General features: G+C 35.1%; 12 protein-coding genes across 13 annotated transcripts; 3 read left to right on the top strand and 9 right to left on the bottom strand.

Moving 5' to 3' along the window:
• Window positions 1-36,210: 36,210 nt before the first annotated feature.
• LOC104895557 (la-related protein 1C) lies at window positions 36,211-45,246 on the bottom strand. The gene is made up of 6 exons (XM_057395385.1): window positions 44,317-45,246; window positions 43,174-43,768; window positions 42,953-43,085; window positions 42,777-42,867; window positions 37,504-37,575; window positions 36,211-37,361 (listed from the first exon to the last, which is right to left on the bottom strand). The coding sequence occupies exons 1-6, from the start codon at window positions 44,746-44,748 to the stop codon at window positions 37,080-37,082; spliced, it is 1,605 nt and encodes a 534-aa protein (XP_057251368.1). The 5' UTR covers window positions 44,749-45,246; the 3' UTR covers window positions 36,211-37,079.
• A 14,336-nt stretch (window positions 45,247-59,582) lies between these two features.
• LOC104895556 (hypothetical protein) lies at window positions 59,583-68,713 on the bottom strand. 2 transcript variants are annotated; one of them, XM_010682102.4, is made up of 5 exons: window positions 68,430-68,711; window positions 61,594-61,712; window positions 60,855-60,912; window positions 60,490-60,567; window positions 59,583-59,972 (listed from the first exon to the last, which is right to left on the bottom strand). In XM_010682102.4, the coding sequence occupies exons 1-5, from the start codon at window positions 68,614-68,616 to the stop codon at window positions 59,779-59,781; spliced, it is 636 nt and encodes a 211-aa protein (XP_010680404.2). In that variant the 5' UTR covers window positions 68,617-68,711; the 3' UTR covers window positions 59,583-59,778. The 2 variants fall into 2 exon arrangements, with proteins under 2 accessions (XP_010680404.2, XP_048501932.1); XM_048645975.2 differs by lacking the exon at window positions 60,490-60,567 and having other exon boundaries at window positions 68,430-68,713.
• Window positions 68,714-68,951: 238 nt separating this feature from the next.
• Window positions 68,952-70,004, bottom strand: LOC125498893 (uncharacterized). The gene has a single exon (XM_048647208.1). It carries the CDS (start codon window positions 70,002-70,004, stop codon window positions 68,952-68,954), a length of 1,053 nt encoding a protein of 350 aa, XP_048503165.1.
• A 3,601-nt stretch (window positions 70,005-73,605) lies between these two features.
• On the bottom strand, window positions 73,606-74,436 carry LOC125498894 (uncharacterized). The gene has a single exon (XM_048647209.1). It carries the CDS (start codon window positions 74,434-74,436, stop codon window positions 73,606-73,608), a length of 831 nt encoding a protein of 276 aa, XP_048503166.1.
• Window positions 74,437-78,073: 3,637 nt separating this feature from the next.
• Window positions 78,074-87,013, bottom strand: LOC104895555 (uncharacterized). The gene is made up of 9 exons (XM_010682101.4): window positions 86,735-87,013; window positions 86,500-86,604; window positions 84,069-84,155; window positions 83,876-83,926; window positions 83,375-83,468; window positions 83,210-83,294; window positions 82,975-83,123; window positions 82,693-82,894; window positions 78,074-80,887 (listed from the first exon to the last, which is right to left on the bottom strand). Exons 1-8 carry the CDS (start codon window positions 86,927-86,929, stop codon window positions 82,869-82,871), a joined length of 792 nt encoding a protein of 263 aa, XP_010680403.2. The 5' UTR covers window positions 86,930-87,013; the 3' UTR covers window positions 78,074-80,887; window positions 82,693-82,868.
• Window positions 80,421-82,273, top strand: LOC104895554 (peroxidase 64). Its single transcript, XM_010682099.3, has 4 exons — window positions 80,421-80,621; window positions 80,722-80,910; window positions 81,280-81,442; window positions 81,513-82,273. Exons 1-4 carry the CDS (start codon window positions 80,421-80,423, stop codon window positions 81,905-81,907), a joined length of 948 nt encoding a protein of 315 aa, XP_010680401.1. The 3' UTR covers window positions 81,908-82,273.
• A 7,433-nt stretch (window positions 87,014-94,446) lies between the features above and the next one.
• Window positions 94,447-100,514, top strand: LOC104895553 (pre-rRNA-processing protein esf1). Its single transcript, XM_010682096.4, has 8 exons — window positions 94,447-94,667; window positions 95,908-96,608; window positions 96,700-96,774; window positions 97,092-97,372; window positions 97,880-98,042; window positions 98,283-98,411; window positions 99,143-99,879; window positions 99,997-100,514. The coding sequence occupies exons 2-8, from the start codon at window positions 96,093-96,095 to the stop codon at window positions 100,304-100,306; spliced, it is 2,211 nt and encodes a 736-aa protein (XP_010680398.2). The 5' UTR covers window positions 94,447-94,667; window positions 95,908-96,092; the 3' UTR covers window positions 100,307-100,514.
• Window positions 100,515-100,697: 183 nt separating this feature from the next.
• LOC104895552 (aspartyl protease family protein 1) lies at window positions 100,698-104,863 on the bottom strand. Its single transcript, XM_048645976.2, has 10 exons — window positions 104,313-104,863; window positions 103,982-104,120; window positions 103,350-103,582; window positions 102,638-102,862; window positions 102,297-102,429; window positions 102,129-102,208; window positions 101,794-101,893; window positions 101,630-101,702; window positions 101,461-101,532; window positions 100,698-101,262 (listed from the first exon to the last, which is right to left on the bottom strand). The coding sequence occupies exons 1-10, from the start codon at window positions 104,621-104,623 to the stop codon at window positions 101,108-101,110; spliced, it is 1,521 nt and encodes a 506-aa protein (XP_048501933.1). The 5' UTR covers window positions 104,624-104,863; the 3' UTR covers window positions 100,698-101,107.
• Window positions 104,864-106,903: 2,040 nt separating this feature from the next.
• LOC104895549 (aspartyl protease family protein 1) lies at window positions 106,904-112,691 on the bottom strand. Its single transcript, XM_010682093.4, has 10 exons — window positions 112,143-112,691; window positions 110,949-111,084; window positions 109,439-109,671; window positions 108,715-108,939; window positions 108,471-108,609; window positions 108,314-108,387; window positions 108,122-108,221; window positions 107,991-108,048; window positions 107,722-107,793; window positions 106,904-107,387 (listed from the first exon to the last, which is right to left on the bottom strand). The coding sequence occupies exons 1-10, from the start codon at window positions 112,472-112,474 to the stop codon at window positions 107,173-107,175; spliced, it is 1,584 nt and encodes a 527-aa protein (XP_010680395.2). The 5' UTR covers window positions 112,475-112,691; the 3' UTR covers window positions 106,904-107,172.
• A 1,812-nt stretch (window positions 112,692-114,503) lies between these two features.
• LOC104895548 (aspartyl protease family protein 1) lies at window positions 114,504-119,529 on the bottom strand. The gene is made up of 10 exons (XM_010682092.4): window positions 119,044-119,529; window positions 118,313-118,454; window positions 117,139-117,374; window positions 116,425-116,649; window positions 116,157-116,292; window positions 115,986-116,059; window positions 115,798-115,897; window positions 115,644-115,701; window positions 115,088-115,159; window positions 114,504-115,008 (listed from the first exon to the last, which is right to left on the bottom strand). The coding sequence occupies exons 1-10, from the start codon at window positions 119,352-119,354 to the stop codon at window positions 114,800-114,802; spliced, it is 1,563 nt and encodes a 520-aa protein (XP_010680394.3). The 5' UTR covers window positions 119,355-119,529; the 3' UTR covers window positions 114,504-114,799.
• Window positions 119,530-124,941: 5,412 nt separating this feature from the next.
• Window positions 124,942-128,492, top strand: LOC130591987 (protein FAR1-RELATED SEQUENCE 5-like). Its single transcript, XM_057396012.1, has 3 exons — window positions 124,942-126,129; window positions 126,858-127,659; window positions 128,024-128,492. The coding sequence occupies exons 1-3, from the start codon at window positions 125,605-125,607 to the stop codon at window positions 128,386-128,388; spliced, it is 1,692 nt and encodes a 563-aa protein (XP_057251995.1). The 5' UTR covers window positions 124,942-125,604; the 3' UTR covers window positions 128,389-128,492.
• Window positions 128,493-129,229: 737 nt separating this feature from the next.
• LOC125499119 (uncharacterized) lies at window positions 129,230-136,511 on the bottom strand. Its single transcript, XM_057395662.1, has 11 exons — window positions 136,484-136,511; window positions 136,034-136,398; window positions 134,692-135,019; window positions 134,117-134,428; window positions 133,827-133,967; window positions 132,612-133,006; window positions 131,558-132,256; window positions 130,681-130,929; window positions 130,324-130,470; window positions 130,028-130,228; window positions 129,230-129,618 (listed from the first exon to the last, which is right to left on the bottom strand). Exons 1-11 carry the CDS (start codon window positions 136,509-136,511, stop codon window positions 129,295-129,297), a joined length of 3,189 nt encoding a protein of 1,062 aa, XP_057251645.1. The 3' UTR covers window positions 129,230-129,294.
• Window positions 136,512-144,179: the final 7,668 nt, after the last annotated feature.

Here is a 144,179-nt window from a genome sequence, read left to right as displayed (position 1 = left end):
ATCATCAATGAAGTTGTGCTACTGCACTACTATCTATTGAGGGTAATAAACTAATGATTAGGGTTGAGCACAAGTGAGTTCTCGGTCAAATGCCGATAATTGGACCCGAATTTAGTCGGAATCGGTTCCTAAAATTTGAAATCGAAATTGGAATTAGTTGAACCAAATTTTCATTTTCTGGAACTAGTCATGGAACCCGTTGAGACTAGTTCCAACTGCGGGTACCCGTTTCTATGAAAGTATGATGTAATTTCGATTTTGACTGGAGGTGACTTTCTATAATTGGTCTTGGAATCGGTAGGAAACGATTTTAGTATTGAGTATCCAGTACCCAATGGCATTCAATAGCTACAGGCTCGTTCGTGATCTCTTTTTTTTCAGTTTTTAGTTTTTTTTGAAAACCAAAAACCATATATAATAAGAAAATCAGAAAAAGTAGTTTCCAGTTTTTAGTTATCAGTTTTCAAAATTGGCATGATTACTATCATTATGACCAAGTTTAAGGGTCTGTTCTACCCAACTTATTTTCAGTTCAATTCAGCTCCAATCAGTTCAGTTTGGTTCAGCTCAGCTCCATTCTTTTATAACCATTTTGTTAAATATTATTATTATTATGTTCGTATAATTTATTTTACTAATTACTCTTATTATTATTTTTATTATCATTTATTTTTATATCATTACTATTAATTATTACTCATTATTATAATTATTATTATTGTTGTTGTTGTTGTTGTTGTTGTTGTTGTTGTTGTTTCTATAAATTATTTTGTTTATTATAGCTTTACTCATTATTATTAATATTATTATTAGGAGGAACATGGTTTAGGTCAAAGCACAAATAAACCCACGTGTTTTAGCCCATAAACCAATCAAATCGCTTCAAAATGGTGTATGATGTAATTTTCGCGGTCCGACCCAATCATTATTTTTATTACTAAATATTATTATATTATTAAACCTAATTATTAAAATAGTAATATTAATTTACTTCTTAGATATTATTGTTATTATATATCATCATCAAGTATTAATATATTAATACAAATAATATAAAATAATAATTATTAATTATCATTATTATCATTAATTATTATTATTATTGTTATTAATTTATGATTATTAATATTATTTATTTATAACTATCATTTAAAAATATCCAAAATACTATTATTATTATTATTCATTGTTATTACTTATCATTATAATTATTATTTAATATTCATATTATTATTGTTTAAATACTATTTATATATTTATTACATTCAATTTAATTTAATTTAATTTAATTCAATTCAATTCAGTTCAGTTCAGTTCAACTCCAATCAGTTCAGTTCAGTTCAACTCCAATCAGTTCAGTTCAGTTCAGCTGTTTTATGCCGAAGACAACAAGCCCTAAGTTCATAATACTACTTACTATCATATGATTCTAAAATCATAAAAACTGGAAACTGACAGTGTTTTAATATTAAGCTTAATAAAGACTAAATTAAGAATACCAAGTGTTACTTTACACTTGTACTATTCAAATTTTTTGTATCATTAGTTGTCTAACATAGAATACCTCAAAAGGGAAAGAATCTTTATTTTTAGTTAATTTAAGGATCACACTATATGCAGTCTTAAGGGTTGTATATAAGACATAAATATACTACCTTTAAATGGAAATAAGTTGTGAATTTATGAAAAAAAAATTATGCATCAACCAATGTACAAATGATCATTAATACATTTTTTTTTTCATTTTTAGCTTCTTATATGCAACCCTTTATGAATGCATATAACTTTTCTCTTAATTTAATTTTATTTAAAATAGTAAAATTTTGCCTATTTTTTGAGTTGCATTGGTTTATTTCCCGATTCCAAATAGAAACAACAAAAGAAAACGAATGGAGTATTATTTAATAATTATTATTATTATCAAAATTATTATTTATGATCATTTTTTAATTTCTAATATTATTGTTATTATTATTATTATTTATTATTATTATTATTATTATTATTATTATTATTATTATTATTATTATTATTATTATTATTATTATTATTATCTCAGTTCAGTTCGGTTCAGTTTCTCTCATTCCAAAAGAACGGGTCTCATTCTAGACTAATCAAACACTATTTTAAGTAAATTGGTCAAAGATTGACTTATTCTTAACAATTTTTTATTGTAGTTTTGAACACTTTTGCACATGTAAAAATACAAATCTAACATTAATGTTGAAAACTTGAAATATGTGGAGGAATTTTTTTGTAAAAAAGTTATAAGTGGTTGTAACTTGCCTTTATAGTTGCTCTAACTAGAGTTGTCAATTCAGTTACTCGAGTCGGGTTCAGGTTGGGTCATCTCAGGTTTCAGGTCATGTTCAGTCAGGTCGTGTCAGATCATTAAATCAAACAGGTTGGATGCAGGTCGGGAACGGTCATAATTCGGTCAGGTTTGTCTCGGTTCATTTCTTCTTTCAGGTTCGGTCGGGTTCTGCGCGGTCAATTTCGAGACAGGTCATCTTTCGTGAACATATGGTGTCGGGTCGGGTTTATTGCTGGTTTGTAGCGGGTGCTTTCTGGTTCAGGTCATGCGTGGGTCGGGTACTTATCAGGTAAGGACAATAACATTTGGGTCAGTTTCGAGTCGGGTTAGATTGTAGTTATCGGGTTGTACCATACTTATTTCAGGTCACTTTCGGGTCGCTTCGAGAACGGAACATGTCATGAATTTTGTGTGGGTTGCTTCAAATTTGTATCATTATTTAAGATTTCATTGAAAACAATGCTTGAATAGTTCATCTAGTTATATACCTTTTTAAGTAGTGTTATATGATTTATGTTATTATGTGCTGAAATAATTGACAAGTCGAGTTATCAACAATCAACAAGTCGGGTAAAGTCGGGTAACATGTAGCAACAAGTCAGGTAAAATAATGTACCAGGTCACAACAGGTTTAGTAAAACCAGGTAACGGGTCGCAACAGGTCGGGTTGATGACAAGTTACGTCGAGTTATAATCAGTTTCAGGTCCTAATCAGGTCAGGTGTCGAATCGGGTTCAGATCGTTGTCAGGTCAGATCATTTCAGTTATCGGTCTTTTTTGGACGGGTATCGGTTCAGGTCATAGAGTATCGGGTCAAGAGCAGGTATCAGTTGTTATCAGGTTGGGTACATGTCAGGTTACAAGTGACCTGTTTTGCCAAAATTTCAGGTATATGTCAGTTACAGGTCGTTACAGGTTCAAGTCGGGTTATCAGATCAGGTCATTTTTTGACAGCTCTAGCTCTAACCATCTTTTATGTAGTCTCCTTGTAACTTCCTTAGACAGTGCACATTTCTATTTGTAGCATGCGAAAGAAAATTGGATTATTGTTGACAATTTTTTCAAATAGATTAGATACATAGCTGTATTTATTTTCCAAGTACCTCATACAGTCATATGTTAACAAAATTAGTAGTCCCGACCCCACAAAAAGTAGACCGAACAAGCGAGGGAAGTTGAATGGTGGTGCTGCAGTGCTGCTACTCGTCCTTTTGTAAACCAGGGAAGAAAACAGAAAACACAGATAAAAGAGGGGAGATAGAGAGTGAGTAAGCGTTTATGAATTGACTGATATGTTGATGAGGGTGAAGAAGAAGAATAATGATTTTACAGGTGTTGGGAAATGGAGAAAATTTATCTTTTCAGTACAACATTTATTAGACTATTAGAAAATTACCAAATTGTTAATAAAAAAATAAAAGGTAATTGTTGATGAATTAGATTTCATATATCTATACCTCGAGTAGTGATTGAATGATCTTAGATTTTAATGGTTGTCAATTCTTTTATTATTGGATTTTTTTAGGTTAGGAATACATTATTTTTATGTCACTTCTCCTCAATTTATTACATATATATTAATATTTTATTCTAATATATCTAAGAGGATTGACAACCTTGAGGATGACTCAAACTATTTCCCTATACTTTTATCTTTATTATAGCCAAAGAGAGTTATGGAGTCCCATATAAAAAGACTGATACCTTAATCTCACAAAAATTAATAAAAAAAAGATTTTCTTAGTTCTTTACTCAATTACAAATATAAGTAATAAGAAAAGTTCCATTGTACCAAAAAGAAATACTCCATTCATCTCATAATATAGTTATACGGGATCATATAATCCCTTGACGGACGACCAACATATACATGTTGGTCAAATACACATGCCATCGATCGTTCATCCAGACCTATGATACCCACGCAGTCATAACATTAGGGACCGACAACTTCATACTTGTCGGCCCGACAACATGCCCTAAAAGGAATTGTCGTTGTCTTATGAGGCATCACCAGAATAACATTGCTCGTGTACATAACACTTGCGTGTATGGATAGAGATTAAAACGTGTGTACACACAATATCCCATATAAGGAAACATACCTACTGTTCATTTACTATAAATAGTCCACCCGCACTGTTTCCAAGGTACATTAATTTCCGACCCTGCCTACCTTATATGCACATTACCTTGTCGAACCTTGTCTTACTTAGCCACCAAAGTGTGTTTCCTCGACGACCCTCGAGGTCAATTGTCCTTGTTCATTGTGTATGTACACCGACAAATTTACACTAATATACTCGACGTCGCCAAACCTTGTCATTCCTTTGACAGTTGTAAACACTTGACGTCCACTGTTTCACGCCCGATATAATAGTGTTTTTTTTTCTATTTTTACTCAGTCTCCAAGATAAACATTTGACCTTATATAACTTCAATTTCTTCTTATAAAAAATATAAAAGTTGATATTATTAAACTATACATGGAGTTAAATCTAACAAGATCCCACATTAGTAAATTTTTTTTATATATAAAAATGAGAATATTTGGGTAAAAATTTTAAAGTTTGACCTCAAGAGATAGAAACAAGTAGGGGTGTAAATTGGTTGGACTGGATTGGATTTTGTCAAATTCAAATCCAGTCCAAAATTTTCTGGACTCGAGAAATTGAGTCCAAGTCCGATCCAAATATTTTTTTAATCCAGTCCCATAATTTTTTCTTGAGTCTGAATCCAGTTCGGTCCGATTATTATATTTTTTTTCCCCGATTTAGATTCAATGATTCACAACATTTTCTCATAATTGAATTTGAATAATTAAGCTCATTATATACATTCTATAAAATAAGTCACATACATCTTTTATATTATAATATATATATATATTATATATATTATATAATATAATAATATATATATATATATATATATATATATATATACATACATACATTATATATATATAAATATGTATTATATATAAAGATATTTTGGACTGGACTAGATTTATTGGACTCCAAAGAGATGAGTCCAATAAATCCAGTCCAAAATATTTGGACTCGAAAATTTGAGTCCGAGTCCAGTCTAAAAAAATTTGAGTTTTACCATTACATACGTCAGTTAGGGCCTTAGGCGCATGTGTCTGTGTTTCTGCTCTACTACCCCTGCTACAATACTATTACTCCAGTGCTCAATAGATTCTTCCTTTGTTCTTTTACATCACTACCTTAGTACCTTGTCTACCTCTACCAATTGAGCCGAGGGGTGAATTTCAGGTTTAGTGTTCCGCCTATTCGCATCAATTTTCTGTTGAACGAGGTCCAGTTAAGGTGTATCGTGTATGTGTACCCTCAAACTCTCTTCTATTTAGAGACTATGTCATACCAAATTTTCACTAACTTTTTATTATTAAGGCTTCTACAATCTACCAGACTTTACTTCCAGTTTTGCATTTTATCATTCAGACACATGAAAAGAAATCTTGGGCCCCATTAGTGGTGATGCATTTGGCGTACTTTAATTGGATAAAAAAATAATTATTGGATGTTACAATATAAACCATGTAAAGCATAGGCCATAGAGTCTTGAAGATAGTCTTAATTTTCAAGACTTTTTTCAAGTTTTAAGTAAAGTCTTGACACATTATTACATAAGACTCTCAAAATCAAGGCAAAATCTCTAGCTAAGATTCTCTACCAAGACTCCTATCGAGTGAAGCTTAAGACCATGATATAATGACATTTTAATTGGATTTAGGTGAACTTCAAGTTTTTTATTTAGATTGGGTTTGACAAATAACTGTCGATCGGATTCTTTATTTACCTCAATATGGGTAATTAATAATTTATAATTTATTCTACTCATGAAATCTTGTTTATATATGTAACTCACTAGGATGTTTTGCACGCGATGCGTGCTAGAAATGTTTTCGAAACAGAAATGTGTTTTTCGAGAAAAGGTCCCATCCTTCAATATCATGATTGGGTTAACCAGGCCAGATCATGAGTCAAATATAATGATTGGGTCGACCCTCGATTTTCTTCGGCATAAGAGTCAAAATTTGAACATTAGACATATGAAATATAATTGTTTTTAGTTGCAAAATTTGATTGGTATAGTTTATGTCACTTAAGTCTCTCACCATTCTTTTTGTCTTTTTTTTTTTTTTTTTTACTTTTCAAAGTTAAATTTTATGAACTAAATAGAAATTTATTGAATTTATTTATGATTTTAATAATTAATTTTTAGTTGATTTTTGAATTAAGTACATACTTTCATAAATTGTAAAAGAAAGTGGACACTTTGATTTCAAGTCAATTTTTTCATAGTTGTATTTGTAAGTGAATTTTTAAGTTTTTGTAAAGTTTCTCATTTAGTATTTCGCATAACGTAAATTATGAATTTTATTGATTTTAGTTGACTATGTGTGAGTGATTGTTATAATTTATATTTGCTATTTTATTTGAAGCCCCCTTTATTTGTAAGTAATTTGTAATTTATATAGAAAGGAGGGTAACATAGTCTCTTCATTAGGGACACCATACTCCCCCCTTCCCTTATATAATAGAGATATGTTGTACTTTAATTCTTGAATGATATTTTACATAACCTTTTTTACCTTGATAATTATCGCTATTATATAATAGAAAAAGATAGGTCCAAATATATGTAAAAGTTTCATTATATATAGGAAACACTATAAAAAATAAAGTAAATAATTTTTTTTCTTGTCTAACTTCTAAATTCTAATTTCACTACAAATACACCTCTATTTTTTATCATGACCCACCATAACTGTGAATGGTTCTTGAGAATAGTGATTTGTAAGTAAATTTTTGAAATTTTGGTATGTATTGACGTTCTAGGTTATTAGTTTTGGTTTGTATGTTAATTTTAAGTTTTAATAAAGTTTCCTGATTATTTGAGCGATTTGCGTAATTTTCTCAATTATATGAGTGATTTGTAAATTTTCTTCATTTAAGTTGATTTGATGTGAGTGTTGTAAATTAAATTTTCGATAGTTTTTTGAGTGTCGAGTATTTTGATTTGACATTCCTTTTGTAATTTAGAAAGGCAAGGAGGGCAAAATAGGCATTTCAAAAGAGGACACCATTGCTCCTCCCTTCCCTTATGTAATAGAGATTTAATGCACCACCCTTAATTTCATTTATTTTAGTATAATGGGAATCTTTTCTTAATCCAGTGTTAGAAATTAAATAATTTTCCAGTTTCGTGCTTCCTCAAAACTTATTCCATAATCTAGTGTCCATGTAAGCTTGAAATTACAAAGCTAATATTTTTTAGTTTATCAACACTCCAACCCTCCCCACCATATTATGAATTAAAGAAATTAAAAAATGATTTCCTTCCTCCCTTCATCTCACAACAGCAGCATCATGCGTACTCCTTTTCTTTTTAGAATCGCAACGTTCCCAAGTAGTTGATAGGAAACTTCATAAGCAAATTCATCGCAAAGCTTTGACTTCAAGCAAATACCAATCAGTAGTAGGCACACGGGAAGAAGCCAAAACTATTTAAATACCTCTTATCATAGGTTTCTTTGAACAATCGACATGTTATGACGAACACAATTAATCAACAATGAATTAAACAATAATTGACACAAAAATTAATGTGGTTCACCAACAATGTATTAAAATCTTTTAGAGAGCGACTACAAATTATAGAATATGGACGCAGAATTTAAGAAGACCCCCATACTTGTTCGTTGGAAACCTTCCAAGAGGCTCTGACATGACTTATAACGTATCCCAGGTGTTTGTCACCCTCCGTATCGCTAGGGGTGTTCAATGTCGGATATCGGATCGGATCCGAAAATTTCGGATCGGAGGAATTGTGATCCGAATCCGATCCGAAATTTTCGGATCGGATCACCAGGTTTTCGGATTTTCGGATCGGGTTCGTTGATATTTTTGAAAAATCCCGATCCGTATCCGATCCGAAAACCCAAAATTTTTTTCCGGATACCCGATCCGAATTATCAGAAATCTTAAAATCGGATCGGATATCCGAAATTTCGGATCGGATCGGCGGATTTTCGGATCGAATATTTCGGATTGGATATTTTTGCACACCCCTACGTATCGCCCCATAATGCTTTCATATAACCCAATTATGATATTCTAGTGATATACCGAAATATCCCGAATGGTCGTAAAAGTCCTCGTATGTCCGTTCTAAGATTTGGGAGTCCTTATATATATACCCTCCCACGTCCTCAGGAGGCATCCCACGGTCTTCAGTTTCCGGATACCGACAATTTCCAAAAGTGTGACTTATAGCTTTCGATTTTCGCCGTTCTCGGACTTCTTCGGGCCCGAAAATATTTTCCCCCACAAACTTTAATAAGGGCTCCAGAACGACTTACAACGCATCCTAGGCGCTTGGCACCATATGCATCGCCTCAGAATGCCTTCAAATAACGCATTTATGCTTCCCCAGTGTACCCCAAAATGACCCTAATATGGTCGTAAAAGGCGTCCTAGGTTCATTCTAAACTGTGGGAGTCCTTATTTATACCCTTCCATGTCCCCATGAGGCATCCCACGACCTCGGGTGCGCAGGCTCCTGAGGCGTCCGAAAGTGTGACTTATAGGCTTTTAATTTTAGTTGTTTTGGGCCGTTTTTGAACTACCCAAAGCCTGGACATATTTTTCGTGGGAAACCTCTCTAGGAGCTACGGAACCACTTATAATGTATCTCGGGTTCTTGACACCCTTTGTAATGCCCCATAATGTATGCCTTCAAATACCCCAATTATCATAATCTAGTGCTTACCCAAACTGTACTCAAAATGGTCGTAAAAGTCGTCATATGTCCCTTCTAAGGAGTGGGAGTGTTTATATATACCCTCCCACATACTCAGAAGGTATCCCATAGTCTTCAGTTCTCGGGCACCGTAAACTTCCAAAAGCGCGACTTATAACCTTTGATTTTCGCCGTTTTCGGACTTTTTCAGGCCAGATTTTTTGTTCAATAGAAACTTTCGTAAGGGTTCCGACATAAATTATAACGCATCCTAGGTGGTTGGCACCCTGTGCATCGCTCCAAAATGCCTTCAATAGCGCATTTATGTTTCTCCGACCTAGAATAGTCCTAGAATGGTCTTAAAACGAGTCCTAGGTCCGTTCTAAGACGTGGGAGTCCATATATATACCCTCCCATGTCCCCATGATACATCCCACGGGATTCGTTTCCTGGGCCTCGAAGACGTTTAAAATCGTGACTTATAGTCTTCAATTTTCGTTGTTTTTTGGCCGCTTTTGGACTACCAAGAGCATGCACATATTTTTTTATTGAAAACCTTCCTAAGGAATGAGGTACGACTTATAATGTATCTGGGTGTTTGACACCTTTTGCATCACCCCAAGATGCCTTGAAATACCCCAATTATGACTTTAAAGTGTAAAGCCATAATGTGGCCGAAATGATCGTAAAAGTCGTCGTTTGTCCGTTTTAAGCAGTGGGCACTAGTGGAAAAATGAAGAAGGGTTGCGCTGAAAAATGCATGTAGGGTTGCGCTTTTTGACAGCAGCCCTTTCAGTAGCAACCCTTCACTTTTTAAGTAGGGCTCAGCTAGAAGGGCTGCGCTTTTACCTAAAAAGCGCAACCCTTCCTACCAAAAAAAAAATAAAAAAAAAAATTTTCGACATTTTTTTACTCATAATCTCACATTTTCTGAAAACAGAAGAAAAGAAAAACGAAACGAAAATGAAAATACTAAACCCAAAACAAAATAAAGAACGAAACGAAAATGAAAAAAAGGAACAAAAACTAATATACTAAAGAGAAGAAATTATAGATCTGAAAATACAAGAACATTAATAAAAACAAAGATGAAAATAGAAGAACATTAATCAAAACAAAGAGAAGTATACAAGAACATTAATCAAAACAAAGAGAAGTATACAAGAACATTAATCAAAACCAAGAGAAGTATACAAGAACATTTAATCAAAACAAAGAGAAGTATACAAGAACATTATAGATCTGAAAATACAAGAACTACCTCCAAACAATAACCTAGTAATGTTTAAATACATAAAACAAACCCTAATACATAATTAAGGAAAAAAAAAATTCGGAAAAACTTAAAATGGATATTTGGAGGCTTAAACGAACTCGGATGGCTTAAAAAGCCTAAACGTCACGGCATAGCGGTGAGTTTGACTCGTTGGCCCGTTCCGCTTCCAAAAAGGTATCACAATAGGCAATCGGACTCCGTCGGCATGATTAGTGCAAATCATTTCAGCGTTTTTGTCGCAACGTTTCTGGGAGTTTTGAGAGAGAAGAGAGGATGAGAGAGAAGGAGGAGGGACGTGAGAGAAGGAGGAAAAGGAATAATGAGGGACGTGAGAGAGGAGAGAGAAGAATGAGGGATATATTTGACGAATCCCGCTTAATATTTGAATCCCGCGAACTTTTTATTTCAAATTTTTTTAGGAAGGGCTGCGCTTTTTTAAAAAGCGCAGCCCTTCTACTATGTAGGGCTGCGCTTTAAAAGCGCAGCCTTTTTTGTTTTTTCCCCTAGTGGGGAATCCTTATATATACCCTCCAGCATCATCATAAGGTATCCCATTGCCTTTAGTTTCTGGGCACCGAAAACGTCCAAAAGCGTGACTTATAGCCTTCGATTTTTGCTGTTTTCGGACTTCTTCGGGCCCATAAATATTTTTTGTCAGGAACCTTCATAGGGGCTCCGGCATGACTTATAGCACATCCTGGGTTCTTGGCACCTGTGCATCTCCCCATAATGCCTTCACATATCACATTTATGCTTCTCATATGTAGCACGTGAATTGCCCGAGAATGGTCATAAAAAGCGTTCTGTGTTTGTCTAAAGAGGTGGAAGTCCTTATATATATTGTTCCATGAACCCCATGAGGCATCCTACGGCCTCTGGAGCCCGATCCTCGGAGACGTCCAAAAGCGTGCCTTACAACCTTAAATTTTGGCTGTTTTGGGCGACCTGAGCCTGGACATATTTTTGATTACAAACCTTTGTAAGGAATCTGGCAAGACTTATACAGTATCCCAAGTTCTTGGCACCCTTTACACGCCTCAAAATGCTTTCAAATACCGCATTTATACTTATCTGGTGTAGGCGTGGAATGGCCCTCGAATGGTCGTAGAAGGTTTCCTAGGTCCGTTCTAAGAGGTAGGAGTCCTTATTTATAGTCTCCCATGTTTCCATGAGGCATCCCGCAATTTCTGGTTCCGACCCAGAGACGTCCAAAAGCATGACTTATAAGCTTCAATTTTGGCTCTTTAGAGTCGCATTTGGACTACTGAGAGCCTGTACGTATCTCAAGTGCTTGACACCGTCTGTATCACCCATAACGACTTCTAGTGCTGAACCGGAATGTCCTCGGAATGGTCTTGAAGATGTTGTATGTCTGTTCAAAGTAGTGAGAGTTCTTATATATACCCTCTCACGTCTTTAGGAGGTATCCCATGGTCTTCATTTCTCGGGCAACGGGAACGTACAAAAGAGTGACTTATAGCCTTCAATTTTTACCGTTTTCGAACTTTTTCAAGCCCAGACATTTTGTTCGCCAGAAACTTTCCTAGGGGCTCCGACACAACTTATAACGCATCCTAGGTGTGTGGCACCCTGTGCATCTCCCCAAAATGCCTTCAATAGGTCATTTATGTTTCTCTCCGGTTTATCCCCGAAATGGTCATAAAAGGTGTCCTTAGTCCATTCTACGACGTGGGAGTCCATATATATACCCTCCCACGACCTTCAATTTTTGCTGTTTTTTCGTCGTTATTTGACTACCAAGAGCGTGGACATATTTTTTGATGGAAACCTTCCTAAGGGATCCGACACAATTTATAACGTATCCCAGGTGCTTGACACCCTTGTGTCGTCCCAAGATGACTTCAAATACCCCAATTATGATTTTTTTAGTGTAGAGTCGGAATGTTCCTGAAATTGTCCTAAAAGTCGCCGTTTGTCCGTTCTAAGCAGTAGGAGTTCTTATACATACCCTTCCATGTCCTTAGAAGGTATCCCACGACCTTCAGTTCCCGGGCACCGAGTACGTCCAAAAGCATAACTTATAGCCTTCGATTTTCGCTGTTTTCAGACTTCTTCGGGCCCATAAATATTTTTTATCATAATTCTTCATAGGAGGCTCCAACACGACTTATAACACATCCTAGGTGCTAGGCACTCGTGCATCGCCCCATAATGCCTTAAAATGCCGCATTTATTCTTCTCATATGTGGCCCGAGAATTTCCTTGGAATGGTCATAAAAAGCATTCTACGTCCGTTCTAAGAGGTGGGAGTCCTTATATATACCCTCCCCCCGACACGATTTACAACATATCCCAGATGCTTCTCACCCTTTGCATCTCCCCCGAATGCATTCAAATACCTCAATTGTGATTTTCTAGTGTACAACCAGAACATCCCGGTAATAGTCGTAAAAGTCGATGTTCTTCCGTTCTAAGCAATGGGAGTCCATATATAGACCTTCCCACGCCCTCAGGAGGTATCCCCGACCTTCAGCTTTCGGGCACCTAGAACGTCCAAAAGCTTGAATTATAACCTTTGCTTTTGGCCGTTTTTGAACTTTTTCGGGCCATGACATATTTTTCGCCATAAACCTACATAGGGTCTCTGGCACGACTTATTACGTATCTTGGGTGCTTGGCATCCTATGCGTCTCTCTAGAATGCCTTCAAATATCGCATTTACGCTATCCGGTGTAGCCATGGAATGACCCTCGAATGTTCGTAAAAGGCGTCATAGGTCCGTTCTATGAGGTGGGAGTCCTTATCTATACTCTCCCATGTCCGCATGAGGCATCCCATGACCTCTGGTGTCGGGACGCCGGAGACGTCCAAAAGCGTGACTTATATTATTATATAGCCTTCAATTTTGGTTGTTTTGTGGCCGTTTTTCGTTGGGAACCTTCTTAGGGGCTCCAGCACGACTTATATGTATCGTGGGTGCTTGGCATCCTTTGTATTGCCCTAGAATGCCTTCAAATACCCCAATTACGATTTTCTAGTGAAAAGCCAGAATTTCCCTTAGTGGTTGTAAAAGTCGCTGTTGTCTGTTCAAAGCAGTGGGATCCTTATAGATAATGTGCCTAGGCCCTGGAAACGTCCAAAAGCGCATATAGCCTTCAATTTTGGTTGTTCTAGAGCCGTTTTTGGACTATCCTGAGCTTAGACATATTTTTCATTGGGAACTTTCCTAAGGTATCATACACGACTTATTATGTATCCCGGGTGCATCACTCCAGAATGGCTTCAAATATCCAAATTATGATTTTCTAGTGAAGAGTCGGAATGTCCATGAAATGGTCGTAAAAGTCATCGTTTGTCCGTTCTTAACAATAGGAGTCCTTACATATATATCGTCCCACATCCTTAGGAGGTATCCCACGACCTTCAATTCCCGAGCACCGAACATATTGTTCACCGGAAACATATATAGGGTCTCCATCACGGCTTCACTAGAAGAAATAACATGAACTGACACAATAAAGCTGATCCGCCTTAGGAGGAACCGGGCCAGTTAAAGCCAACTGATCTGGTTGCTTTGCTTAACTGAATTTGTAACTTTGGGCTGGGGTGGGCTGTTATAAGCCTCTCACGCATCCCCTCTCTCCATTTCACGGGCTAGGGTAACAGCTCCCCCTCTCCTCTCTTCTTCGCTTCTCAAACAAATGCCACCATCGCTCCTCTCTTCCCTCACCGCACTCCTTTTCGAACACCCATGAAAAGCTTCCCCAAATTCCTCTAATTTCCTCAGAAATTCTTTATCTAATGATGTCCTTGAATTCCAATCTCGACTCCTAGTTATTCGAAAAACCCTAAATTCGCCAAGAACCACCGGTCTTCGCTCGTCACTAAACTTAGGGTTTCCAAAAAACCCTTAAAAACACTACCCTAAATTCCTTTCCTTTTAAACTCGTTGCAATCTAGGGTAGTGTTCGTCTCTGGCCTCGAAAACGAGTTTGAGGTTTTTAGTTTTCTATTACTGATTTTTTAAGTTTACAATTACTGCTTTCAATTATTGATTATCACCCTCTGTCGCCTTGTCGACGCTCATCTAGAATGATAGAAAATCAGTTTATATTCTCTCTCCATCGTAACTTGCTCAATCTTCGAAGAATACAAACTATTTTCCCGAAACCCTAAGTTTCCTTTCTCAATTTCAGTGAAATTCGATAAAATTTTCAACTTCACTGCGCATTGAAAAATGCGGAAGTTGAAGAAGAACGCCATTGATGGCGGGGAAGCATAAGCATAAACAGGAGATAAAGAAAGAGGAGGAGAGGAGGAAGAAGAAGTGGGCCCAACTCTACCTCCTCAACGTCCTTTCAGTTCGACCAAGCTTACCTCGACTCTATTTCTTTCCCCAAAATGTAAGTTTCTCTCTCTTTCCTTTTAAGGGTTTAGGGTTTTTGTTCTTGGATTTTTATTTTATTCTAGGTTATGAAGTAATAAATGTAATAATTGCTGCGGAGAAAAAATGCACATTTGATTTTTTGAATACTGGTGTATTCTCAATTTCTAAGTGTTTTTTATGTAATTTGACGTGCTGAATATGTTAAACTTTTGATCTTTTTTCAGTGAATATTTAGTTGAATTTGAACTGGTTAGTTGTTTGATGAGTTTATCATTAAATTTCAAAGTGAGTATATATTTGAATTGGTTACTTTAGTTGCATTCGATGTTGTTTATGTTATGTTTTTGGCTCTAATTCGTTCATGATTTTGATTCATGATCATTATGTTCATGATCTTTGATGTATTTGGGAAGGGGGGTCATGTGCACAGGGGGATGTGCAATGCAGGACGAGATGCATGTGGAGGTGTGTGAAGGGTGGGTGTGCAGGACTGCAGGGTGTGTGTGTGTGCAGGTGGGTGGGTGTATATTGCAACCTCGTAAGAGGAAGGGAGTATATGGGGATATATATAGGGGATGGTGGACTGCTGGGTGTGAGATTATAGGGGTAATGAGATACCTCGAGGTATTAGGTTTCATACCTATAAAAGTTATCTCGAGATTCTCGTTCTCGACCAACCAACTTTTACATCATTTTATTGCATCCATTCCATTCCAGTCCATTCCAAAACCTTCGGCCAAACACCATAAGAGTGTGTTTCAAAGAAGATTTTGTATTGGAATTAGGGCCGGTTTGATTATTTTGGGAATATAAAGGTACCGGTTACACAACTGGTATGGGTGTTAAGGTAAATGAGATAAAATAAAAAAAAACAAGCTAATGTTTTTTTTCCTTTAATAATACTTTGAATTTCAAGTGTCATTAAAAATTACTTTAATTTTAAGTATAAATAAAATAAATATGTGATAATAGCATCCCCAAAACAAATTTTTGCTATATGTGAGATGTTGTGGAATGTTTTAAATACTTCTACTCTCAATTACCAAGACTTTTCAATGATTTGTAAGTTTATCTAGTAGTCAAGCACAAATAAGTTTGTTGTGCTGTCGTACTCACTCCAAAGCTGATGTTATCATTCTCTGAATATTTTTTCATACATTGCCTGAGCACTACCTTCATTCTTGTTGATAAATGAAGGTCAGGAATTTAATGGACTACTTGGATGTAATTATTAAGATATTGAATAGCTTCTTAGTTAACTACATATAAATGTTTGTTGTTTGTCATTGAATATTCATTTTCTTTATAAAGAAATCGAGTCAAATCCAAACTGTTCAATTCAGTTTGGTCCCACATAATTACACCTCTGTATGGTATATTGTGATAAAAAGATAATTAGAATAAACTAATTAGGGTGTTATACATTTCTTATAGATGGAAGCATGAATGGATAGAGTTTAGACATGAGACAATGATTTGCCAGTAAAAGTTCCATAGAGAAACTTTTATTTCTCCTTCGTTTTAAAAACCATCTTAGGATTTGGGAATGTTTAATTTGATCGTGTGCTTTATCTTATGTGCTCATATTATTGACTATGTTTTATTCTGCCTGTTTCATGTGCAAAATTTATCAGCAAATGGAAGAGCAATTCAAGATATTGATTTTTCTCTGTCCCTATTTGGAGATATACTACATGCATTTACTTTGAAACATGGTAGAAATTGAGGATGAGTTATTACTTTAGAGGGTGTTGAATAGAGGAAAATGGAGGCAACCCATTTAAGGGATGAGTTATTACTTGAGAGGTTGCAAAGATTGCTTCAGGGGGTTCTTTGTATTCGTTCGAGGTGCGTTAACAAGCGCCAAAAGATTGTGATTCTTCCTTTTACACGTGGTTGTGGAGAGTTTTGATCTCTACTGTGATATATGTGAGGGATTGTCTTTCTTGTCGGATCGATTTTGGGGGATGGAGTATGTTAATTCTATTAAGACCTATGGGACTTATGCTACTGTTGCCAAGCAGTTTGATGATCTTGCTAAGTTCTATGTTTGGTGTAAGGGTGTTGAGCCCATAGTCTTGAGGATTATCCCAAGGTTGAGAATATTAGTGATGATCTTCTAAGATCAATGAAAAAGTTTGTGAAGAAGAAGGCGAATGAATTGAAGAGCTCTACAAACAGTAAGCTTAACAATTGGCCAGTGACAACTAAGAATTTAGAAAGAAATGGAAATGGTGTGGAGTTACATGCCCAAGATCCAAATGCCATATTATCATCAGCTAATTAAGTGAAAAGGTGAAATTTTGGCTTTGGCTTTGTATCATGAGGATCAGACCTTCATTGATAATACTGCATGGGAAGATTTTTCAGATAATGTTGATCAATCACAGATCACTTCAGCTTGGGAAACTCTAGCTAGTGCCGAACTCAGCAATGTTAAATGGGAGTTGGACCTTGGTGGCATCATGTACTAGTAATCTGACCTTGAAGGATGAGTTATTACTTTGAAACATGCATTAACTTTGAAACGTTGGAACATGGTAGAAATTAGATTTATGTTAATTTTAAAGTAGAATTTACTGTTTTTTAATGTATTTTAATCAAAGTTGATGTGTAATGATGGTGATAAAGTATTTGTTACATGTGTTGTACATGTGCAAACTCAAAGAATACATCTGCTAGTTTGAAGGGTTTGACAGCAAATATTTTTTTATTTCCAATTATTACTAACCGATCCGGTTTTACTGGAAACAGATCAGTTAGTTTACCCTGAGCTTTATTTTTGTGTTAAACTAGCACCTAACGGATCCGGGTATAGCTGAAAACCGGATTAGTTAGATACTCTCGCAGTTAGGCCCTAATTGATCGGGTCAGTTGACATTTTTTCCACTAATGCTTATAACACGTCGTGGGTGATTGGCCCCCTTTACATCACCCTAAAATGTCTTCAAATACTGCATTTATGCTTCTTTGGCGTAGCCTTGGAATGGCTCATGAATCATCTTTAAAGGCGTCCTAGGTCCGTTCTAAGAGGTGAGGGTCCTGATAAATACACTCCCATGTTCCCATAAGGACTCACATGGCATCCTGTGCCCGATCCCCTAAAACGTCCAAAAGCGTCACTTGTAGCCTTTAATTTTGGTTCTTCTAAAGCCGTTTTTTGGACTACCTGAGTTTGGACCTACTTTTTGTTGGAAACCTTCTTAGGAGCTTTGGTACGACTTATGACGTATCCAGGTACTTGGCACTCTCTGCATCGTCCCAAAATGCATTGAAATACCTCAAGTATGATTATTCCAGTGCAGAGCTGGAATGTCCACAGAATGATGGTGAAAGTCGTCGTCCGTTCTAAGCAATAGGTGTCCTTATATATACCCTCCGACGTCCTCAGGCGGTATCCCACAACCTTCAGTTCCTCGACCACCTGAAACGTCCAAAAGTGTGACTTAACCTTCGATTTTGGACATTTTTGGACTTCTCCAGGCCCGGATAAATTTTTCGCCAGAAACCAATATATGGATTCCGCCACGAGATATAACGCATCCTGGGTCCTTGGCACCCTTTACATCGGCCCAAAATAACCTTGTAATGGCAGTAAAATGATTGTAAAAGGCGTCCTATGTCTGTTGTAAGATGGAGGAGTCCTTGTATATACCCTCCCATTTCACATGAGGCATCCCACGACCTCCGCAGCCAGGTCTCTGCAAACGTCCAAAAGCGTGAATAACCTTCAATTTTGGTTGTTCTAAAGCCGTTTTTGGACTACCCAGAGCCTAGATTTATTTTTCGATGGGAACCTTCCTAGGGGTTCAGCAAGAATTATAACATATCTCGAGTGCTTGCCACCCTCATTATCACCCCATAATGCTTTCAAAACCCCCAATTATGATTTTCTTCTGCTCACTCGGAATGTTCTTATATATACCCTCCCATGCCCTCAGGAGGTATCTCATGATATTCAGTTCCCGGACACCGAGAACGTCCAAAAGCGTGCCTTATAGCCTTCGATTTTTGCCGTTTTCGGACTTTTATGGGACTGACATATTTTTCGCTGGAAACCTATATTGAGGCTCCAGTACGACATATAACGCATCCTGGGTGCTTGGATGTTGGAACCATCTGAATCACCGTAGGATGCCTTTGAATAATGAATTTATGCCTCTCTGGTGTAGCCGTGAAATGACCCTGGAATGGTCGTAAAACGCGTCCTAGGTCCTTTTTAAGAGGTGAAAGTCCTTAGGTATAGTCTCCCATTTCCCCATGAGGCATCGCACGACCTCCGGGGTCCGGTCCACAGAAACATCCAAAAACATGACTTATAGCCTTCAATTTTTGTTGATTTGGAAACGGTCAAAATTGAAGGCTATAAGTCACGCTTTTAGACGTCCCTGAGACACGTGCACCGAGTGTCGTGGGATGTCTCGAGGGGACATTGGATGGTATATTAAGGACTTCCATGACATTGAACGGGCATAAGAACACATTTTTTACGACCGTTTCAGGATCATTACGAGGATGTACGACAAAATAATGAATGGGTCGTTTGGTTGTATTGTGCGGCAATTCAGATGATGCGATGCACCCAGAATGTATTATAAGTCGTATCGCACCCCATAGGAATGTTTTCGGCGAAAAATATGACCGGGGCCGGAGGAGCCCTAAGACGGTCAAAATTGAAAGCTCTAGGACCCGTGCACCGAGTATCGTGGGATGCCTAACATGGGATGGTATATTAAGGACTCCTACGGCTTTGAACGAAAATAAGAATAGCTTTTATGACCATTTCGGGGTCATTCCGTAGCTGTACGAGAAAATAATAAATGGGTCGTTTGGTGGCATTTTGGGTCAATTCAGATGGTGCGAAACACCTGGGATGCATTATAAGTCGTGCCGCAACCCATAGAAAGGTTTTGGAGGAAAAAATATGACCGGGCCTGGAGGAGCCCTAACACGGTAAATATTGAATGCTATAAGTCACGCTTTTAGTCGTCCTCGGGACCCGTGCACTTAATGTCGTGGGATGCATCGAGGGGACATTGGATGGTATATTGAGGACTTCCATTACTTTGAACGGGTATAAGAACAACTTTTAAGACTGTTTCAGGGCCATTTCGTGGTTGCACCACAAACTCACAAATGGGTCGTTTGGTGGCATTCTGGCGATATTCAGATGTTGCGAAGCAGCTGGGATGCATTATAAGTCGTACCGCACCCCATAGGAAGGTTTTCGGTAAAAAAATATTACCGGGCCCGTAGGTTCCCAAAAACGGTCAAAATTGAAGGCTATAAGTCACACTTTTAGACGTCCACGTGACCCGTGCACCGAATATCGTGGGATGACTTGAGGGGACATGGGATGGTATAATAAGGATCCAACGGCTTTGAACAGGCATAAGAACAGCTTTTACGACCGTTTTGAGGTCATTCCGTGGCTGCACGACAAAATAATAAATGGGTTGTTTGGTGGCATTCTGGGGCAATTCAGATGGTGCGAAGCACCCAGGATGTATTAAAAGTCGTGTCGCACCACATGGAAGGTTTTCGTCGAAAAATATGACCTAGTCCGGAGGAGCCCTAAAACGGTCAAAATTGAAGGCTATAAGTCATGCTTTTAGACGTCCACGTGACCCGTGCACCGAATATCGTGGGATGCCTTGAAGGGACATGGGATCGTATATTAAGAACTCCCACGACTTTGAACGACCATAAGAATAGTTTTAACGATCGTTTCGTGGTCATTCCGTGGTTGCACGACAAAATCATAAACGAGTCGTTTGGTGGAATTTTGGGGCTATTTATATGGTGCAAATAACTCGGGATGCATTGTAAGTCGTGTCGCACCCCGTAAAAGGTTTTCGGCGACCGGGCCCAGAAGAGCCCTAAAACGGTCAAAATTTAAGGCTATAAGTCATGCTTTTAGACGTGAACGGGACTCGTGCACCGAATGTCGTGGGATGGCTCGAGGGGACATGGGATGGTATATAAATAACTCGAGCGGCTTTGAACGACCATAAGAACAACCTTTTAAGACTGTTTCAGACCCATTCCTTGGTCGCACCACATAATCATAAATAGGTCATTTGGTGGGATTCTAGGGTAATACATTATAAGTCGTTCCACATCCAATAGGAATGTTTTCGACGAAAAATATGACTGGGCCCGGGGGAACCATAAAACGGTCAAAATAGAAGGCTATAAGCCACGCTTTTAGACGTCCACGGGACACGTGCACCGAATGTCGTGGGATGGCACGAAGCGACATGGGATGGTATATCAATAACTCCAACGGCTTTGAACAACCATAACAAGAACTTGTAACACTGTTTCGGGCGCATTCCGTGGCTACACCGAAAAATCATAAATGGGTAATTTGGTGGTCTTTTGGGGCAATTTATATGGTGCGAAAAACCCGGTATACATTATAAGTCGTGCCGCACGCCATATGAAGGTTTTCGGCGAAAAATAACATCGGGTCCGGAGGAGCCCTAAAACGGTCAAAATTGAAGCCTAAGTCACACTTTTAGATGTCCACTGAACTCGTGCACAGAATGTCGTGGGATGGCTCGAGGGGGCATGGAATGGTATATTAAAAACTCCCACGGCTTTGAACGACCGTAAGAACAACTTTTACGAGCGTTTCGGGCCCATTCCGAGGCTGCACCACAAAATTATAAATTAGTCGTTTGGTGGCATTCTAGGGTACTCCATAAGGTGCGAAGCACCCGCGATGCATTAAAAGTCGTGCCGCATCCAATAGGAAGGTTTTCGGCGAAAAATATGACCGGGCACGACAGAGTCGTAAAACGGTCAAAATTAAAGGCTATAACTCACGCTTTTAGACGTCTACGGGACCGTGCATCAAATGTCGTGGGATGGCTCGAGAGGATATGGGATGGTATATTAAGAACTCCCACGACTTTGCACGACCATAAGAATAAGTTTTAATCTCGTTTCGAGGCCATTTTCTGTGGCTGCATTACAAAATCGTAAATGGGTCGTATGGTGGCATTCTGGGTTAATTCATAAGTTGCGAATCACTCGGGATGCATTGTAAGTCATGTTACACCCGATAAAAGGTTTTAAGCAAAAATATGATCGGGCACGGCGGAGCCATAAAACGGTGAAATTGAAGATTATATAAATTACGCTTTTAGACGTCCACGGGACCCACGCACCGAATGTCGTGGGATGGCTCGAGGGGACATGGGATGGTATATTAAGAACTCTCACGGCTTTGAAGGATCATAAGGATATTTTTTACGATCTTTTCGTAATCATTCCGTGGTTGCACGAAAAAATCATAAACGAGTCATTTGGTGGAATTTCGGGGGTATTTATATGGTGCGAATCACTCGAGATGCATTGTAAGTTGTGTCGCACCCCGTAAAAGGTTTTCGGCGAAAAATATGACCGAGCCCAGAGGAGCGCTAAAACGGTCAAAATGTAAGGCTATAAGTCATGCTTTTAGACATCCACGGGACCCTACTCCGAATGTCGTGGGATGGCTCGAGGAGACATGGGATAGTATATAAATAAATCGAACGATTTTGAACGACCATAAGAACAACTTTTTAAGAATGTTTCAGGCCATTCCTTGGTCGCACCACTTAATCATAAATGGGTCATTTGGTGGCATTCTGGAGCAATTCATATGGTGTAAAGTACCCGGGATACATTATAAGTCGTTCCGCATCCAATAGAAATGTTTTCGGCGAAAAATATGGCTGGGCCCGGAGGAGCCCTAAGACGATCAAAATTGAAGGCTAAATCATGCTTTTAGACGTCCACGGTCCCGTTCACCGAATGTCGTGAGATGGGTCGAGGGGACATGGGATGGTATATTAAGAACTCCCACGGCTTTGAATGATCATATAATAGTTTTTACGATCGTTTCGTGGTCATTCCGTGGTTGCACGACAAAATCATAAACGAGTCGTTTGGTGGAATTTTAGGGCTATTGATAAGGTGCGAATCACTGGGGATGCATTGTAAGTCGTGTCGCACCCCATAAAAGGTTTTCGGTGAAAAATATGACCGATCGTAGAGGAGCCCTAAAATGATCAAAATTTAAGTCTATAAGTCATGCTTTTAGACGTCCACGGGACCAGTGCGTCGAATGTCGTGGGATGGCTCGAGGGGACATGGGATGGTATATAAATAACTCGAACGACTTTGAACAACCATAAGAACAATTTGTTAAGACTGTTTCAGGCCCATTCTTTGGTCGCACCACATAATCATAAATCGGTCATTTGGTGGCACTCCGCAATTCATATGGTGCGAAAACCCGATATACACTATAAGTCGTGCCAGACCAAATAGGAATGTTTTTGGCAAAAAATAAGACTGGGCCCGGAGAAGCCCTAAATCGGTAAAAATTTAAGGCTATAAGTAACGATTTTAATCTTTAAATGCCACGGTATCTGTTCCCCGAATGTCGTGGGATGGCTCAAAGGGGCATGGGATTGTATATTAAGAACTCCCACGACTTTGAATGACCATAAAAACAACTTTTAATACCGTTTCAAAGACATTTTGTGGCTGCACCAAAAAATCATAAACGGGACGTTTGGTGGCATTCGGGGGCAATTCATAAGGTCCGAAGCATCCGTGATAAATTATAAGTTGTGTCGCAACCCATAGGAAGGTTTTCGGTGAAAAATAAGACCGGGCTTGAAGGAGCCCTAAAACGGTCAAAATTGACGGCTATAAATCACGCTTTTAGACGTCCACGGGAGTCGTGCACAGAATGTCGTGACATGGCTATATGAGAAATGGGATGGTATATTAAGAACTCCAACGGCTTTGAACGGTCATTACGTTGCTCTACCACAAAATCATATACGGGTCGTTTGGTGGAATTTTGGGGCAATTCATATGGTCTGAATCCCTCGAGATGCATTATAAGTCATGCCGCACCCCATAGGAAGGTTTTCGGTGAAATATATGACTCGGCATGGCGGAGCCCTAAAATGGTAAAAAATGAAGGCTATAAGTCACGCTTTTAGACGTCCACAGGACCCGTGCACCGAATGTCGTGGAATGGCTCGAGTGAACATGGGTTTGTATATTAAGAACTCCCACGGCTTTGAACGATCATAAGAACAAGTTTTACGATCGTTTCAGGGTAATTCCGTTGCCGCACCACAAAATCACAAATGGGTCGTTTGGTGCCATTCTGGGGGAAATTTATATGTTGCGAAGCACCCGAGATACATTATAAGTCGTGCCGGACCCCCATAGGATAGTTTTCGGCCAAAAATAAGACCAGATCCTGAGTAGCCCTAAATCGGTAAATATTTAAGGCAATAAGTCACGATTTTAGACGTCACGGGATCCGTTCCCCGAATGTCGTGGGATGGATCAAGGGGACATGGGATGGTAAATTAAGAACTTCCACGACTTTTAATGACCACAAAAATACATTTTAATACCGTTTCAAATACATTCTATGGCTGCACCACAAAATCATAAATGGGTCGTTTGGTGGCATTCTGGGGAAAATTCATATGGTCCAAAGCACTCATGATGTATTATAAGTTGTGTCGCAACCCGTAGGAAGATTTTCGGCGAAAAATATGACCGGACCTAAAGGAGCCCTAAAACGGTTAAAATTGACGGCTATAAATCACGCTTTTAGACGTCCATGATACCCGTGCACAGAATGTCGTGATATGGCTACATGAGAAATGGGATTGTATATTAAGAACTCCCAAGGCTTTGAACGACCATAAGAACAACTTTTAAGACCGTTTCGGGGCCATTACGTTGTTGTACCACAAAATCATATGTTGGTCGTTTGGTGGCATTCTGGGGAAATTCATATGGTACGAAGCACCCGAGATACATTAAAAGTCGTGCCGGACCTTAAAACGGTAAAAATTGAAGGCTAAGTCACGCATTTAGACGTCCACGAACCCTGCACCGAATGTCGTGGGATGGCTCGAGTGGACATGGGATTGTATATTAAGAACTCTCACGACTTTGAATGACCATAAAAACAACTTTTAATATCGTTTCAAAGACATTCCGTGGCTGCACCACAAAATCATAAACAGGTTGTTTGGTGGTATTCTAGGGCAATTCATATGGTTCGAAGCGCCCGTGATGTATTATATGTTGTGTCGTAACCCATACGAAGGTTTTTGGCAAAATAAGACCGGGCATAAAGGAGCCCTAAAACGGTAAAATTGACGGCTATAAATCAGGCTTTTTGACGTCCACGATAGCCGTGCACAGAATGTCGTGACATGCTATATGGGATGGTATATTAAGAACTTCCACAGCTTTGAACGACCATAAGAAAAACTCTTACGACCGTTTCGTGGCCATTACGTTTATGTACCACAAAATCATATACGGATCGTTTGGTGGAATTTTGGGGAAATTCATATGGTGCGAATCACTCGGGATGCATTATAAGTCATGTCGCATCCCATAGGAAGGTTTTTGGCGAAAAATATGACCTGCCACGGCGGAACCTTAAAACGGTCAAAATTGAAGCCTATAAGTCACGCTTTTAGACGTCCATGGGACCCGTGCATCGAATGTCGTGGGATGGGTCGAAAGGACAAGGGATTGTATATTAAGAACTCTCACGGCTTTGAACGACCATAAGAATAACTTTTATGACTGTTTCGGGGACATTTCATTGCCGCACCACAAAATCATAAATGGGTCGTTTGGGTGGCATTCTGGGGAAATTCATATGGTACGAAGCACCCGAGATACATTATAAGTCATGTCGGACCCCATAGGAATGTTTTCGGCGAAAAATAAGGTCAAGTCCGAAGCAGCCCTAAATCGATAAAAATTTAAGCCAATGAGTCACGATTTTAGATGTCCACGTGATCCACGCCCCGAATGTCGTGAGATGGCTCAAGGGGACATGGGATGGTATATTATGAACTCCCACGACTTTGAATGACCATAAAAACAACTTTTAATACCGTTTCAAAGACATTCCGTGGTTGCACCTTAAAAACATAAATTGGTGGTTTGGTGGCATTCTAGGGCAATACATATGGTGAGAAGTACCGGGAATGCATTATATGCGTGCCGCACCCCATGAGATAGTGTTGGGAAAAAAAATAAAACCGAGCCTGGCGGATCCCTAAAATGATCAAAATTTAAGGTTATAACTCAAGATTTTAGACGTCCACGGGACCCGTGCACATAATGTCGTGGGATGGCTCGAGGGATATGGAATGGTTTTTTATGAACTCCCAAGGCTTTGAACGACCATAAAAACTACTTTAACAACTGTTTTGGGGAATTCCGTTGCTGCACTACAAAATCATAAATGGGTCGTTTTGTGGCATTCTAGGGCAATTCATAAGGTGTGAAACACCAGATATGCATTATAAGTCGTGTCGCACCCAAAAGGAAGATTTTCGGCGAAAAATATGACCGGGCACGGAGAAGTTTAAGACGGTCAAAATTGAAGGCTAAGTCACGCTTTAAGACGTCCACGGGACCCGTGCATCGAATGTCGAGGGATGGGTCGAGGGGACATAGGATGGTCTTGGTATATTAAAAACTCCCATGGCTTTGGACTACCATAAGAACAACTTTTACGAAAGTTTCGGGGCCATTCTGTGGATGCAACACAAAATCATAAATGGGTCGTTTGGTGGCATTCTAAAGCAATTCATATGGTGCAAAGCACCCGGGATGCAATATAAGTCGTGCCGCACCCCAAAGGAAGGTTTTCGGCGAAAAATATGATCGGGTTCAGAGGAGCCCTAAAACGGTCAAAATCGAAGGCATTAGACGCCTACGGGAACCGTTTACCAAATGTCATGGGATGGCTCAAGGGGACAGGGGATGGTATACTAATAACTCCCACGGCTTTGAACGACCATAAGAACAACTTTTAAGACCGTTTCGGAGCCATTCCGTTGCCGCACCACAAAATCATAAATGGGTCGTTTGGTGGCATTCTATGGGTAATTCAAATGGCGCGAAGACTCTGAGATGCATTATAAGTCGTGCCGGACTCGATAGGAGGGTTTTCGACGAAAAATATGTTCGGGCCCGGAGGAGCCCTAAAACGGTCAAAATTGAAGGTAATAATAAGTCACGCTTCTAGACGTCCAAGGGACCCGTGCACCGAATGTCGTGAGACGGTTATACTAGTAGAATAATTGCTTATTGCAGTGGTAATATTGCTGCGGTTTTACCCATACGCAGCAATATATCACGTAAAAAGAAAAGAAAAATATAAAATAGCCATATTGCTGCAATTTCGACCAAAAACCGTAGCAATATAGTTTCGCGGATAACTTTTGAAAAAGTTTGTATATTTGACCAAGACATATTGCTGCGGTTTCTGACAAAAACCGCAGCAATATATTAAAATAATATAAAAAAATATAGTATTCTCCTTAGTATATATTTGAAATCACTAGGGTTAGGTTGAGCGCGGTTTCATTCTCTTCTCACGCCTCTTAATTCTCTCATCCTCACTCACCTCTCTCATCCTCCCAAACTCATTCTCGCTCACCTTCTCACTTCACTCACCTTCTCACCTTCTCCTTCGCACCTCACAGTTCGCCTGCTCGTCGTTCGCCTGCTCGACGTTTGCCTGCGGTTTCACGGTCTTCACGTTGTCGCTCGCCGGCGTCTTCAAAAAGTCGGCGCTCGTTCATCTTCTCGCCGACGTTGACTCGTCTTCTCGCAAATCGTCGTCGCAAGCAGACCTCATCAGTCGCCGTCCCTCACAGTCCGAAACCTCGCCGTCGACCTTGTAGTCGCTCACAGTTCAAGACCTCGTCGCTTGCTTTGTTTAGATCTGATATTTTTTCCTTTTTTTCCTTTTTATTTAGGTTAGATGTTTAAATCTTGTGCTTTTTTCGTTTTTTTTAATAAATTATGTTAAGATCAATGTTCATATTTTAGTTTCATATTGGTTTTTGATGCTGTTTCATTTTTTTTTATCTAGTTTGGTTATTTATGCCGATTCATTTTTTAGATCTGGTTTGGTTATAGTTTCTTTTGCTTATGAAGCTTCATTTTTTTATGTTGGTTTCGTCTGAAATATTTACAGTTTTCTTTTCTTGTTTTTTTATTTTTTTTATTTTTTAAGATTTTTTTTAATGTCAAGTGCCTATTGCTGCGGTTATTAGGACAAACCGCAGCAATATACTTAATTTTTAATTATAAAACATAGTATATTGTTGCGGTTTGTCGTAAAAATCGCAACAATATATTGATTTTTTTAAATATTAAATAAATATATTGCTGCGTGTTTCGCTAGAAACCGCAGCAACATAATTATTACCTATTGCTGCCCCCTTAATTGTTGCGCGCCCAAAATCGCAGCAACAGGCCAATTTTTTACCGCAGCAATAAGCATTTATTCTACAGTGTTCGACGGGACATGGGGGATTTTATATTAAGAACTCCCACGATTTTGAACGACCATAAGAACAACTTTTATGACCGTTGTGGGGCCATTCCTGGATGCACCACAAAATCATAAATGGGTCGTTTGGTGACATTTTGGGGCAATTCATATGGTGCAAATTACTCGGGATGCATTATAAGTCGTGTCGCACCCTATATAAAGGTTTTCAACGAAAAATATGACCGGACACAAAGGAGCCTTAAAACTGTCAAAATTGAAGGCTATAGGTCACGCTTTAAGACGTCCACGACACCCGTGCATCGAATGTCGTGGGATGGCTCGAGGGGACAAATGGGATGGTTTTTTAAGAACTCCCACGACTTTGAAAGACCATAAGAACAACTTTTACGAGTGTTTCAGGGCCATTCCGAGGCTGCACCACAAAATTATAAATTAGTCTTTTGGTGGCATTCTAGGACAATTCATATGGTGCGAAACACCCGGCATGCATTATAAATCGTGCCGCACCCCATAGGAAGGTTTTCGGCGAAAAATATGACCGGGTACGCCAGAGCTCTTAAACGGTCAAAATTGACGCTTTTAAACGTCCACAGACCACAGGACCTGTGCACCGAATCTTGTGGAATGGCTCGAGGGTATATGAGATGGTTTATTAAGCACGCCCATGGCTTTGAACGACCATATGAACAACTTTTACGACCGTTTAGGGGTCATTCTGTTGTCGCACCACAAAAGCGTAAATACGTTGTTTGGTGGCATTCTTGGGCAATTCAAATGGTGCGAAGCACTTGAGATGCATTATAAGTCATGTTGGACCCCATAGGAAAGTTTTCGGTGAAAAATAAGACTCGGCCTGGAAGAGCCCTAAAATGGTAAAAACTGAAGGCAATAAGTCACGCTTTTAGACGTCCACGGGACCCGTGCCCAGAATGTCGTGGGATGGCTCAAGGGGACATGGGATGGTATATTAAGAACTCTCAGGGATTTGAACGACCATAAGAACAACTTTTACGGCCGTTCCGGACCATTCCTTGGCCGCACCACAAAATAATAAATGGGTCATTTGGTGGCATTCTGAGCGAATTCATATGGTGCGAAGCACCCGGGACGCATTATAAGTAGTGCTGGACTAGATAGGAAGGTTTTCGACGAAAAATATGTTCAGGCCAATAACGGTCAAAATTGAAGGATATAAGTCACGCTTTTAGACGTCCACATGACCTGTACACCGAATGTCGTTGGATGCCTCGAGGGGACATGGGATGGTATATTAAGAACTCCCACGTCTTTGAACGACCATTAGAATAAAGTTTTAAACCAGTTCAAGGCCATTTCGTAGCCGCACCACAAAATCATATATGGGTGGCTTGGTGGCATTATGGGGCAATTCATATGGTACGAAAAACCCCGGATGCATTATAAGTGGTGCCGAACCCAATAGGAAGGTTTTCGGCGAAAAATAAGACCGAGCCTAGAGGAGCCCTAAAACGGTCAAAATTGAAGGCTATAAGTCACGATTTTACACGTCCAAGGGTCCCGTGCACCGAATGTCATGAGATGGATCGTTAGGACATGAGATGATATATTAAGAACTCCCACAGCTTTGAACGACCATAAGAAAATCTTTTACGACCGTTTCGGAGCCATTCCGTGGGAGAACCACAAAATCATAAATAGGTCGTTTGGTGGCTTTCTAGTGCAATTCATATGGTGCGAAGAGCCCATGATGCATTATAAATCGTGTCGCACCCAACATGAAGGTTTTCGGTTAAAAATATGATCGGGCACGGAGGAGCCTTGAAACGGTCAAAATTGAAGGCTATAAGTCACGCTTTTAGACGTCCACAGGACCCCTGCACCGAATGTCGTCGGATGGCTCGAGGGGACATGGGATGGTATATTAAGACCTCCCACAACTTTGAATGACCATAAGAACAACTTTTATGACCGTTTCGAGGCCATTTTGTGGCTGCACCAAAAAATCATAAACGGGTCGTTTGGTGGAATTTTGGGGTAATTCATATGGTGCGAATCACTTAGGATGCATTATAAGTCGTGTCGCATCCCATAGAAAGGTTTTCGGCGAAAAATATGCCCAGGGTGGAAGAGCCTAGAACTCCCACAGCTTTGAACGACCATAAGAACAACTTTTACGAAAGTTTCGGGGCCATTTCGTGGTTGCACCAGAAAATCATAAATTGGTCGTTTGGTGGCATTCTGGGGTAATTCATATGGTGCGAAGCACCCGTTATGTATTATAAGTCGTGTCGCACCCCATAGGAAGGTTTTCGGCTAACGTCCAAAAACGTTTCTTATATCCTTCGATTTTGGTCGTTTCGGATTTCTTCGGATCCGGGCTTATTTTTCGACATAAATCTACAGATGGGATCTGGCACGACTTATAACAGATGGGTGATTGGCACACTCAGCATCGTCCCAAAATGCCTTGAAATATCGCATTTATGCTTCTGTAGTGTAAGTCTGGAATGGGCCTAGAATGATCGTAAAACTCGTCTTAGGGTCGTTCTAAGAGGTGGAAGTCCTTATATACAGTCTCCCATATCCCCATGAGGCATTCCACTGCCTCCGATGCTTGGGCCCTAGAAACGTCCAAAAGTGTGACTGTTTTGTGGCCATTTTTGGATTACCCAGAGATTGGACACATTTTTCGTTGGAAACCTTAATTGGGGGTTCAGCACGACTCATAACGTATCCCAGGTTCTCGGCACTCTCTATTTTCCCATGAATGGCTTCTAGTACTCCAATTATAATTTCTAGTGTAGACTCTAAATGTCCCTGGAATGCTCGTAAAAGTTATCGTTTATTCGTATTTTTCACGGGAAACCTACATAGAGGCTCTAACATGACTTATAACGCGTCCTGGGTGCGTGGCACCCTCAAAATAACCCCATAATGCCTTAAAACAGCATTTACGCTTCTCGAGTGTAGGCTTGGAATGGCACTGGAATGGTCGTAAAAGGCGTTCTTGGTCTGTACTAAGACATGGGAGTCCTTATATATACCCTTGCGGACTAAAACTTCAGGCTAAAAGGTGGAGTAAAAGATTAGTAGTTGAAACAAAAATATATGTAATAGGAACCACCAATTATTTGAAATGGAGAGGAAAAACCAAGTTGATTGATAAAACAACAAAACATGTTTGTCAAGATTAAAACTAAAAAGTTTGGTGCCTTTGTTATTCGCCAAAAGCTTGGAGGATGGTGGTTTGGTGGGTATGGCACTGAAGAACAAGCAACTTACCTCAACATGGAAAAGGCATATCCCGGACCTTGAAACGTACACAAAATGTGAATTAAACACGTTACAACATGAGAAGCACGGGAGATTGGTAGGCCATGTCGTGGTTTCAAAATGAAAACGAAACACCAAATCCTCGTAGATGTTCTAGATGCAAGTCGTCCAGATCATTTCAATTGGCTAGCTAATTTACCTAGTAACTTGGCCACATCATATTTTCAAGCAACATTATACCAAGCTACAAGATGATCTGGTCGTTAGCTACGAGAAAGGCTAGAGATCTAACATTTAGATAAATCTAACAAAAATCTTGTACTATACGAAGATAATGTTATTGTACGTAGAAATAGTATGTTGCATTATCATGCAGTGTTTGTGACTATATAGTAGGAAAAAATGAAAACAAAAACAATACACATAACCATTATTATTTCTAATCTAAAAACACTATTGCATACGAAAAAGATCTTGCTGGATGCATTTAACTCTGAGATCCTTTTCATTTTTCGTTAGCTACCACCCCTTAATTGAGTCTACTAAAATCTACATGTCCCGTCACTAGACCTATAGAATATTATAATTTATTCTTTTTTTTCCAGTGAGCAAGACATCTACTAGTTTACAGAGACGTAGTGTAAGTCAAACAACAATCAAACTCGCATCAAATTAAAATTTGATAGTAAATTGACTTTTATTTTCTTACTTGATATCAAACTTAACTCTATTTTGATACCAACTTCACTTCATTTTATACCATTTAATCTCTATAGCTAGAAATTACCAAAAATTCCCCTATTGGAGTCTTTTCAAATATTCCAACATATTTTTACCAACCGTTTTTCCATGATCACTTACTACCTTGCAAATTTGTCGTATTTGCAAGCATGTCCTTAGACCTTGGAAGCAACAATCGCAGTAGATGATGATACATCATGAAAATATATTTCATTACATAATTTAAATATATTAATTAAAATAATTATATACCAAAAAATGACGACATATATAGAATCTGAGAAAATTGTGAAACTAGAGAATATCTAATTGACCATTAACTGTTCACCGAGCTGGAGAGCAATATAGCATTAGGACTTTAGGAGTTAAATTGTACTCCCTCCGTCCCATAATATAAGTCCCATTTCCTTTTAAAGTATCCCAAAATATAAGTATTGTTTCTATTTTCAATCAATAATTAACCCAAAATGCCCTCATAAAAATAATTTAACTTCCAAAAAGTCCTCATAATTTCACCTTCCAATGCACCATTATTAATGATAAAATAGAATCTCAAAACCCATTAAACTTCTCTACACATCAAACTATGCAACATTAATGTTAAGTTTTTATTTTTTGTTAAAAAGAAAAAAAACAATGTAAGTGTTTCCCAATGAAAATGAATCTTTTTATTTAAATAAAACAAGATTCTAATTTCCTTTAATTCCCGTGTAAAAACAGAATCAGGACTTATATTATGGGACGGAGGGAGTACTAAAAATTACTACTCGGAATCCAAACAAAAGGAAAAATGAAAGGACTTAGGTGTTCTTTAGGTGTTCGCCTGTTCCCAAAGTAGAAAGGACTTAGGAAAAACAAAGAAAAAAAAAGCCTTGTGATTTTTTTTTTGGAGTTATTTGTCAGATTTCTGATTCTTCTTCAAAATTCAAGCTGCACGCCTTTGAATTCACTGGACACCTATCTATAACCCATTGGTCGATACTCAAAGTTCGTAAGAGTAAGAAATTTGCCAACCAAAAACTTGTTAGTGTTTTATTTTAAATACCGCAAGTGTACGGTGTCGTAGCACATACAGGTCGAACTCAGGGAGGTGCAAGATTAACCACTACTTGATTTTAGATTACAAAATAGTTACACAATTCAAAAATGAGGAATAATCTATAAATTAAAGGCAAAACTAATGACAAAATAAAGTAAAGTATATGAATACGATAATTGAAGCACTAAGATTAAGCATCACCACTAATATGAATTGATCAAACTACAACTCACATCCCAATTATCCAATCATAGCTTAGGCGAATTGACATTCCCTTATGACTCAGTAATAAAGCACAACTGCGAACCGAAACTAAATACTCGGTCATTCATCAATACATAGAACTCACTTTCGTGATAGCAAAAGGCCTAACTAACATGCATGTCTCCTATTTTCATGGTTTACACACATAGTTAGAAGCATTAAGAACCAATGTCAAATAATTCCCAATTCTACGGCAAGCATATTCTGCTCAAATTTTTTGAAACAAAAACCCAAATCCTTAATAAGATACTAGATTAAAGCCCTTTTCTTTTGGATTTATTTTCAGTTCAGTTTAACTTAATTTTTCTCTGCAATTTAGTTTCTCTCAGTTCGTTCAGTACAAATTCTGTAAGTCCAAAAGAACGGAGCCTATTTTAATTGCCGGCTAATTTTTGCCCAATAACTCCAATGAAACTTTGATGAATTTTGAAAATTAAACTATCCAAAATTACTGAAATGAAGAAAATGTTAAATTCTTATGGTATTTTATTTCACCAATAGAATTAAATTTCAAGTTTCATCCCGTCAAAAAAAAATCCAAGTTTCATAGTTGAGAAAAGGAGAGAAATTTTTCGAAAGAAAAGGAAATGTTACCCTTAAAAAAAATAGAAATAGTATTATCTATGGTGAATTGGTGATTACATAATATGAATAGTACCTATTGTTGTATCGTTCCCAAAGATGGACATACAAAATGGTACGGTCGCCTTCAGTCGTAAAATCACATATAAATCAGGTTGTAAAAAAGGCCCATAAATCAAACAGTAATGAGCACAAAAAGAAAATGACACTACATTCATGTTAAATATAGTATTTGGCTCTTTTGAGCTTTGTTATTGGGGAACAAGGCTAATTGGTTGTGCTTCGGTCAATAATTTCTAGTCACATGAGTTCCGTAATTGGTATAGGGTATTTCCCAAACTTATTGATGAGAGAATGAATTATCACGCATATCAATCTATTTTATTGAGTAGTTTATGAATAGTACTTGATCATGAAGAATGAAAATAAACTAGAGAACATGCCCCTCCTCCTCAGAGATTTGGAATATTCTTGATACTCCTGTAATTAGCCATCCTGAATTTCATTAGTGGTTCAAAAAGCCAATCTTTTGTCTCAGGATCAATTTAGGGCGTAGCATGGGGAGCTTTGTTCCCTTACGTGTGTCATGAAATTTGAAAGGGTCGAAATACTTGTATCTTTAATGGAAAATGTCCGTCAGATATTCGCCACATTCTAGGTGCAGTAAGTCATTGTTCGAGAACCGTTAGCGCTAGAACTCAAATTCTCTCCTCAACCCTTAATGTAGCTAATACTCAGTGGAACCCTCCTTTAGATAGACTCATAATCTACATTGATGCTTTTTTTATTGGTCCCTTAAACCCCATGGGGTTGGGAGGAGTTATTAGAAATGGCAAAAGGGAATGACATAGCGGATTCGAGGAGAAAATTTATGCTAGTGATCCCCTTGCGATTGAAATTTTAGTTATCCAGAAAGCGTTTTATCCTATCGAGGCTAACCAGCTCCAAAATGCTACTATATACTCGAATTGTAAAAATGCGATTGAGCTTATTCTAAAACAGGTGAACTCTAATAAGTATTTCGTCATGGTTGATCTATGCAGGTAGTGACATGAGCGATACCCGCAGGTACAAATCAAGTATTGCAGGCATTGGTATAATATAGTAGCAGATATTATTGCCACGGAGTGTAGGTCCATGCTTAAGGAATATTATGTAATTAGGGTTTTTCCTTCCCCCTAGTTATTGTATGAACCATCTTATTTCAGATTGTAACACTTTAAACATTGTTAATCAATCTATCATTCCTATTTTCACCAATAATAATAATAATAATAATAAAAAAAACTAGAGAACATGAACATCAAGTAGTGAAACTCAATTATAAGCTTCTCTCAAAAACTATCAATGTTGATTTATGATTCAAAGACACATTCGTTGTGACTAGAGGTGGTTATTGGACAGGGTAGTCCAATGGTTAAAGGGTTAGGGTCAATTTTACAGGGCTTTTATTGGACAGGGTTTTATTGGACAGGGTCATTATTGGATAGGGCCATTATAGGGTCAACAAAGAAACCCAATAATTTTAAAAAATAAAATAAGTTTTGTAAAAACAATTACATATTCGAATTCGCATTCATTTATACTTACTTTTGGCTCTTTTTGTTCCTTGTTTTTCTTGCTCGTTTACCGACCCGCCCATTATCGGCCCGCTATAAGCCCTCTACCCATTTGGCCCGACCCGCTACCGACCCTTTATGAGGCGACCCTCTTATGACCCGACCCGTCCAATAACCAAGTCTAGTTATGACAATAATCTCATTGTGAAAAAAAATATTTTACGAATAATAGTTCAGGGCATCCTAATTCATTATCTTGATATGCAACTACATATCAAAACAGCAACTTCTGCTTTTTCGGAAAAATTACAAGCACTAGAGAATTATGTGCTAGATAAGGGATGTCTTCGAAAGTTCACAGAGAAATTTACTCCCCAATTTTTTTTTAAAGTAAGTTGAAAATACCCAAAATATTATATGCATTAATAGCATATCATAATTATATATACGGAGTTTCACATAAAAGTTATAGTAGCTAATGCTACCCCAGATTCGTCAAACGTGTCCTATTATTAGGGATTATCAGTTTATATAAACCATAGAAAACAGTAGAGATTTAAATTTGAACATACAAATATATATATATAAGATCATCTTGAGCAACATAGGTCGCTAAGCACACATCTTGAGATCATATCTTCCTCCTGCAACTAAAATCAGATGCTGCTATCGAACCTTCAACCAGACAGTAAATATTCCACTAAATCTACTTATTAGTTAATAGATAAAACAATCAAGTCTGTACCAACATCCAAATTCATAAGTTTACTAACACCATCCATCTAGTTTCAATTATGAAGACAAAAATCCAAACGTTCCATAATCTAACCTAACAGCACTTTCTCTCACCACGAGAGTGCACAGCTTTTCAGTGTCAAACTGCACAGTATACAGCTAAATATGACACAGTATAGATAGGAGAGAAGGGACTTCCACAAAAACAACTAAAAACAAGAGTGGCCAGGAGTGATGCACGAGCAGCAGCTTCAGACAAACTCACCAGTCACCGCCTTTGTCATCCACGACGATTAATCGCACTCATCCATAGGGATGACATTTCGGCAGTTCACTTCTCATTTCTCAATAGCCCCAAAGATTATCTAAAAACAGACTGAGGGGCAGAACAGGGACATGAAGGCAAAATTCCCGAAATAAAATATTGAGCCACCAGAATAAACACAACAAGAAGGCAAGACTGATTCCATCATAATTAGCAGGACCCATAGATACCCCCAAAAAAAAAACAAAAAAAAAGAACGCAAAAAAAATCCAGAAACTCCTGCAAAAGATTTTTTTTGCAAAAAAAAAAAACAAAACTTTTTTTAGGATTCTCCTTCCGCAGTCTATCTTAAAGTTGTATCTCTTTTTTTTTTTCCTTTTCAAATTTTTTTTGGGTGTTTTATAATTTTATATATCTACTTTGTGAATGGTGCTTCATTCTGCGAGGCTCAGATTAAAAAAACTAAACTCACCAAGGTCGTTCCTTGTTCACATGTTCCCTTTCGGCACTTTCTGGATCTTATCAGCACGATCCTTGCATGAAATAGAGACTAGATCTAGGAGATCAATGAGAACTTGAACTTGCCCCATCCTTATCACTCTGCAATGGAACATTCATATCTCCAGAGGATGATCTTGATACAGTGACAGCATTAACATCTAATTGACCCTTTGGATGATCTTGATCAATAACCTTGTCGTCCAGTTTAACAGCTTGAATATGAGATGACAGTGCAGCAATAGTGGGAGACCTCGGAGATTGTGAGCCTGAAGCAGCAGTAGGAAACTGAACAGAAGCTGGCATTATCCATCTCATCCAATCATCACGTTTCCTGATTTTGTCACCCTGCAATAAGAGTATAATCGCAATCACTAACAGATTAACCACTCCAACAGTTTCAAAAATCTTGCTAGACTCTCAACACCGTCAGAATATAATCTCTGGCAGGCAATATGAGAGACGTAACATAAATTGGCAAGTGAATTACCTGTACTTCAACTTTAGTAGAAGACCTCACGGCATCTAATATTTGCTGAATGTTCTGTGTCAATTCCATAACCTGTAATCAAGTTCAGTTAATATTTTGATCAAGAACACTGTAATACGAATTTGAACCACAGCTTTGACTTGTTAATATTCATTAATATTCCACACTTCAACATGAAAAAAAGTGCAACCAGATATACATTCCATGAAATGAACCAGTCAAACTGTGGAAGATACGTTAAATTTTTTCACTAGTTCCATGTCTCACCAGACCGTAATACGAATTTGAACCACAGCTTTGACTTGTTAAAATTAATTAATATTCCACACTTCAACATGAAAAAAAGTGCAACCAGATATACATTCCATGAAATGAACCAGTCGAACTGTGGAAGATACGTTAAATTTTTTCACTAGTTCCATGTCTCACCAGCAACAGCTCATGAAACAAATAATTTGCAACCACAAGTACAACAGAAGACTTCATGAGACAAAATAAACCGTGTCTAAATGAAAGTTTTTAAGCTAATTATTGGAAAATATGTCTAAAACAATTAAACGGAGTCATTACAGGATTTATTCAAGGAAATAAAAATAAAAAGGTGGTTAAAAAGACATATCCAGAGAGTGTTGGGATTCGAGAGTATAAAGTGGTTGATGTGATAGTGAGAGAAAAAGTAACTCAAACTCAAGGATATAAGCACATTAATTTGGGGAATAACAAAATGACAAATCGAAAGATTATAATGTATATATATTATCTGTTTTCTTCAGCTTTCCCATTGACGTTCGGGGAGGTAATGCTGAAAATAGGCAATTGGAGTCACATGGGTAGATTTTGTGAGAGAAAAAGTAAAAAAGTGGGTAAAACAATAAAAACATGGGAAATTCCCAATAGTGACCTCGAACTTTTCAAGTTTCCCATTGGTGACCCTCGGTTTTTTTATTCCCATTGGTAACACTCAATCATTGTTCTAATTCCAAATGTGACCTTCTAAAGCGAAAAACCGTTAATTCCATTAACTCTCCGTTAAAACTAATGTTTGCCACACAAACCAAGATGCTTCTAGTCAATTTTGACGTCAAATTTGACCCTTAATGGCCAAAATGACACTCAATCCCTTAGCCGACCAATTTTTGGACATTGAAAACCAATTTAGACTTTATATTTGACCCTTAAAGGCTAAAATGAGTGCAAAAACTTCAACCGAGCAGTATTTGCAGCATGCAAACCTAGACAATTTTCAAGCACGCAAACCAACACATTTGTTCTAATGAAAAGTTAACAAAACTAACGATTTTTCACTCTATAAGGTCGCATTTGGTAAAAAAAACAATAATTGAGGGTTACTAGTGGGAATAAAAAAAAATGGGCCACCAATGGGAAACTCAAAAAGTTCGAGGTTACCATTGGGGATCTCCCTAAATACATCCAGAAAAGGAAAATTGAAAGAACATTAAAATGACTTCTAGTGTCATATAGAACACGCTACGTAGAGATTGATCAAATGTACTTGACGAGAGAGTAAGTGGTCGGACCATTTAGTAATAGGAGGGATGAGGCAATATTTTTGGGACAATTTTATAGGTAAATGGAACCATCTTTTACACAATCTTCCCTTCATAATATTAACCAGACTAAGGTCCTTTCTTTTTACTCTTCAAGAAAAAAGTAAAGTCAAACAACCTGTAATCCCAAGAGCTAAACAATAAGCACATACTCCAATATGAACCAGAACAACTTCCTTTCTTTCACTCTTCAGGAGAAAGTACACTACAACCACCCAAAATCACAAAACTAAGCAAAAATAACCTTATCCAAAGACTCTCATGCCTTTCTTGGCCAGATCGTCTAACAGGTAGGTGGAGTTGGTTAAGCGAGTGAATACCTTTTCCTGCAAGGCAAAGTTCATAAAAAAGCCGAGTCTTGATCACCGTGCATTAGCAACCCCCCCCCCAAAAAAAAAAAATAATAAATAAATAGATCTCTTACATGTCAATCTCAATATTATAAGCTTGTTGTCTCAAACTGTAAGTTATATGCATTGAATTCTGCATATTTCCAATAGTTTAAAAGAGTACAACTAAAAAGTATATCTATACATATCAAGAAATAAATGTTTTACCAGAGATTCCTAAAGATGCAAATAGAGTAGCGAAACAAGTATCTTGACCCTATAGTTGAACATGCTACCAAAATCTACATGAGATACAAGAAAGTTGCTTTTATGCAAAAGTAATGATCATATTGTATCATATCTTTTAATGATGATAAACCACAAGATCAATGACAAAACAGATGCAGAGAGCCTACAAGAGCTTGAAGACATGCAGAAAAATGTTACATGTTCCACCATCCTATGGCTCAAAAAACACAAGCTTAAGTCCTCAAATTACACCCTCCAACTTATTATGTAATATGAAAGATGTTAGTGTCTCCCCAAGTCTTCTCTACTGTACATTTAGACAACTCTACAAACTTTTCAGCAGCGTCATCCCCATCTTACAATACTACTCCTATCTCACCCTCAGTCCACCCGAAATCAGCTCCAGGTGCAACAGCCCCTCTAAACAGTCATCGTCTCCAGTCACAGAAAAAGATATGGGTAAGTAATTTCCATTTAGTGCAACACTACAATTGACAAAACCACAAAACAAGAAATTTCATACTTATAGGCTCATAGAAATCTAAAAGCAATTTCACAAGGCGACAAATTAAGGTTGTAAAATGGAGACATAACTAATAGCCGGAGATAAAGATTTCCCCATTCCCTTGCAGCTTCAATCCCAATTATTATGTACCCATACACTCCAATTTCACAAAAGGTAATAAAAAAACCAGTATATCTTGTAAACATAGTTCATCACTCTTCCAAAAACTTTTCTCCTATAAATAGAGAGGAGTTCACTACATGAAAAAAAAAAGAGTTGTTGTCTTATTTAACAATGCTCCCTCTGACCTTACAATTGCCTCCAAATTTATTTGCACATTTTCCTTTTATGTATTCTTGTTCCACCTCCACATTTTCCTTACTTTTTCCCTGTCCAACCCTGCATTATCCCTATCTATCAACACTGCTCAATGTCTAACCAAAAGCAAGCATGAGAGATATACAGAGGCAGCATGACTTTTAAGCCATGGGCCTTATCTGATACTGGGAAGGAGAAAACCAAACTACTACTGCTGCTTTTATTACTTATTAAAACAGTCTCATTAGGCTTATCCATACACTATAACCCTGAATGCGCAATGCTACAATAACTTCCAATTATAACCCCAATTGGCCAACTATACTCTTCTAGGTTAACATTACATGTCAAGCATCATATGGAAATGCAGCTATGTTGCTCGGACTATTCATTTCACCTCAAGTACCCGTGTCGGATCCTCGACACTCAGGACATGGGTGGGACTCTTGGACACTTTGTTTTGGGCTAAAAAATAGAAAAAATTCCAAAAAATAGCCGAGTCGGACACTTGGACACGTACCCGAGTCGGACATGGGTACCCGAGTCTGAGCAACATAGAAATGCAGCCAAGAAAGCTCCGATTCTATAGTGAGAATTTAGCACTTATTATTTTTTATGACTTGGAGGCTTTGGCATCTCGGGCCAAAATAAATCATCAATGAACAGGGGTAACCAGCAGAAAAGTACTATGATATGAGAAAAAGGAACTAGTGGTTAAGGGAGCAGCCTTGATAATTAGGATTTTAAAGAGCCTTCTAAGATGGCCCATCCCTCCATGGACACTTCGATCTCTTAGAGAGATATATCAGCATGAACTACAGCTGGAAAAGTGAAAAGGCTGAGGATATTGAGACAGGTGGTTTGGTGGGAAACACCAAAGAAAGTTATACTGTAGATATTTGAACTCAGATTAGGATATTTATTGAGATGTGAAAGCACGTGTTAGGATGTGTGAAATAGTAATGGAGGATTTCCTAACTACAATAATACTCTGCATTAAGTCCTTCACAAAAGTAATACATGATCTATCAAGCATGTGATATCTTGGTGCAAGTTGTTTGCAGATGATACTATAATTTTAGAGAGGGCTAGAGATGGGGTAACTGATAAATTAAAGCGAAGGAGGCTAAGTCGAATGACAAACTAAGTACATGGAGTTCAATTTTAGTATGAAATTAAATACTAAGGAGTTGTAAATAAGTGAATGCTTTAAGTTCATTTGGCCAATTTCATGAACGGAGAAAAAGATCAATACATGAGAGATGCAGTTAGGGTGGATATTGAGGTATTGTGCAACCATAATGTACCTCCAAGATTGAAATGAAAACCTATAGGACTTCTACTAGACTAGTATTAATATATGTATGCTCAAAGTGTTTGACATTTACAAGGATCATATTAAGTAATTGGGGGTGGTGTTGATTCGCATGTTTAATAAATGTGTAGGAAAGCCTTGAGACTTAAGGAGAGAGAGTTTGGAATGAAGATAATCAGAAGTGGTCCAAGTATGAGAAGTTATAAGATTGATTGCTTGGTTTAGGCAACAGTGTAGTTGAATGGCATGTTTTTGCAACAGAAGTAAAAACAGAAGTACCAGAACAGGGGGAAAAACAAACTGGACACTTGTCATCGGGTAAAGAGAATGCTATGAAGTTCATCTGAGTGTAACATCATATGCAAGCTGCAAGCTTCTATTTTTGACGAGTTCACAACTTGCAATCACTGTATAAATGCACTTTTTTTTAAACCAAACACACAGAGCTCTTGATAGCAATGTACTTAAAAAAAAAACAATACCCACATGACTTATATCCAGCAAATCGTAGAAATAATAAAATTTGGAATAATAAAGATTAATTGGAGTTAAATGGACCACATGACATCATTTGCAGCTAAAAGGTACGAGGGACCCACCAGACCATCAATTGGGTTGGTTAAGCACAATAACTCCTCCTTAAACCTCCGCCCTTTATTTGGAAACAAACCAAAGATGAAAGATGCTAAAATATTTGACTACTTACAAAAAATATGGAGTAACCAAAATTGATCATTGAAATTAGATAAGTTGAGACGGAGTATAAGAGGGAAGAACACCAAGACAAAACTTCTACAATGCATACCGTACCTGACCCATCCAATTTATTCTAGAAACTTTAGCACAATAATTTTCATACACCACAAGATGCTAAATTTACAATAAAAGTGTACAAACTGGGAACCAAAAATCGAACAAAGCAAACTCTAAACATAATACATTTCATGGCAAAAAAAAAAACCCAAATGAATCATACATCAGACTAATACCTTTTTGAAGTTTGCGACAAGTGTCATAGGAACCCAACCATGTCCATCCATATTCTGCCTCAGATACGTGTCTTTGATTAAATTTTCATTACTACCACAAAAAAGAAAATGTAAAAGTGATCAAATTAAAGATCACATTATTTCTACAAGGAAAACTAAACTTCCAGAATAAATACCTGAAGTAATATTCAATCTGAGTCATTATTCTCAAAGGATCTGGACCAGTGTGGAGAAACACGGGAGGTGGAACAGTTGGAACAATTGGAGCAGATGGAACAAAAGTCATGGAAGGCAAATAAAAATCTACCACTAAAAAAGGCATGAAAATTCAAATTAGTTACATGTCTACCACCAATATAAAAATCTTCTAAGTTAACTTTAAACTTATGCAACGTACATGGGTTTATAAAAGTCGGTCGCATAGGAGGAGCAGCAAAGGGAGCGGCAACACCAGCAGGTGGGGGTCTGACATAGGCCCGAGGAGAAACTCTTTGCGCATCTCTTCCATTGAAACTCCGCTGATGGTTCCAATCATGATTCCCACGATCTTGATCGCCTCGTCTCCCCCCATAATTTTGATGTGCCCCATCTCCACGTGAATGTGACCCACCACCTCCCCTCCTAAATGAGTTACGTGGTTGAGGATGATCACCACTCGCATTCCGTGACCCTGACTCCCTATTACCATGGTTTTGAATGGTTTCCCTACCAAAACTGTCAGAACCACCACCAAAATTGGGTTTAGGGGAACTATGATTATAATTATGTGAACCTTCCGAAGGCGATGAAGGCTGATGAGAAGTGCCACCATTAGTCTGTGGGTTGCCACCACCATCACGCTTCATTGACTTTTGTCGTGTTGGCCGTCCATGGTTTGGCATAGAATTATGGTTTAAATTACTACTTGTTGGCTTTGGAGAAGTTGAAGAAGATTGAGACTGTGACTGTACTGATGACGCTACTGACTGTGATGATGATTCGGTTCCAGTTACCTAGGACAATTTCCACCATCACAACCACATCATGAACAAATAAAACTACAAATTTACAAAAAAAAATAATAACCAGAACAACAAAAATAACCACAATAATATACAAGTAACACATATAACATCGCACAGTATCATCACAAACCAAAAATCAACAAAAATATGGAAAGTACCTTATAACATCAATAAGCCAAAAACTTTTGTTCTTCTGTACAAAAATCCATTAAACTCCACTAATATCACCATTAAAATAAAAATCGAAACTCGAGAAGAGAAAAGAATTACATAAAACCCCAAACGACGTCCTTCACAGTCAACAACATCAATAAATCAAGTTATCATTCTTTAAACCAAAAACATATGCAATCCAGATTATGTCACTCTATCATAACATAGCAACATCAAAACATCATGCTAAATTAAATTCTATCATATAAAATATAAACCCAATTATATGAATTTAAAAAAAAAACTTTCCCAGATCACATGATCTACGGATCACAAAACTGAGCCAATAAAATCAACAAGAGGAAAGAATCAAGATAACAAACCTGAGAAGAAGAAATAGATCCAGTATCAGCGAGAATTTTAGAGGAATCAGAAGAAGAAGGCTTAGGAGAAGCTTTGGTAGACTCAGAGAGAGCAGGCCAAGCTTCAGCAGGTCCCATAACAACTGGGCCAGGTCCACCATTATCGACCGCAACATTAGTGGGCTTCTTATTCCACGCGAGCTTTTTGGCACCCGCATTACCCCCGTTCTCGGAAGTTTCCGCCGGAATTTCTGCCACCATCGCCGGAAAACTGTTTCCTCCTCCTGAAGCCGACGGAGAAATCGGAGCTCCGATTGATTCGGATTCCGGCCCACGAACAATCTGGGCCCACGGCGGCGACCCGGTCCTACCCAAGGAGAGAGAACGTGGCGATAAAGTGGCGGCGGAAGAAGAGAGAGAAGATGAAGGATTGCTGTTAGCTGTCGCTGCCATCAAAAATTTGGAATTGATGAAGCTAAAAAAAATAAAAAGTTAGGGTTTGAGAATCAGATAAAACGAAAAATTAGGGTTCAAATTTATATAGTTTTGGAAATGATTTCGATGCAATTGGGGGAAAATAATCCGATAGAAGGTAGTAGAAGAAAAGAAAAGGCTTCTTTAATCTCTATTTTGCCTCTTCTTCTCTTCTCTTCTCTTCTTCTTCTCTCCTGAGTCCTGAAGAGTCCTGAGTGTGTCTCTCTTTTCCTTTTTCTTTTTTGTTGGTATGTTGTGCTCTGGTTTTTTTCTTTTTAATTGCTTGTGGCCGAAATTGCCCTTGTTGTTTCCTTGTAAAGGTGGGGAATATCAATGAGCTTTTTTTGTTTGGTGTTTTTTTTGGATACCTAATTGTAATTCAACTTTATTCTAAATAACAAACGACCAAGAAATAGGTCAAAGTAGTACTCCTTTGTTTTATTTATTTAACACAATATCATCACAATTTCTTTTTCCTCTCTTATTGCTACATCGTCAACATTATATCTTCACCTATATGTCAACATGATGTTAAAATCAATCATCAATCTATATATCTATATAAAGCTGGGTACATAAATCCTATGTGTCATCCTCACAATTAATTCGCCAAATGTCAAATTCTCATGCCTTCTCACAATCCATATGCCACGTGTAAATTGGAGGAAATCGATCTATTGCTTATGTGTCGTTTGCATATTACTTTAAGGCGTGTGCCATAATATTTAAAGCTAGGAAAGAATATTAAGTAAATCAATTACAATCCTCTTATTAGGAAAGAGTATTATAATCATCCTTAAATCAACCAAATAAACATATACAAGATTTATGTACAAGAATTAAGGAAATTTGGTTGGAAGATTTATTTGTTACCATCTTTAAATCATTTGCTCCATCAATACAAAAATCATAATACTACACGTGATGAGTTCATGTCCATCAGTCTCAAATGATCATAAAATATTATTATACCATTTAATTTGCTGAGTTCATTGCTCCATCAATACAAAAATCATAATACATTGATCCATTGCATCGATTAATATAACGTCACTTAAACAAAAGGGGGAAAATGGTACATTTTAAGTTATAAATGATTTATTATCTACAAAGTTATATAGTAGATGCAGGTAGAAAGACTTTAATTTTAAACAAAAAATAAGATTAACAACTTAGTTACATAAAATTAGGGTGTAATTTTTTGGACCATGTTTTTTAAAACATTTCATTAGGCAAATATATATAGAGAATTTGACCAATCCAAATTTGTATGATGACCAAGAATGAAATTATGATATCTACACTAAATTTAAGGAAAGTTTAGAAAAATATTTTCTCCAAGTATTGAAACAATAAATGAAGTGTCACTATTTCAAGCAAACATTTAAAAGTATGATTAATTTATTTTATCTAAAAGCAAAATTTATTTTAGCCACGTGAAGAGAATAGAGATTTTTTTTAAAAAATCAGTAACTTGAGCAATGAAAAATGAAACTATTTCCAAAATTAGGGCCTGTTCTCCCTAGCTTATTTTCAGTTCAGTTCAATTCAGTTCAGATCAGTTCAGTTCAGTTCAGCTCTTGAAATTACTTTTACTCTCACATATCACTATTCATTTCAGTTCAGTTCAATTCAATTCAGTTCACATCAGTTCAGTTCAGTTCAGATCAGTTCAGTTCAGTTCAGTTCAGATCAGTTCAGTTTAGTTCAATTCAGTTCAGTTCAGATCAGTTCAGTCCAGCTGTTTTATGCCGAAGAGAACAGGCCCTTATATTACATCTTTAATTATTAGTTATTACCATGATATTGTTGTACGATATAACAAGGATATAACACTATTATATTACCTTTGCGAGCACTAAAAAGTTTCCATATAACATTGTTAGTAAATGCTCCAGGATCGTTGACATTGTAAAATATAACATGGATATAACATGAATGTCATAAGTCATAGTTCAACACATGGGTTGCAAGCTAATTTTCGAGTATTCTAAATACAAGATCATAAAGTTTAAATCACTAGCTAATATTTTTATTTTTAGCTGTAATTTTTACAATTTTTGAAATTTGAAATTCAAAATTGAAATAAGACTTTGAATTTTTTTTCTTTTTTTGGAAATGATCTCAGTTATCTATCTATATTTTTCAGAAAATTGTTAAAAAGAAAATCATATGTCACCATTTATTTATTTTTCACGTTTTTTAATAAAACACTATTAAAAAACGCAATCAAATCACTACGATTTCTTGCTAAAAATTTATCAATTACATCATATTATGCATAAATCTTTTAATAACTAAAAATTATATTATATGTTTATATCGGAATAACTTGCAATACTAGATAGTATATTTATATAAGTTATGAAAATCGCGTAGTTAACATTCATTGTATAATATAATCCATACATCTTTAAACCATGACTGTATAATGTACTGGTCAAGAGGCAATTTTAATTATTCTCAATACAAGAATATTGATTGAACACAAGCTAAGTAATCATTACAACAACAAACACTTCTCCCTAAAATTGTAACTATTCAACGTACCAGGTTTTAATTATTCTTAACACAAGATTATAAAATTTAAATCACAAGTTATTAGTTTTACAATTTAGATAGAATTGTTCTAATGTAGTTCTCAAAGTCGAAAAGCACGGACAGTAGAGTCAATAAAATTGATGGAAATATGTAAAAAGTATTTTATATTGCCAGTTTAAAAGTATGAGCAAAATTTTCAGATATCAAGGCCATTTAAAAAAAATCATAACTATATAACATACGGATCATAGCCACATTTAATACTCTCGATACAAGATCATAAAATTTAAAACACATGTTATTGGTTTTAAATTTATATGGAATTATCTCATGAGTTCTTAAAGTCTAAAAGCATTGACTATAATCATTGAAATTGATAATAATATGTCAAAAGTATTTCATACCAATTCAAAAGTATTGAACAATTTTTTTTCTTTTATGTAAGTAAATAATCATGAATTCAACCATTGATTTTCTATAGCTGACCACTCATACTTTAGAAAACCTGTATATGAGAATAGCAAATTAAAATTTACTAATTTAAACTTATATGTATGTTTCATTTTTTATATTCTTAATTTTATATTATCATTTTTATAGATTAACGGATTAAATACTTCCACCATGATTTTAGGTGAGATAATATAAAATCTTAAATTTATTAAAACAAAAACTTCCCGTGCAAGTGGCACAAGTCTAAAACCGATTTTAAAATGTATTCTTAATACACGATATTATTATAAAAACTTTAAATCACGAGCTAATATTCAAACTATAATTTTACGAAACCATCCTAAAAATATTAAATTTATAAAACAAAAAACTTCATGTGCATGTTGATGTGTTTTTTGTTTCATAATGTATTTATCACAATTATAAGATTTTCAAACTTTAAAATGCTGTAACAAATATCGTGATATATAATTTTATATTTTATAATCTTTCAACTTTAAATACTTGGATTCTAATAATTATGAATTAGATAAATTGGAATAAAAACACTACTTAATAAACAAAATTCAACACATAGATTATGTACGGGAACAAATCATATCTATATAAAACCTCCCGTGCATTTTGCACGGGTTAAAAGCTAGTATATATATAAAGGAGGAACTTTTCGGGAGCATAGAGCGCGCCACCTAGGATTGTCACGTCATCTTATTAATTTACAAATAATAAAATATAGATAATAAAATATAGAGATAATATAGATAATAAAATTTAGAGATAATAAAAATTATTGCCACATCATCTTATTAATTTACAAATAATAAAATTTAGAGACGTCATCTTATTAATTTATAGATAATAAAATTTAGAGATAATGTAGATAATAAAATTTAGAGATAATAAAAATTTAGAGAGATAATAAAATTTAGAGATAATGATGTCATCTTATTAATTTATAGATAATAAAATTTAGAGTTTGAGAGATAATAAAATTTAGAGATAAGTTTGAGAGATAAGACTTTATCTATTTCAATATTTTTTATTTTTTTTATTAGAAATATAAAACATATTTTCATATTATTTCAATTATTTTTTTCTGTTTGCGTTGCAATTGCTAAGAAATATCTACTACAACAATATATTCAAATGATGAGAATCGAATTTGTTTCAATTGGAAAAAAAAAAATCAAAGGAAACCTCATCAAAAATATCTCATGGTCATATCCCAAATAAATTATCTAATTGCAACGTCATCTTATTAATTTAGAGATAATAAAATTTAGAGTTTGAGAGATCATAAAATTTAGAGTTTGAGAGATAAGAGTTTATCACTCTATGGCTATGATTCACTCTACTATAAATATGCATGTTTAGCTAACAATTGACCATTTCCATATACTTACAACACTACAACTTACAACAATGGCTCACCAATATTCTGATCCAAACTTATCACGAGAAGCAAGAAAAAGACGTCGAACGATAATTAACCCAGAATTTATTCAAGGTTATACTCTTTCATACCTATAATGGTATGAATTTTACTAGCTTTATGAATCAACTATGCAAATCAAATCTCTTATGCAATTTCATAGCAATAATCCATCTAACTATTAACATAAAGTAAAGGTAATATTGACAATTAAAGTTGTTGTTTTTTTTTACTAAAAGTTGGTTGGTCCAAATAGATAATTAAAACTGCCCAAAGTGGTGATTATTGCAGTGGAAAAGGAACAAATGAAGTATGTAAATCAAATCGTGTTGAAAAATCTCATTTTACAGTCACACAAAATCAATAATGTTAAGAAAAAATAACAAAAAAAAATATAAAAAACAACCCGTGCAACGCACGGGCTTCAAAACTAGTATATATATATATATATATATATAAAGGATCTTGTGAAATTTGAAAACCACAATTAATCTGAAAACATCTATGATACAATGTCTGATATCAACTAGGCAAAGCCCTAATTTTCCTCGATTACAACCTACAATTCTACATCTCTCTCTAAATCCATCCATTTTACTTCTCTTTGACAAATCACACCAAACAATTTCTAATCTCCAGCATCAAATTACTTCCATAGATTTTTATTGATAGTTAATTTGCTTTTTCTTTATCAAGCATTTGTTGTTGTGAAATTCGTTGAATGTTATTGCAAGTGTTGATAAATCGAGTTATTGTTGTTTTGATATTTTTTTTATACTTACCTTATAAGTGGAGGAAGTTACTCTTATAGACTATAGCATATAAAGTTACCCTAAAAGTGCTAAAAGTTACCCTTGAAATATATATAAAATTACACTAAAATTGCTAAAAGTTACCCTAAAAATGGTAAAAGTTACCCTAAAACTGGTAATAGTTACTCTTATAATAAATAAAGTTATCCTTGAAATATATAGAACTACCCTTAATATAATAAAGTTATCCCAAAACTGGCAAAAGTTACCCTAAAAGTGTTAAAAGTTACCCTTATTTTCAGTTTTCAGATTAAGAGCTATTTTCAGCGGATCTGTATATATATATATATATATATATATATATATATATATATATATATATTCAAATTGTTTCTAATGGAACATAAGTTTTGAAGTATATATAAGAGTCATAGTGGTTTTGCCTAATTCATTATCGCTATTTATTATTATAAATCCTACGCTATTATTATATTTTTCGAAAGTGGTGTTATTATGATATTAAACTCGTGCAATACACAAACTAAAAAAAATAGTTGTATAAACATGTTATTGTTATAACATTATACTCATATGTCTACTAAAATGTGTAATATATAGTTGCTATGATATTATAGTATTATTCTCATTATACCTTTATTATCTTTGTTTGCTTTTATAGTCTTATTCACATGTTTTTTTTTTTGCTCCAAATGAGGTACAAAGATACCAAGATAAAGAAAAGCTCACTAAATGAAAAAGAAACAACAAAAACAACAGAAACAAAACGAAATAAAAATAAGCCTACTGGTCAACTAGGGAGGCAGAAGACGAGGGATTGAAACCCCTTGGAGATCTTCCTGGAGGATGGGGCGAAGCCCCGATGGTGCCGACGAATGAAGGATGGTGGGGAGGAGCTGGGAAACTCCGAGGTTGGCCAGCCAATCAGCAGCCCTATTTCCCTCTCCATAGACATGGATAATCTTTACTTCCCATGATTCTTGATGAATCAAATAAAGGCATCTGTTTAGCAAGTGGGTACACTCATTGCGCCCAGCAGCCTTGTTTTGTATCATTTGCACGCAAGCCAGATTATCAAGTTGGATTATGAGCTTGCTTACTTTAAGTTCCTGAGCCAACTCCAATCCCTTTAAGAGAGCCATGACTTCCGCCTTAAAGGAGTTGCAGTGGCCAAAATTCAATGAAAGCGCTGAGATAAGACCTCCGCAGTGGTCACGAATGATGGCGCCACCCCCAGCAGGTCCGGGGGATCCTTTAGCTGCGCCGTCAGTATTGAGGACATACCAGTCCATAGGAGGATGTTTCCAAGCTACACCCATTTCTTCTTTACCGTTAGCAGACCTAGGCTTCCTGAACAAAGCTAGCTTTCTATCAATTGCTCGGCGTGCTTCATTATAACGTACATGGATGAAGCCTCCAATATCTTGAGGAACCTCTTGGCTACGCCCAAACACAATGGAATTCCTCCATTTCCAAATCCACCATAACGCTACACAAAATAAAGTCACCCAGATCATGTGGCCATCTTCCTCATTATGCTTAAGATTGGTAAGGAGCCATTGCTTTAATGGTTGTTCATAGAATGCCTTCGTATCTGCCGGACCCCCAAGTTTCGACCCCATCCGTGCAGTCGCACAATCACGTAGGATATGCAGACTGGACTCCTCCTCCGCTCCACATACAAAGCAGCTGGGGTCATCTGTAAGCTGCCGCTTAAAACGCATTGAATTACACATGATTTTATCATGCCCTACTGTCCATAAGAACGCGCGAACTCGCTGTTGAACTGGAGCAGACCATATCAGGTCCCAATAATCATCGTCAATAGAGTCACTTATGTTCTGCATAAGGCTCAGCGTGGACCGAATAGTGAATCTCCCTTGTTTACCTTTTCGCCAAAAAATTAAGTCACCATGATCTTCACTATCGCGAAGCTCGAAGGATTGAATTCTTTTAAGTACATCTAGGGGGAGGTAATCCACAAAGTGCTCCCATCTCCAACCGAGTACCGAGTCCCACATCTCAGCAACTGTTGCACCCAACAATGCTTCAGGGATAGGATGTGTAGCTAACGAAGATAGTCTTATTCACATGTTAAAGATGAAGAATAACACCATTGCTCCCCGCTTCCCTTATATAATAGAGATCTATTATGGCAATAGGAGTGGGACTTTTTTAAAAAAAAAACAATAAATGAAAAGATACTTTCTAAATGAAACACTTATTCTAAAAAGCTCTCACATGAAAAAGAGGAATATTTCACTTATTTAGAACGGAGTAAGAAAAAAAATACAACAAAAAGAAAAATGTGGAAATTTACAACACAATCAGTTACTTTCCTTTCATGTAAATTTTAGAAAAATCTAAAAGTCCCTAATTTAGTGGTATAAATTAATTAATAATTTAAAAATCTCAAATTTATTTGATGTGATTAGCCATTAATTTAATTTTTTACATGTTTTCGCCCGCATCGCGTACATATAAGACTAGTTTCAATTAATATAAGTGTAACACCCCCAAATTTCTCTCTTTTTGAATAATATATTTTAATATAAAACACTTGAGAAACTTGAGAGTATTACCGCCACGTGATAACGTTAAAGGCTTTAATACTAACTACTAACCGAACTTTAAACTAATGCAGCGGAATAACTGAACTAACTTCTCTTTATAAATATAATCTTTATTGTACAACTATATAACAATAGAAATAAAGAAAATAAAATAACAAGTCATTGACTAATTATGATTCCTCACTAGCTCCCCAATATGAAGTATGCATCAACCTGTAAATCTGCTCACCAAAAGGGTCATCACAGGGACAAAACCATAAAACAAAACAAAACAAAATGCGTGTCAGTAAAAATACCGAGTACATGTATATGCGGAAATTTAAATACTTTACTAAACATTCAAAATACTCATATAAACCTTCCTTGGATACTTGAAATAATTTGTATAAACTCCTTGGATACTTGTATAATATAAAGTATATAACCTTATAAAAATCCTTTTTCCTTGCCTAGGTACCTTGCCTAAAGTGTGCACACCCCCCAAGTTTAGTATTCCTTACTGAGTCTATTACGAGGGGAACTACCTTGTCCACATGACTTATACAAAAAGTACATGGGTAAATAAAATAATAGCTACCGTTCTTGCTAATAAAATAACAAGCCGTGGCCTCTTTATAATTGTGATCATAAAAGATCATATAACTAATAAAATCTTTCGGAAACAATCCTCCTTAAAAATAATAATAATTCTTGTATAAAACTTTAGCCATATAAAGGCATATAAAATAACGTCTTCATAAAATCATCTTAGAAATTTTCAATGATATATGAAATAATAAATTTATGACGATAGCAACGAGCATGACAAATAACCTGATTCTTTTTTTCTTTGCAGGGATACTAAGTTGACGAAAGTCATGGGATTGAAATTGTAATACTTACTACCTCCAGTTCAATACCGACGAACCAATTAACAAATAACTCATGAGATGAAACTTATAAGGAGTATAATGAAACTTATCTTATTCACACTAAAAAGCTATAATATTAATAGGCTTAACAGTACACTAAGAAAGCAAATTAACCAAACACTTACATATGGAGTATCCTGTAACTAACTTATACGTATATATAACAATCCAAAATAACAACCCAAAAACATAATACTATATGTGCATAACAATATTAAAAATCTACATATACACGCACCTTGAATAATAATAACTACTAAGGAGAAGAGAAAAGGTAGGCGAAGAGGGAGAGAGGGTTTAAACTTGAGAAAAGAGATTTATTTCTCAAATTTGGTGTGAAGAATATGATGGGTGGAGACCCCTATTTATACTAGTTGGGTAAATAGATAAGAATAGGAATAGGAACTAAAAGATAGATTTTTGAGAAAAGATAATTATTTTAGCTAGGATACATTATCTTTTTATGATAATATAGCTTGAATAGAGGAATATTCCATAAGATAAATAGTCTAGATCCTTAATTCACCAAAAGATAAAAAGAAACAAAGTTAATAAATCTTGAAACAAATTAAACTCACTGGCGTGAGTTCCTTCACGTAAAGATTTTTTTTTTTTTCTTCTAAAAATCTTTCCCTTTTTTTTGTAAATCTTTTCTTTTCTAAACCTTTTTAGATTTTTTTTAAAATATTTGTAATTTTATTTTGAACCAACTAGATGTAAAACTTAGGAAAGTTAGGTCCAAATTCATTTGGGCTAAAATTTGTTTTAAATACCCAAAACCTTTCTTATAAAAGCCTTTCTAATAAATAATAATCCTTTTTAGTAAATAAAACCTTTTTCAAAAACTAAAACTTTTATAAAAATATAAATAATAACTTACAATAAAATACGGAGTATTACAATAAGAGATCTAGATAATATTTTTTTTCTGCTCCCTCTAGTAAATCGTTTTGTATATTAATTAAATTTAGCCCCCATTTCTATAACTAGTTTATGATGATAGGTGGAGTATTGAAAGATAAAGAAGATAAAAATTAAGTCCTTGTTGTACATAGGATTTTTTTAGTGACTACAATAAAATTGTACCCACTACAATGATTTAATCTCAAACTAGTTATTAGGCTCGGGCTATGTCCCGGGTAAGAAAAAATTTCATTTATTAATATAATACTTTATGATAATAATAAACACAACTTAACCTAGTGGTTAAGACTTTAGTATATGTACTTGAGGTCTCGGGATCAAATCATATACTACACAAATTCTAAATTTTTTTTATTGTACATAGATTACATGAACTAAAACTCCCTAGGGGTAGTATTGTAGTGGTCAACACGGCTCTTCAAATGGTATCATGCATACATAATTAATTTTAATGAACATGCAAATTTATTTATTTTTAAGGATGCAAGGGATATGTTTAATAACATTAACTGTGGAAACATGGATCACTAAGAGAAGTTAGATGAGATGGTAATTCTTTGAAAACCCTTACATAAGGTCAGGGGTTCGAGCCCAAGCTTCAGCATATTTATTTTTAAAATAATGACCACTTGACTTTGTTGGTTAACAAACACGTGGCGAAATTCTGGTGGCAGGAGGAGGGTGCCACGTGGCGCATCGACGTTTTTACGCACGTCTTTTAATATATTAGTATAGATTATCAACCCTCAATTTTGAGCGACTCAGCTTGTTTATTGAATTTGTTGAACTTTGAAACGTTCAATAAATTGCCAAAAACTACGTGAACCCTAAGGGCTTGTTCTCCTCAACATAAAACAGCTGAATTGAACTGATTGGAGTTAAACTGAACTGAATTGAACTGATTGGAGTTAAACTAAACTGAATTGAATTAAATTGAATGTAATAAATATAATTGAATGTAATAAATATATAAATAATATTTAAACAATAATAATATGAATATCAAATAATATAATTATAATGATAAGTAATAATAACGAATAATAATAATAATAGTATTTTGGATATTTTTAAATGATAGTTATAAATAAATAATATTAATAATCATAAATTAATAATAATAATAATAATTAATGATAATAATGATAATTAATAATTATTATTTTATATTATTTGTATTAATATATTAATACTTGAATGATTATATAATAAAAATAATATCTAAGAAGTAAATTAATATTACTATTTTAATAATTAGATCTAATAACATAATAATATTTAGTAATAAAAATAATGATTGGATCGGACCGCGAAAATTGCATCTTAAACCGTTTTAACGCTATCTGATTGGTTTATGGGCTAAAAAATGTGGGTTTATTTGTGTTTTGACCTAAACCATGTTCCTCCTAATAATTATAATAATAATAATGAGTAAAGCTATAATAAACAAAATAATATATAGAAACAATAATAATAATACTTAATAGTAATGATATAAAAATAAATAATAATAATAATAATAATAATAATAAGAGTAATTAGTAAAATAAATTATACCAACATAATAATAATATTTAACAAAATGGTTATAAAAGAATGGAGTTGGGCTGAACTGAACTGAACTAAACTGAGCTGAACTGAACTGAAAATAAGGTGGGGATAACAATTGTAAATTTATTAATGTATAACTGTTAGTTTTAGTTCAATTATAAAAGTTAAGTTAACGAACGTAGATTTTAGATTAAATATGAATAGTGTAAATTATACAAGTTAAATATTATAATCATTGTAAAATTATCCGTCCCTGATTTAGGATTAAATGGTATTTTTACTATTTTTTATGACAACTTTGTAAAAATCTTTAAGGGACATTATATTTTGTCAAAAATAAGATTTTTAAACTTTTTTACCTCATATTTTTCATTTTGCCTACTAATAAAAGAAGAATCATACTGTTTTGTTGATCACATTTTGCGTACATATATATCTTCCACTTTCTATTGTGCCCTTAAATTCCCTTCCACTCAAGAAGAGATAAAATCAAGAAAGATTCTTCGTTTCTGTACTTGTACTCTGATTTTATACGTCTAGGAAGGATTCATTAAGCCTTTCTTGCCTCTTAAATGTGGATGCTTTACATGAAAAAGCCAATTGTTCTCTTCACCATGGAATATAAAAAGAGCTCTTCCCTTCACTTTTTATTTATTTTATTTATTCTTTTTTATTCTTTTTTTTTTATAGGAGAAGGGATTCAGAGTTGTGTGGTTCAGGGAAGGAACTAGTTTGAAGAAGGATAAAGGGTATCAAACTATAAGAAATAGACATTGTTGCATTTCTATACACCATTGTCCTTTTCTTTTTCCAAGTTCATATTTTATTTAGAAGGTAAAAAAAATGAATCAGAAAATATTGACAATCAACATTAATAGGTTTTAAGAGGATGAAGTACAAAATATATATTTTCACATTACTTTTACAATGTTCACATAGCCTCATGCTTTTTTTTTTTTTTGATAAGACATAGCCTCATGCTAACAACGATTTTGAAATAATATATAAAAAAGATAGTGATGTATGAAATGATATTAATTTTCAAAATGTCAACCATTTTTTTATATCTTTTTTAATAATAAAAATTACGCGTTAATAAATGTTAAAGTCAAAATCTCTATTATATCTCTATTATATAAGGCAACACATGGGGGACACCAAAAAATAGAAAAAGGAAAAAAGAAAAGAAAAGAAAGAGGATAACTAACTAAAAAAGGGAGAAAGTAGGACATTTAAACTCACCATCAGTTTTTTTAGAAAATAAAATGTAAAGATAGTTTTTCTATCCAATTAATTTTATTTTTTCTACTTTATTTGTTATCACGCGTTCGCACGCACTGCGTGCATGTAAGACTAGTATGCCATATGGCAACAATAGTAGGACACAAAAAAAGAAGATAAAATTCAGAATAAAAAGTGATAGTAACTAACTAATTAATAAAAAAATAATAAAAAGATATAAAAAAAAGGCACAATAAAAAGAAATCAGCTAAATATACAACACAGTTAGTTACTTCCTCTTAACTGAATTTTTGAAAAAAAACTAAAAATAATTAATTTAGTAGGATAAACAAAGTCCATGACTTATTAGATGTAGTAACTAGTTGTTGGCTCAGACGGTGTCCCTAATCATTTATCAATATGAATTTGAATTCTTAAATCAAACACTTGAGAAAAGTGGGAAAAAAGAGTTACATGCATTTATCAATACAACCTCGGTTTTAAGAGAGTTAATACAATCTTTTTTTTAACGTAGATTGATGTGTAAGAATATAACCGATGCAATGAAATGGTATAGTAGTGTTAGTTACAGAAGTTATAAAAATTTGAATAGCTTTTTTCTTATTATAAGATTACTGAAAGAGTAGTACATGTTATTATTAACATTTTTTTTTGAGGGAATTATTAACATTAACTTAATGAGTATACAAGTAATATCAGAAGAGAAATATGAACCTTAGACCTTGTTCCTCGGAAAACGCCCTTGATGCAGGAGAAGCAGCATAATTATTAGTTAATTATCGATGACAATGGTGCAAAAAATAAGATGCCCCCTTCTTCTTTCACGAGAAAGGCGTGTCACAATTAGCTGTTGTTGCAAGCCTGAAGAGTGAAGAGTGAAAACAACCAACCCATAATGTTTAATGTACCTAACTAATTAATTAACGTTAGAACAGATATTATGAAACATGAGCGTTAAGCAATAAGCACTACTTCAAAATGATTCAAACCAAGAAAAATTATGCCTTCAACAATATAGTGGCCCTGGGGCCATAATGTTGATCCTTAAAAAGAGGGACCAAATTCAGCACTCCCATCACATTCTCCTCCAACAATAACTCTTTTGTTTTCTTAGATATATAATTCGTCTTACCAAAGATCAATAGACAATAATGCAAACGAAAAATTATCTCTAATCTTACCTCCCACCAAACATAATTTTATCATCGGTATTTAATTGGTGTTGTATAATGAAGGTTAGCAGGGATCAGGTGCAGCAAGCGCATGATATAGCTACGAGATGTCGTAGAGATCGTGTTTGTTTTATTTAGTTTGTTTGTACGTTTCTTTGATGTCAAAAACAAACATAATTTTATCAATCAAACTTGTTTGGTATAATTAGTTAGGAATTTACCTTATATCCTTAAGATCACAATGTTAAATCTTTTCAACTACGATACCGAGTGTCTGGCTCATAGACCAACTCTTTAATGCCAATGTTGAACTCAATATATCATTTATACTTTTCTAGTATAAAAAAAAAAATTATTGTCTTTTATCACATACCAATAGTCCAAGCATAACTTATTTTTCAAAAACTTTTAGCCATACTAAGATGTTTGGTTGATCATAGGAAGTAGTATTTCCTAAAAAGAAGTTTCTTCTCATATAATGTTTGATTGAACATGAGAAATGTACTTCAATGAGAAGTTCCACATAGGAAAACCCAGATAAACGATTTCCTCTAGTTTGTGAAAAGTGAAACTTTCTAAAAAGTACGACTTCCCATATTTTTACGGGGTGTTTGTTTAGGGGGATTAGGGGGTGGGAATGGGATATTATATCCCTATGGGTAGATATCCCATGTTTGTTTGAGGGGATATCTAAATTCCCATGTGAAGGGGAATGGGATTAAAACCCCTCTTATCCCACCAAAATAAGACATGGGGAGGGGCAGGTATTAGGGAGGGGATTATTTTTGGTTATGTTAAGAGACAAATTTACCCTTCATTAAAATATAGTTCACTAATATTGCTTGCTCTTCTTTTGTTATCCTTCATTAAAATGAGTAGATTTGTAATTTAGCAATATATTCCCTACTTAATCCCACTAACATACCAAACAAGGGATTGGAATATATTTAATAAATTCCCACCTTCTAACTCTCATTCCCAATCCCATCCTCTAATCCCCAAACTCCCAATCCCTCATGCCAAACGCCCCGTTATACCACTATCTTCCACTTCTTACATACTTTCCGTGATTTTTTTTTTGTGTCAATCAAACAAAATACTAGAATTCAAACTAATTTAGAATAAAAGAACAAAACGAGTACACCTCAAACATGAACATAAATTTCCCGATTTGATCAGCAATGCAACTAATTATGGGCAGAACAAGTAATTATTTTAATTTTTTTCCTGGGATGTAACCCCTCTTTAGCACCAAAAATTAAGATCATTTATTTCCTTGATTTCATAGTCACTTACAAATACAAATACAATTACGAAGAGCCAGGTTTCTGTACAATAAACCTCAACTCAATATTCTGGTGTCACCATGATGCCACAAGAAATAAACAGTGATTAAACCAATAAGATCACCAGGGGGACTTCAAGCCAGATTCCTTCATCTTACAAGGGTAGAAGTAACACAGGACAGGGAATGAATTCGGCTAGGAGATTTGCATCGACGTGCTTGGAATGGATTGCTTCCATGCTTAAAACCACCAAATCTAAACTCAGGTCATCAGCAACCTCACCAATTATGGCTGTTGGTTTACTTCCTTCCCCCAGTTTCTCCAGGAGCCTAAATTCCTGAAACCCACCTGTCATTTTGTTCGAAAGTTCAGAAAAACAGGAAGCTATGACATCTTATAAAAAAGGATGTTACCAAAAAATAGTTTTTGGGTCAATTTTGCAAATTATTTAATACTGTCACGTAGCCATCACATGGGCTCAGAGTTAAGAAACAAAACAGCACATTTTGACTCTTCTTGTAAGTTTCACGTACTTTGGCCAAGAGTGACACAATTATATTATAAAAAGGAAGTGCTTCAAAATAGCAGGATCTGACCCTCAGATACCATTTTCCTTTCCAAGTGCAAATAACAGACAGATCGAGCATGCACAAAATACTTTGTTTCATCCTGAATTCAAGTTCAAGTAGAAGGTGTTTAAACCAGAAATCTTTATTAAAATATGATAGCTTTTGCAATCAATCAAATCGCTGCCAACAAAACCTTAAGTTCCGGAAGCTTGGTGAATAAGACAAAACATAATATTGGTTGGAATGGGGTACTTGGTGAAGGCTGAAGGAAGGGGAGGATCGAGATATTCACATACCTTCAGACAAATACCAACGAATGGTGGCCAGTTGTGTTTCATGCTCAGGGTGCGACTCTTGTGGCTTGTCATCAATAACTGCAAAAAGCATAAAGTTCTAGTAGCCTGAAATCTGGCACTGGAAACAGCCTTTAAAAAACAAACTTGTCTCTCTAAAGCTCAATTGTCTATTACAAAAGTGTTGTGTTTGCATACTAAACCACCATCCACAATACGCAAGTGAGTATCCAGCCACAATACGCAAGTGAGTATCCAGCCACAATCCGGGTTGATTTTGTGGAGTCATTACATGCAGCCTCACCAGAGTTTTAAAAAAGCAAGTGCCACATCTGATTGCATTGGTATAGAAAGGGTAGAATACATACCCACAACTGTGATGTCTGCTCCATACTTCTTCGCCAAAGCAGCAGTAGTTGCAGCAGCCTGCCAAAGAATTTAGTACAATAATAGACACATCAAGCCAAAGCTTGCTAACATATCAAGTCAATGACTGTTTAGTAATTGGTAATAAATGGTGGTACATATATGTCATTTTACTAAAAAAAGAAGTCTCATGCCAATACCCAAGGTAATGAAACTTCATTCTAGAACATTATATTTTCCATTTTTTTTCCCGTAAATTTCAAGTACCACATCTAAAAACGTAATTGATGGTAAGAGATGGCAAAGGAAATCTGAGAAGAACAAGCATTACCATGGACATTGAAATGAGATTTTCTTCAAACAAAAAAGTTACTTCTAATATCATTGCCAATTACCATCATTTTATCATTATGGCCTACCAAATGGGCTGTGAAGATAATTCATATTAAAAATCTAATGGCATAAACTAATACCATATGCCATATGGGTCTATCTCTTGCATCCATGCAATAAAGAACAATTTTTAAGTCAGCGCAATGGGTGGCAATGTGGCACCATCAAAAGGGTAAAAGAACTTAGAAGAAAGTGCTGCTCTCAATTACGAAATACGGAACATAGAACCACATCATGAAAACATTCAGCATGAACATTTACTCAATTATATTGCAGCAAAAGACAAGAATATGCTATAATAGACATAGTCACATGACCTAGATCTCTAGAGTTGACTAAATATGATACCTGTCTCGTTCCCTCAGAGAGATATGGGTTCCGATCAGTAATAGGCAGAAGCAGATGTTTGAATTGAGTAAAGGCATCTACGGCTACACTGGCTTCAGATTGTTGTGCTTTAATCTTAACTGGAAACATTCATAGCATAAGTAGTAAATCAAGATCCTGCACATTTGATAGTAGTAGTCTACAACTAAGAATCAAATGGACAATTACTGGTAAAGCTAGCAGCTATTTAAGGCACTAGCAGAAATGGATTCACATTCCCCATTAGATGATTCAACGTTCATTAGCCCAAACTCAGACAAGACTAGTTCATTAAATTATGCTCTTCCTCCAGAATCCAGATTACAGCACAATTCTAGAGATCAACAAGCTTAAATCTCACCAAAAACCAAATGCCTAACAAATTGAGGACTATATAGTGACACAAATATATCCTCCAGGCTCCAGCTACACACTTTATAAAAGCCCTGTGCCTGCATCTTATATAACAGACCTCTAAAAGAGTGCCCCAAGCACATGAAGTCACGTCATCTTCACATCAAACTAAAACCTCTCAACTAAAATATCAGTCAAAAATAATGCAAGTACACTATTTGGTATGCTAACTCACACACCATCTTCTTCCTTAAGATTACAGTTCGATCATTCTATCTGAAGAGCAAAACTTGGTAATGTTTTTACAGAAAAAAATAAGATCTAACTTGATACTCCTCTTAAAGTATAGACAAACAACAATGCCATCATAATTTATAAAGACAAACTCTGCAGACTTACTATTAACAATCAGGTTATCACAACACAAGATACACAGCTTCTGAAAGCTTGAGAAAACTATTGCCAGATCTATGCCGAGAAATAATTTTTCTAAAAGTATACATATAATTTATTTTTATTTTTAATTTTTTGGCGGAGAAGAAAAACTAAGCTAAATTAGATCCCTTTGTCCCTCTTCCTAGATTTGACAGCTAGTGAATGGGCTTTAGAAACCTCAATTCGTTTAACATAAGCACAACTTATATAATCCATCTCTGGAGCTAGAATATGAATGTGCTCTATGATTTGTTGAATCTCCTTGGCTGCTTTTGTGATGTCGCAAAGGGCACGGACAACTTCTCTGCAATCTGACTTAATAGCTAATATTTTGGTTTTCTCTCTCCAACTCCTCATACAATGATAGATTGCTAACTCTTCAATCTGCATCGCTGAGTGAGCAAAAACTCTCCAGGCTTCACCTTTATCTTGTTGGCCTTCTTCGCTCCAAGAGATAGCAGCTTCCCATTCGGCGGAGGTCTTATGTTTTCTCTTCCAAGATAGTATACACATAATTAATAGTATGCATCAAAGAAATTAACACTATAAAGTGTACTTGAGCTATGTTAGGGTATGAGTGTCGGGTACAAGTACGCATTCCAAGTGTCTGATGTACGGAACAAAATTTCAGACCAGAAGTACTGTCCTAAGACTAGACACAGCTGGGGGAAAACAGCATTCAAGCCAGGTGTGATTTCTATGTTATGTATGGCTGTGCCTAAGGACATATCGGTCAAAGGTAGGGCATTTCCCATTTCTATAGGAACTTCTGTACCGAAAACAATGCTATATCCAATTATAGCTCCTCTGGGATGTAAAATATATCTCTTCTCACCATTCCCATAGTGTATGAGACAAATATATGCATTTCGATTAGGGGAAATAGAGTTTGACCACCAAGTTCAGGATGGACTAGTGTGGTTTCTCTACGCCTAGGACACCAGAATATCGAACCACGAACTAAGAAAGGCATCTCCTAAATTTTTTGAGACTTTCGCCAGTGCATTTCATGTAACAACCATATACACACATTCTAAGTTTAGATTTCTGATAATACATCTGTAAGCATATACTACTGTATAGCTTTTTCTTTCTTTCTTTCAACATTTATTCTCTATATACATGTGGTTCAATATGTAGTTTTAAATTCAAGTGTAAAGATTTTATATCCTTGTCGTCGTGTTGAGTGTTCGACAAAGTATATGAGACAAAACGAAGAACCACAGTAACATAGTGACATAGTATATGATTACTATTCTCTTCCACCCAAACTCAAACTGTTTGTATTTGTTCTGCAGGTTGCTCTGGGGATATGTATTATACATGCACTGATGATATAATGTCATAGTGTATGGATAATATGCAATTAAATTACTTAGCTAGTTTCACTCCTATTTACACTTTCATTAAAAGTGTAACTCAAAATGGAACTGTCGCTACTATTTAGGATGGAGCTCCCAATTCGGATTTGAGAATGAAGATAACTGTCAATGCAATTGTTAATGTGATTATTCTAGTTATCTTTAGTATAATACATGAAACCATCGGTATAAGTATGGCCACTCTTAGATCTAGAGTTCACGAATTCGAAAAGGAACTTTGCAGTTCACTTAGAAAAGAATGATTGTTGTCAATCTCAAAAATTTGATTTTCAATATCAAAATATATGGAATAATGTTACTATTTATAAGTAAAAAAGTATCATCAGAGATGAAATTCCCAATGTCCATGACACGAAATAAATGATAAACATTCCTAGAACTAGAACTGTCATTCTTTCTCCAGCTATGAATGTTTTTTTTGGTCTCATTCAAATTCAGATCTTCCTTTCTCCACTATATATATTTTCAAGCAATAAAATAAGACTTAAATGGTAATATCATGTAATGTACTCATGTACACACCAAAAATGCATCAATATAATGGTTTATTTATATCAAATTAACAGCCGACATTAACTAGCAACTCTTCTACAGGTGAAGCTAGGGCATAATGCTTTCTCATTCCACTTCTACCATATTCTATCTTACGTCAAGTAATACACTCTAAGTGTGCCATCTCGACCAGTGGCGGAGCCACGTAGTAACAAGGGGTAGCATGTGCTACCCCTGTTTTTCTGAAAAAAATTTGATTTTTTTCTTTCCAAAAAGTGAAACTTAAACCTACCACGGCGGCTCTTCGGCGGTGCCGCTCTTCTTTCTTCTATCTCTCAGTCTCGTCTCTCTTCTTCCCCTTTCGCACTTCTTTTATGAGGTTAACAAGATTTTGCCCTGTGAAGTAGGCAAGGAATAAAATCCCCAAACGAATTTTTGTAACAGAATTTATCAAACTTTTCTCCAAATGGTAATATCAAACTTTTTTGCTGGTAAAACCCATTTGAAGAAGCACGAAGAAGAAAGAAAAGTAAGGTTCTATTTTCATTTTCTATAACTTTCTTTTTTATTTTCCTTTCACCTTAGTTTGTTGCACTTCTCGCTTTTTTTTTTCATTTTATTTTGTTCCTTTATTTTCTAAAATTACTCTTTATGTTCATTATCTTTTCAAATTGTGTAAGCTTTAAGTGGTTGGAATTTTACAATTCTCGAATTTAATCGCGTTTGGTTGTTGACTGTTGTTTTAGTCATTTAGCTAGAGTCAGCAAGAGTTATAGCTCTTCAAATAAGTATATGATACCATTAATGGATAATTTTTGTTTCAAATAAGTTTTTCCTGAATGTATTAATTAAATTGCGAGTTTAGTTACTGATTATATACTCCTCTGAAAAAAAAAAGAGTTACTAATGATATAATTAACGAGAAATAATGTTGATATATGAATAAATTAGAAGTTTATTAGTAGTAGCGTAATGCTGGAATTTGGATGGTTTTGTTTGGACTTTGGAGATTGAAATTAGAGTTTCGTTGCTGAAGGAACAATACTTGAATTCGGAGGCTTATAATGTTTTTGGTTTGTTTGTAGAAAAATAATGTGGGCTTGCAGGTGGATCATTTTTCTTAATCAGATATAAGTAGAGCCAATCATGTATTTTGTGATGTGCATGTGAAGAACTAAAATATAGTGAATGTTCTCTTTATTGTTGAGTGGAAGTTTATAATGCTTTGGGTAGCACAATGTAGTAGTTTATTTGTGTTGATAAATGGAGTATATTACTAGTTAATTTGCAATGATGAATTAATTGATGATTTTTTTATTCGATAGTATTGTAAAGTTACGCTACCCCTCCTTCGGAATCCTGGATCCGCCCCTGATCTCGACACGTAAGTTATTATGTGATATGGGAATTAAATGATAAGGCTCCCCTGCAATATGCTTCACTTATACTCCCTCCGTCCTCTATTAGTTTACCCGTATTCCTTTTAAGGGTGTCCCTTATTAGTTTACCCCTTTCTTTTTTTTGCTGTTTTTGGAATGGGACCACACACTTTTCATCACACATACATTCAATATAAAATAATAGTTTCTCTTTCTTTTTATGACCCACAACATTATTTCTCCTAAAACTCTGTGCAAAAGAAAGGGGGTAAACTAATAGAGGACGGAGGGAGTAAAACAGTTATATGCTCTTCCAATGAGATTCTTACTTTCCTACTCTCTTGCTACTCGAAAAATGTAATTGAGAATATGTTAAATATATGGAAAACCTATTGTACACATCCCTTGTACTTTCTCTTTGAGGACAACTTTTAAGAGCACCTCTCAGGTCCTTCAACAGAGCTTCCTCTGTGGCAGCGTGCTAAATGTCCAATAAAACTCACGTAAACAACTATGAAATGAAGGAATTAAGATGGTAAAAGCATAGTGATATGATAATATAATCTTGCAATTCAACATTTGCCCTTGTTACATTTCCTGTATATGTGCACAATAGGAGGTTTAGGCTGGTTTCTTGCGCAGTGAGTAAAAGACGATTAAAAAAATACAGAGTCTACACCTTTCAGTTTCGATGTCCAGTTACCACTGATTACTGAGTGACTTTTCACCACAAGCATAGTCTTTGTAGAACGGTATGTAAAAGTTAATATTACCCTCATAGCTATAGCTATATCAGTTCCGAAACTCATCAAATGGAGATTATGTTCCTCAATATGTCAAAATGTTCTAGTAAATAGTAATTTTGTGATAAAAAAAGGTCACTAGCACATTCAACACTAGCATTAGTGGAGTGTGAATCATACACCATCACTACTCCTTACATAATTCATTGAAGAATGCTTGGAGCATATCAACCAAGAATATCGAAGGAAATCACCAAGAAAACATAGCCACTGTTAATGTCAAGATTTGCAATTTTGCACTATGTATAGGGGGTAAAAATTCACAGGAGTTTTGAGAAGTCGAAGGAGATTAACAACTTGCAACCCACTATCTCCAATTGTCAAGGGGCTGTTAGAAATTTCCTCATAATCAAGGATGCTGATTCGCGGTACTCCAATTGCTTGCTGCATTGACTGACTCGGATAAGGTAGAAAACATATGGTCAAAAGGTGAAGAGAAGACTAAAAGAGAAGAGCAGGGTTACTTGACTGGATGGGATGGAGAGAACCAAGGGACTAGCTTATCATGTGCCACTCATAAAGATTCTCTAGCAGAGAGGAGCATTATATATGGGTTCAACCGTCATAAGAGGACTTCAACGCTCACTGACCTCTCCATGCTCTTTTTCCTGGTAAGAACCAACTTCATCGACCATTTATATGCACCATTGTCACAGCAGTTACCTTTTCTTTCTCAACACCACATTATCCATATTCTTATGTCTTATCCCTCATTAACAAAATGTACCTATTGCCATTTCCCAGCAAAGGCCAAAGACTCAACCTTTAGAATGGAAGTTACCACAAGTAACATTCTATAACTTTCCCATAAATTCCCCATGGCAACTCTCATCAAACCACAAGTACCTCCATGTAGATAACCAACCATCACGGCCCAAATAAACCTCTTTCTCACTTATTCAATCCATCTACTATTTATCTACTTCCCTCATGTCAACACTCGTCTCCCCCCGACCATACCTTCATACTCCCGAGTCCCAAACATACATTCATACTTGCAACAGTTTCAAAGACTTTGAGTATCCATTGCATATGTAATCAATATGGGTTTAACGCCAATGTTCCAACATTGTAGTAAATTAGCGGGCAATAGTTCCCCTATGTTTTTATCCCTCAAGCGTTTTCAATGTGCAAAATAACTTGTCTTCTTTTAACAATCTGTCATTCTTTATTCTTTCTTGCTTGTATTCACTTTTCCATGTTTATTGTTTACTACCTACCGTCATTGTCCCAACCAAATGTCGTCACCTAGGTGACATCTGTCATAAACAACTACCTGCAAAAATAACTTTGGGCATGCTCAACAAGAACATTTTAAGTAGCTTTTGGAGGTTTGACCAAGTCAGGCACCACCAACGGCGAAAAGTGATGTTCACATAAATGAAAGTTTATGATAGCTTTTAGGGGTTGAGATAGTGTTTTAGATATGATTCAAATATTTTCTTTAAGATTTTACCAATCCAAGTGCTAGTTTTATTGCCCACTAATTATTCATAAAGCTATTAACCTCTAAGAACTATCATCTTCAAGCTACTTGCTAGAAGAAAAGTAACAGCTATGGAACATATAACCGCTATCACAGCAACTACTTCTTATAAACTCGGCCTTCAACAAAGCTAAAATCCTTTTAAATCTCTTTTCAGATTATATACACAATACACACATAAAACATGAAATATAATCCAACTTGAGAATCAAATTCACTACTACAAATTAAATTGGCCGGGTATCATCATAACCTAATTGATAATTCCTATTTCCTAATTCCTACTATGCAATCGCTCACAGGCAGCAAAAACCTGGTCAGTTTGTGATATGAAGTATATCATTCGACTTTCGCATACAGTACCAATAGCATAACAATTAAATTAATTTTAATCAAATGACTTCTATAAACTTGGAGTAATAATGTAGTAAAACGCATAAAAATGGAAATATTGCGAAAATAAAGTTGAATTAAAGAAGAAGGTTACCGTTATGAGAGAATCTTGTTGAAGTGGAGAGACGAGAAAAAACGGGAGCATTGAATTTGAAGGACGAGAAGGTTGAAGATAACGAAGGAGAAGAAGCTTTAAATAGAGTTATGGGTGTAGTAGTAGTAATAGATGGCTCCACTGCACCTGCTAATTGTGCTAAAGCCAGGGACTGAACCGACGCCATAGAACTAAGCTTTCGGGGAAGAGGGGAAATTGCAGTTTAGTGGAAATGGAAGTCACTAGAAACTGAGCAAGAGTTCAATCTTTTCATTTCAATCTACACACTTACACTTTTTACGTTTTTTAAAGACATACTTCCTCCGTTTCTTAATAAGTGTGGGAGAATATCAAGGAATGTAGAGAGAGAAAGTTGGGACCACAATAAAGTAGAGTAATTCAGGTGATGAAATAAAAAAGTTGTGATCCCCTATTGCTTTTTGGCGGCATATTTATAATAATATTGAACTTATTTTGCCATTTTGAGCTTTTTTTTTTTTTAGGGGAAAAGCCAAACTTATATTAATTCAACACTAAATTGTCAACGAGTACATAAGGAGCCACCTCCACCGGATAATGGTTCTCCCAAACTTGTTCGACACCGAAAGGAATTAGTTTGGCTAAATGATGAGCTACGAAATTCTCATCTCTCTTTACATGAGACCAAGAGAGAGAGCTAAAGGAACTACATAAAGAAAAGATATCATGAAGAACAAGATCCAAATCAGAGAGAAAAAGAGCACTTTTTGAGAGTCGGTGGATAACAACTTGACAATCCGATTCCACTATAATCTCTTGGAGCCCATAGCGTTTACCCAACTTCAGACCCAAAGCTATTGCTTTGGCTTCCGCAACTTCAGGGGCCCAGAACGCTTTGATGCGTCTTGTGGCAGCAAACAATACCTGCCCGGTCGAATCGCGAGCCACCACACCTAAGCCAATCCATCCCTCGACAGAAAGGGAGGCATCAACATTAAGTTTAACTATACCATGAGGGGGAGGACACCACGTCTTTGACAGGGTTGTAACTGACCTGGAAGGCAGGGTGTGGTAAATACGCGACGCATATTTATCATGTTCTTCGGTCAATCTTTTAACTCGGTTTACTAACACTTGCAGTGGAGTAGTGTGATTATCAAACACCTTCTTATTTCTTTCGCCCCATATTACCCACGCAAGGAACATACCAATCCTCCTCACCTTTGGGTCAACTTGCTGCCACGACACCAATAAATCACACATGGGCACATCCATAGCATTAGTACACATAACTTCACAACCACATTCATCCCATAAATCCTTGACTCTTTGGCACCCAAAAATAGCATGAGCCATAGTCTCAGCTTCACCGCAGCCCCACGGGCAGTCAGCTTCTTCAATCAAATGTCGATATTTCAGAAGATCACGAACCGGGAGCGAGTTGGTGCATAATCGCCATAGGAAATGGCGCACTTTGGGCTGGTCTCCGAACCCCAAATATTCACCCAAGCTTGATGAAAATTGTCTAGATTTCCTCCCTTCCCGAGCATATACGCGGTCTTCACTGAATAGTCGCCATTTTTCGTGAGGGCCCATGTAAGTTCATCTTGGAGCACAGTAAAGCTTAGGGGGATAGCTAAAATGCCTCGCACATCATGATCGTTAAAAGAAGATTCTATTAACGGAACATTCCATTCCATCGTGTCAAAATCCACTAGGTCACTGACTTGGTGAAGCCCCGCTATGCGCTCACTAGTAATGAACCTGCCATTATCTCCCGCAATCCAAGGCGCCTTCCATATATCAATCAAAGAGCCACTGCCAACCCTCCATAAACACCCCTCTTTTATAAGAGCTTTAGAACTCCAAATGCTTTTCCAAGAGAAACTACATGAGTGACCTAAGGGAGCATCAAAAAAATCACAGTTGGGAAAATATTTAGCTTTCATGACACGCCCGAAAAGAGAGTTAGGGGGACGAGTTAAACGCCACGCTTGCCTCCCTAGAAGCGCATCATTAAAAACGTTTAGATCTTTAAATCCCATTCCACCAAAGCACTTTAGAGTGCACATTGTATCCCAATTTTTCCAATGAACCTTCCTGTGAGAAACGGAACTCCCCCACCAAAATCGCCCCATAGCTGAATGGATCTTCTGAATTATCGAAACTGGGATTTAATAAACCCCCATAAGATAAGTGGGAATCGCTTGAATAACCGACTTAAGAAGAACTTCTTTGCCGGCTCTCGATAAAAAAATTTCCTTCCATCCTTGGAGTTTCTTCCAAATTCTATCCAGGAGAGAATTGAAGATAACAGTCTTCGATCTTCCTACAATAGAGGGGATACCAAGATATTTCTCGTGCTTGTCCACCTGATGCATGTTCAAAATACCCATAAGAGCTGCTTTTTGATCAATACTAACACCCTTGCTGAAAGAGACTTCCGACTTTTCATAGTTAATTTTCTGTCCGGATGCTACTTCATATTTGTTGAGAATATCAACTATCACTTCGCATTCCTGTCGGGTGGCTCGAGTAAAGAGAAGGCTGTCATCAGCAAACAACAAATGAGATATCTCTGGACCACTACGGCTAGCCTTCACACCATGGATTAACTTCTCTTGCTTCTTACTCTGTATCATTTTAGAAAAAGCATCAGCAATCAAAATGAATAAATAAGGGGATAGAGGGTCCCCCTGGCGAAGGCCTCGATCTGGAATCAAGGATCCATAGACACCACCCTTGATGATGAAAGAATAGGAGACAGAAGAGACACAATCCATAACCAGATTAACCCAGCTCCCATCAAAACCCATAGTTAACAGAAGCTTCCTCAAAAAGCCCCATTCAACTCTATCATAAGCTTTGCTCATATCAAGCTTCATAGCAATAGTGCCTCTTTGGCTCTTGAGACGATGCTTCATAGAATGGAAAATTTCCATAGCTATTAGAGCATTGTCAGTAATCAAACGACCTGGGACAAAGGCGCTCTGATTTTCAGTAACAATATCAGGTAGGAAACCCTTCAACCTGAGTACAATAGCTTTAGATACAAGCTTATAGAGAACATTACAGAGAGCAATAGGGCGATATTCAGATGCTAAGGTAGGCTCTTTCACCTTAGGAATCAAGGCAATATTAGTGTTGTTAATACTAGCAGGAGAGGAATAGCCATGTAAAATGTTACTCACAAAACTAGTCACATCATCACCAACAATATGCCAAAACCTTTGATAAAAAATAGCATGCATACCATCTGGCCCAGGGGCTTTGCAAGGGTGCATTTGATTAAGAGCTGCAAAAATTTCATCCTTAGAGAAAGGACGAAGGAGTGACTGATTACAGACATCAGAAACAATAGGAGTAACATATTGCAGAACTTCTTGAATGCTTACATCAGAAGGGTGAGAAGAGGTGAAAATTTTACTGAAATAGTGGGCAAAAACATTCTCAATATCATCAATATTGTCACGCCAAACTCCCTGGTCATCACAAAGACCGTTAACATAATTTCGTTTCCTCCGTTGGGAAGCTTTGTGATGAAAATACACCGTATTTTTGTCACCATCACGAACTTCCGAAACTCTAGATCGTAAGTACCAGTAGGCCTCATATTTCTCATTCAGTTCATCCATCGTTTTTTCAAGCATAGTACAACGCGCACAAGTGTCATCAGTTATGGGACAATTTTGAGCCTTCTTCAGATCTTTCTCCACTGTTTTTATCTGATCCCCTAGCTTGTTGAAGGTCTGTGCACTCCACACTTTTAATTCCCCCGCTAGAGCTGCCAGCCGTGTGGCTAAGTTATCCCCCACAGAATTGGCCCAAGATGTACGGACAGTGGCTTCACAAGTATCATCTAACAACCAGCTTGTTTCGAAACGGAACCCCTTCTTTTTTCTCCCAACATTATCATACTTCTTAACCCGAGTCATGATGGCACAGTGATCAGATTTGTAGCGAAGAAGATGTTGAACATACATGTCGGGAAAAATAGAGAGCCATGAAGTGGAGCAAAGAAAGCGGTCAAGACGCTCTCTAATACGAGTTGAGGCAGTAAGTCCACGCTCCCATGTATACCATGAGCCCGAGTAACCGAGGTCACGAAGGGAGTAGTCATCAACAACACTACGAAACCCAGTTATTTCATGTCGAGTTCGATCCACACCACCCTCTTTTTCATCATAGCTAAGTATCTCATTAAAATCACCTCCAAAAATGATGGGGAGAGGTGATTCTTCACACAACTGGCGAATAAGAGTCCAAGTTTTATGCTTCTCCTCTTCCTTAGGCCAACCATACACACCTACAAATCTCCAAGACTTGTCACCATTTTCAATGTCCCCACTAATGTGGTTTCGGGAGTTAAGACGTCAAAGAAAATTTTAGATTCTCCTTCCAATACAAGCAGAGCCCCCCCCCCCCCCGAGTTTCCCCTACTTGCAACACCAAATGCATTCTCGAACCCCAAACGACTTTTAAGCTTCTCCACTTCACCTTTATTAATCATGGTTTCACATAAAAAGAATAAATCCGGACCATGGCTAGAGCTCCAACGTTGGAGTTGACGAACTAACCGAGGGTTAGCCATCCCTCGACAATTCCAGCACATAATACTCATAATGAGTGGCGGGGTTGGTCATCTCCAACCTCCGCCGAAAAAAGGGAACTACAATCTTGAGTTGAGCTCAGCTTTGTACGCTTCGTTGCACCCTCAGGTACTCCAGTTTCCACATTGTAAAATTCTTCTTGGGCAAGTTTGTGGGAGACATCACAGTGGTCCATATCCATAACTTGTGCTTGGCCTTTATCCTCCATACTCCCTCCAGCAAGCCTTTTCCAAGTACGAGATTTTTTATCAACCCTTAAATCTCCCTCCATTATTGATCCCAACCACATTATTAAATCTACCCCATTTACTGATGACATAAATGCCACCCAAACCCCAACTATAACTCCAACCCCAATTATCACACAAATAACCCACCTGCCACCCAAAATAATTTCCCCCCATGCATCCACGTTACTCTCTCCTACCATACTACCCCCACCTATTTCCAACCCAAACATTCCACAAATCATAAACACTCAACCCCCCATAATTACCCAGCCTGCACACCCATCCTCCCCTACCAAAATTTCTGACCCAACTATTACCCACCCTATAACCTATGACAGTACCTTTGTTTTTTCTAGCTCAAAGGAAACTGTGCACTGGTTTCAACACCTCAGTTTCACCAAACAAAATCTTCTTACTCCTCCTATATTTCTCTTCCTCCATGACTTCCTTCGAGCGCCCCTTCCTAGGAGTAGCTTTCAATGCAGTACTCCAACCAAGAGTTTCCTTTTTGTCTTCTTCAAGCACACCATGGCAATCTCGTTCCGAATGCCCCATAACACCACAAGCAAAGCAAAAGAAAGGTAATCTTTCATAAGCGAAATCAATCTGCAGTTCCCTCCCCTTCTTATCTTTAATTTTCCTAAAACGCCGGAGGGGTTTGGTAACATCTAGCATCACCCGGACTCGCCGGTATCTACCTATTCCCAATACATCCTCCTCAACTTCTAGGATTTCGCCCATGTTCCCCACCAAAGCCTTAACGATGTCATCTGATCTATAATTGAAAGGGAGGTTCTTTAAACGAACCCAAAAAGGGGAGTGAATGATAGATACCTGATCGGGTTGTTCTTCACCATCCGCCTCTTTCAACAGGACGAGCATATTGTCAAAGCACCATGGACGACCGTCCATTACCTTCATCAAATCTCTCCAATGAAAAAACTGGAATGCGTAAAGGTTAGGGCTCAAGACTCGGATTACCAAGCCATGTACAGGTGCCCAAACCATTGTGATTGTCCTCTTAAACGCATCGAGGTTATAATTTCGATCCGTTAACACTCGCCCTAATAAAAGCAGCGATAGTTTTGTTTGTTCGGGATTAGGGTTCAACGATTCTAAATCCAAAACAACGTCTTCCTCATCATCAATCCGGAGTCTAGAACAAATCTCACTAATCTCCTCAGCCATAGCTAAGGAGGGCGCCGCCCCGACGGAGCACAACCGATGATGCGGTAGGGAGATCTATCAAGGATAGAGAGAGGGCCTTTCTTTCGAGGGAGGTCAAGTATCCATTTGCCATTTTGAGCTTGGTTGCACTTATTGTGACTATTCCAAATAAGGGAAATATTGCACTTATTAAGAAACGGGGGTAGTATATCTTTAATTTTGTATTTGTAAAAATTACAAAAAAATACATATTATTAAAATAATGAATCTAACAAGATCCCACATGACTATGTTTTCATCCGCTTATAAATCACAAATGATGGTCAAAGTGAAATTTGTGAATAGTGTAAAATATCAAAGTGTAACAATTAAAATGAAACGGAAGGAATAACTGATACAATGAAATGATGTAATAGTGTTATGCTTTTACTAACATTAACTTAATAAGTATTAATATTTATATACATTTGTATTTAATTGTCTTAAAATAGAAAATACATTGTCTTTAAATATATATTTTTCTCATTAAGGCTAACATGAGATTGTAGAGTAGTTGGTTAGTGGACTTATATCTCAATGAGAGGTTATGGGTTCGAGATAATATATCATTTGATTGCGTGAAGGAGGGAGGAAAATGGACAATTTTACTGATTAAATTTTTTTTGTTTTGCCCATTGCATCACTTTGAGGATCAGATGAAATCACAATTACCACCTCTCTCTTGTTATCTTGCACCAACACTATATTGCCCTAGACCACCTCTCACCTGGATATTTATAAAAACTTTTCATCATGATTTTAGTCATCGTACATTATGTGATATTTCATTTTGTATTCATAATGTTCTCCAGTTATAGATTTAATTTGTTTTTTGTAAAATTGGCCACAACAACACCAACTATATGTCGAATGTAGAGAACAACATGAGTTTTATCAGGTGTGGAGGAGAACATCAACTATAACTTGAAGGTGCAAAATATATCATGAACTAAATTAGCCAGAAAATAGCATAAATGGCACGAAAATGCTTACACATTATCTAAGTTTCGACTCATTTATGCTATGATCTGCACCCCCAAGCAATAGTTGGTGTTGCCCTTTGCAATCACTTAAAAATTCATCGTATTTTTTACATTCAATCAATAGTTAATACAGTTACGGCCAAAGCTTCCTTTTTTTAAAACATGCTGCTTATTTCACATAACTTGATATTTTATGAAATATGTTTATGTTAATATTTAATATTGTCACTTTCCGTCAAAAAATAAATTGCCACTAAAAAAATTAATGAATATATTGAACATTATTTGTGGTCATAACATTTTATAATCGTTTAGGTTTTGCTCCGTAATGCACGGGAAGTTTTAATGTAGATTTGTTTTGATTTTTTATTTTCATCAAATCAAATAATACAAAATTTAAATTTTTTAACATGGTTGCTAAATGGAACCTTAATTTACTAAACACCACTCTAGAAAATATCTAAAATACCCCTTCTCCTCATAACCTATTTCTCTCTCTAACTACTCTTCTCTCTCTTCTCCCTCTTCATATGTCGTCCAGATTGAGACTGGTGTATATCAAATTTGCATAATTCTTCTTCTAATTCTCCATAATTCTCCTTTCTTCTCAAAGTCCAACTCCGCCAAGACTAGGAGAACTTGGGGGAAATTGCTTACAAACACTTCCTCTCGCCCATCAAAGGGAACTAATCTTGCACACAAATGTGCCACCGAGTTCCACATCCTTTTTACATGAGAAATCATAAAAAACTGAATTTTTTTCATAAAAACACAAACATCTTCAACTACTAGATCATGTGGAGATCTTCCAATGTTCTCCCTCTGGATAGCCTTCACTAAACCTCAATAGTAAAGCTAACTAAATTATGGGTAACCACATCATCCACTATTTTAGCACAGGAAAATGAGTAGTAGGGTTAGGGACAAGCTTCAAAATGATATAAATGCTGAACTGATAACTAATTCGTGTGATTAGAAATGCTAACATGTCGGATTTAAACCGGATTATATGATCCTATAAGAAATCGAATTTTAAATTAGACCTCGACTCCATCATTCTACTTCGACAATTCGATTCGACTTAAAATCTTAACATCCAATTCCAGCGCGATCCGACTATGAGTTTTTCCCACCCCATTTTTTATAGAAAAATATTATGTAATACAAATAATCTAATAATTACTATAATGTTGATATAGAATAAGACCAATTGCCTCAACATCAAACTCGCAGTATACATACATAATACATTAATATTTTACAAAAATAAGACTAATTGCCTCAAAATTAGATATAGATCCAGATGTCATGTCAGAATATGTCGGGAGCAGTTCAGTGGGTCGGATTTTTAAGGGAATCTAACTCCAACCCTTCGTCGAGTCGGAGTTGGACTTTCTAAATATAGTCGGATTCATATTATTTTGAGGAACTCTACTTGTGACTTTGTTAAGGTCACAAGTTTGAACCCTACTACCTACTTGTAATTAGGAGTAGGAATTTCCTTATATTCCTCCTACTTTACTAGCGTTAACCAGTGTAGTTGGACTAGCTGACTTGCGAGAGATGGTAGTCCAATAGGACCTCCTTCTTACCAAGGGGTTCACAAGTAGAGAGCCTAAAAAAATATTATAAGACAATATCATATGCTCCGAGGCACAGATAAATATGAAAAATAAATTTGATCATCTAAAATCTTACATTTTTTCAGGCTAGAAATTTGATCATTGTATACATGTTTAAAAATTTAGTAAGATAAATAACCTCTGCCCCCTCACACTTACCATTAGATCCAATGATCCTTGGTTAAGCAAATAGTAGTATTGTACACCTAAATTTACTATAAATATTAAATATTGTCATAGCAGTATGGTATGGATAATGTTTGCAACCGGAAACATTGAGGTGGGCCGGTGGGGTTGGGGATGCTGCTCTCAAAATCACCATATACATCAGAAATAGACGTGAGTTCTTTAGCATTTAGGAAGCCATCATTATCTTTGAGATGAAAACACTAATTATTATATTTTCGTATTATCTTAAATCTTTCTCCCCACCAATTACTACTCCAAGAACGTAGCTTCAAAATTTGAGTTCTTATACAGAAAACATCATTTGGGGATGGACTTTTATATGTTCCACAAAACTATCATTACATAAAATTAATCATCTAATAATACTTCATCTGCTTCAAAACAAAATGCAACACTTACATTTCTAGAATCAAATTTACAAATTTTGATCATGAATTTCGAGGATGCAACCACATATAAATAATAACATTTTTTTGAAAAACATATAAATAATAACATAGTCATGGAAGATCTTATCCAATTCACGTCAGTGTGTAGTTTCGAAATATATATTTTGATAAAAAAAATTATACGTAATTAAATAAATTTATAGTCAAAATAATGCATTAGAAACTGTAAAAACTTAAGTGTTGCATTCTTTATGGAGCAAATGAAGTATGAATTATGACTTATGCCAAATTAGACACTTTTGTGTAAGAACATTTCTATGTAAACAACCCTACCAATTACCATACTAAGAACATTTCTATCCCATCCTAATTTAATATTCTCTCCTTTTTATTGATCCTTCATAGTTCATACGCTAGAAAAGAGAAAGAGTAAATATATCATTGCAAATAATAGAAAACTCCTCAAAATAAAAAAATGTTACACAAGTATTAAAAAATAAAAAAATTATATTACAATTTCTAAGATAGAAATAGATTGCAAATGATATATTTTTTCTGTTTCGACAGAATTTTTCAAATGAATTTTCAGACTTACAAAAGAATGGGGGGCTGTGGCAATGGTGTAGAATATACATCCCCGCGATAATCTATACAAATATATTAAAAGGCGTGCATGACAATGTATACACGCCACGTGGCACCTTTGTTACTCCATTTAGAATTGCCCAATGTGTACATAAGTAATGTCAATTAACAAAAATAAAATTAGCTTGCAATAAGATTTGAACACATGACCTCTCGCTATTATACATGACATAATTACCATCTCAACAGACTTTAATCATGCTTTAAATGTCCACATTATTATATTTGTACCTTTTAAATGTTGAGTTTTCCTTAATATATTTGGGAATGGAAAAAATGCATATTAAGTTACTAAGCAAGAAACTACGCTACGTGGCGATATCCCTTAGAATGTTTATTTATGAAAACACACCTACAATAAAAAAAAATAAAAAAATAAAAAAAATAAATCTTATAAGATTTGATCACATGACCTCAAGCTTTACATCAAACAAGTAATATTTGGTGTCATATTTATAAAGTAAAATGTTAACAAATGAATATTTTAATTACCAGGGGCATAGCCCGGACCTAAAAACTAGTTAAGTACTAAATAGTGAGTAGATAAGATCTAAAAAAAGTAGTAAATAGATATAAAAGGAATTTTACTTCTACTTATAATTGATCACCACGTCAGAGTGCAAGGGACATACTTGACATATTAGCTATTGATTATAGATTACTGAATATTGTCTTTGTAAAGACTACAGACTAAAGACGCACTAATGCATGGCACCGACAAATATAAGAGCCAATCAGCTCAATATACAGTGATTCTTCTTTTTCTTTTTCATTTCTAGGGCAGCATACAATAATACATACAGTGGAACATACTACTTAAGATAAGTTCGGCAACGGGTTAAACTTGGAATCGAATTTTAGATTCAATTCTGACTCCTGCTACGATATTAAACTCCGAAAATTCGAATCTAATCCGAATTAGTATCCTTAAATCCGTCTTTAGTAGGATCGAACTTTTTTCCATTTCATTATTTATTCTGCCATTTTTTTCAATAAAAAGATATTATGTAATAATTTACGCAATGAAATGAATCTAACAAAGTCGACGTGATAATTTGGTCAGAATTAGTAAACTTCCAACATTGGAAAAAGCAAACGGGTAACAATACAGAATATATATACTTCTATAATCTAATGTGTCTTTCGTTATAGAATCTATTCTCCATTTGCCCATAACGATGATTATAACTTCAAAAGCAAGCATTACTGAAGAATCAAGTCAATAACGAACTTGATGGCTCAACTCTAACCAAGACTCTGCCTTCAATCCCGTCTTTGTCCTTCGGAATTAACACCTTTTTATATTTGTCTCAAACAGAAACTAAGAAATAATAGTCAGACAGCGAGTGAAAAGATAGACACTCATACAGTTGGGAATTGTTCAAAGAGGTCCGGAAGAAAGAAATTAGCACCTTGCGTTCTCTAAGTCTACATCTACCTTGCCAAGGCCATATCATGTGGGTTGTTTTCGATATCCATAATTGAATCTCATCTACATCATTCCCTTGGTAGGCTCAAATAAGTACGATAATGTAATAGTCCTTAGATGATACTTATACAAAAAAGATTGTCATACTTAACACGTCCTTGTCTAAAACGGATGATTAATTACTCCAGTATAATAAAATTAAGGCTTTGGCATTATTGTTGTTGTCCAAAATGGATGTTTAGACCATTCAATAGCCTCTTTAAAAACTAGAAATGAGATGTCTCAACCGATGCTCGGAAAATCATTGCTTTCTCATGAGAGGAGAAAGGAATAGGTCAACCTCAACCACTAAAAAATCACATGCAGAAGGTTGAAGGCAGAAGCAGAGCTACCAAGTGAACGTGAAAACTTTGGAAAAAAAGAAGCGAAGACATGACCAGTATTGTCTTCTACTAGTGACTGATGAAGATGCTTTAACAATACTCCATCCATTAGGCTGAACTAATGCACTGATAAACCAACACCCAGAAAAGGTCACACCAACTCTGTTATTCTGTCACTCTCTATGTCAGTGTCTCTCTATCTCTCTCTCTGCATCTATCTATATATCTACAATCTATCTATCAATGTCCTTATAAATACCCCTTCATATTATTTTCAAGTTCAATAACAAAAAAACCTAAGAGAAAGAGTTCAGAAAATATATACCATGGCAGTTGTTGCAATCTTCAGCTCCCTTCTCATCTGCTCAGTGATTGCCATTAGTGATGCTTTGAGCACAAATTACTACGATAAGACGTGTCCTTCGGTGGAGAGTATTGTCTCAAATACAGTCAAAGAAGCATTTCAGGCTGATAAAACCGTCCCTGCAGCTGTGCTTCGTATGCATTTCCATGATTGCTTTATAAGGGTATGAAACTGGCACTATCTATCAAACCGTAATTAACTTTATGCATAAGTTTCAGGTTTTGTGTATATTCAACTGACACACAAAATTCTTTCTTTTTCAGGGATGTGATGCTTCGGTGCTCCTAGATAAATTTGGGAACAGTAAAGTAGAGAAATCCGGTCCTCCAAACCTTTCATTGCATGCCTTTTTTGTCATTGATAGTGCAAAGACGGCAATAGAAAAAGCATGTCCTGGGGTTGTCTCTTGCGCTGACATATTGGCTTTAGCTGCAAGGGACGCGGTAGCCCTTGTAAGTGAACAGTACAGTCTTTTTAGCACATTTAATTGAGATTAAGCAAACAGAAAAACAAAAACCCAATGCTGCAATAATAACACAAAGACCACGAGTCGTCAGCAATGGCAGATGAGCCAACTACTAGCCAATTTAATTTGTCTTTCTTTTTATTTTCTTCTTACTCTTGGCTTGGTACGGTGACCGTGCTTGATTGCATACTATTAGTACTTCTACATTTTCTATTAATCTCGGGTGATACTCAAAAACATAAAAAAACTCCAAAAGTGATTCTCCAACACCTGGATATCTCTCAAATTTTAAATTATGACAATAAGTTTTCTGCCATTTTAGCTTTCATTCTCATATATATTCTCCTGTATAAAGGCTGGTGGACCCACTTGGGATGTGCCTAAAGGAAGGAAAGATGGGAGAACATCACTTGCCAGTGAAACAAGACAGCTTCCAGCACCCACATTCAACTTCTCTCAGCTCCAACAAAGCTTCGCTCAGAGAGGCCTAAACCTTGGTGATCTGGTGGCTCTTTCAGGTAAAAAAAAAAAAATGCTAGACAAACTTTAATATAAAAAAGGACTCGACTGAACTTTACCCTTCTTCAGGAGGACACAGTCTCGGGTTTTCCCACTGCTCATCGTTCCAGAACCGATTGCACAACTTCGATGCAACTCATGACATTGACCCCTCAATCAATCCTTCCTTTGCTGCCAGCTTAAAAAGAGTGTGTCCTGCACACAACCAAGTGACAAGTGCTGGTTCCAGTATGGATCCTTCACCAACAATGTTTGACAATACATATTACAAGCTAATTCTCCAAGGAAAAAGCCTGTTTTCTTCAGATCAGGCCTTGCTCACATCTCCAAGCACCAAAAATTTGGTTTCACAATTTGCTAGATCCAAGAAAGCTTTCTATGACGCATTTGCCAAGTCTATGATCAGGATGAGCAGCATCACAGGAGGACAGGAAGTACGAAAGAATTGTCGAATAGTCAATTGAGGTCTAAAGGCCTTCGAGATATATAAATTAAATGTAGCCATTAAAAGGTTTAGTCAAGGCAATCAATGCATTGCCTTTGCATGACGTGTGTAGTCTTTCATTTTCCCTTTCCTAAAGGGAGCTTCCACAGAAGGTTCACCTTCACACATCCTTGCTGATGTGGATTAGTAGTTGATGGATGATTGCCAAGATCCCTAGCAAAGGAAAAAAGGTCTTGGACTCTTGGTTGAGTCTAGCAGTGTGCTGTTTTAGGGTTTGCATTAAGTGTATCGTTCTCACTTCAGTTTTACGAGGCGGGTACCCGTAATCCAGTATTGTATTTTGTAATGAAATAGCAGCAAATAAACTAGCAATTTGTGATCTTAATGACCTTCACATCACAAGTCACTATTCAACATAAAACAATAGATAAGACTATCTATCTTTTGATCTTTACAAGAACAATCAATAGTTCAAATCTGCCTCGAGTGTTCTGGAATTTTTTTAAAAAAAACTGAACTTTCACCTAGCTGAACTATGCTCAGACTGTGTCACACATATGTCTGCGTATATCAGCACTAAAATGTTTTAGTCTCCCATCATAACAGGTATTGAATTCATGAAAGAATACAAAACATTGTATCTGGCTAACATAGGAAACAAATTTCTAAAATATTCACAGGAAACAAGTTCAGCATTAGACATACAACTGAAAAGGTGCTTTAGCAAAGAACAAAAGATATATAAGTGGTTAAACTGATAAACCAAAAGTGAGTTCATATATGCCATATGCAGAAGGAACTTACGCAATGATGCCATGTACTCCAGGAAAATACTTTTCTTATGTGGATACCAAGTAATTAGTTGATTTAGCTGCCAGCTTTTGCCCAAAATTGTTATCTCATATACTATGTACAGCAGCATTCAAACCAAGAAATTATGAAGACAACGAACGCATGGAGAAGACAGAAGTAAAAGGTAACTAGCTGTCACTGGAGCAAGATGTCCCTGTTACAAAGAGAACCAGCCAATGATTTTAGACATACATGGAAACATGAGATGTTATATCAGTCGAACAACAACTTTACCCTGTTGGTCAAGCAATACAATCTCCGCCAATTGAATATTGCTGCCATGTCCAAGAGCTTTGTCAGATGGCATAAATGAGAAGGCATCCAATAGTTTTAAGCATTTCAAACCCCACTTGACCATCAGAAATTCAATAAGATGATGACCACTGTATATATTCAAGGATAAGCAGAAGAGAATGAGAGTCTGATGGAATATTATTGATAAAATGCAGCAACATGAATAGATACAAACCTTCGATTATGATAAGTTGTTATAAAAACTGATCCTGGATTACTTTTAAGGAGAAATGCCACAGTACTAAAGAGATCATCGAAGGCTAGCATAGACAAAACAGGTATACAATGAGTTTTAGCATCTTCTGAGTATAAAAAGTTCAAAAAAACACATGAACCATACCACTCGTATCATACAATACATCGGCCCCAAGAAACATTTGGGGACGCGAATCGAAAATCTGTGCATCCCAGATTCCCCATGTGAGTCCCAAAACCTACATCGTTTAGCAGGTCAGCAGACAAATAAATTAAATTACCAATGAGTTAAAGAGAATGATGGGTATAAAGATTGAGAATGAGAGTCTGATGGAATATTATTGATAAAAGGGAACAGGAACAAATATCTTTTTGATAGTCTTTCCACTCTAAAAGTCCCTTTTCCTTCTCCAGTTATCATTCTCAAATTAACATTTCTTGCAAAATAATGCTTCCCTGGCCATACAAAAATCAAATAAACTAGAAGCGAGTTCACCCATTAAAGTTTTTACCTTTACTTTCTTTCCATCACACCTCAATTTCATAATCTCAATGCATCATGAACCAGGATGCAACTTCTTTCGTGTAACTTACCAAAATCTTTTAAATATCAAGCAGAATGAAACAAGGATCTAGGTACTTTTACCTTACAGCTCAACTTATTCAAGTCACAAACTCTCTTAATGTTTTCCAGCACCTGCATCACAATAGTCACCCCACAGTGTTGTGAAAAAGAAAGAAAGAGAATAAAGCATGAAAAAAATATCATGGACTAAAGAATCATACAACAATATGTGACAGCAAACAACTCTGTTTAGAGTGAAAGAGAATTCTCCAACCTCCACTCTTTTAGAATCATCCGTCAAAGTGACATCAGCTCCAACTTTTGCTGCGACCAATCCAGGCAAGCAGGTTCCCGCACCCAGCTTCAATCACATTGACACATTCTCAAATAAATCCAAATGAACACATAACTGACTCTCCCTAATCATGGAATAAAAGAAATAAACAGTGGCAATGTCCTCCATTCCTTATTACTTCTTCCGCTTATTACTTCCTCCGCTCCAAAATTAATGCAACACTTACCTTCTTTTAGTAGTGCTTTAATCAATGCAATACTTCTTTATATGAAAAAAAGATATACCTACACATAGGACCATTTACATTTTACACTAAACAACTTTTCTCTCTCCTTACTTTAACATAGATATTAACACACTACCCCACAACCAATTAGCTCCTAAATCTCTATGCCATATGCATGTATTGCATTTTTCGGGAACGGAGGTAGTATATGTCTACTTAACGAACTTTACTTGTCCACGTCACATTAGTGCTCCCTTCATCAAACATTACCTGATACCCTTATCAAGGCACGTAGTTTAAGATGATAAGTTGTTTAGTTATCATTGTTATTTATTTATTTTATTGAGAAGGTGGATGTGATAGGAGTTAGGCCCTGTTCTCTTACGCTAAACTGAAGTAAAATCGTGAGAGGAAAGTAGTTGAGTTGAATTGAAATTGTACCCAAAAGAGCACAGGCTTGGTAGGGTATCATCTTATTCGGAGAAGAGATATTGGTGGGCCATACTTGTAAAGTAGAAAAATTAAAATATTAGTAGGTCATGTCCTAAAATAAAAGTCTGAAGAGTGATGTAGAATAGATGAAAATGTAATGCGTAAAGAGTAATGTGGGACACAGGGAGTAATATATAAGGAAAGGCATTGTCAAGTGGAATTTCATTATATTCATTACAACGTACACTTTCATAACTAACATTTCAAAAAATTAACAAATACATAATTATTAATACTATTAATTGTCAAAAGTGTGCTTTAAAATTTGTTTGAATTACTTATTAATAATATGGTCAGTTTCTAAAAGTAGTGCATCAAATAACAAGTAAATGGGGTGATAAGTTGATCACACGATTAGAATCCCATTGGACTTTCATGAAATTAACTTGGCTCTATGATGGGATTTAAGGATTTCATGTAATTTGGGGTATTTGGGGTTGTGATTTACATATCTTAGTAGCAACAGAATAAACCTTCCTCAATGAATATGGGCAACCACAATAAAACCATAACTCTAAATTATGGGGCCGGTCGTAGGCCCGTATGAACTAAGACTATGTCTCATGTAAACGTAGACAAAAATCATATTCCTCCATTTGCTTGTATCAAGTGATAAATGCTCCTGCAGTCCTATTTCATTCATATCCTTTTTAACTCCTTCCATTGAAGTCATCACTGCTTCCCTCAACTTCTTCTAAAAATCTCCATAGAATCAACTCTACTTTATTTACCGGTGCTTCCTTTTAGTTGACGTCGCATATGCCCAAACTAACACATTTAATTTTCCATTATCTTATCCTCGAGATCCCCAAACTTCAGCTTTATCTCTGCGTATCTTTATTACATATGCGGTCCCTTCCTTTGTTTCCTACAAATCCATCTCTGAACATACACAACTGTGCTACACTCATCTTCTCCATATGATTGTTCTTTCCTGAATGTCCAACAAATTGACCTTTATTATAGTGTTGAACAAATAGTCCCCTCTATTGGAGAAATTTCTTTCGAACCATAGACTCTGTAATTGGACTCTTCATCTCACGTCAAGTACCCGTGTTTGATCCTCGACACTTTGACATGGTTGTGACACTTGACACTTCATTTTAGGCCAAAAAAAATGTAAAAGTTCCACATGATTGCCGAGTAGGACACTTAGACATGCACATGTGTTAGACATGGATGTCTGAGTCCAAGTAATATAGACCTTAGAGCCATGCTAAGGTTACACAAATCACAATAACCATGCTCTTCATTTAAGCCACCCATAATTAATAACGCAAATCACATCTATGTCAATCTCTTTTTGTTATCACCCGCCCGAGTACTTAAAACACTCATTTAGTGGCAACTATTTAGTATTTACCAACACACTCGCTTTGACACTCCACGTACTCAATTTAACTCATACTTAGCCTAAACCCTCGTCATTCTAACTTTTGTCTCCCTAACTCCAACTTACCATTTACCCTACCATCATCATTCAAAAACAACATAGACCATGGTATCTTGTACCGAATAGACCATGTTTATTATTCATCTATCACTATCGACCGAGATACTTGTACATTTACTTAACATATATGGTTAAGTGCAATCAAATATACTTTAAAAAAGAAGTTCATTTTAAGAATAAGTAACACAAAGTTGCATTTGATAAAAGACCAATATGCATATATAAAATGGAAAGATTACCTCAAGAGCAGAAATTCCAGAAAAGCGGGATCGTTGTTGCCAAACGTACTCAGCAAGAACAACACTACACGGCCATACAAACATACCATATTCCTCTCTCATGTTCTACACATATAATATCATTTATTAATCAGCTTAATTTTACAAATTAGTATAAGATTTAAAAAAATAAACATTTTTGTCTAGTAATTTGAACAATACTAAGTTTTAGAAATGCAAAAAAAATAGAGAATACCTCGATGATTTGAATAGAGAAGCCATGTTTATCATCGCCGAAGGAATGAAGAGAGAGAGTCGTCATTTGGTCGCCGTCTGTCAAAACGGCAGGCGTTGCGGCTTTGTTAGCGCCGCCGTCGTACTCCCGTTTCGCCGGCATCATTCCCGCCGATGGACAAGTTTCGGAAACTGGTTTGTTGCCTGTTGGCACCATTATGTGCTCATCTATTTCAGCTAAACTTTTTTTCTTTGAGGAATCAACCACAAAAAAATCGCACGATCTTGAGTGTGAGTATTTCACAATGTATATTCAATGCTCATAATATTAAGGAAAAAAAATTGTCAATAAAAGTATGAACTTTGGGTGATAATTTTTAAAAGGTCTGAAGTATTGATTAATCTGTGTAGGTTATAACTTTAGACGGTCTTAATTTTTAGCGCGCCTTAGTGACTTAAAACTAGCTTAATAGGTCATCACTTGTAAAATTTGGGTTACATCAAAAGGGTTAATTGAGGAATGGACGTAGGAACTAGGTGAGATTTAAAAAAAATCTTCAATTTTAAGTCGTCGAGACCCGCTAAGAGTTAAGACCCCATAAAGTTGGGACCTACACAGGTTAGTCAATAGTTCATATCTTTTAAAAATTATCACCCAAAGTTCAGATTTTTTAAAAATTATCACCCAAAGTTCAGACCTTTATTGTCAATTTTTTCTAATATTAATCGATTTAACTTTTTCATTTATTTTGTTACATTGTTATTTATAGTCTAATTTATTTACTTTATTTTTTTAAGAAGTCTAATTTATTTACTTAAATGTGTCCAATAAGTTCAAATAAGTTGCAATCAGGTCCAATCAGGGTAATAAGTTTTAATCAGGTCTGATAAGTTCCAATCAGGTCTAATAAGGTTCAATAATTTCCAATCAGGTCTAATAAGGTCTAATAAGTTCTAATCAGGTGCAATAAGTTTCAATCAGGTCTAATCAAGTCCAATAAGGTCCAAATAGTCAATGTTCAATAAACATTTATATTATTATTCATTATTTTATTATTCATATCACTATTAGTTGATTGTGTTATTATTAGAATGTTAATTAAAGTACCACAATGATTATATAGTATTATACTTGTATTATTGTCTATTATTTTATTAAATATTTGTATTATTGTCTATTCTTTTATTATTCATATTACTATTAGTTGATTGTGTTATTATTATAATTTTTTATTAAAGTACCACAATATATAGTATTATACTTGTATTATTGTCTATTATTTGATTATTCATATTATTATTAGCTAATTATATTATTATTAAAAAATATTATAATCATGGTCAAATAAGGTTAACAATAATAATTATAATATTAAAGGACAAATTTTAATAATTATTACTTCATAATAAATTTTAAGGGGTAATATTTATGTTATTACTCGTCAACTTTTTTGTCAAATAAGTTTCAATCAGGTCCAATAAGGTCAAAAAAGTTTCAATCAGGTCCAATAAGTTTCAATCAGGTCCAGTAAGGCCTAATAAGGTTAATCCTTGTTTTCTTAATCAATGTGAGACTTTAGTGCCTAGTGGAGTAGAGTTGAAGTTGGATCACAAATTAAAATATATAATTTGTAATCTATATTAAAATATAAATTTGTATTAATTTTTTTAATTTAAAATATTTTTTTAATATAAAATTTTCTTTTAGTATAAAATAATAATCGAGCTGTTCACGAGCTTTACGAGCCGAGCTTTGCCTAGCGCAGCTCGTTTAAGTCTCGAGCCGAGCCCGAGTTCGGGCTGAGCTTCAACGAGCCGAGCTTTGACGGAGCCGAGCCCGAGCTGCTCGCGAACTTGTCAGGCTCATTATCACCCCTAGGTAAATCTGTTTTTAATATAGAACTTATCATTGCCTAATTTTAATTTAAAAATAGGCGGTCTCTTACAAGTTACAAGACTAAGGCTATGTTTAGTTCACCTGAAATTTTCTGATCTGAACTTATCTGGATATGAACTTATCTGATTTGATCTGAACTTATCTGATCTGATCTGAACTTATTTTTTCTAGATCTGATTTGATCTGATCTGATTTACAAGATTTTATCTTTTATAAAATATATTATTACTTTATAATTCATTATTATGCAATACATTATAAGATCTTATTTATAGTATTACTATTATTATCATTTTATTTCTATTACAACTTTAACACAACTTTTATTATTATTAATAATAATAGCTATTATCATTATTAGAATAACAACAACAATAATTATAATCATAACAATAATAATTATTACTAAAAATAATTATATAACCCAAGTCATTAATTTATAAGAGCACTTATACAATGTTTCACACTTTCTCTTAAAAAAAATATTTCACACTTGAGAAGTCGGCAGACTCAACTCTTTTTTTTCATATAAAATAACATAAGATATATAAACAACTATGACTTTTTACGCAAGAAAGAAATAAATAGTGTGCAACTTCAAATAGTCTGAGAGATTTGGAATTCGGTAGGAAGAGGTATGCCAAATCTAAACTTATAATTTGTATCTCGCACTTATCTTATTTTGAAATGTAATCCGAACTTAGTAGTTTCGTTGTCATGAATGTGAGCTATCATATTTTATATATTTCTTATTTTTGCGTCAATCTTATGTTCTTAACTCGTGGCTTTTAATTTTCTATTATTTAATAACAACAAACTAACTTAAAATAATAATAATAGTGATATTTATAATGATAACAATAAGATTAATAGTAATTACCAATATTAATAATTAATAAGTACTCCCTCCGTTTCCTAAAGATCTTTCTTGTTACTGTTCCTACAGATACCAAGGAGGATCCACTTGTGTGGGGTGTGGGGTGGGTAAAGTAGGATAGAGAAATGAGTTAAAATAAATAAACAAATAAAAAGGGGTTAAAATAGGAGAGAGAAAGGGAATAAAATTGAATTAATAATGTAATAGTGAACCATATGATAGGGACATGAGAGGGTAAAAAGGTAAAAAAAAGTTCTAAATAAGGAATAAAGTAAAAGAGGGAACATCTTTTGGAAACGCACTTAAACAGAAAGAGGGAAGATCTTTAGGAAACGGAAGGAGTACAACAACAATAATAATCATTTTGAACAAATGTACTAGTAAATAATAATACTGACTTTGTATTTTTTTTATCTTTCTCACTTAGAATTTTGACACTATTAACAATTTGTAGTTTTTTTATCTTTCTCATTTAGAACCTTGACACTATTAACTAGGGGTGTTAATGAGCCAGGGTGGCTCGCAAACTGTTCGAGCTCGGCTCGGTCAAAGCTCGACTCGAGAGGGCTCGACTCGAGTTCGAGATCGGCTCGCGACCTTAACAAGCCAAGCCGAGCGTAGTAGAGTTCGATTCGAAAGCTCGCAAACATGTTCGAAAAATTTTAAAGTACAAATTTGTATACATTAATTTCTAACCCAACTTGAATTACAATTTGAAGTCCACTTTAAAAATATACTAGGTTTTAGGCCAGTGCACAATGTACGGGAACTATTTAGTATAATAAAATGTTTATATATCAGCTACAATGAAAACGTGTAAACGATTCTTACGTTAACTTGATAAAAAAAAAACTCTGTGTTTAAGAGATATACACCTTTATATTAATTATAAAGTTGTTTAACATATACATGATACTGATATGTTTTGGAAGACTTCTTTTTAGTGCAAAACGAAATTTATTAAGAAGTTACTTCCTCCGTTCTATTTCTATAATATTGCAAAATGAGATTTTTACACTATCCATTCACCATCATAACCTTTCACTATATATTATGATTTTTATGTCAAGAAAAATATTGTCATGTGGGATCTTGTTAGATTCGTCTCGATATATACTTCAGAATATCAATTTTGTATAATTTACTATAAAGTAATTAAATATATTAATAGTTAAAATAGTGTATTAGCAAACGTGAAAACTCAATTGTTGCAGTAGAAAAAGAACGGAGGTTGTATAACATAGTCATAAGCAAAGCCAACAACACCTTATGTTGAGATGACAAAGGTAAATTAATGATCTCAACTACTTCAAAAAGGGAGAAAATTTGCACGAACTTGGTCTTATCCTAGTAACTACTTAGGGGTCAATTGTCTTATTAGAAACCCTCTCCACATTAAAGTCTTCATTTTTTACTCGAAATGGCCTTAAAGTGTTAAACTTCCCATGTTCTTTCTCATAAATTAGTACTATTGGGAAATTTTTACTCGTGACTGAGAAATGGCTACATAAAATTAGCCATGACTAAGAACTGGTCTCGAGAGATACAAAGCTACCATGTGATAGGGATTGTCCTTGACTTTTAACACATGGTCGAAAAAACTGTCTTTTTGAAACATCATAAGAAATTTTGTTCCAACTGACGGAATAAGTACCATATGGGGTATAAATACCTTATTCCTCGTTGCTAACTGAAATACCACAATTTCGATGATATATTGTATCATACCTTATTCCAAATTGTGTGTATTTTTTGAAACATCATAAAAATTTTGTTCCAACTGACGGAATAAGTACCATATGGGGTATAAATACCTTATTCCCTACTGCTACCTGAAATTACCATCATTTCGATGATATATTATATCATACCTTATTCCCCGTTCCATCTGACGTAATGAGTATCATACGGGGTTTCCCACTTTACTTTTTTGCCTAAATACCTTATTCCCCGTTGCTACTTGAAATAATCCTTACTCATTAGTTTCTTCCTAAAAACAATTTTAGAATATATTAAGCCACCACAATTTTAATATTAAGAATAATTTAGAAAATGATAATTTTGTATAGTAAACAAATATAAATACACAATACTTGTTAATGTCTTTGTGTTATATAAGTTCTCCATATGATTTCCATTTCAATATTATCTTTTACATCAAAGAAAAAAGACGCTGTCAAAACAAAGTGCATAGGCAAATTAACAACTTTTCTAATTCGATAACTTCTAATCTTTCAACAACAGTTTTACTGTCTTATAGACCAACTAAAATTGAATACTTATAAATCCCTCTTTTGATATATAAGCTTGATATATAATTAACTCATTTTGTTGATTCACCTTCTCAATTAGTGTCTCGAAGCTCATTAAAGAAAGCTATATTTATAATTTAAGCACATGGGCCATGTTGCACTCTCTCTGCTAATCCTTTATTTTAGAATTTTAATAAAATGGGCCAAATTCAAAGTGTACATTTTCTTTAAAAATGATATTAATATCAAGCATAAGTTCATAAGTGGATGTATTTATATTTTTTGTTTCATTTGAATGTAAGAGCTGGAAAAATTTTGAGTGATCCTAAGGTTATTTCTCTTAGATACAATAAAATAATAATAGTAATATATATATATAAAATAAATTGGAGAGAGAACAATCATAAAATTAATGTCTTAATGTACTCTTGGCCAAGGAAATTTCAATAATTAGAGGTTGACAACCCGTTGGATCACCTAATCATCTAAATTTTTTCGAACTTATATCGTCATAGTTTTGTCAAAATAAGTTGAAGTGAACCGACCCTTGTATGTTGGTTTTCACTTTTTTACCTAATTTAATTTCTTGTTTCATATATTGTCTCTTGTCTTACTTCTCTCACTTTAAGGGACTGTTCTCCCCAACTTATTTTCAGTTCAGTTCAATTCCTAAATTGTTATCATTACTATATTATTATAATTTAATTCAGTTCAGTTCAATTCAGTTCAGTGTTTTATGGTAAAGAGAACATGCCCTATCTCAGTTTTTTTTTAAAAAATAAATTAGTATGTATTGGTCGTGGACATGATTTGTTATGATGATTCATATTAGCCCACCTTAGACCACTTTGGGACTAAAGATTGAGCTATTATTGTTTTGTTATGTAACCTCTGATCATAGTCATGGTGTGACTATTATTATTGCATTTGCATTTCCTCCTGCACGGGCTAGCATCTCATTATATTCATTACCAATAGTGAATAAGAAAAAAGAAAATTAATTAGCTGGCTAACATATTATCAGGATATCATATACTACTTGCTTCACATTTGCAATTTTTTCATTCAACCCATCACCCATGAGTTGTTTTATAATTCTTTCATAAAGTATGATATATAATAGGATGATTATGTCATATAGGAACACCGCGAAAAAGGTAAAAGAGTAAACAGAGGAAGGAATGAAGAAAGAAAAAAAAACACCACACTCAAACTCAAACCCCCTGCATAAACCATTTTTTCTTTTTTTCTCTGCTCTCCTCCAAATCCTTCGATCTCCCCATTAAAGAGAATACTTGAATATTCCATTCTCTTCCTGTCTCTATCTCATTTCTAGAGAAGTGAAAAAATTGTTAGTCACATCAAATTATTCTCATTGGCAAAATTTTAATTGTTAGGGTTTTTCGTTTCTCTCTCATCTAATGGCGGTTTTGGGGTTGGAGTTTTTCTCTTTCCTCTCTGTTGGTTGGTTCCCAGTTGCTACTGCCGTTTTGTTGTGCAGGTTGTATGAATTGTTGTTTTGTAGGAGTTTTTTTCTCTTTTTTTTTCTTACTCCAATTGATCGAATTGATACTCATTTTTGGATGAATTACAGCAAAAATGAGCTGACTCACTCGCTCTCAACTTACTGATTGCTCATGTCCATGGCCGACTCATTTATTTTGCTTTTGGTTCGATTTTTCTCCGACCTTTGATTATTCACCTTTTTTATCATAATTTTCTCTATTTGAGGATTCTCAATTTGGTGAGATGTTTTGAAATTGTGGTATGTAATATTTAATGGGTTTAACATAATGTTTGTGATACTTATGGTTATAGAGTTGGTATTAGTCCTTTCTTTGCCTAAATTATAGCAATTATAAAACAATCAATTTTCTAATTAGTGGATATAAAACCGGTAACTATTGGATAAAAAAACTTCTCATAAATGATCTAGAAAAATTGTTGAACATCCTTAAGCACAGGCATGTATCTCAAAGAAAAAAAAAAGAGAGAGAAAAAGAGTAAAACATCTTTGCATGCATGTATATACTTGCACAGATTTATAATTAATCATTCAATTGTGTGTAACTAAATTTCCTTAAAGAATTTTAAAAAAAATCAATGAAATCATTTTAATAGGATTGACACGTGGCTTTGAATTGTGTATATATTCTTGCACGGATTTATAATACGGTCATTCAATTGTGTGTAACTAAATTTTCTTAAACAATTTCATATCAAATCTAAAATCATCCTGCAAATATTTTTCAACTTCAAAAAGAGTAGCTGAATGGAATATTTGACAGGAAAGGAAAAACCTTGGAAGATTTGCTTAAGTGGAGATTTCCTTCCAGTGAGGAATCTTACTTTTACAGCCCAAAATCACGGATATATCTTCAACTTAAGGAAATTGGAGGTTTTTCTAAAACATTCAATGACTGATTTTCAAAATTTGGCAAACTAATAATAAAGGAATCAAACATAATCGTTTTAATGGAATGTGACACGTGGCATCTATTTCATTGCTCTATGAATGTGGGGTGAATTGTGAGAGCAGAATTTCTATGAGGCTGCCACGTAGGCTAATTTTTTCTTGCTTTAATATTATATATGATGATGATATAATGATACCAAATTAAAAGTTTTAGCCTAATTAAAAAATACAAACTAAGGGCTTTTTTCTTGGCCCAATTAAAATTTAAAACAAACAATTGAAACACCAAAAACAAAAAAACTAAGCACTTCAAGTCACGTTCATTCAGTCGTTTACTGCTGCACTTCTTCAAGGGTTTTCGAAAACCCTAAATCTCCAATCTCCAGTCTAGTTGACGGCGGCGACCAGCGTCTTCCGCGGCGACCAGCGTCTTCGGCGGCGACCAGCGTCTTCGGCGGCGAGCAGCACTGCGACGGCGAGCAATATCGTCTTCGGTGGCGAGCAGGATGACAGGTAGAGTTCATAGTTTTCGTTTTTTTTTTTCGATTTAATCTGAATTCTGAATAATTTTGTTGCTGAAGAATTTTGACTGATTGTTTCTTTTTTCTTCTGGGTTGAATTTAAAATGCTGAACTTATTATTGTTGTTGTATTTGCAATAGAAACTTTTTATTGTTGTTGTATTTGCAATGGAATCTGAAGCTTGTAATAAAAAGTTGTGTTTGTTGAAATTATAAATCTTATGTGATCAAGGACATTGAAATTTAAGAAAAAAACAGTTTTTTTTTTTTGGGCAAAACTGGTACTTTGTTGCAATTTCGTCATTAGTGTAATCAGTGAGATTATTGGGATGATGATTTTACAGTTTAAGAGATTGTTGAAGATAACAAATGTGCCCAAATTGTTAAGTTTCGATATGCTTTAAATATTTTCGAGCTTTTTCGAGCCGAATAGTTCGCGAACTCTTTTCGAGCCGAGCCTCGAGACGAGCCTCGAGACGAGCCGCATTTTTTTTTTCGAACTCGAGCCGAGCCCAGATTTTCGAGCTCGACGAGCTTCGAGCTCGAGCCGAGCTCGGACCCTCACATTCTCGAGCCGAGCCGAGCCGAGCCCTGTTCGGTCTCGGTTCGGCTCGTTAACACCCCTACTATTAACAATTAGAGAGAATCTTTTAGATTTTTCTCAATATAGAAGAAAAAATATATTCATGTGGGGTCTTGTTTGATCGTCTCAATGAGTACTTTATTAATATTCAAATATTATAATTTTTACTAATATGTAATGAAAGATATTTAATAGTAATAATGAGTTATTAAATATAAGCATGATCTGAACTTATTTTTTTCTGATCTGATCTAATTTAATCTATTTTGATCTGATCTGATCTAATCTATTAACAATTAGAGAGAATCTTTTAGATTTTTCTCAATATAGAAGAAAAAATATATTCATGTGGGGTCTTGTTTGATCGTCTCAATGAGTACTTTATTAATATTCAAATATTATAATTTTTACTAATATGTAATGAAAGATATTTAATAGTAATAATGAGTTATTAAATATAAGCATGATCTGAACTTATTTTTTTCTGATCTGATCTAATTTAATCTATTTTGATCTGATCTGATCTAATCTGTTTTCATCTGATATGATCTAATCTGTTTTGATCTGATCTGATCTGATCTGAAATAAGCAAAAATAAGGTGAACTGAACATAGCCTAACTCCTTAAAATAAACCTTATTTTTCTCGTAGGTTAAGAGAGAAGGCAGTTTTCATCCAATTTCACACAAGTCGCAACACCTTAGAGAGTAGAGACAGCGTTGAACCCTAGGGTTTTAGCACTAAAGCAAAAACCCTAACCGAAAATCTATTTTTCGCTATTCCCAACTTCCACTACTTGTTCACATCGAATTGTTTCGTCAGAATCACCTCAAGTAATGGGATCGAAGAACAAGAAAGCGAACAAAAAAGACGCCGGAGATTCCTTCGGCGCCGGTGAGAATCATAATGGTAAAAATAAAGATAAGAAGATGATTGACGATCCACGATTTTCTAGGGTTCACTCCGATCCAAGGTTCCAGAAAGTTCCGAAGCGAACATCGAAGGTTGCAATTGACTCTCGATTCAACGAAATGTTCACTGACAAGCGTTTCGCGAGCTCCTCAGCGAAGGTTGATAAGCGCGGAAAAGCTAAAAAGCAGTCGGAAAACGCTTTACTGCGATACTATCACTTAGAGGAGGACAACAAAGAAGTTGAAGATGAAGCGAAGAAGAAGAGTGTGAAGAATGTGGAGGAGGAAAGTGAAGGAAATAGCAGCGAGTCTTTGGCTTCTGAGTCTAGTGGTGATTCATCTGAGTCGGAATCGGAGCCAGGTTTGGAGAGTGACGATGATCTTAGCTCGACGACTGGTAGTGATGATGATGCTGATACGTCGGGAGATGAATCTTCAGATGTAAGATTAAATAAAAATTGATGTTGATGAAAACAATTTGAATTGTTTGTTCTAAGGATTTCAAATTTCGGCTAATTGTTTTCTGAATCAGGTGGAGAATGTACCTCTTATTGAGCAAGAAACTCATAGATTGGCGATTGTTAATATGGATTGGAATCAAGTGAAGGTAAATTATTGTGCTTTTGAATTACGTATGGAAGTTTTCAGAAGTTCATTTACATTTCTAATAACTTTAATTTGGTATTTATTAATGAAACGCAAACAGTTTTTATTATTTCTGATGTTGTCGATATTTGACGAATCATGATTACATATGATGAAGACGGCCAATATGTGAGGCCTTAGATCTTTGTGGATAGGTTGACTTTGAATAAAAGAATAGAACTTGCTACTGCCTACTGCAAGAAGGGATTGCTACTATCACATTTTTGGCTTTAGCTTATTACATCAATTTGCTTTCTTCAATATTCTGGTATCTTGTAGGCTGTTGACTTATTGGTGGTGCTGAAGTCATTCCTGCCTAAAGAAGGAGTAATTAAGTCCATAGCGGTCTATCCTTCAGAATTTGGGCTAAAGCGTATGGAAGAGGAAGCAGTCCGTGGTCCAGTTGCCTTGTTGGAAGATGACAAGAAAAAGGATGATGAGGGTGTTGATGACGATGAAGAAGATGACGATGAAGAAGAGGACGATGAAGAAGAGGACGATGATGATGATAACGAAATAGGACCTGGAAAGCTGCGTGCTTATGAAAGGAGTAGGCTAAGGTGATTTTTCATAGCATTATGAATTTTTCTTTGCTGAAATATCATGTTTTGGCCCCAAGGGAGAAAGATAAATCTTAGCATCATGAACATTTTTGCATGACATCGATAACAATGAGGCATATACCGATGCAGCTGCTTAAACAATTGTCTTCTATTTCAATATTCTGGCTATACAGAGATCTGGAATTTCAGAACAAGTATCATAACTACCACAAAAGTAATAGAAGTTGACTACGTCTTCTCTATCACAAATTATGATTAAGAAGTTAGGACAGAAGGGAAGAAATGGTGGCCTAATGCTGTAACTCTTGCTGCTACATGTTTTCCTCTCTGCTTCAGTCAGATTTCCTGTTTTCTTTTTGTTGTAATTTGTGACACTTCATATAGCTGCACTTTCATGTTACTTTCAGTTGTTCGAATAATACTTTTATTAACTTAGTATAAGCTGGTTTTTGCTTTTATCGCATTCATAGTATGATATGTTTCTATTGTTTCTCATTCTTCCAGGTATTACTATGCCGTAGTAGAGTGTGATTCTATTGCTACTGCAGATTACCTCTACAAAGCTTGTGATGGGGTTGAATTTGAAAGATCATCTAATGTGCTGGACCTCAGATTCATACCTGATTCTATGGAATTTCCACATCCACCACGGGAAGTTGCTAAGGAGGTAATATGACTTAATCTTGAATTGTACGGTTTATTACACTGTTAAGATAATATTACTTGCTTTATAGTATGAGGAAATCAGAGATTATATTTCGACTGTACTGTTGGCATCATGATTACTTTAGTTTATTCTCCGGTAGATAATAGATGCATCATGCTGGGAAAGTAAAGTTATTCCTGGGTGTGCTATATGAAACGGCAATTGTATCATAACTTCCTTTGCTTTTATTTCTGATATCAGGCGCCAGCTGATTATGAGGGTTTAGACTTTCATACTCGGGCTTTGCAGCAGAGCAATATAACTCTTTCTTGGGATGATGATGAACCACACCGTGTGAAGAAATTGGGGAGAAAATTCAATGACGACCAGGTTAATAAATACATCCTATCTTTTAAATGTGTCTTTTTACTTATGCTTGTAATTAACCTCCATTTGAAATTACAAGGCATATAACCCATTTTTACTAGAATTTAGTTAGATATAGTAAAATTTGCATAGGTAATAAGAACTGGCATTAAGTATTGTATTGATAATATAAGAGAACCTATAATCTTATCTTGATAGTATTCGACATTGGTATTGTAGAACGCCTTATAAATTTAAACAAACTTTTTATTCTAAAATGCTTATATTTTGAAACGGAGGGAGTACTACATTATTAGTATGATTTTTTTTGTGCAGTATCCATTCCCTTTGATACAATTATATAGTCAGGGCACAGGGGAGTATCAATATTGTCCCTAGGCTATATCTTATTTGATAGGGGTTATACTTGTGGTGGAGTATTAGCTATCAATATATATTGTGGAAGTGTTTTTGCATGTTTTTGGTCTAGGTCAGCATATCTATAAAACCTCCTCTATGATAGCAAATCAATATGACTATTTGCAAATCATGGTTTCTGGCTGGGAATAGGAGAATTGACAAACGAGAAAAGAAAACTAAAGAAATTTATTGAAGTCCCTAAGAAGGTTGCTTTAGTTCAATTCACCAACAGCATTACTGAATTGGTTTAGATAAGTTCAAATAAGCGTCTTTTAGGTGTAAAGAATGATGCCTCATGGTGCTTCTTGTTATAACATTTGATTTTGTTGTTGTAGCTAGCTGAATTGGAATTGAAAGAGTTTTTGGCTTCTGATGAGAGTGACAGTGATGAGGATGAAGACTTAGGTGAGAATGAGGAGAGTGAGGATGATGGAGATCCCGCTCATCAAGGAAAAAAACAAGCTGGGAAGATAAAGGCTAGGATGGCCAAGAAGGACATGTACCGTGCCTTGCTTCAGTCTGGGGATGGTTCTGAGGAAGATGAAGGACATAATATGGAGGTTACCTTCAACACTGGTCTAGAAGATCTTAGCAAGAAGATTCTTGAAAAGAAGGATAAAGGGTCAGAAACTCTTTGGGATGCTTTTCTCAGTAAGAGGAAAGAGAGAAAGAAATCTAGGAAACACAGGTCGAAGAATTCATCAGATGATGAGACTGATGAGAGCGATCAAGAGCCTGTAGAACAACCAGATGACTTTTTTGAGGAAGAGCCTTCAGTTTTGAGAAGCAAGAAAGTTACTAATGATAAGGAAAAGAGGGAAAAGAAACCTCTGGAAGATGATGAAAAGGCTGCAACTGCAGCAGAGCTCGAGCTATTGCTTGCAGATGAGAAGGGTGCAGACAATAATATAAAGGGTTACAAAATCAAACAGAAAAAGGATAAGGGAAAGAAGGTTAAAGAGGCTTCTGGTGAAGACAAATTACCAACAGTCGACTATGATGACCCACGTTTCTCAGCTCTCTTCACTAATCCTGGATTTGCTTTGGATCCCACAGACCCTCAATTCAAAAGGTAACCTTTGGTATATAGACTTGATGAAACAATTTTTTTTTGGACTCCTTTGTGAAAATTGTTTCCCCATCCTAAATTTTTTTGTTGCTGAAGTTATTCAACATTGGTTTCCTGTAGGAGTGCAACTTATTTTAGACAATTGGTTCAACGGCAACAGAGTGACAAAGAAGAGCCAGTGGAAACATCAAGGCCAAGTTTAATTGATTCTGCTAGGAAAGAAGATGAGAAGTCTGTTACTACATCTCGAAAGGAGAAGTTCGAGCTAGCATCGATTGTAAAATCCATAAAGATGAAGTCTCAGCAGCTTCCTAAGCCTTCTAGTGTTAAAATGATTAAGGATAAGGTAGAGAATGGATCAAACATGAAGGAAAAGAAGCATAAGCTAGAAGGCTTGGATCGCAAAATGAAGAAAAAAGCCAAAGTTTAATGTAAGAATAAAATTTACAGAAATTTTGATAGTTAATTCTTTTGTTTAATTACAAAGTTGCTCTGCTTCATATTCTTTTGCAAGTGTATTTATTTGAAAACTAGGACCGTAGATTGTTGATAATTCTGTTCCTGAAGGCTTCTATAATTGTCATTAGAATAGAACGTAAAAAGACACCCTAGTATCGTATTGATGTTGTTTTCGCCAACTTGCTTTTGAGAGTCTCTTTCGTCAAATACTTCTGCGTAAAATGGAGGTGTTTATGCTACCCCATCTCTGAGAGTGGGGGTCTGATATGTCTTTTCTCTGTGTGTAAAACTCAGTGTTTTTCAATGGGAAGTACCAGTAATTATGCTATGGGAAAATTCAATTTACCTGAATAATTGAGAGATACCAAGCAAAAGAAGATGATAGTATCAAAATTGGACTGCCTCCAATCTATCTAGATTCTATGTAAAATACAAGGTGTATTGGCAGTGAGCTATATTTACAACAAGAGCGTTGAGGGCTACACAGATCAGCAACAATAAGCCCGTAATCATCGCTGGCAATCCCTAGTATGACATGACAGCAAAATCAATCTGAATCAGACCCATTTTGATAAAATTGTCATGTATGAAATTTACAACATTTTTTATATTGTTTTTGATATATTTCGTGACTATTTGATATCGATGTAAGACCAATGGCGAAGATGACTCGTTTGCCCACATTGCCAGCTCAAAATTTATACCCAGAATATAAATCCCTCTAACAATGTATTAACTACATCCACGTGTATATGGGGATTTACTCTTCAGCTTAGAGGATTATCAGTTGAACAGACAGTATCTGAATCATAAGAATGCAGATAAACCAGTTGCTGTGTTCTAAAGCTGATGACGTGCTCGATCTGGGTGGCAGTACGCCTAATCTCGGTGGACTGTTTCTTGGACTGACAGGCACAACATCACCACCTGGTGTATCATAAAATAGTGAACAAACAAATCTATGGAGTGAGAAAGATGGAAAGTTGTGAGCGATTTCTCAAGCTCTATTTTCCTCACCTTTTAAAACTTATGATAGGAAGTCCAGATTAGTTCAAGTGTAAGTATGTGAAACTAAAGCGAAGATACAGAATAATACTGAGACAGTAGTATTACACTAGTACTTACAATCATGTGCCTTCCACCCGAGTACCATTCTCTCGTGATCAAAAACAATGCGATAGCCAGTCATGAAGTTCTCTGCCCGGAAAAAGTAGCACCAATATTTCAGAGACTTCCTATAGAATAGCATTGCCTCATATGTTAAAGAAATCAGTACTCAGTACTCAGTACTCACCTCCAATTATGTTTATATCTTGCTCGTCAAAGTCGGAACTGAAAACTCCTAAACAGTATACATACCGGCCATCCTTGAAGATTAACAGTAAATATTTAACTGTTATGTTCTAAAGACGCATGGTAAAAACCCCATCTTGGTTATGGATTGTGATAGAAATTCACCTCTAAAGAGAGTATAAGGGTTGGATCTATGACCGAGAATATGTCTCCACCTCCCATTGTCAAATTGATAGTTGGAATGATCAAGTCTTCCATGCTTACACTGCACCATTTTTGGAATTTTCAGCTAATGAAGTATTACTGGGTTTCCCTGTTGGGTGTTTGTATATGACAAGTTGAAATATCAACTACATTTTATCAATGATACGCCTACAATTTCCGATAAGTGGATGAATGTTGTTAACTTGTTACTGTTGTCTAGATGTTCCATGTCGATTTTTAAAACGTATGGGTGCTTTATTGTATTTCATATTCTTATGAGATAAAATGTTACTCACTTTGGTAATGGTAAGTAGCAGTATTCGAAAGGACTCTGTGGATCGACTTGCAACCTTCGATCAGTTACCTGAGAATTGAACTGCAGCACAGATTATTAACATTAAACCCCATGTCCATTTGTAAAAGATAAAAAATAAAATGAACAGATACCTTATACTAAAACTTACCTTTTCAGAAAAAAGACTATAAGCTGGTTCAGTCAAGTGAGTAAATGAAGTGCCAGAGTCAATAATCACAGTAAAGTTTGTGGCAGTTACATTAGTACCCATAGTAATATGAGTTATGCTGACATTATATAAACTGTTGGCAAAGGAGAATTAGTATAAGCTGTAATTGATATAAATAATGCATATTACAAAGGCATTTTATTCTCTTTGGAATAAATTTCTTTTAAACTTTTTCTCCTAAAATGCCGTTGTGATATGCAAGTGTTGATATATATATATGTACTCTTGAAAAAGTCCAAAACACAAGGAGAAGGAGCCGGCAGAGAAGGGAAATAACTTACTCTAATTGATCGGGGTTGAGTGGTGTTTCACCTTGTCTGTTATTGTCTCTATCTCCAAAAATAATTGTACCATAACCATCTCCAGTAAAACACATAGAATAAGAATTAGAAGTAAGGTTCTGACTTGCTAAAACACTAGGAAGTGATATGGGATCCATTGTAAGTCCAAGCAAGCCGTTTGGAGCACCAGTTTCTAGGAAAGAGCCAGTCTGACGGACACCACAACTGCAATAACACACTTTGATCATCGTAACTGACAGCAAGAAGACAACGGTTGGAAAAAGCTTTCATTCGCATGTCATGTGTTAAGTGTTTCCCTTTAATATCCTCATAAAACATGTAATGGGTTCTTTTCAAAAGAATCAAGGTTATCCTAGTTGGTTGGAGACGCCTCCTTCCACAAAGGATACATCTATTGGTTGATTCCCCTAAGGTAATAATAACACATGAACACTAACACCAGATGCCCTCATCGTATTCAGTTGATCTAATCCCATTCACACAACAATTAGAATCATCGGGCACTCTAAGGTTGTGTTCTCTTCAAGTTAAAACAATAAGTTTCCGGTCTAGAAGTTTGGATATGGTTTAATGAGTTCAGATAAGCTCTAAATACCTATTACAATAAGTTTCGATAAATAAGTTCACACAAGTTTAGCAAAATTCAGGTGAAAAGAACACGCTCTAAGTAGAATAAGAAGTGAAGACTTACCCAAAAGGAATACGAACATTAAGTGAAGAAGAATTTGAGTTGGTTGTAAGATGCAATAAATCCTCTACTAAGTAACCAGAAGATGAAGTGTTTGCTGAGAGATAAGCAACACCATAGGGGCAATTGACTTGTGATGGCGCGCAGCTTATTCTGTTTTCACAGTAAGGGCTGGTGCATGAGACTTGGTTTCCTGTGGATGAATTACGTAGGCTGTATATATTGAGATCCATTACCTAGAAGTCCAGATTTAAAGAAAAGCAGCATAAGTGAAAGTTACTACCAAGTTCTATAAAAGATCATTAATGAAAAGAAGGAATGTCATGTAGGAGTTTGATTATGCTTTCTGAACTACTGCACTGCACATTTACATGCCAATAACACACGGAAATCAGAGTCTGACAGCAGAAGGATGAGATCATGGAAATTGTTAAATTTCAAAGATTAGGATAACAAGTCTTGGCTACCCAAGAAAGAGCAGGCCAATTATATTACAAACAATTGGCAATGATGGAGTAGCACTCCAGGATTAGAAACTGGTAAACAAAGTATTTCTCATCTTCTCGCATGTAAGACATCAGGTGTGCACAATACAGGGTTCAACATAACCTTAATAGTTAGCATATGTGACTTACCTCATTAGAAGTGAGCTGCAATTGTGTTACACAATTAGGCACGCAGTCGCAAGGTAACCAGAAGAGGTGACTGCCTGTATCCAGAGCCACTAGATACCATGATTCTGGTGTTCCTACAGACACATTCGCGTAGTATAAGCTGAAAAACAGGCAAAAATAGAGATCAATTTTATATGAAGCCTATGACTCTGATCAAATGTGGTTAAGTTCCAACAAACATAAACATTGACTTAATTATCCATGTAGCAGAAAGTGTGATTGTCCTAAAAAAGAATACTAATACTATGAAGAAAACATTAGAGAGACTGAGATGGAAAAGCATAGAGCATACAATCCAAGTGTACTAATGTGGACAGTGGTGTTGCCGGAAGCAAAGGCAAGGGTGGTGTCATTAGCTCCATCTCCTGCTAATCGACGTCGATTAAAGACACGATCACGGTGAAGCATTGCAGAGTAATAATCAGATGTACCCTTCTCTGGAAATTCATCATCAACATTCAACATTGCTTTAACAGGATCAGAGAATCTATGATGGATATTGAATCCAAATGCATCACACCTTTCATATGTCCAACTTACCACCATTAAAACCACTGCTATCATTCCATAACTTAACTTGCACAACAACATCATCTTTTTCATTTTATTGCCTCAAATAAATCAATGTTATTTATGCCTTACAATATCATCATCACCACCACTTAATTTCTTATTTTATATAAGAGAATCAAAATTGTATGGAAGTCAGACATTCTAGAGGAAAAGTATTTTCCTCTTTTTTGTCTTCAATTAAGCCAAATTTAAAATGATGATGATGAGCTATATCATGACCAAAATACAAATTTGTAGAACAAAGAAAAGTCAAATTGTGAGAGTTTCATAAATGTTGCTTACTGTTTGATTAATGGTTGTAAAGAAGAAGCTAACTTAGCTGATTTGGCATATCCATCTCTTTCTCTCTTTCTCTCTCTCTCTCTCTCAATGAAACAACTATTTTTCTAAAGAATGAATATTAAATTTGAGGAGGTAAGAGATGCTTAAGAATAAGAAGTTGACTTGAATTATTACCTACTTGTGATATTGCTTCTTAGCAATTATACTGAAATTTCCTAATAAATTGACTATTATGGATGAAAATGTTTTTCCAATTGGAGTTACTAATTTTTGCATATTGAAATAGACATCTACTCATCAAAATTAATATTTTACGAATCAAAATTCACTATGCTGAGTTAAATTGGGTTTTGGAGATCAGAACATGGTCTTGATGATTGTTACTTGTTAGTATGAATTAGAGGTGATTATGGGCCGGGTCGTGGCCAAAAAATTTTGCGCATTAGTCGGGTCGGGCCGGGCCTAAATTTGGGCCGAATTTTTGTGTCCAAAGCCCGCTATTTCGAGCCTAAATTAGTGGGCTTTTACGGGCCAAAAAATAGACTAAAAAGTTGTTTTTGGCTTGCTCAAAGCAAAAAAAAGTACGGCCGGGCCGGGCCGAAAAATTATGCCCAAAACGGGCAGGACCAAAATGATCACCTCTAGTATGAATAAAGATGGTTATAGCTTAATAAAATTGAATTTTTTAATAAAAAGTTTAGTTGATTTTTTTATAAAATAATATTCAACATATAGTTATTCAATGGATGTATTGTCGTAGATATAATAGTTAGAATTTAGAAATTAAGATTTTCGTATTTTATTAATCAAACAACTTATTTGGATCTGCATCTCACGTAAAAAAAATTCCAAAATTTCCGACTTTTTCTTTAAAATGAAAGTTTAATCGATTTAGATTGGTAGTTAAAACTCAACGAGTGAAAGATGATTGAAAAAAGAAGATTGCAAATGTCTAAGATACCCCTTCAAAGAATAAGGATGCATGAGAGGCTATGTAGTATATGTGGTCTGGAATATTTATGGACAACCTGTAACAGAAATGTTCGTTTTTCTTTTTTTTGACATGGTAACTGGTAAGGGTTTAAATATTAGTCAAAGGAGAGAGAACACCGCAAGGTATTGACTATTGATAATGGAAGTCCAGCAATTAGAGACAGATACTTGGTATCTAACATAATATAGAGAAATAAATTCCAATGGTGGGAATAGAATATCAATGCCTGTATGAATGTCACAACACTTTTATTCATGTATTTTCCATCTTTTAAAGCATAAAGGAACTAAAGAAGTAATTATTTTCAATATCTTCTCACAAGTCATCATTTCTTCCCAAAAGTTATTTTTTCATATTAGAAAAAAGAAAAGTTCTATAAAATATAACCCACCTAAGGGACTGTTCTCCTCAGCTTATTTTCAGTTCAGTTCAATTCAGCTGTTTTATGCCGAAGAGAACATACACTAACTGTAGAATTTTTAGAAGAGAAAAAAGAGAAATTTGGAGAGAATTGAAACGACTACGTTTTAATATATTTTTCATGTATAAATAACTAAACAAAACAACCTTTAAATAGGCATACAAAACACTACTAATAACATGTCCACTACCTGCTATCCCATTAAATAGACCATTATGTAGACCACTACTTGTTAGTCCAATAACTAATTATTAGCAATAAATCCTTACTATTAGGAAAACTATTTGACTAGTTTTGAAACATAATCCAATACTAACTATATGATAGAGAAATTATGAGTTTTTCTATGAGGTATCCCCATGTTAATTATTGTGTCGATGTGTTCTTTAATTCTTCCTTGTTTTATCACATCTATTATAAAATTAGCTACCAAATAAAAAACACAGATACCGACTATTGGTATTGGTATAAGCCGTATAACCAAATAAAATTTCTTAAAGTTGATGGTACACTTAACACCGAAGGATGAAGGATGAAAACTTTCCATCAAAATAGTAGAACAGTTATTCATAATATAAGCACCAAGATCTCATACTATTATATAAAAGGCGCATAAACATAATATATGATGATATACAATACAATACAATACAATGCAATACAATGCAATTTCTGTAGCTAAATATATTTACAATTCCGGGTCATGACGGCCGCAGAGAAAAATAATAGAGAGAGCCTAAGCATATAATTAAGACTAAAGCTACAGAGTGACAGACTGGATCAGATTCAGTTATGTGGTAATCTATACCTTCAAAATATAATGCATCAACAGTGAACCAATCAATAATCTAAGACTATTGGGTAACTCCATAACAAAGGAATTTACCAAAGAATTGATAAGAGGTGAAGGAAAGATATAATGACTGTGCAAGTCCACAAGTTTAAATGAGATGAATTATGTCTCAAAGCTGATGATGCCCCACTAATATGAGACCCATTTTGCTGTACGGCTTGAGGTTCAATGGATGATATAGGAGGAACTTGTCCGGTACTCTGAGGACTGATCGGCAGCATGCTTGATTCCACCGCTTCGTTACCTGGGATTAGAATTTCATTAACCACACAAAATTACAGTCTGATGCAAGAGCATAAATGAGCAGAGTTTTCTGATCTTGACTATATTACTCAGACTCGTCTAATCGTGTCAAACACAAGTATGTGTCCAACTCGAATGTTCTAATTTGTTTCCATGATTTTGGCCCAAAATGGGTTGTTGAAGTGTCTATATCCATGTCAGAGAGTTCAGAAACTGACACAAATACTCAAGTTGAATTGAATAGCCCGAGTAACAAAGATTTTCGACGTGCAAATGAGATTCTCATGACAGCATAAGCGAGAGAAGGGGATGCGGGGGGGTTCTTTGTTACTTACAATCTGATGCCTTCCAGCCCAACACCATTTTTTCACGATCAAAAACTACACGATATCCGGTCATGAAGTTCTCTGGAAAACAAGGGGAAATACATGAGATGATAGCATTACTAGAAAGTACAAAATGATGAAAGAGGAGAACATATACACAGTTAGCTTAAAATGTCTTCTATTTATTTTGTGTATACAATTGGTAAAAACACAGAAATACGCAATATCCTCTGAATAGAGGTGACGCCCCAATCAAATAGATTTATAGATATACTCACGGCCAATGATATTTACGTCTTCACTTTTGACAATTCCCAAGCAGTACATGTCTCCAGCCTGAAGATTAAGGTTACATATTTCAGTACAAGAGCAAAATGCGGAAGTAATAGCACATTTAAAAGAAAATTACCGTAGTGGTAACTGGCACTATCGGAGCATTAACATAGAAGTGATCTCCACCTTCCATTGTGAGATTGATTGGGGGGGTGTTTGGAACACTTTGGCTTGAACTACAAGTTTCAGTTTGGCCAATGCTTCATATAATAAAATAAAAGAAGAGTATAGAGAAAGTAGTTAAATATGTGAAATCACTAGTACTCACCTTAAGTCATAACAGTACTCAAATGGAATGTCAGAATCAGATGTATGTCTGCTATCTTTTACCTGTGCATCAAACTGAAGAAAACGGATTTCTGAATACTTGAATATTCTTTCGGAAATTTACTTGATATAACCATTGAAGATTCTCAAGAACTTACTCTTTCACCAATTAGTGAATAAGCTGGGTCATTTAGGTATGTGAATGAAGTGCCGGAGTCGAAAATTGCATAAAAATCATCAACATGAGAGACATTTGTTCCGACGTTTATCCGTGATATGCTAACATTGTAATGCGGACTGGTAAGAGGTTAAACAAGCAAAAGTCATAAGAATTACAAAAAGATGCCCATTCTTCAAACCAAAAATTGTCAAGATGAGATTCATAAAAAACTAATCACTTACTTCAGCTTTCTGAGGTTAAATGACGTTTCACTTTGATCGGAGCTGCCTTTATCTCCAAAGGTGATTCTACCCAACCCATCATCTCCAAAACACATGGAAAAAGAATTTGCAGCTATGTTCTGACTAGCTAACATGCTAGGCAACGATACACTATCCAGACCAAGCCCTAGTAAACCATTGGGAGCTCCACCACTTAGAAAGGAACCAGTCTCGACCTTGCCACAACTGCAAATCAGTTCAGCATGCTCAGATCACTACTTAACTCATACTTAAACATATTCTATATGTTGTCAAGCTCCAAATAATGAGCATGCAGCCATTATGTCCTCTAAAGTAATAGCATTTCAATTTCATTTGTTTGTACAAACTAACCATTCGTTACTACTCACAATTTAGAAAACCTAAATGAATGTGTAATTTCAGTAAAGAACCTTGTAAGAAAAGGAAAGAGTTTTCTCATGATCTTTGAAACACCCTCAAGGAGACGCAAGTGGACAAGTCTCTAATATTACAAATGAATGAATGATCTCTGCTAAAATAATATATGTTGTTACAGATTCTTAATCACCTGAAATAGATTTTCTGGAATAAAGAATACATCTCACTTATAAATCATGATGTACCCTAATTAATAAATGACATGCAACTTATTAACTAGCCCTAAAGCCGACATCATATTTTCAAAGAAACCGCCAACAGATTTAATAACTTGTTCCTGACTTACCCAAAAGGGATTTTCGCAACTACAGGCTTAGAAGGATTATTATCTGCAGTCAGATGCAAGACATCCTCCACTAAGTATCCAGAAGATGATGTGTTAGAAGAGAGATACATGACTTTGTAGGGACACGTGCTGGGTGAAACTGGACAGCTTGTTTTATGTGCACACAGAGGACTGTTGCAAGGAACCTCTGTCCCCGAGGACGATGTATTGAGGCTGTAAATATTGAAGTCTAACTGGTACACCAAAAAAATTTTTTGTCAAGATCAATGAGGTGATCACCAAGAGTAACAAAAGCAAGAGAAAGCGGGATTCCCGTATCAATTTATAGCAAAATGATACTTTTTTGTCAATTAGAATTGGAGCTATGTTTTATCACTCTCTGGGCAGCTATATATACCATTTTTCTTTCCTTTTACTTTACCTTGCCTTCGCAGAATATAACATTGAACTAACATAATAACACCTTCTTGGGGATTAGGGACTAGGGAATAGTGATACTTGAAGAGCTATGTTCAGACCTTTTTTTGCAATTTTCTACCACCGAAAAATCCCAAATCATATCCTTGAACACTGAAAATATGATATGACCTGGTTACTGAATATTAGATCAATATCGGTTAACTGGTGGGAAAATGAAAATAACCATATCCACAACTTTTCGTCAGAAAAAAAAATACACCCACAACTTTTTCTATTTTCAGCTTCGAGCTTGTGATTGAAAAATATTGCAACCAAAAGGCCAAATACCATACATTAATCAGAAAACAGCAATAACAATTATGTTGAATTGATCCGAAACCAACAATTAGTAGATTCCAGTGCTAGTGGGAACTAGGGAGGTTCAAGAGGTATGAATAAGGATTGTACATACAGATATTAAAGCCAGCTAGCCTCTAAGAAGAAAAAACCACGAAGTCCAACAAGCAATACCCAAATGAATATCAATATCGATTCGATGGCATTGTGATTAGAGCTATAAACTTTAGAGGCTACGGGCCTACATTCAATTTCCAACGGTAACTTTCAAGTTTGTTTTTTCATGCTTCTTGTTAGGACTATATTCTCATTTTCACCAGCAAAGAAACATACCCAGCTGCACAAAGATGGCTAGTGATAGAATCTGCTGAACTACCGAAAGGAATATCTCAACAACTCAACTTGTAAAGCATACAGAACATGGAAACATTGTTTCCTTTTCCTTTCCCATATTAGGATACAATTTAAGTTTATTTTAGATTGTACTTGGAGTATTTATCGCTATATAAGTCTTAACAGCATATTACTTTTGATTATTTAAAGTATATGTAATATATTTTGGTTTTAAGATAGATAAAGTCATACAGGAAAGAAAATCATTAAACTACATCAACTTTCCTTTGTGCTCTTTTTTAAAAATAAAGATACTAATTCAATTCAATCATACATTAAAGAGGTCCAAGCTAACATTAGAATAAGCTAGAAGAATTAAAAAAGAAACTACATTAAAGGATAACAAGTAAAAGAAAAATACCTCATCAGAATTGTATTTGACTCCCTTGACACACTTAATACAGTCACAAGGTAACCAAAACAGGTCACTTCCAGTGTCTAAAGCCACCAAAAACGATAATCCTGGCGTGCCGACCGTTACATTTGCATAATGCAAGCTGAAAATCAAATCTAGATTAGTAAGAGTAACTAAAAAGACAACTTTTTACCTAAATTGACTAAATTGTAAGCATCCTATGCTCAAAAAAGCGTTTGTAAAAGCTAAGTATAACAATGCACCTTTTTTGCTTTTATCATTCTACAAAAACTCCAACAATTCCGCAACATTGCACTCTTTTAACTACTTCTCACATGCTTTAGAAAAGGCAAAATAAAAAGTACTACTCCCTACGTCTCATAATAAGCTTAACATCTTTCTCTGCGCAAAAAATAAAAATAAAGTCGAGCCAAATAGAGAAAACACCCAAAAAAAGTCTATTTTTAGTAAGTGTTAAATGCACAGAGAATCGGACAAAATAAAAATAAAAATCTGATCCCTTAGATCCAAAATAAGTGACATTTTACTCCAATGAACATATCTTTTCAATATCTTTCCCTAATTATTCAAAACATTCCTAATTGAGTATTTTTTAGCATAATAAGAAAGTATCAAAATATCTAATGTACCCTTACGAGTTACAAATACTCCCTAGTCCCTTGTACTAAGACAATTATTGCATTTAATGACGTGTACATAACTTAGATTATTTTGTCAGGGAATAATAATAATAATACGTTAATACTCATGTCATACCACATCTAACATCATTACTAAATCCTCGTATGACATTCATTATAATACTCGAAATTATAGACGTTTTCTAATTTAGTTGAGAAGTTTTAAATTAGATATTACACTTTTATTTTGGGTATCACATGTTCACATGGGACCCTTTTGTTTTTCATTCACTCTATCTCTCCTCTCCAAAAATTACTTCGGAGGTCCGTGATTTAAAAAGTCTAACATCTAAAAGAAAACGGAGGATGTATGTGAAATCGAATTTCGTCTACATCATTAATAAGCTTAGAATAAATTAGAATATAGAAAAACAATAATTTTGGATACCGAGGACAAGTGACATAAATTCTGAGAATTAGACAAACCTCAATAATGTTTAATATAAAAATAATTGGAATTTGAAAAGAAAGAAAAAGGAAAAGAGGAGAGAGAAAGTACAATCCGAAGAGGCTGATTCGATAAGTAGTGTTGCCGGAAGAAAAAGTGAGTGGAGTTTGAGAGTCACCGGAGGAGGACGATAGCCGGCGACCATGGACGGCAAGATCACGGTGAGCTAAGGCAGCAAAGTAACCGGTTGTTCCCTTGGCCGGTAAGTTCTGACCGGCGTCAAGAATTCGGTTGACCGGATCCGAGAATCTGTGATGGAGTTGAAACCCGAATGTCTGGAAAGCGTAAATGGGCCAGGAAGCCCAGCCCAGAAAGAGAACTAATGGAAGAATGACACGTGTGTAGCTCCGGATATTGTAAAATTGTGGTGTAATTGTAGCCATTTGGGCAATTTGGATAATAAAATAAAAGAAAGAAGAAGGGGAAATGAAGTAGGAGAGGATTCAAAAATCAAAGTTTGATTATGATTTCTATTTTATGGGTGGTCTGCTAATAATAATATACATATACTAGAGGATTTAGGAAGTAGGAAGTATTAGTTATGTTGGAATGATGAGGAATTTTGCGTGGTTTGGTGGAGAACTATAGATAGTCTATAGTCTTATTAGTTTGTGGTCAAGGTGGTGGGACCTTTACTCAAAAGAAGCCACCTTCTTTCAATATATTGTTATATGGTCGATAAACAAACAAATCCAGTAAACTGTTTAAGTGTTTATGACGTGTGAGGAATTTCGGGATTCACCTTTCTCTAGTCACTCCTTATACCGTGTTATTTCTTTTGCTATTCATTGATTATTCAATCGGGGGTTTGGGTTTCGTCAACTCCACTCTGACTTAGAGGTGGGCATGGGCCGGGTCAGCATGCGACCTGGCCCGACATGATTTGGGTCTGGCCTGGCATGACCCCGCTCAAGGCTCGGCCCGGTTTGTTGTCCGCTACGTGGACCGCGGGCCTGTCACGGTCAAGAAATTTTATTTCAAGCCCGCATCGGCACGAGCCCGCCTAAATGGCTCGCGGGCCGAACACTTTTTTCCTTTGTTTTTTAGCCTAAAACCGTTAGAAATTAAAAAAAAAACATAAAATACGGGATAGCCCGCAAGAGGCACGAGTCGTCGAGCCCGTCCCATTGGCCTGAGCAAGGCCGTGGACAAAATTTGGAAATTTCAGACCCGACCCGCCATTTCCCCAAACCAACGGGCCGAGCCAGTGAACGACCTACTCGTGACTCATGTCATACTTATACTTCCCTTATTCCAAAATAAATAATATGGAGATGAGGGAGGTAGACAGAAATATATGTATGATTAAGAGAGAAATATATGTATGATTAAGAGAGGAATATAGAAAACTAAGTATCAATGTATTTATTTCAAAAACGACCTAAAATACTAAGTGTTATTTATTTTAGAACGGTTGAAGTATCTGACTTTGAGTCGAACGTGGTTTGAATTTTCAATTTTAACTTTTTTTTAAACCTAAATTGAGTTTGAAAATTATATTATAAATTTTCATGATTAGATTTTCATGTCTTTTTTTGAGCTTTCTCACCGAAATTGTGAACATTTTAACCATCAATTGCTACTTAAATTCTATACTACATTTTGAAAAAATTAGCTATAAAGTATTTTTAAATAAGTTTAAAAGATTTCCAAGCCCGAGTTTGTGCAAAATATAATGTAACAATTAAGAAAAACAAAGATAGTATTAAATGGGGTGGGAAATACCCCAACATAATGTTGGGGGTAAGGATCGAACCCCTGACCTCAGGAATCGGAGGGGAGTGCTCTACCACATGAGCTAGCTCCTGATCCTTGACGTGATAGCTGACAATATTGCTTTTAGAAGGATGGCAAATTGTTGATCAAAATTCAAAACACGGAACAATATGGTAATCAATTTTGAAATATATTTTTATACTGTAAATATTCTTTATTTATTACTTTTTTGATAGGGAGACTGTTCGAAATATCTTGAAATAAAAAGGGGAAATGGTTAGTTGGTTGGTGTGTACCCCTACCAAATTTCCTTGAACCAAAATTCACGGTTGAATGTTATGGAGGAGGATGATTTCCAAGATAGTGATATCATGTTTGAACACGAAACCATTTCACGAATCTCCGCCGAAATGCATGTTCATGACCTATTATTCTATTTTCATCCATATAGCTTATACATAATTTAATCCTTGACCGGAATACTTACAAATTAAATTGGTTTTATGAAATTATAAAAAGTAAACGAAATTAATAACGTATAGTTAATGGTAGGTGTATTGTGCATCAAAGTATAAATTTAAGCATAATATGTAGAAATTTAAAAAGATTAAGATAATTATAAAAAGTAAACGAAATTAATAACGTATAGTTAATGGTAGGTGTATTGTGCATCAAAGTATAAATTTAAGCATAATATGTAGAAATTTAAAAAGATTAAGATACAACGTAGAAGTTGATGAAACATAAGAGTATAACACGTAGGAAAACCCAAACAATTATGATAGGCGTCATGTAGTCAGTCATGTCCCAAAATATATTTACTCTATTACTATTAGCCAATAATATAGTGGCCTACCCATTGATAATATATTGCTGAAAAGAATACCAATACTTCCTATTTAAGCATCTGATCTTCTAACAATGGAGACCCTAAAAAACTTACAATACAAGGGGTCGGGGGAGAAAAAGAATACACATGTGGTTCTAAAGTGCTAGTAAAGTAAGAAAATTATGAAAGTCAGTGTAATCAAAGAATTACATAGCTCACAAAAATGGCAGGAGAAAGTTGGTGATGCTGCTGAACTATGAGATTTGCTCCCCATAGCACCTAATGTTTTATTATCAGGTTGCGCAGCAACTGCAGGAGGGACGAGGGTGTCATTACCTCCCACAGAAGGGTTTAGGACCTGAAAATCGTAACCTGCACGATGACCACACCTATGGTTTAGTATAATTGTTGACATAACGTATAACATTCAAGCTAAACTATGTAGACTTACAGTCAGATTTCTCCCAGCCCAAGATTAATTTCTCTCTGTCAAATACTATACGATAGCCAGTCATGAAGTTTTCTGCACATAAATCAGCAATATGTAAAAATTAATAAGCTTGTGCATCCGAATCACAGTCCCTGAGCGATTGTAGAAAATCTTAATTGCAGTCCTAAGAAATGCATGTTAGCTGTCTAATATCCAACAATAACATCCTACTCCAGAAAATCCCAGACCAACAAGTAACAGGAATCAACGTTTCTCTCCCTTGTGAAATTTGGCTTCAAATCTATGTGAAATTTGGCTTCAGATCTATGTGAAATTTCAATAGCAGCATCCGACCACTCGCCATCAAGTGTGTAAATAGAATTGAAACATGAAACAGTTCACAACTAAAGAAGCGAAACAAGAAAGCTAGGGTTCCCCTAGTATATTATGAGCCAGATGAATTATTTCCTCTATTCGGCTTGATCTAGACACTTTCCATGGACTTCCTGACTTGTCAAGAATTACCAAATGCACTCAACCAAAATGGCAAAACATTATCTGCAAACAGATGACTTACGTCCAATAATGTTGAGCTCTGTACTCTTCACCACAGCAAGACAATATACAAGTTCACTCTGCATTTAGATGGATGGAAATTGCACTTAAGTAGTGGCAGATAAATCAATTGCTGAGTTCGTGTACAGCTTACAAAGTAGAAATTAGCTTGACACCTGTGTTGAAATCACAATGATAGGATCATCGACCGTAAACTGGCTACCCCCTTGCATAGAAAGACTGACAGTAGGTATTAAACTGGTATTTGCATCAGGTCTGCAGATTGTGTAGGAAATAACCAAATGTCAGAAGCTAAAAGATTTTGTGGAACGTTTAGATTAACTTTAAGTATCTAGAATCAAACCTCATATCATAGCAATATTCAAAAGGAATTCTTGAATCAGCAGGACGCCTCTTATCTTTAATTTGTGAATCAAACTGCCAGAGCAGGGAAGAAAAGAATATAGCTGATGTAGAGAGAATGTAATTTGCAGTGCGTAGATTGTAGATAAGATGGATCAAATAGACTACATACATTTCCTGCAAGCTTTGTATAAGAGGGATCAACCATATATGTGAAAGAAGTCCCAGAGTCAAAAAGAGCAGTAAAATCCACTTCATTGAGAGCTGTTCCAACTCGAATCTGAGTAATAGTTATGTTATAACTAGGGCTGTCCAGAAGGAGAAGGAAATATTCAGATCACACATAGGTAAATATTTTTAGTCAGTAACAAGGAATGATTTACCAGTATAAATTAACAAACAAAATATCAGCTTCAAGTATATGAGAAATTACCACTTACTGTAAGGGATTTACATTGAATGGAGTTTCCTTCTGTTCAGGGCTACCTTTGTCACCAAAGCTAATCCTTCCAACTCCATCGTGCCCAAAACACATGGAGAAGGAATCTGCTATAAAACCTTCCCTAGATAATATGCTCGGTACTGATATGTTCTCCATACCAAGTCCAAATAAACCATTGGGGGCTGCCACATCTAGAAACGAACCAGTCTGAACTTGTCCACAACTGCAAAACTCCTTACATTAGTTTTAAGCATTCGAAAAGATAGACTTGATACTTTTGCTAAAAATTAAGTTGGAGTCTTGGAGAAGGCCATGAAGTTACTACACAGTCTAGCTTGCAGAAGCTCAGTTTTTGAAGCTTAACAGGTTGAACCTAAGCCTATCTTTCAAGAGAAAAAAAAGATTTAACAAGATTATAATCATGTCAACCTCCTTAAGGTTGAACTCGGAAGCAGAATCATAGATCACTCAGTGAGGATCCTACGGCTAATCTTAGCTGTGTCTTTTTGCAACCAGATAACTCAAGCTAAACTGAGGCCCAATAGTCAATCTGACAGTTGTACTACAAGTGCGAAAGTATGTTAAGAGACACTATAAACAAGCATGTCTACTACTAATAAAGGAGATTTTATGTTAAGCTAGAAAAATAATTAGTTTTGGCCTTGAGATACATGCACATACACAAGAGAGCAGATTCCACTCATAAACTCACCCAAATGTAACATATGCTTCCACTGATTCAGGATGGCGATCTTCTGTTGTCAAATGCATAACATCCTCCACTAATATTCCAGAAGTTGATGTCTCAGCAGAGACATAAGAGATTACGTAAGGACAATGACTGAATGATCCTAAGCATTTGTTACGATGTAAACACAAAGTGTTGTTGCATGATACTTTTGTGCTAGTGGATGATGCCTTCGGGTTGTATATGCTAAGCTCAAAATCCTGTGTACCGACATACAAAGAAAAAAAAAAGATATTTCACATATTAAGGATGTACATAATGGAGAAGCAACAAAAAACTCACCAACGGAATCTAGAAACTTCATCAATAAAGATCCAGAATTGTTTTATAAGCTTAAGAAACAAGGAACTTTATACCAAGCCTAGTTTAGACAACTTTTCAAGAACAAAATTTTAAAGCTTTTTTAAATAACAAACAACTTAAGGATATTGCTTGATATTAGTATCAAAGTATAAGGTTACTAATGTGATCAAAGTTCATTTTCAAAATTCATAGATGGCTAACAACTCCCTCAATTAGTATGCGTAGATGTACAAGGAAAACATATTAGAGCATTCAGGATCGGTTACAACTTACAAGAGTTGAGGCTTACAAGTCATAAAAACTTATTTGAGGTCTTTACTACTGCCCCTCTCAAAAACTGTTTTAAATACTTGTGTCAAAGGGTTTTACAAAACCTAGTGATTTGAATTTGATGATTGCAGTTTGTTATATTAACAGGAGCAATAGACATTCTGCAGTACAACAACCGTAGAACATACATATCCTGTAACATCAATTGCTCGGTTTGTTTCAGAGCATATTAATTTAAGTACACAAAAAATACATCAGATTACTCTTTCTTCCCTTCATATAAACCACCACGTAAAAAAGATCCCAGTATAAGCAACCGAGTTTTGTGCTATGGGTTTCCCACACTAATGGTCTAACACAACGTGATATTTCCTTTCAACCTACCCTCTACAAACCTTTAGCGACAACTGAAAAGAGTTCAACTTATATTCTGCTTCCCGACTGGCCTGATTTCTCAAATATAAACCCTTGTTATAGATCAACAGCGTAGGAGGCTAGGACACATGAAAGAATAGCCGAAAAAGAAATGATGAAAAAGATAAAGGCAAGTGAAGTAAAAGCTTACAGAGGCATAAGCATAATTTGCACTCTGAATGGGAGCACATCTTGTACAATCACAAGGCACCCAAAAGAGATCACTTCCTGTATCCAATGCTACCAAGAACTTCATCCCCGGTGTCCCCAACGTCACCGTCGTATAGTGCAAACTGCCCAAATATACCAAAAACAAACATATTCAAACACTCATTTCTTATAAACTTAGCACTACTTCAGCAAACAACTAACCAATTAAGTGCTCCTTCGTTATCGCTTTTTGTTTTTAGTTTTCAATTTTTTTGGAAACTAAAAACCCAAAACAGGAAACCAGAAAAAGTGGTTTTCACTTTTTAGTTACCAGTTTTCAAAATCATTATGTTCCTAATAAATTTGACTAATTTTTTATTATATCATATGATTTTGAAAATCAAAAAACCAAAAAACAGAAAACTACAGTAATACCGAACGGGCCCTAAGGAAGTGTTACTTATTATCAAAATTCATCATTGAACCCCAATTTAGTTAATTTGAAGATATCACCAATAATAATAATAATAAAAAACCCTAATATTTACCAAGAACATATCAGCAATCAATCAATCAATCAAATCAACCAATGAGTCAACAAAATCTTCGAAGATTATAAAAAATGTATGATTAAACCCTAAATTGAAAGTTAACACCATAAAAAGCAGAGAAATTATAGGAAAGAATGTAAGAATAATGAAGTAAAAAAAGAAGAATCCGAGAAAAGCTTACAATCCCAAAGAACTAATGCGGAAGGTGGAATTTCCGTCGGAAAAAGTAACAGGTTTTTCAAGTTGGGAAATCTTGCGACCCCTGAGAAAATGATCACGCTGTGCTAACTCAGAATAATACTCAAAGGAGCCTTTCTTGGGCCAATGATGATGATGATGATGCGGAAAGAGAGAATTCTTCTGCGACCAAATCTTAAGTTGTTCTGAATATCGATGATGCATTTCAAAGGTGAAAACGCGGGCATTGCAGAAGTGGAAGAAAAGAGCAGAAAAGGCGAGGAAGATTAAGGAATGAGATGAGGAAAACATCATACAAGTATTAAATTTCCTTTGATTGAAGATAAGAAAACCCTAAAAACTTTGAAATTACGGCATTTGATTTTTCGGAGATCTTGAAAATGGAGGATGAATGAGTTAATGAGTGAGTGAGTGAGTTGAGAGTTTAGAGATAGAGAGAGAAGCGGATGATTGTCTGTTAGTTACAGTGAAGTAGGGTCAGCTAGAAGACGGAGTCAATGTTATGTGGGTCCTATCACCATTTTTTGTTTGTTTTTATTAGACAGTTCACAGTTCACAGTTCAGGCGGCGAGTTTATTTTATATGTTCTCTCCAGCTTATTTTTTCAGTTCAATTCAATTCTGTTCAGTTCGGTTTAGCTTTGGACAATACCTTTACTCTCACATATCACTATTTATTTCAGTTCAATTCAATTCAGTTCAGTTGTTTTATGTCGAAAAGAACATGCCTAAGACTAGAGCATTAGAGCTTCCAAGTTCCATGCATATGCCATGTTTTATACTCCCTCCTGACTCTCCACCTCTCTCTTTCCTTTATACTTCCTCTGTCCCATAACATAACGCCTACTTTATTTTGATGGGTCAAACTTTAAAATTTTTTAACCAAATATTCTCATTATTGTATACCAAAAACTTATTCATGTGTAACCTTGTTAGATTCATTTCAACATGTACTTTCATAATAACAACTTTTTTATATTTTTTATTAATACGAAATTGAATATATTAGAGGTCAAAGTTACGTCTTGAAAACCGCATAAAAAAACAAGCATTATATTAGAGGACAGTATTATTTTTAAATAAATGTCATGTGATAAAGCAAATAAAAAAAAAATTAACCGTTAATAAAATTTATTCCAATTCTTATTTTTAAAAAGAAAAAAGGAAGTTAATGAACGTCAAGTCTTCTCTTCTTCCCTTAGACAATACGATCTTTGTTTTTTAAGTATAAGTATATTCTGAGCGTGTTCGAAGTAACTTTAAAATACTTTTTCAGAGTTTGGACTAATTTAAAGCTTTACTAAAATTGTATTCTTCCGTCTCTTTTACTCGCATCACTTTCCTAAAAAGAAAATAATTCATTACTTGTAACACTTTTTACTTTTGCTTTTCTCTCTATCTCTCTCCGATCACATAAGTCTTCTCTTTTTTTCCTCTCTACCTCCCTCCTACCCAAAAATTATATTAGAATTGGTGGAAAAAAAGTATTGCAAATAAAAAAAACGAAAGGTGGTATAAAGTTATATTATACCTGGGAATAACTTGTAGTGGTTGAATTAATATTCAACCAAAGAGGCGAAAACAACGACAATTTTGCACAACAAGCATTAATCCATTCGAACCTAACATAATTTGCCAATTTTCTTTCAAAGAGGAGTTAGTTACACCTAACTCATTCATTGATTGACACTTACTTATACAATCCCTTAAGTTATGAGGATTCAAACATGGACCTATTGACTATTTCTCCCCGAGTACTGTAATGTAGACCCATTAGACCAATCTACTCCCTTAACAGACTTGGACCCGAGAAGATTTCAGGTATAAAGCTACTATAGTGTCCAGTTGTTGAGATTACTCGTGATGTTGTCTAATTTTACAAAGCCCAGCCCACAATTTGCAATTTATACCTGAAATCTTCTCTATGATCCCTTAAGTCAATGTATTTTCCATTTTTAAGAATTCAAATTCCGACATGTCTAGTAATTAATACTTCATCCGTTTTCATTTTATTGCAACAATCGAGTTTTTAGATTATTAATTCACCACTTTTTTTCAATTTTCACTTTTCACTATCTATTTTGATTTAAATTCGTCTCCATATATACTTTCAAAATACCAAATTTTCATAATTTTACTAAAAAGTAATTAAAGATCTTCATAGTTAAAGTTATACTGGCAAGCGTGAAAACTCAAATGTTTCTAGTAAATAAACCTTTATTATTTTTTTCTACTTTGCATGTAAACAAATTCTTATTAAAGACATGCATATATTGTAAATCTTCTTATAATTATATATAATTAAAAAGACTGAAGCAAGCGTATATATCTCTAATACTCTTACTACAGTATCAACAAGAGACTATTGATGTCATATTTTCTTACCACAATTTCTTTTAAACTACTATTTTTAAACTCAAACCTTTTCATATTTTTTTACTTATCATGTCATGAAGTCAATTCTTCGATTTGTTACTGAACAAAAAATAAGAAAAGCCGCAAAATGAATTATGAATTTTAAGAATAGTAACATATTTATTCATTGTAACTGAACAGAGGCATCATCTGAACCAAAATACTAATTGGCTATTAATCAATGGCTTGATTGATAGAGAATACTTACTCCATTCCTTATTGCTCTTTTTATTTACAATATTTATGAGAGAGAAAGAAAAATCATAGAAAAAATGGGGAAGTTTTACCCAACAATAAAGCTACGAGAACTCTAACTTAACATAATTATACACAACAATAAATCTTTACAAAATATTAGAGAATATAATTTACATATTCTATATGAAGTATGAGCGATAACAATGAGTAAGATGAATAGTTTGACCAGGATTGTTCATGAGGTTGCGGCACTTTCCGGTCGATATCATAAGCTGTACAAACACCAAAGTGGAGTGAGAACTAAGAAGGCCTCCAAAAAAAAAAAGCCATGTGCAAAAGGAGGAGCAGAGCAATCCAGTCTGATCTATCAAAATCTCGTCCTAACGATTATACATGATTTAATATTAATTATTGAGATTCGAGTTGAATATTATATAAATAAACTTCACCTCAAATATATTGAATTTGATTCGATTTTCATCTTTTGCAAAAGTTCGGAAAATGTGAAAATAGGTCCTGATTGGCCTCATTTTATGGATTGAGCCATCTATAATGAATTGCGAATTTACTAAAACACTTCTACTTTTAAGGGAGAGTATTTCTTTTATTAAAAAAACTAATATGAACCCGGTGTACATTAATTAGTGTGTACCCGATCCATATCACGTGAGTTTAGGATAGTGTATAGGTTAAAATGATATAGTATATGTTAAAATGATATAGTGCATGTTAGTATATCTATTTTTGATATAGTGTATGTTTCTGTAATGCGTTTAATAAATATATTCCTATAGGATATAGTGTACGTAGTTATGATATAGTGTTCCTATAGGATATAGTGTACCTAGTTCTGATATAGTGTACTTCTGTATGATATAATGTACGTAGTTATGATATAGTGTATCTATTTTTGATATAGTGTACCTATGTATCATATAGTGTATCTATTTTTGATATAGTGTATCTAATTTTGATATAGTGTATAAGTGTTTACTTCTTAACCGGTCACGTGCTTGGGCCTGATCCACACTATTTTTAGTGTGAATCGGGTCCGATCCACGGAAGACGAATTGTTCTTTTATAAAAAAATTGGTTAGATGGAGTTAATAAGAGAAACAAATGCTAGGATCAAATATTATGAACGTGAGAGCAATAAAGTAAATCATTTTAAAGAAATTGCATTATTTTTCCTTTTCAAAAATGAATTCTCTCTATACCTCTTTGAGAATATTTATAGTACACCTGGGTGTACCATGCTCATGGTATACCCAAGACAATTTTCTCCAAATGAGCAAAATAAGCGAATGAGCAAATGAGCAAATGAGCAAAATAAGCGAATGAGCAAAATGAACAAATGAGCAAACATTTTTACTCATTTAAGAAAATGAGCAAACACTTTTATTACAAATTGAGCAAATGAACAAATGAGTAAATGAGCAAAATTCCCATATGAGCAAATTTGGTGTCAAATGAGCACATAAAGTTCTAATTTATTACAAAAATACCCCTGAATGTACCATGCTCATGGTACTCCCAGGTGTACCATGACTCCATGAGTGAACTCTACCTCTTTTATCACATCGGTCCTTTTTTCTTCTGTATTTTTTAACTCTATTTTCATTATATACACTCCTTAATATATGCACAGAATCTTAGTCATATAATTATATCTAAATAGAAAAAGTATAAAGCAATTTTTCACGAACATCGTAAAGGGAAATCCAGGTAAACAAAACAAGACGCTATTGCAAAACTTTTTTTATATACAACAAAAATAGGAAAGACGAACTACTATGCATGCACATGGTAATTTAATTTGTCAGATTAAGGCATTAAGCAATGGTTGTCTAGAGTCTGTCATGCCATTTTATATATGAGAACGTATTGTGTCGGACTCGTCCGACACAACACTCTCATCGGACGAGCAACGCAACGCAACGCGCGCGACTTATTAAAGACCGAAAAATAAAAAAAAAATAAAAAAAACAAAAAAAACACTTTCATCCCCTTCATCCGCTTCATCCGCCATTGTTCAAGAACAAAAACATATCCAACACTTCCACTTTCTCACTACAAATCTAGTTCCACTACTGAAATCTAGTTCGTTACAAATTGAACAAGAATGTCAGCCGAAGATTCGAATTCACAAATCGCAAGTTCGTTACAAATTGATCTGAGCAATGAGAATACTCACAGAGATCTCACATTACAAATCGAACTAAACAATGAAAACCGTAACACAGATATCACATCAGAAAAAAAAAGAAAGAAATTACATGAAGAATCAGCTGGAATACAAGACAAAGTAACAGGTGTATGTCTAAATTTAATTTTCAATTGCATTTACTCATTTTCAGTTATAATTTTGATTGTATCAGTTAGTATGCATAAAATTACCTTTTACATTGCAACAAAAGTCTATTTTTCACTCATTAACTTTTTTTTCAGTTAGACTTAATTAGTTTTCAGTTAGACTTATAAAGTGATCAGTTAGAGTACTTTAGTTTTCAGTTAATATAGTTTTCAGTTACACTTAATTAATTTTCAGTTGGACTTATTACCTCTTCAGTTAAACTTATTTACGCTTCAGTTAGACTTATTTACTCTTCTGTTAGACTTATTTACTCTTCAGTTAGACTGATTCAGATAGACTTATTAAGTGTTCAGTTAGAGTAATTTAGTTTTCAGTTAGACTTATTTACTCTTCAGTTAGACTGATTCAGTTAGACTTATTAAGTGTTCAGTTAGAGTAATTTAGTTTTCAGTTAGACTTATTAACTCTTCAGTTAGACTTATTTACACTTCAGTTACACTTATTTTCTTTTCAGTTAGACTGATTCATAGACTGATTCATTTAGACTAATTTAGTTTTCAGTTAGACTTATTTAGTTTTCAGTTAGACTTTTTAACTCTTCAGTTAGACTTATTTAGTTTTCAGTTAGACTTATTTGCTCTTCAGTTAGACATATTCAGTTAGACTAATTTAGTTTTCAGTTAGACTTATTTAGTTTTCAGTTAGACTTATTAACTCTTCAGTTACACTTATTTTCTTTTCAGTTAGACTGATTCATAGACTGATTCATTTAGACTAATTTAGTTTTCAGTTAGACTTATTTAGTTTTCAGTTAGACTTTTTAACTCTTCAGTTAGACTTATTTAGTTTTCAGTTAGACTTATTTGCTCTTCAGTTAGACATATTCAGTTAGACTAATTTAGTTTTCAGTTAGACTCATTCAGTTTTCAGTTAGACTTATTTAGTTTTAAGTTAGACTTATTTTCTTTTCAGTTGGTCCTTAATTTATTTCATTTAGTATAATTATTCTTTCATTTGATACTATTACAATCATTCTCAGCTACACTTGTTTAGTTTTCAGTTAGTGCTTTTGTTCTTTAATTTAGTGTCCTAATTTTTTGACAATGAACTCAACAGCTGAACATGAATATCTCAAGTACATCAATGACGAAAATATCAGTAGCAGTTTAATAGGGAGACATGTTACAGATCACAAAGATGGCTACAACTTGTATCAAGCACACTCAAGAGCATTAGGATTTAGTATTAGGAAACAAACTCTAAGGAGGAGGAGAATTGATAATTCAATATACGAATTCTACTTGGTTTGCTCAAAGGAAGGAGGCTCAAAATCAACAAACAAAATAACAGAACCAAAAGAAAAAGACACACAACAAGAAAAACCTGTTCAGATACCAGATGTTGAGCAGCCAACCAACAAAAGAAAGGAAAGAGTAGTCAATGAAACAAGAACAGCATGCAAAGCCATGGTCAGATTTAAGCAAGAAAAACCTGGTGAAGACTTTGTTGTAGTAGCTCATGAGTTGCAGCACAACCATGAGTTGGTAATACAACAAGAAATACATCATCTGAAATCAGAAAGGAAGATAACTGAACAAAAGGACAACTAATACAAACAATGGTTGAATCTGGCATAAAGCCAATGCATGCATACAACTTTTTGTGTCATGAGGCTGGATCAGAAGAAGTAGTGGGCCACACAAAAAGGGACCATCTAAACTATATCACACAGTACAGAACAAGATTGGTTGAAGGAAAGGATATGCAGAGTGTGTTGGACTTACTTCAGCAAAGAGCGGATGATGATCCTGCATTCTTCTACAGGCTGAAATTTGGGGAACATAACAACATCGTCAGCTACTTTTGGCGAGATTCAATGATGTTGGAGGACTTCAAAGCATATGGAGATGTTATGATATTTGACACAACATATAGGACAAACAAATATGGACTGATATGTGCACCATTTGTTGGCATAAATTGCCATTGGAAAACAACAATGTTTGCATGTGCTTTCATAACTAATGAAAAGGAAGAGAGCTTTGAATGGCTACTAGAAACATTCAAGAGAGCAATGTGCCAACAAGAGCCAAAGACAATTTTCACTGATCAAGATAAGGCAATGGGCAATGCAATTGAAAAGGTATTTTTCAGTTAGAATTATTTAGTTTTCAGTTAGAATTATTTAGTCTTCAGTTTGAGTTAATTATTTATAATTCAGTTAGACCTATTTAGTTTTCATTTAGACTCATTAATTTTTCAGATAGCCTTATTTACTTTTTAGTTACACTAATTTACTTCTCAGTTAGACTCATTGAGTTTTCAGTTAGACGTATTTAGTTTTAAGTTAGACTCATTGAGTTTTCAGTTAGACTTATTTAGTTTTCCGTTAGACTAATTTAGTTGTCAGTTAGACTCATTTAGTTTGTCAGTTAGACTCATTTAGTTGTCAGTTAGACTCATTGAGTTTTCAGTTAGACTCATTTATTTCCACTATTTCAGTTAGACTTCTTTCTTTTTCAGTTAGACGTCTTGATTATTCAGGTAGACTTAATTAATTTTCAGTTAGACTTATTTAGTTGTCAGTTACACTTATTTACTTTTCAGTTAGACAAATTTACTTTTCACTTAGACTTATTTAGTTTTCAGTTAGACTTATTTAGTTTTCAGTTAGACTCATTTAGTTTTCATTTGGGCTTCATATTACTTCTTTTTGTCTAATGAAATTTTCAGTTAGCATTTACACTGTTTTCAGTTAGACTTCTTAAATTTTCAGTTGGTCTTCATATTATTTCTTTACCTTTTAAATTAGGATTCACAAGAATTCAAATGAAAGTGATTTCTAGCATAATATGTACTATCTTAAATCAGGTTTTCCCAAATACAAGACATAGGCTTTGCCTTTGGCATATAGAGAAGAACTTTGTAAGCCACTTCGGATCCCTCAAGACCAATGAAGACTTCAAGAACATGTTCAAGAACTGTTTGATGGGGTGTCAAAATGAATCAGGCTTTGAAGAATTGTGGGCGAAAATGATGGAATTGTATGGACACGAGAAAAAAGAATGGTTCGAGCAAGTATATGATCAGAGACACAAGTGGTGCACCGCATTAAACAGGGATATGTTTTCAGCTGGAATCTTATCATCACAAAGAAGTGAAGTCACAAATAAGGCAATATCATTCAATGCAAAAGCAACAACAAACCTGTTTGAATTCTATCATATATTTGAGCAAACAGTGAAAAGATGGAGAAGCAATGAAACTAGTGACAACTTCCGGAACAGAACTGAACGTCCCAAAGCCGTCAAATCCAAATCAAAGCTTCTGAAACATGCTGCTGATGTATACACACTAGCACTATATAATGACTTTGAAACAGAGTATGAGTGGGCAATGGCATCATTTTTACGAGCATTTGCAACAGAAAACTCACAGCTGAAGTTGTTTGAAGTCTCACCAGAAGAAGATTTCAGCAATTCACATACAGTAGCATACGATGAGGCGACAACAGAATTAGTGTGCTCATGTCAATGCTTCACAGAGACGGGAATGCTTTGCTTTCACATAATAAGGGTCATGCACATGTTCAGCATATTTCAAATACCACAAAAATATATCCTTAAGAGATGGACAAGACTTGCAAAGTCAGCAGTATGGGAGAATGTTCAAGGTTAGTGAAATAAATCAATATGAATAACTGACAAATGAAAGCAACTAACTGAAAAACTGAAGACTCCAACTGAAACAATTAACTGATCACCTGAAAGATTTAATTAGTGAACTGAAAAAAAAAAGGCTCCAGCTGAAACATTACTATAACTAACTGATAAATTAATGTTACTACCAGAACATTAATTGGGGGTTTTCTTTGTGTGTGGGAGGGGGAATATTAGTAGTGGGGGGTTTTGGGGGTGTGGGGTTTAACACTTAACTAACTGAAACAATTAACACACCACCTGAAAGAATTTCTAAGCTATCTGAAAATTTTAGTTAGTCAAATGAACTAATTGACTAAGAAACATTTATTAAAGCAGACAAGGATCAAAGCCAAAATGCACAGTTGTGGACACCATGGAGACATGCAATAACCAAGAATTTCTACAACCTAGTGTCAATATGTCAATCAAATGAGGATGCAAGAACATTATGTGACAAGTCGTTGAAGGAATTATACAAATCAGTGAAAGAAGTTTTCAAGACTGATCAACAAAAACAACAAGAAATCGAAGATGAAGAACTACGAAGACAAACAGTTGAAAATCCTGAGGTGATAAAGACAAAAGGAAGACCACCAAAGGGAAACAAGAGAGTAAAAGGACATTTTGAGAAGCGTAAAATGAAGACAAGGCATCCGAACGAATATGGAACAAAAACCCCAAATGTACCTCAAGTTGAATAGTGTTCAAATAATATTAGTTTTCAATTGTATTCCACTCAGTAATTGTATTGAAATTTACACTTGTTTATTCCTAAGCTACTCGAAATTCATTAATATTAGTATTTATTGCCTTCAGTTAGACTTGTTTTTTTTTTCAGCTAGTCTTTCTAGTGCTTCATTTAGACGTGTTTACTTTTAAGCTTATATTAATTCAGTTTCAGTTAGACTTGTATATTTTTCAGCTAGTGTTAATTCTGCTTCAGTTAGACTAATTTATTTCTCAGCTTATCTTTATATTGCTTCAGTTAGACTTGTGTCTTTTCAGCTAGTCTTAAAAATGCTTCAGTTAGACGTATTTATTTTTCAGCTTGTATTAATTGTACTTCAATTAGACTTGTGTTATTTCTGCTTCAGTTAGACTTATTTGATTTTCAGCCTCTATTAATTACGCTTCAGTTAGACTTGTGTAGTTTTCAGCTAGTATTAAATTTCCTTCAGTCAGACTTATTTATTTTTCAGATAGTATTAATTGTGCTTCAGCTAGACTTCTTTATTTTTCAGCTAGTCTTTATAGAGCTTCAGTTAGACTTGTTTATTTTTCAGTTAGACTTGCTTGTTTTTCAGCTACTATTTACAGTGTATAAGTTAGACTTAAAATTTATATTTACAAATATATGTCATACACTTATTATTATGAGTTAGATTTTTCATTTTTCAGTTGGTATTTGTATTTTTCCAATTAATTTTCAAACAACTTCATTTTTACACAAATGTATTCCATTCAAAGTAAGTGTAAATGTACAATTCATTAAAGAACACAATATAAAATGTAAAATGAGTTCTGTGCTATTTGTACTGTACATTGCAAAATTCAATGGTTTCTATTTCTACTGTACATTATAAAATAATAAAAAAAAAGTTTGGCACCTAACAATAATGAAATTTCAACAGTTGCTCTATTTTCACTTTGTCTCCAAAATTATTATTCAACACATCTTCTACTTTCGCCTCATGATCCCTCCTTCGCCGTAAAATGTGTGCTTCTTTTCTATTCGTCTTCTTTGATCGATTAAATGCTAATTTATCTAGGACAGCCTCTTTATCCTTCCTTATCTTCTGTCTTGCCATCAGTTCAGGTTTCTTTGCAGACCAAACATAACAGTCATGCTTCACTTTCTCTCTCAGTTTGTTTAAAGGATGGTCCACAAGACGAACAGCAAGCCTACACCGCTCAAGGTTTTTGGTGGCTGCCTAAAAAATAAAAAAAATCAAAACTATTAAAAAAGGTTCAAAAATGTAACAATTACAAAATAAAACTAACTGAAAATAAACAACAACATCAACTAGTCTTTATAGTGCTTCATTGTTTTTCAGGTAGTCCTTATAATGCTTTCAGCTAGTAATGATTGTGTTTCAGTTAGACTTGATTGTTTTTCAGCTAGTATTTATTATGTTTCAGTTAGACTTGTTTATTTCTAAGCTAGTCTTTACAGTGCTTCAGTTAGACTTCATTATTTCTCAGCTAGTCTTTATAGTGCTTCAGTTAGACATCTTTGTTTTTCAGCTAGTCTTTCAAGTCCTTCACTAACCCTATCATACCTTTTTCTATTAAAAAACTTTCAAAAACAGAAATGTAACAAGCAAAATAAAGTAATCATACCCTTTTCAGGTCAACAAGTGCAGCATGGTTAGTATTATGACCGTCATACAGCTCCATGGTTTTGATTGCATAGACACCACAATCAAAATTGTTGTCCTTGCTTCTCCAAGGGAAGTAAAGAGTTGATGTTTGCCAATGGTGGAGACGATCAAAATCACGACACCTCATAGTCTCTTGCATAAAAGAATCAAAAGCACGACACTGCATTTGAAGATCAAAAAAAAAAACAACAATTAAAAAACAAGTAATAAAATGGAACAAAAAAAAAATACAAATGCTCATAAAAAGGTACTTACAAAGTATGTAAGACCGTTAAATTCCTCATGCTTATATCTATCAATGTCCTTCATGTCTGTACGATTGTCAATATTTTCAATCCTTTTTGCTTTCTTGTTCAGCACCAAGACAGTATAATGATCATCCTTGTGAACAGGAACAAAAATCTGGAAGATAAACATAAGATGCAAAAGCAATAAGTCTACCTGACAGAGAACAAAAAACGAAATGAAATACTAAAAACACTAGCTGAACTAAAAACATACACTAACTGAAAACATAAACTAGGACTAACTGACAAGTAACATACACTAACTGAAAGAGAAAATTACACTAACTGAACAAATAAAAAAATAGTTAACAATAATACAACTAACCAGTTCAGCTTCTCGAATATCATTGCGTGGAAATGATTTCACCCATGAAGAAATAGCTTCCTTACATTTCTTGTAGAATAAATCATCATCTTTTGTAATAAGCTTTTTCTTGTTTTCTTCCCATTCCTTAAACTTCTGATCATACTGCCTAGTGCCCTCCAGGTTCTTCAAAATAATCTCATTTTCAGCAATCTCACTCTCAAACTGAACCTTTTTTACCTTCTCAGCACACAACCAATTGATATAGTTCTACAACAAAAGAAAATAGATATAATGACAAACTGAAACATTAAGTTTAGTTTTCAGTTAGACTTTTTAAAATGTCAGTTAGATTTATTTACTTTTCAGTTAGACTTATTTACTTTTCAGTTAGACTCATTAAGTTTTCAGTTAGACTCATTAAGTTCTCAGTGAGACTCATTAAGTTTTCAGTGAGACTTATTTACTACTCAGTTAGACAAATTTACTTTTCAGTTAGACTCATTTAGTTTTCAGTTAGACTTATTAAGTTTTCAGTAAGACTCATTAAGTTTCAGTTAGACTCATTAAGTTTTCAGTTAGACTCATTAAGTTTTCAGTTAGACTCATTAAGCTTTCAGTTAGACTTATTTACTTCTCAGTTAGAGTAATTTACTTTTAAGTTAGACTCATTTAGTTTTCAGTTAGACTTCTTTATTTTTCAGTTACACTTATTTATTATTCAGCTAGACTTATTAAGTTTTCAGTTACACTTATTTACTTTTTATTAGACTGAAAACATAATATGACCAACTGAAAAACATAACATGACAAACTGAAAAACAGAAGATGACTAACTGACAAAATAATATGACCAAATGAAAACAAACATATAAAACTAAGCAATAACAACACTTACAAAAGGCATAATATTAAACCAAAATCTCCTTGTTGCAGAAGGTGATTCCTCTTCTTGCCTATTGAACATGAAAGCGCATCCGTCAATAACTCCACTTGTCAGCCAACCTTGACGAGGCATGCTAATTAAGTCGAATTTGTACAGCTGAACCGCATAGTTGCTATGAGGATTATCAAAATCCACAATGAGATCACTTGTAAGTTCACTTTGCATAATGTCATTTTTCATCTTCACTTCCTCAGAATCTGTATCCAATGACATATATGCAACATCTTCATACTCATTGTAAAATAGATAATCAACCAGCAACCTCTGGTCAGGAGACAGATCACTCAAATATCTATTATAATGCTGCAAACTTCGACATAATATTATGCCATGGTTGTTGACAGGAACAGCATGCAAACCAGGCGTAGAAGATGAAACAACACCAGCTTCATTATCATCCTCTTCTTTTTTAGCCTTGTCAGATGATGATTCAACTCCATGATCAGCAATCCTATCAATCAGGTCCTCCAAACCTTCATCGTCATAATCATCACCTGGTTCCTTAACTCTCACAACTTTCCCAACTTTCTCTGAAGAAGGGTCATAGTCCCACCCCTTCAATAATTCAGGTGTTGCAGGGATTTCTGACTTTGATTGTTTCTGAGGTTTGTAGGATTTGTATGATGATTGATCAGAATAAGAGCCATCACACTGCATTCAATTAAAATATTAAAAAAGGATGACAGATATACTAACTGAAAGATAAACATACACTAACTGAAAATAAAACAGATACTAAATGACAAGAAACATAAACCAAATGAAAATTAAACAATTACTAACTGACAAGAATGATACACTACCTGAAACATAACATAATACTAACTGACAAAAAAGAAACACTAACTGACATGAAACTTACACTAACTCAAACATAAACTGATACTAACTGACAACAAACAAACATACACTAACTGAAATAAAAGATATACTAAATGACAAGAAACATACACTAACTGAAACAGAAAAATAAACAAATTAAAACAGAAACTAAAACTATACTTACTCGAGGATATTTTACATTTACTGGAGTGATGATTGGAATTGAACTTCCAACACCCTCACCACTCTCTTCACTGTATGGAAGATCCTCAACAACAGGACTAGGAGTTAATAGTTGGAATGAAGGGGCATCGAAATCAGCAATGTTTTTCTTTTTAGCAGAAGAATCAACTCTCCAAGACTTTCTGCTATATACATTCTCAACTGCTTCAACAACAGGAGGAGGAGGAGGAGGAGGAGTTGGAGTACGAAGATCAACAATATCAATACCAGCAGCGGTGCGAGTAGGGACGTGTGTAGAAATTTTACACTTATCCTTATCCTTAGCCCCTTTGACTTGATCATCATCAGCATTCCTCCTCTTCCTATCAGCTTCCTTTGGTTGTTCTTTCTCAAAATCTTAATTCAAAAAAAAAAAAAAAAAAAAAAAAATATAAAAAGTTAGAGTATCAAAATTTTCAGTTGGTCTGAATATTCTTTCAGTTTGACTTGTTTATTGTTCAGGTAGTCTTTATAGTCCTTCAGTTAGACTTGTTTATTTTTTCAGCTAGTCTTTATAATACTTCAGTTAGACTTGTTTTATCTTCCGTTAGACTTATTTACTATTCAGTTACACTGATTAAGTTAGACTTATTAAGTGTTCAGATAGAGTAATTTAGTTTTCAGTTAGACTTATTAACCCTTCAGTTAGGCTTATTTACACTTCAGTTAGACTTATTTTCTCTTCAGTTAGACTTACTTACTCTTCAGTTAGACTAACTTAGTTTTCAGTTAGACTTATTAGATTTCAGTTAGACGTATCTACTCTTCAGTTAGACTTATTTGCTCTTCAGTTAGACTGATTCAGTTAGACTAATTTAGTTTTCAGTTGATATACTTTTCAGTTAGACTTATTTAGTTTTCAGTTAGACTTACTTACTCTTCAGTTAGACTAACTTAGTTTTCAGTTAGACTTATTTAGTTTTCAGTTAGACTTATTACCTCTTCAGTTAGACGTATTTACTCTTCAGTTAGACTTATTTGCTCTTCAGTTAGACTGATTCAGTTAGACTAATTTAGTTTTCAGTTGATATACTTTTCAGTTAGACTTAATTAGTTTTCAGTTAAACTAAAACAGTATTTCAGTTGTTATTTATAAGATATTATTTCCTTTAGAGCATCACATTTTTCAGTTGGTCATTGAATTCTTTCAATTAGGAATAACATGAAAGAAACTTACTTCCTCCTTTCTCTCCTTCTGTATAAACCCCAGCATCCAACTCCTTATTTCCTCCTTCCTCTTTATCTCCTTGAAGACCACAATCATCATCAGCATTGCCAGTCTTCTTCTTACCATCTTCCTTCGGTTCTTTCTCATTATCTTCATTCAAAAACAAAAGAAATGAATAAATTCATTGACAAACTAAAACTATTTTTCCACCAGATTAAATAAAAACAAATACAAAAAGTTTCATTTGGTATTTATATGATATTCAGCTAGTATTAATATTATTTCAGTTAGAATATTACCTTCCTCTCCATCTCCATGAAGACCAGCATCCTTATCTCCTACTTTGTCTTCATCTCCTTGAAGACCAGGATCACCATTATCTCCTCCTTTGTCTTCATCTACATGAAGATCAGCATCCTTATCTACTCCTTTGTCTTCATCTCCTTGAAGACCAGGATCACCATTATCATCAGCATCATCATCCTTTCTCTCATTATGATTCTGGTGATCCTTATCATCACCATCATCATCATCATCATCATCATCTTCTTTATGCTGATCATCATCAGCATTCATCTTCTTCTCATCCTCCTCTCCTTCTTTTTCATCATCTTCATTCAAAACATAACAAAACAGCTAAATACACATAAACTGAAAAAATTCATTTAGTATTCATCTCATTTTCAGCTGGTGCTCATATTATTTCAGTTAGACTGTCAAAGTTTTCAGTTGGTCATTTTATTCTTTCCGTTAGAGTATCAAAGTTAGCTATTTCACTTCTTCAGTTAAACATTTCTTTCACTTAGAGTCAAAATTTTTATTCCAACCAGATTACAAAACTACAACATGAAATAATATAATGAAAGGAACTTACTTCCTTCTTTCAAATCAACTCCATGAACACCAGAATCCAAATCAGGAACATTTTCAATTCTTCCAATCTCCAATTCAACAGGCCGCTTCACCAATAGTGAAATTGTAGGATCAACTTTGTTTGCACTGTCTTTCGCTTCCAAATGACGCTTGCATATGTCGTCAATTTGACTCAGAAAATCTGGGTTAAATACTTCACTATCATCCAGAGAAATACTGTCTTGAGACAGCTTCTCGCCTTCCTCACGAATATTCTGGGCAATCTCCAAATTAACTTGACAGAATGCAAGCGCATTCCTCTTCAACTTGTGCATGTTCTTCACATATTCCTTCAATTAAAAGAGCAAAATAGAATAAACAAACAAATCAATATGATGATGACACGAAACAACATAAACAGAAATATAAGGACCATCTGAAAGAATCAAACTATCAAATGAAAACTTAAATGAAATATAAATAAACTTATTTAGTTTTCAGTTACACTAATTTAGTTTCCAGATAGACTTATTTAGTTTTCAGTTAGACTTATTTACTTTTCAGTTAGACTTATGTACTCTTCAGTTAGACTTATGTACTCTTCAGTTAGACTTTTTTAGTTTTCAGTTAGACTTATGTACTCTTCAGTTACACTTCTTTAATTTTCAGTTAGACTTATTTACTTCTCAGCTAGACTTATTTACTTCTAAGTTAGACTTATTAAGTTTTCAGTTAGACTAATATAATTTTCAGTTAGACTTATTAACTCTTCAGTTAGACTAATATAATTTTCAGTTAGACTTGTTAACTCTTCAGTTACATAGTTTCACATCAACTGAAAAAATACAAAGATCAACTGAAAGAATACCAACATTAACTAAAAGCAGACCACCATCAACTGAAACAATAGCCTAGATTATTTTTAAGGTACTCTATATAGTGCTTCAGTTAGACTTCTTTGTGTTTCAGATAGTCTATATAGTGCTTCAGTTAGACTTGTTTGCATTTCAGCTTATATAGATTGTGCTTCAGTTAGACTTTTAATTTTCAGTTAGACTTATTACTTCTCAGCTAGATTATTTACTTCTAAGTTAGACTTATTAAGTTTTCAGTTAGACTAATATAATTTTCAGTTAGACTTATTAACTCTTCAGTTAGACTAATATAATTTTCAGTTAGACTTGTTAACTCTTCAGTTACATAGTTTCAGTTAGACTTCTTTATTTCTAAGTTACACTTCTTTACTTTTAAGTTAGTCTTATTTGCTCTTCAGCTAGAACTGACATTATTTCAGTTAGAGGTCAACAGTCTTCACTTAGAGTTCAAGAGTAAAAAAAAAAAAACATAAGATAAATGAAACTCACAGGAACACCAAGAGCATCTATTTCCTCATCAGTCATCAAACTATGAGGAAGATCCATGATAAGCTGCCTAGTTGAAGGTGATGGACCCTCAACCACCTTAATTATAGGAGAACCAGACTTCCTACTAGCAACACTAACACTGGGAGTTTTAAACTCAACCTTCTGTTTTTCACGCTTCACCGGCAGAATAAAATCCATGTTGATCTCAAACTGCTTCACAACATCAGTCAAATCCTTCTCATCCTGCCAATAACTGATAAATGGCTTACTCACATTTGAATAATCCAGATTACGACACTTGAAGTTGTGAATAACAGCAAGAGTCAAAGCGCTGACGCATCCCGAAGCTTGAATGATACTTTCTTCTGTCCAAGCTCAATCTTCTTAATCATAATAGACTGATGACAGTCCAAAACAGCAGCACAAAGACTTCTCAATATATATCCACACCAGTCATAACTTGAAATTGCAGATACATCTTCTAAACTCTTGGCACATTTCAGCACAGGCCCTAAATCAGCTATAGGACATAGAAGCTTGGACAACGAAAAATAACAAATAACTTCTTGAAATCATCCCCGGATTCATATTTCTTAAACAAATCATCCCAATTTTTTCTACCAATATATACCTTCTTGGGATCAGAAATACCAAGAAACCTATGCCAATCCTTCCTGGCACTTCCAGCCTCTACCTGACTACCTTTCCTCCTAAAGGCATCATCATCTATAACCTCTACTGCTCTATCTGACACAGGTAACCCCAAAACATCACTAATGGTAAACTTATTAAAAATCAGTTTACCATTCTTTGTTGAAAACATCATTCCAGATGCATTGTAATTTAACAACACCTCCAAATTCAGATTAGGACAAAACTTCTTTATCCTAATATCTAAGAGACTCCCAAACCCAATATCCCTAATGTCTCTTTTTGCTCATCACTTAAATTACTAACCACTTCATTTAAATGGGAATAGTCTGACAATACTTGTAGATTAATTGACTTTATTTCTTGCTCAGTGAAATTCCTAACAAAAGTGAACAAAAATAACTTTAAAACATAAAAAAATAACACAATCATATAATATAAAAGGAGAATAATAAAAAAACATACGATCTATCAAATGTGTCTTTCTGTTGATCGGGATTAGATCTTGAAAATGAAAACTTGATTGGTGATAAATCAGATTTGCCTTTCTTCTTAGACAAGGATTTATCACATCTGAAAGAAAGAAAGTTTAATCAAACAACAAAAACTGAAAAAAAAACAGCATCAACTGAAAAAATACAAAGATCAACTGAAAGAATACCAACATTAACTAAAAGCAGACCACCATCAACTGAAACAATAGCCTAGATTATTTTTAAGGTACTCTATATAGTGCTTCAGTTAGACTTCTTTGTGTTTCAGATAGTCTATATAGTGCTTCAGTTAGACTTGTTTGCATTTCAGCTTATATAGATTGTGCTTCAGTTAGACTAGTTTATTTTTCAGTTAGTCTTTACAGTCCTTCAAAGTAACTTCTTTATTTTTCAGCTAGTATTTGTTGTGCTTCAAGTAGCCTTGTTTATTTTTCAGCTACTACATAGTGCTTCAGTTAGACTTGTTTGTTTTTCAGATAGTCTATATAGTGCTTCAGTTAGACTTGTTTATTTTTCAGCTAGTCTATATAGTGCTTCAGTTAGACTTGTTAATTTTTCAGATAGTCTATATAGTGCTTCAGTTAGACTTGTTTGTTTCTCAGATAGTCTCTACAGTCATTCAAAGTAACTTCATTATTGTGCTTCACTTAAACTTGTTGCTTTATCAGCTAGTCCTTATTATTTCATTTAGTATAATTATTCTTTCATTTCATTCTATTCCAATTACACTTAAAATTTTTCATTGAAAATTTACATTACTTCAGTTACACTTGTTTCTTTTATCAGTTAGTCAATATAGTGCTAAAGATACACTTGTTCGGTTTTCACCTAGTATATAAAGTGCTTCAGATAGACTTGTTTGGTTTTCAGCTAGTATATAAAGTGCTTCAGATAGACTTGTTCGTTTTTCAGCTAGTATACAAAGTGCTTCAGATACACTTGTTCTTTTTCAGCTAGTCTATATAGTGCTTCAGATAGACTTGTTTGTTTTTCAGATAGACTTATTTAGTTTTCAGTTAGGCTTATTTAGTTTTCAGTTAGACTTATTTAGATTTTAGTTAGACTTATTTAGTTTTCAGTTAGACTTATTAGTGTTCAGTTAGAGTCATTTAGTTTTCAGTTGGACTTATGAACTCTTCAGTTAGACTAATTTACGCTTCAGTTAGACTTATTTACTCTTCCGTTAGACTTATTTACTCTTCAGTTAGACTGATTCAGTTAGACTTATTAAGTGTTCAGTTAGACTTATTTACACTTCAGTTAGACTTATTTTCTCTTCAGTTAGACTTATTTACTCTTCAGTTAGACTGATTCACTTAGACTTATTTAGTTTTCAATTAAACTTATTTAGTTTTCAGTTAGACTTATTAACTCTTCACTTAGACTTATTTTCTCTTCAGTTAGACTTATTTGCTAAACAAAATCAACTGAAAAAATATAAGAATAAACTGAAACAATACAAGAATCAACTGAACGAATATAAATATCAACTGAAAACAACATCAACTAAAAGAATACAAGTAGCAACTGAAAGAATATTATAATCAACTGAAAGAATATATAAATATCAACTGAAAAACAACAACAACTGAAAACATCTGTATAAAACAACAAAAACTGAAACACAAACCCAGAACATGAAATAAATACTCTGATAAACTGAAAACATTCAAAAATAGAAAAAAAAATATCTAAACTACTCTAAGAACTTGAAATCTACCTTGGATCATAATCACCATCTCTCCTTTCTTCTTCCCAGCAGTAGACACTGCCAAAATTTTTCCTGAAGATCCAAGACTCTTCACCTTCTTCGACTTCGGGCTACATTACAATTACAACAACAAAAACGCTCAAATTTTGAAAACAAAAAAAAAATTACAGCAAAAACAAACGAAATTATACCTAGAATCATCATTTCTAATCCTCTTCACCATATTTGCGATGCAAATGTAATGGATTATGAACAAAAAAACACGCTAAGTTTCAACAGCAGAGAAGCAGAGGAGCAGAAAAATTCTAGAAATAATCAGTAAATAATATATCGGTTTCTTTGAAATGAAGAAGAATCAGTTTTAAAACTAGCGAGAATCAAGCAGAAATCCAAAAAACAGTTTCAAAATCAAAAAAGATAATGACCTAATAACCGTTGTATGTTTTTTCTAAAATAAACAAAACTGCTGATCAACAAAACAAATATGAAAAAAAAAAGGAAAGCCCGCGCGTTTTTGTTGGCCAGGCCCGTCCGACGGAAGCTATTGGGTCAGACGGTCTGACCCAATACTTTCACTTTAACTTATTGCCCCTCATACCTAGAAATTAAATACTATCTTTTTTTTTTTAGAAGAAACTCAAAGAGGGAAACTAAACCATTAAATCAAAGCGCACACCAGAAATAACAGGCAACGAAAACTTCGACTCCCACACTCTTTAACCCAACTCCACAGGTTGACGGTGAGCCATATCATGTGCAACAGAATCACCACAACGCTTAAAAAAAGACCAAATGACAGAATCAAAACTACTAATTAACAAGACTAACAATATCCTCTACAAGTAAATGAAAAGTGCTCACTCTCGTACTTCCAGACTTAAGAGCATTTAGTAATCTTAAACAGTCATTCTCAATCACCATTTTGCGAACTCCCATGCTTCTATTTTTTTTTTTTTTTTTGGCTAAGTAAGTAGGTATGTATATAGACTTGGGCAAACACCAAACTTTACAATTTAAGACAACTGGTTAAGCAAACCAAGGAGAACAACTATACATCAATCAACTATAAAAGCAAAAAACCATCTATACTCACTTCTAGTAATCTTCAAAGGCATTACAGTCTGGATTCTATTCTTTGCAAATTGCTTAATATCTTCTACAGTCTTGTGTATTGAAGGAACTTGCTGCTTCCAGTAGCCTTCGTTACGACTTCTCTAAATCATGTACATAACAACAGATATACCAGCAACCCATACTGCTCTCTTGAATCTTGAACATTTACTTCTCATAATCCATCTACACAGCTGAGTCATGTCAAATGTGGTAGCACCAATCTGTAGCCATCTCTTAATTGCTAATGCCATCAAGCAAACTCCCATGCTTCTAGCCAGCTTCAAACTCCAATGCACCGCAAAGGCTTCAGCACAACAGGCCTCGGTCTCCTCTTGAAGTCTCCAACTCAGGGCAAGAGAAATAAGTCTGATTTGCTGAAAAAAGCTGCGCACCTGATTCGGTCAACAAGTGGGCTACAACATTAGCTGAACGTTTATGCATGCGAGTAATCTATGGTATTATAACGTTGATTTTTTTCGTGGAAATGTAAATCTGTCTATATATTGTGATAAGTTTGGACTTTAATTTGGAGGAATCTCATGTTTTTTTTTCCGTGTTCTAATATAATTGAAGTCGGGAATAATATATATACACCCCCTTGAGAATCTCACCACACCACTCCCAACCCAATCCCCTCACCCTCCTTTACTACTCCTACACCAGTATTGATTTTGACCCAGCCCACCTCTGGCTTTTTCCACACCCCATTCTCAGTACCTACCTGACTTCCAGCAGCCCTGCCAGCCTGTTTTCCCTCCATAGACTTCTGCGAGTCCTGCCACACCTTCAACGCGTAATTTTGATCTACACAGTTTGACTTGTCAAGCTTGTCAGCACGTAAGCTTGACCATTAATATCTTTAATTACGAACATATAAAATTATAAAAAGTTGGTATTTGAAAAATATATGCAAAGGCGAATCTAACAAGATCCTATTTGACTATATATTTCCTTAAATCACCACCACCACTCACCTCCTGCAAGCTACCACCACCACCACCCACCTCTTGTCAGGCTGCCACCACCACCCACCATCCACCTCCTACCACGACAATAGGGACGTTTAGTCTTAAGCCCTTAACCCCTGAGTTTCTCTCTCTCACTCCTTAGCTTCTCACTCGCCGACCACCTTCGCTGAATATGGTTGTGGTGCTGTCCTAGGACATCCCGACGTCCTCGCTTCTCCACCACCTCGACTGCCTGAGACCACCAGTTGACCTCCCATAGTCTCTCCTCGACCCTCAATTTAATTTAGGCGAAATTTTTTAGGCTATAGGCGAACGTCCACCGCGGAAGTATGCCCATGTCCCGAACATCCAGGCCAGACGTTCGCCCATAACCTAAAAAGAATTCGCCTACTTTGTAGGTGGGTGGTGGTGGAGGTCGCGGGAGGTAGGTGATGGCGGTGGAGGTTGCAGGTGGCAGTTGGAGGTAGGGGTGGTGGGTGGTGTGGAAAAGAGGAAAGGGTAAAATGTCTAAAAAATGAATTTGGGGCGTTTTTAAGTAATTTCGGAACGATATTTAACAAATCCCACTGCTAAGAGTAGCTATCTGGAGGATCTTCAAGCTCCCTCAAGTCCTAATGCAAGATCTGCTAGCCACAATTAATCCTAAGAGTCATCATCAATCTTTGAATGCATGCAGTTGGATTGCCTGATTTTGCCTTAATTACTGTTATGGTTGTAAAGGAATTAGTTCTGATGTCTGTACTAGATATTATCCACGGTTTTTTCATGACTACTATTTTGTACTTCCTCCCTTTCTAACTAAGTGCAATATTTGCATAGTGTTTACTATTCACAATTTAAACTTTAATTAGCTTTGGTGATTTAGGGTTTAGGAAAAACATAGTCATGTGGGATCTTGTTAGATTCGTCTGAATGTGAATTTTTTAATATCAACTTTTTATAATTTTTACTTATTAAATTGAAGATATTAAGAGTTAAAATAATGCATGGGCAAACGTGAAAACAAGAAATGTTACACTTATTTAGAAACGGAGGAAGTATATGTTAGTCATGAATTATCTTGTAATCCTTTTTGCCATACCATAGGTATGGTTACTCCTTAATTATATAATTGTTCTCCTTGTTATGTTTTAAAAAAATTACTCGCATGCATCGATCACAAGTATAATAAATTACTATAATTTTATTATAATTTATAACATGAAGTAAACTCTCATCGCATATGACAATGAATAATCCAAAAATCTAACTCTATATTAAAAGGCGTGCATAAACCAGGAACGGTGCCACTGGCGCTCTCCCTAAGGATTTTAGTCCATGTAATCCATGCACAATAAAAAAAATAGAATTGCATAGTATAGGTTTTGATCCTATGACCTCAAGTTCATGTACTAAAGTTTTAACCACTAGACCAAGTTGTATTTAGTGTTATCTATCAAAGTACAATATAAATAAATGAAATTTTTTCTTACCCGGGGCATAGCCCGGGCCTAATAACTAGTATTACTATAAATTGCGTGAATTATTAATCGCCTGATGGATGTTGAGGATTTGGCAACACTTTTTTTTAAAGAAAAATTAATTAATTGAAGGTCAAACGACATCTACAATAGATATTAAAGAAAAATCAAATTCAATTAAATTAACAAGGTTAAATAAAATTCGTCTTCGAAGAAATTATAATGAAGATCGAGCAATACAACGCAGCCCTTTGTATTTGCTGAATCAAACATAACAGCTATTGATGAGGAAGTCTATAATTTTGACATACTTTGGGAAGAGTATTCTTGATCGAGCCAGGTTAACCGCATCCGAAATTTCAATACCTTACATGTTGAGTCTCAAACTTCAACTAATAAGAACAATTTCTCATACCTAAAAATAAAAAACCATACTCACAACTCCCATAGGAGAGAAGGAGATCTCCATAATAGAGATTAAAAACCTATAATAGGGTTTGAAGAAATCTCATAAAGAGATATTAATTTATTCAACAAAACAAGAAAATGAACTAATAACTGGAAATAAAAGTGGAAAACGGGATTCCCATGGATGAAATTATCCATGACAGTCCGTAACTGATGAAGAAAGGGTAAGGGAGGCTAGGATTTTATAGAAAAAAGAGAGAGAGGGGGGAGGCTAGGAGGATTTGGCAACACTTGATTAGTGAAGAAAGGCCTCAATAATGGACAGTGACATTGTAGTTGGTAAAGGGGTGAGTTGAGGTGTGTAAATCCAGCTTCTTTCAACAATTTATTCCATTGATTTTCAGTCCTCTCTTTGCCACCAATGCAATTTGTCATCATCAACATATCAAGGGCAATGGCTGCATCATCAAACAACCCTTCTCCATCAGGATGAAGAACGATGTCAACAATTATCACCTTATTTCCCTTTTTCTGGGATACTGCTTTTTGACAGTTCTTTAGGATCCTTAAGCAGTCCTCATCATCCCAATCATGTAAAACGGACTACATTCACACAAAACAAATTAAGTTACGTTATGGATATGCAGTATATATTGTGTTAATAACTGTACGAATTATAATAAGCATTAATAATGTAGACTGTAGACATGATTCAATATCATGGGAATAGCTCAATACCAAGATTTATGAACTAATTAAAATTGTATAAATACCTCAAGTTAATATAATTAAAGTTTTTTTTAACACTTGGTTTACTTAATAATGCTTGATAATATATTAATATGACATATAAAGGAAATAGCGAGCTGGTCCATTTGAGGTCAGGATATAGTAGCACGTGACTTAATGTGAAATTATGCTAGTCTAGTATATAGCTCTAAGCTCCTCAAATTAATGAGGATTCAGTACCGTCTTCGATGAGAAAATGAACAATCGTGTCATTTATGATATAAATTGCACCTAAGTCCATAGTTGGTGGTGTTTTAGCTAGTAGTCAAAGTTCGTGGTGGTAAGTGCACCCGCATCATAGTTTGGGATGTTGAGGGCAATTTTACCTAATATAACGACTATCATCACAAAACAAGATGAAATGTATTAGATGAAAATGTACGTGAAACAACATTACCTTGATGATGATATTTTCGGCGGATGGAATCTCCTTAAAAATGTCACCACCAACATGGTGACACCGGGATGTAAGGAGCATTAGCAACAACATGAGGCACATCAAAATTAATGCCTTTAATATGAGGGTATGTTTAACAATATTGGCCACTAACC

The sequence above is a fragment of the Beta vulgaris genome, chromosome 6 (assembly GCF_026745355.1).
Source record: "Beta vulgaris subsp. vulgaris cultivar EL10 chromosome 6, EL10.2, whole genome shotgun sequence".
Lineage (NCBI taxonomy): Eukaryota > Viridiplantae > Streptophyta > Magnoliopsida > Caryophyllales > Amaranthaceae > Beta > Beta vulgaris.
Note: the sequence above shows the minus strand (reverse complement) of the source record. Positions and strands in the feature narration are given on the sequence as shown.

Excerpts from the sequence above, each read along its gene's own strand:
- LOC104895557 (XM_057395385.1), bottom strand. The coding sequence starts at position 44,748 with ATGGCAGCGACAGCTAACAGCAATCCTTCATCTTCTCTCTCTTCTTCC. Across the intron at positions 42,868-42,952 it reads CAGATTGAATATTACTTCAG|TAATGAAAATTTAATCAAAG; the intron begins GTATTTATTCTG and ends TTTTTGTGGTAG. Across the intron at positions 37,362-37,503 it reads CTACTAAAGTTGAAGTACAG|GGTGACAAAATCAGGAAACG; the intron begins GTAATTCACTTG and ends CTCTTATTGCAG.
- LOC104895555 (XM_010682101.4), bottom strand. The coding sequence starts at position 86,929 with ATGGTGCCAACAGGCAACAAACCAGTTTCCGAAACTTGTCCATCGGCG. Across the intron at positions 86,605-86,734 it reads TCTCTATTCAAATCATCGAG|AACATGAGAGAGGAATATGG; the intron begins GTATTCTCTATT and ends TTATATGTGTAG. Across the intron at positions 83,469-83,875 it reads TGAATAAGTTGAGCTGTAAG|GTTTTGGGACTCACATGGGG; the intron begins GTAAAAGTACCT and ends TAAACGATGTAG.
- LOC104895553 (XM_010682096.4), top strand. The coding sequence starts at position 96,093 with ATGGGATCGAAGAACAAGAAAGCGAACAAAAAAGACGCCGGAGATTCC. Across the intron at positions 96,775-97,091 it reads TGGATTGGAATCAAGTGAAG|GCTGTTGACTTATTGGTGGT; the intron begins GTAAATTATTGT and ends GGTATCTTGTAG. Across the intron at positions 98,043-98,282 it reads CACGGGAAGTTGCTAAGGAG|GCGCCAGCTGATTATGAGGG; the intron begins GTAATATGACTT and ends TTCTGATATCAG.
- LOC104895548 (XM_010682092.4), bottom strand. The coding sequence starts at position 119,354 with ATGATGTTTTCCTCATCTCATTCCTTAATCTTCCTCGCCTTTTCTGCT. Across the intron at positions 116,293-116,424 it reads TTCAATGTAAATCCCTTACA|CCCTAGTTATAACATAACTA; the intron begins GTAAGTGGTAAT and ends CCTTCTGGACAG. Across the intron at positions 115,160-115,643 it reads AGAGCTCAACATTATTGGAC|AAAACTTCATGACTGGCTAT; the intron begins GTAAGTCATCTG and ends ATTTATGTGCAG.
- LOC104895556 (XM_010682102.4), bottom strand. The coding sequence starts at position 68,616 with ATGGCGTCGGTTCAGTCCCTGGCTTTAGCACAATTAGCAGGTGCAGTG. Across the intron at positions 61,713-68,429 it reads AACAAGATTCTCTCATAACG|TTAAGATTAAAGCACAACAA; the intron begins GTAACCTTCTTC and ends GAATGTTTCCAG. Across the intron at positions 60,568-60,854 it reads AGCAGACATCACAGTTGTGG|TTATTGATGACAAGCCACAA; the intron begins GTATGTATTCTA and ends TGCTTTTTGCAG.
- LOC104895554 (XM_010682099.3), top strand. The coding sequence starts at position 80,421 with ATGGCAGTTGTTGCAATCTTCAGCTCCCTTCTCATCTGCTCAGTGATT. Across the intron at positions 80,622-80,721 it reads TCCATGATTGCTTTATAAGG|GGATGTGATGCTTCGGTGCT; the intron begins GTATGAAACTGG and ends TTTCTTTTTCAG. Across the intron at positions 80,911-81,279 it reads CAAGGGACGCGGTAGCCCTT|GCTGGTGGACCCACTTGGGA; the intron begins GTAAGTGAACAG and ends TCCTGTATAAAG.
- LOC125498894 (XM_048647209.1), bottom strand. The coding sequence starts at position 74,436 with ATGGCTGAGGAGATTAGTGAGATTTGTTCTAGACTCCGGATTGATGAT.
- LOC104895552 (XM_048645976.2), bottom strand. The coding sequence starts at position 104,623 with ATGAAAAAGATGATGTTGTTGTGCAAGTTAAGTTATGGAATGATAGCA. Across the intron at positions 104,121-104,312 it reads CACATTAGTACACTTGGATT|CTTATACTACGCGAATGTGT; the intron begins GTATGCTCTATG and ends CCTGTTTTTCAG. Across the intron at positions 101,894-102,128 it reads TGCTACTTACCATTACCAAA|TGTAAGCATGGAAGACTTGA; the intron begins GTGAGTAACATT and ends AAAATGGTGCAG.
- LOC104895549 (XM_010682093.4), bottom strand. The coding sequence starts at position 112,474 with ATGGCTACAATTACACCACAATTTTACAATATCCGGAGCTACACACGT. Across the intron at positions 111,085-112,142 it reads CGAATCAGCCTCTTCGGATT|CTTGCATTATGCAAATGTAA; the intron begins GTACTTTCTCTC and ends TTTGATTTTCAG. Across the intron at positions 108,610-108,714 it reads TTTAACCTCAGAAAGCTGAA|TCCGCATTACAATGTTAGCA; the intron begins GTAAGTGATTAG and ends ACCTCTTACCAG.
- LOC130591987 (XM_057396012.1), top strand. The coding sequence starts at position 125,605 with ATGGTTGAATCTGGCATAAAGCCAATGCATGCATACAACTTTTTGTGT. Across the intron at positions 126,130-126,857 it reads TGGGCAATGCAATTGAAAAG|GTTTTCCCAAATACAAGACA; the intron begins GTATTTTTCAGT and ends ATCTTAAATCAG. Across the intron at positions 127,660-128,023 it reads AGTATGGGAGAATGTTCAAG|ACAAGGATCAAAGCCAAAAT; the intron begins GTTAGTGAAATA and ends TTATTAAAGCAG.
- LOC125498893 (XM_048647208.1), bottom strand. The coding sequence starts at position 70,004 with ATGGGCCCTCACGAAAAATGGCGACTATTCAGTGAAGACCGCGTATAT.
- LOC125499119 (XM_057395662.1), bottom strand. The coding sequence starts at position 136,511 with ATGTATCTGCAATTTCAAGTTATGACTG. Across the intron at positions 133,007-133,826 it reads AGAAGGAGAGAAAGGAGGAA|ATTTTGAGAAAGAACAACCA; the intron begins GTAAGTTTCTTT and ends TTTTGAATTAAG. Across the intron at positions 132,257-132,611 it reads TAAATGTAAAATATCCTCGA|TGTGATGGCTCTTATTCTGA; the intron begins GTAAGTATAGTT and ends AATTGAATGCAG.